Raw genomic sequence first — 144,179 nt, 5'->3', positions numbered from 1 at the left:
TCTAGAGATAATATTTACACAATTGGGCTAGATGATCTTAGAGTACAAAATGTAACATGTCTCAATGCCATTAGTGAAGATTCTTGATTATGGCATAGCAGGTTGGGTCATGCCGGAATGGAATTCATTTCAACCCTCTCCTCAAAAGAGTTCATTTGCCCATAAAGATATGATCTCTACCCCTTACTCCTTGCAACTACTTCATATGGATCTTTTTGGACCAATGAAGACAAGTAGCTTACGCGGAAAGAGGTATGTGCTTGTTGTTGTAGATGACTATTCACGATTTACATGGGTCATATTTTTAGCACATAAAGATGAAACCTATGAAAATTTCTCTATGTTGTGTAATCAAGTCCAAAATGAAAAGGGTATAGCCATATCTTACATATTAGAAGTGATCATGGAATGAAATTTAAAAACATACATTTTAACACTTATTGTAATAATCATGGCATAAAATACAACTTCTCGGCACCTAGGACACCTCAACAAAATGGGGTTGTAGAAAGAAAGAACCGAATTCTTCAAGAAATGGACAGAACAATGTTGCTTGAGAATAATCTCCCTAGATATTTTTGGGAGGAGGCGGTTATCACCGCTTGCTATATCATAAATAGGGTGTATATGAGGCAAATTTCTAAGAAAACACCTCATGAGCTTTGGAAAAACTTGAAACCCAATATAAGTTACTTTATGGTGTTTGGTTGTAGATGCTATATCTTGAATATCAAAGACAATTTGCATAAATTTGATAAGAAATCGGATGATGGCATATTCTTAGGGTATTCTATACATAGCAACACATTTAGAGTGTTTAATAGAAGAACCCTAATTGTAGAAGAATCTATGCATGTTACATTTGATGAGAGAGAGCCAATACTTCAAGACATGCCTCATGATGAGGATGAACACATTTAAAGCCCTCCATCTAAGACAAATGTTCCTCCCCAAGAGTCTACAAGTGATACATTACCTATTGTGCAAGTTGAAAATGTAGAGGACAATTCATTACCTAGGGATAAGAGACTATTGGTTGATCATTCAGAATTTCAAATCTTAGGTGATGCCACATCGCCGGTAAGAACTAGATCATACTACAGAAGTGTGAGTAACAATATAGCATTCCTATCCGAATTGGAACCTAAGTCCATTAAGGAAGTCGAAAAGGATGAATATTGGTTGATGGCTATGCAAGAAGAGTTGAGCCAATTCGAAAGGAACAAGGTGTGGAGGCTAGTGCCTAGGCCTAGTGATCACCCAGTTATTGGGACAAGAAGGGTGTATAGAAACAAAATGGATGAAAATGGAATAATCACTAGGAATACGGCTAAGCTTGTAGCCCAAGGGTACAATCAGGAGGAAGGGATAGATTATGATAAGACATTTGCTCATGTTGCCCGCATGGAGGCCATTAGAATACTTTTGGCATATGCATGTCATAGAGGATTTAAATTGTATCAAATGGATGTCAAAAGTGCCTTCCTAAATGGCTATATCCAAGATGAAGTGTATGTTGATCAACCTCCAGGTTTTGAAGATTACAAACATCTAAATCATGTCTTCAAGCTTGATAAAACTTTATATGGATTGAAGCAAGCTCCTAGAGCTTGGCATGAGAGGCTTTGTAACTTTCTTGTAGAAAAAGGATTTGAGATGGGCAAAGTGGATAAAATATAGTTTATCAAAAGAAAAAATCAAGATATCCTCCTTGTCCAGATTTATGTAGATGACACCATCTGTAGCTCAACTAATCAAGGGATGTGTGATGAATTTGCAAACCTAATGAAAGTGAATTTGAAATGAGCATGATTGGTGAGTTAACTTACTTCTTAGGACTCCAAATCAAACAATACCAAAATGGGATGTTTATAAATCAAGAAAAGTATACAAAGGAGTTAATGAAGAAGTATGGGATGGATAGCAGCAACACATCAAGAATTCCAATGAGTACAACTGCTAAGTTAGAAAAAGATGAATTTGGCAAGTCAGTTGACCAAAAGATGTATAGGGGTATGATAGGTAGTCTTCTCTATTTGACAGCCAGTAGACCAAACATTATGTTTAGTGTCTGCCTCTGTGCTCGGTTTCAATCGGATCCAAAGGAGTCTCATCTATCTGCAGTCAAGAAAATCTTCAAGTACTTAAGAGGAACCCAAAGTCTAGGACTATGGTATGAAAGATCTAGTGACTTCACTCTCACTGGATATTCAGATACAGACTTTGTTGGATGTAGAGTGGAAAGAAAAAGTACTATTGGGACTTGTCAATTATTGGGCAAATCTTTTGTATCATGGTTTAGTATGAAATAGAATTCAGTAGTCCTGTCCACAACAGAAGCAGAATACGTGGCAGCTGGGGCTTGTTGTGCACAAGTCCTATGGATGAAAAGCACATTGATAGATTATGGTGTTAAATTAAAAAATATTCCCATTCAATATGACAATACTAGTGCTATAAACTTGACAAAGAACCCCATACAAGACTCTAGAACCAAACACATTGAGATTAGGCACCACTTCATTAGAGATCAGTCACAAAAATGGGACATTTGCCTAAAGTATATCAATACTGAGGAACAATTGGCTGACATCTTTACAAAGCCTCTTAGTGATGAGAAAATATGTTATATAAGAAGTGCCTTAAACATCTGGAGTGCAGACCAAGTCAAAGATCTTACCAAATGAATATTTTGTGCCTTCATCTGCTTATCTATATATTATTTATATATGTATCACCTTTGCTTGGTAGTATCTGCATGTTTGGGATGTCAAACCCTAATCTTTAAAAGTCACTCAATTTGTGCCCTTAGCCTTTTTAGTTTCTAAGACGGAGATGGTACATTCACCTTAATTAAAACACATAACAATTCGGCCTTGTGCCGACATCTTAATCATGAATAGGTTTATGTGCAACTACTTGAATGTATATTTACTGTATACCATAAGCATTGAGTCAGGGGGAGTCCCTAACTTGATTACCATTTACTCTTGCTTATCATGATCATTTCACACTCATACCTTATTTTATGATAAAATATTCTTCTTTAGAAAAAAGAAAAGGAAATAGGGGTTTCTTAGGGCTTATCATGCTATAACCTGGTAGGAGTACACATTTGCTTCATGATAAAGCCTAAGGGGGAGTTAATCAATTGTATGAGCATACTAATTGGCTAATATTTTGCTCTCATGTATGTGCTTAAACTTGATATCCTTTCTTTTTGTCGATGCCAAAAGGGGAGAATTTTGGAAATTGATTATCTATTCATGTTCCATATGCACTATATGCTTTCACTTGTCATCTTATATCCGTGCATATGTTGAGGGGGAGTTTTCACATTCACTTGCCTATCATGTCACTCCACACACACACAGACACACACACACACACACACACACACCTCATAATCAATTTTATTTGTCATCATAAAAAAGAGGGAGATTGTAGGCCCAAGGGTCCATCCTCCTATCTTGTTTTGATGATTCTCAAACTAAATTGATTATGTTTTTGAATACTAATCAATTTGCCTTGAAGTGTTGTGATAAGATAGGTTAATATTGAAGGAACCAACACATCACATGGTCATGCTTGAAGATATACCACACAAGAGTCAAAGGAGCTAGGTGAAGCTCACATTATCTCTCAAGCAAGCAATACACAAAATGGAAGATCAATTGATGACCAAGGCTAAAGAAAAGTTGAGCGTTACCTAGATTTCATTATACATCCTTTTCCCTTTAGATTTCTAAGTCAAGGCAAGGTTTTCAAAACAGTTTTCAAAACCCCTTAAGAACTTAAATGGTTAAGTGAATGTTCGTGAGGTGGACTAACATATTTGGACCCTCATGACATTCCATTTATCTTGTTAAAATAGAGTTCCAATAGCCCAAAATTAATCAGCAACAAAAAAAGAAAACAGGAAAAACTGCTGGAAGTAGGCTTCTCTGAACTCTCGGAGCTTCGAGAATGGTTCTCGGAACTCTGAGAACGTCGCGACGGCAAAAAAATATCCGTTGTAATTCAAACGGCTAGTTGCTTTTTGGGGTGTTTTTGTTACCACCACCTCCAAACGGTCATATCTTGTTTTGGGCTTGTAAATACACATTCAAGAGGTTCATTTAACTCTCTTGAATGATTCACCAACCTTCCTAAGTATTCATTAACACTTGCCAAACCGATTTGGCTTAAGCTTTTATTCTCTCCACCAAACTTGCCTTGTTACTTGCAAATATTTGAGTTTGGATTTAGGATATCAACTTGTATTATCTTGGAGAGCATTCAAGGGAATTTTATTGTGCATCAAGCCTTAAAGGAAGGCATAACAATCTTCTCTTTTTTATTGTAAAGGTGGCTAGGGCATTCTATTCTTAATACTCTAGGGAGAAGCGCTTAGAACTCGGCGGAGTAGAAGAGTCGATGTAAAGGTGGTAAGGGCATCCTCATTTAATTCCCTTGGGATTGTAATCGCCCGGAGCCGGACATCGTCGAGGTCTCAAATAGTGAAAATCCTTGAGGACAATCTCAAGAAGAGTGGATTAGGGCTTTGCCCTAACCACTATATATCGGCGTGTTCTTTTCTTACTTTAGCACTTTCATTTTTGTGTTTGGTTGAGCATTTGTATTTTGATATCATTTGAGCTAACAAAAAATTAAGCAAGAAAATAAAATTAGAATTAGGTTTAAAAATTTGATTTCAAAAAGGCAATATTTTTAAGAAAACCAATTCCCCCCTTCTTGGTTCCCTAGACCTTTATTTCAATAGACTTCGGTTTGGAGACCTCCATGCTGACAAAAGATATGGTCTGTGATATAGAAGGAGATTTTCTCCAAACCTAGGAAGTGAACATACCCACTCACTCTAGTTCGGGTTAACACATCATGGTGAATTAGGAACCTCCAGTGGATTTGGTCAACCTGACAGGAACTTAACCAATCAACCCACTCCGATTTGGTATAATTGAATGTTTACGTTCCCACAACTTGTACTTGGATAAAATGATGTCTTTGTCTTTTGGGGGTACAAAGATTTGAAGTTTCAAACAGAGTCAAACATACAAGAGTACGGGAAACCAGTGAAAGAGGTCCTAACACTATTGGCAATGTCATCTAACCCTATAAAAGTTTCTGGAAGAATAGTAGGGACTGGGTTACTTCCTGGGGAAATTTGGTCTACAAAATCCAGCAGTAAATGAGAACCATTGTCGGTTTGCTGGAAAAGAAGCCATATAGAATAAACACAAAGCACTAGGGCGTGAAGACGGCTAGTTTGATGCTGAGGAGTATACTTCCCTAGTGGGGAAAAGACTCTGACCAATTGAGGAATTGATATGCCTTTATCATTCAAGAAAGACTCAACAGGCTCAGGGGAAGTAGGCATTAGTTTTCTGAAACTGGTACGGTAACCCAGTTTGGATTCAAGCTTGACAAGAGGACCATCATGGGAGTACCCTAACAAATGACACCCATCCTCAAAGAGGGGACACACCTCTTGCATACCAAATCGAAAGACATGGAGATCGGGTTTCCAAAATTCAACGGCTGCATAGAGTAGATTCCAGTCTACTTTGATGAATGCTAGATAGAGGAATGCATCGATGTTATGACCAGCGCGATTCTCTATAAGGTGATATCCTCTATAATCATCAATCCACGATTTCAAAGCGGCATTAGACATGATGATTCACCTGATGATAAAATAAGATAAAGATTATGAGAGAGAAGTCAACCCTAAATATGAAGATAAAAATATGGTTTCGACAATAAGTCATGCACTCTTGAGGATATATAGGCAAGATCAAACTTTTCCATCGGCGATCTCCATATGATCCAGGGTAGGTAAATCACTAGTAAAGAACACGGATTAGATTTTTGATCGAAAGGTCAGAGAATAGACCACGGCCATGATGATGGCTATTAAGAGCCATTGACCAGATCTAAATCTGAAAAAATGGATTGATATAATTGACTAAATTAGATAAAGAAACCTCACTAATGAGTAGGCCCTAATCTAATAATCAATGTATATACACACACATATATATCCTAACTAGGGGCACCATCCCTAGTTCTAATCTAACAGAGTCAAGAAAGCCTTGACTCATTGACTGTGTTTGTGTACTAGGAAATCGATTTGTAGTCACACATGGTGAACTACCCTACCCTATAAATAGGACAAGGCTCCTAACTCTAGGCTCACATGTGTAAGTAACTCATGTCCTTCCTATATGCAAACAAAAAGACAAAATGCAATAGTATAAGGGGGGGGGGGGGGGTAAGGCTGAGGTCCTCCTTGCCTGGTGCATAGTTACTTGTACACCGTGAGTATCCCCCGGTGTACGAACTATGTCCGTTTTACACACGAAGTGTCCAAGAGTTGAGTATACTATCGGCGCGGTGATGCCTGAGTGAGGCGGGTATAGCCCTCGTCGCTCCTGCTAATATTACCCCGAATAGGTCATCTCATATCACATCCACAACATCCATAGTAGAAAATAACCACAAAGCAGATAATAGTATGCAAGAATAAGAGTGAGTGTGTAAGCTCTTGTTTTATTACGCACCTACTTGGTGCCCCTGGATTTCTAACGATAAGGGTTTCCTTTTTTAGCAATTTTTGCCTGAAGTTCTTCAAAATTAATTAAAATTTTGTACAGAGTTAGGCATAATTTGAGAAATCCCCAGCAGATTCGCCAGCCTGTGGGACCGATCTTGAGGCGTGAACTGCTGGATGAGACCCCGCGGGCCTCTCGATCTTCCACATGAGTTGGAGAGCTCCGCTGTGGCTCTCTCGAAATAGTGCCCTCACAGCATGAGTCTATGGCGTTCGATACCTCTTGATTCGGAGTCAAAGATCGGAACTAAGACGTACCTAAATATAAAAGAAGAGTCGCTATCCAAGATTAAGGCTTGGAACACGTAAAGTACTCTGTGCAATGGATTACCAGAAATAAACAGGTCCGTGCCTGGTTACGAGTGGGGAAGGTATTCCCCACTCGCCCGAGAAAACTCGGTCTCTTATGCCATTTTTATTATTTTTGAAGAATTTTGGGCAAAAATCATGTTATGGGAACCAGCATCCCCGAGAAGATGACCTATCTAAAATATTCATGACCCGGCAATGGGCAATCATATCCTCAAAAGAAAGAGAAAATATTCATGACCTACGGAGGGTTGATATCAGTATCACCTGACATTGGAATGAACACTAGAGTCCGCCGTCTCCCCTTCTGAAATTGAAAAAAAAAAAATACATTATACATACAGAATATGAATCTGAAATCCTCACATCACTCATGGGGAGGCGGGGAAGACTAGAGCCAATCCAATATCAGATAACTCTGATACCTGTCTCCACTAATCCTCACTCATCACTTCTAATCTTAACTCATCAATCTAAGAAAGCGGTAAACAACCACATGCATGATACAGCTAAGTTGGTAGTGACAGATATAAGCATATATGTGAGATAAGATAAGCAGATAACAATAAAGGACTATAGCTAAATAGGTAAGCTAGAGATAATAAGCAGGTAAGTGCTATAACTAAGCATGTGAAGGAGCAGGAACTATAGCTAAACAGGCATATGTCAGTAATCACAATACGAAAGCAAGTATACTACTTCTAAACATATGAATGGGCATATAAAACTGCGTAAGAGATGTATCCAAAGAGGAAATAATCAAAATAAAGAAGTGAACACACTAGCATGCCTCTATACAAGAGATAATGTCAAAAGACAGACCACAAATCCTTAAAACCCTAAAAAAAACCTTAAACAAATGAGCATAGGGTGATCTAGACTCGGATGGCCGTCTAGACTGCCTACGTATCCAAGACTCTTTTGGAATCAAGATCAACATAGTTCGGTGGCGCTATTCTAAGCTACGATGCCTATTGTGCCTAGAACCACTAAACTAGACTTGACCCAACTAGACTGGACTAGTGTGCATAGCTTATTGAAGATGATTGAGTTATATTGGAGTTGATTGTGAATTTTAGGACTTCGTGTATGCTCTTAAACTGAATGCAAGTTTAATCATGGACTAATACAGGTGGGCCCTACATCCTAAGTGTGACTAGGCTGATCCTAAAGAAAAAGACTGGGCTATCTAGTGAATCCTATTCTAGTCATCAGTTGATGATGTGTACGACTGACCTGACTAAAGCACTCCTAACTCTAGGACTCTCCTATCTATCTAGGACAGACTCCTACTACAAATAAGAAGTTTTTGCTTTTTTAAAAGGTTTTGACAATGTTTGTTAAAAAGGTTTTAAATGGCTTGCAAAGTTTTGTTTAAAAGGTTTGACTGAACTTGGGATGACCGTCCCAAGCTGCCTACGTACCCCGTGGAAGGGGATCAAGCCAACGTAGTTCGAAAACAGCTTTTTCAAAATATATTTCTAGTGTTTTTTAAGTTTTTATGATGTTTTTGTTGTTTTAAAAGTTTTTTCATCCTTTCAGCTGAAGGGAACCTATAAGACCACACTCCGTGATCCACAGCCTGGCAGAGTGTCAACACTAAAGGACATAATCCCTATAGCTTAAGGGAAAACTCCTAAATGAGTGAACTAGTGTCCTAGGTAATGATGCTAAGATCCCAAGAAAGTATATCTAACAAGACTAAACTAGTCTCTAAAAGGTGGGGAGATGCCTATGCTATAGGATAGACTCCTAACTAATAGACAAACTCTAAAGCTATAGGGCTAACTCCTAACTAAATGACTGACTCCCCAACTAAAAGATAGACTTCTAGCCTAAAGGACAAACTCTTAAGCTATAGACTCTAAGAGGAGTGCTAATAAGACAAAGTATGTCTCCTAGAGAAAGAGAAGACAACAAGGGTGCTAGTGAGACTAGGTAAGTCCCCTAGAAGAAAAGACAAATAGGGCTAATGAGACAAAGCATCTTTCCTATAGAAGGGCTCCAAGTAACCTTATCATTACCCTTGCAATGTGTAGACACCCTCATTATGCTACACTTTAACCTACGATGGCCCAATACAGATCCGTGAAGTTTCCCTCTTAATTACTCAATCTCACATCCCGCAAGGTCCAAAATGTACGACAGGATTTGCCCGGTGAGACGTAGGTGGCTCGAAAAGTTGGAAATTATCCTGTTTGACGAGTTAAGTATACTAAAGCATGTGAGAGTTCATCTACCATGAATTTCTATTCTTCAAGTCGTTAAAAACTTAATCTGACTGTATGGATCATCAATCGGAGTAAAATTAGGTATGGTTACTTCATAGCCCGAGATCTGATTTTTATCAAATCGTCAAATCAAGGGCTGAGATTAACTTAATTTTTTTAAATAAATTAGGTTCATTTGGTTGAAATTAAATCAATCAGGGTCAGCCCCAATCCCGATTAAACGTTGGATCACTTAATTGAGAGAAATCCTTGCGAAAACCCACGGATCAGTGAGAATAAATGAGAGTAGTCGAAATCATTTAATCAAATCATCAACAGCAGAATTTTTAGGGCCTTAATTCGTGTTAAATCCATAGTCTAATGGTTGGGATCATTGATCCAAAATTAAATAATTTGGTCGGTTTGATCGGATCACCAATTCGATTAATTTTCGGAAAAACGATCTGCCATTCAAGATCGACGGCTCTCATTGGATGAAAAAAATTAAATTTGGAATTTCTATGGTAATATTGGGCTTAAAAGAAAAAGAAAAAATTAGGGATTCATAATTAGGAAGGATTGTTGAAAACAGGCAATAAAATCTCCCAAAAATCTACTTTTTCTACAATTTTGATTCCCATTTCCTCTCTCTTCTTGTCCATGTTTTCCCATGTATGGGAAAACGTGACCAGGGTCATATCATTCCTATTTTTTTGGATTTGGGAATATTTTGGAGATCTTTGTGGAATATATGCAAAATTTGGAAGAGAAATGGATGGTGTGAGCTCATTGGTTCAAAGAGATTGTTTTAAATTTAAAAAGACACTTGTCCTCATCCTATTGGGATAAATTATTACTGAAATTTCAGCAAACAAGTTCAACATGGACATTTCCTTTTGTTATCTAAGTGATTCCAAAATTGTAAAAGAGTGGTGGGGACAAGTGGCATCATCATAAACCTTTTGTTTCCCAATTTTTACAAGTAATCCTAGCCTCACAAATCCTTTCTAATTTTCCCATGCTCACGCCCAATTTGGATGTATATGTGGCTGTAAAAGGAAGTTGCCCAAAATAAGAAGGAACATTCTAGTCCTTTTATCATCCCACCATTGCCTTTATTTTCAAAAATTGATCCTTTCAATCACAACCCTTGATCTTCCAACACTCTAAACTTAGTAACTCTTGCCTCCCATCCTCTATAAATACCTGCTAATGCCTCCTTCAAAGGAGACGAAACGAAATCTTTTTGTGGACACCCCCATTTTGCTCCGCTTTAATCAATAAAGAAGTTAGTGTTTTTCTATCAGTTTTTCAGTGTCCCTTTCCGTTTCAGCCTTTTATGTTTTCTCGATCTCTTCGGTCACTTCTGCCGTGTTTCGCATTTTTCTGCCGGGTGTTGAGAAGGGTTATTCACAGGAATCTAAATAAGAGAGAGAGAGCTTTGGGATAAGTTGCTTCGGGCAGAGTCAATCGAATGGGCCCGCGCAGTTTTTTGGGGAAGAAATGAGTTTTGGCTTACTTGGATCCAATACTTGAGGTTGTTTGTGGGGGAGAAACTCTCTTTGATGTATCCTAATGAATCTATGGTTCGAATCATATGGGGTTAATTTCTGTGTGCATCCCGTTGTGGCCTCGCAAATGAATGATTCGAATTGTTTGTAGAAATGATTTAGGGGTGCAGTATCAAATCACATCCCATATATATTGTGGTCCATCCAATGGACAGATTTGATCATCCTATGGGAATGATTTTGAAAGGCACAACCTGTTTACATTGCAGCCCAGCAAATGGACAGATAGGATTTGCAGGGTGCAGGGTTTAGGGGTGCGCAATTAAAATCACATCGCGGCCCATTATTTGGACGGTTATTATCAACCCACGGAAATGATTTGCAGGGTGTAACCAATGCGCGTTGCTGCCCATCAACTGGACGACTTGGATCCGTCCATGGAATTGATCTAAGGGGGCGCAACCTAATTTATATTGTTGCCCATCAATCAATGATTCAGATCATCATATGGGAGTGATTTAAAGATGGCGTAACCAATTCTCATTCTGGCCCAAGAAATGAAAAGCCCGGATTGTCTCATGGAAGTGGTGTTGGATAAGAAAACCCTTTTGAGCATTTCAGCCCATCAAATTGGCAGCTTAGATCATTCCATGGAAGTTATTTTGGGGGTGTACCTAAACTACATTGTCGACCATCAAATGGACGGTTTAGATCATCCAATGGGAGAGACTTAGGGGGCGTGTCTGATTTACAAATTGAGACCCCCAAATTACATTGTCGATCATCAAATGAACGGCTCGGATCAGCCCACTAAAATGCACGGTTAGATCGTCCTATGGAAGTAATTTAGAGGGGCATAATCAATTCACATCATGGCCCGGCAATTGGACGGATCGGATCATTTTACGGAAATAATTAGTGCGCTATAATTAACTTGAGTTTCGGTCCATCACTTGTACGGTTCAGATCAGCTAATGGATTGAAATGAATAGCACTTTTTTTTTGAAGAAGGAAAGAGTATGAGAATTCGTTCCAAGAGTGGGGGCCACCTCCAAGAAGATTTTCAAATTTTATAAATTTGTCCATAGGATGGGGCCCACTTTAAGAGGAGTCTACCTATTGAAAGAGGAGCTCTTATCTAAGCCATTGGATAAAGAATCACGGGCCATTGAAGGGCTTTATTTTAGTCCCAAGTATGTCTTTTGTGAAGATTTTTTTTTGAATGGTTCTAAAATGAATCGGGTCGATCACCACTTTTGGAATTATCCTATTCTTGGAATTGTTGCACATTCTCTTCCTGTCATATTAGAAAGCTAATGTTATCCTTTTCTTTGAGATTTGAGAATCTTGCTATATTTCCATACTTGTTAATACATGCAGCAATATCTTTTCATTCCAAAAATAAAAGAAGTGAAATTGATCTCGTGTGGGACCCACTTGGGATTTTTTTTTAAGGGAATGGATGAACCGAATCTAGTGGCTTTCCTGTTATGACTTGGATTCTAAAACTAATAAGAGTAGGTTTGGAAAATGACTTAAAAAAGAAAGAAAAAAAGAAGAAGGCAATATGGCACTTTTGGAAGATCGGATCTCATGGAAATTGGGGAGTTGCTCTCTTAGCAGTCCTCTTTCGTCCCTAATAAAAACAAAAAAAGAAATGATCTTTCTGGCCCCTGATCTATCACTCTCTCTCTTATATTAGAAAGATGTCACAATCATGATTTGGAGAGTGTCTCTTCTTATCCGAGTATTGTAAGAAAATACACTCGGTAACCATTGTTTTTGGAATCTTTCCAGGTATATTGCATATCTCTCTCTCATTCTGATAAAGTGCAACCGAATATCCTCTTTGCCAAAAGAAGGGTCGACTATGCTAAAAAGGGTGGGAGTTGTGGTGAGCAACATTGAATTTTTTCACATGTAATAGAAGGTTTCCCAAGAGATGAAGGATTCTATTAGTAGCTTGCCATTTGTTAGACCTAAAATCGGTAACAGGTACAGCAGTGATGTAAGAGCTGAGCTGGATGACTAGGGGAGCTGAGTCCTGAAGGACCGGAGTGAACGATGAGTGAGGTGGTCGAGAAAGAGTCCTGCTATGAGGGCTGAGTCCTGCACAAGGCAAGCGAGGTCAGAAGACCAGACCGGGTTTTACTCCGGACAGGCCCTTCGACACTCAAGTCAGTATGACCAGGAGTGAAGGGGAGATGTCTAAGAGTTTAGGGAGAGAAGGGATTTTCGCATTACCCATTGGTTTGAGCTTTGAATCCCTTTTTATAGGGAAAACCTGGTGAGGTGTCCTGGACAGGTGTCCAGGACAGATGGCGGCCTGTAAGAGGCTGGAGTTCACCTACTCCAGGACAGGTGGCAGGCTGTGAGTGGCTGGAGTTCACCTACTCTGGGACAGGTGGGAGCCTGTGAGTGGCTGGAGTTTACCTGCTCTGGGACAGGTGGCAGCCTGTGAGTGGCTGGAGTTTTTACACCCCATCAGTTGCCCCCCAGTTTTCCAAGTCATTGAGTGACTTGGGAAAGTGTGGTTGATCGCTTATCTGGATGGACAGGTGTTGTGTGGAAGTGAATCGGAGGGTTCAGTCTGGAGGTCCAGTCCGGAGTCCGGCTGGAAGTGGAGTCCGGAGATCTAGTCCGGAGTCCGGCTGGAAGTGGAGTCCGGAGATCCAGTCCGGAGTCCGGCTGGAAGTTGAGTCCGGAGGTCCAGTCCGGAGTCCGGCTGGAAGTTGAGTCCGGAGGTCCAGTCCGGAGTCTGGCTGGAAGTGAAGTCTGGAGATCCAGTCCGGAGTCCGGCTGGAAGTGGAGTCCGGAGATCCAGTCCGGAGTCCGGCTGGAAGTTGAGTCCGGAGGTCCAGTCCGGAGTCCGGCTGGAAGTTGAGTCCGGAGGTCCAGTCCGGAGTCCGGTTCGGACCGGACTCATTTTTGTCGTCTAGCGGCCAGTCCGGTTCGGACCGGACTGGTTTTTGTCGTTTTGTCGAAACGCGTTATATCCAGTTCGGATTTTCCCGGACTGATTTTTGTCGTCTTGCGGCCAGTCCGGTTCGGACCGGACTGGTTTTTGTCGTTTTGTTGAAACGCATTATATCCAGTTCGGATTTTCCCGGACTGATTTTTGTCGTCTTGCAGCCAGTCCGGTTCGGACCGGACTGGTTTTTGTCGTTTTGTTGAAACGCGTTATATCCAGTTCGGATTTTCTCGGACTGATTTTTGTCGTCTTGCGGCCAGTCCGGTTCGGACCGGACTGGTTTTTGTCGTTTTGTTGAAACGCGTTATATCCAGTTCGGATTTTCCCGGACTGATTTTTGTCGTCTTGCGGCCAGTCCGGTTCGGACTGGACTGGTTTTTGTCGTTTTGTTGAAACGCGTTATATCCAGTTCGGATTTAAAGATCAAGTACGGAGTACGGAGCATGGAGTACGGAGTAGGGAGTGCGGAGTACGGAGCACGGAGTACGGAGCATGGAGTACGGAGTATGGAGTGCGGAGCATGTAGTACGGAGCGGAGATGTGAATTTCCATGCACGTAGGAACACGCGCGTGTTTGATCGTATTTTTGAGTGGGAGAATGTGTCCGTCATAAATATGGGACACGTGGCGCCATTCGAGTGTCCTCGAGATGCGTGCGTCGTATTTAATGCCCCACCGCCTCTGAAAAGCTATAAAAGGAGGTTTTACCCCCTTTCATTCTTTACTTTTTACTTTTCATCTTTTCTTCTTTTTCTTGCTCTGGGAGCTTCGACTTCTCACTTCTCAGTTCGCAGTTCGCAGTTCCCAGTTCGCAGTTCGCAGTTCGAGTTGCGCAAGGACTTGACGAGCTCCACTCACCGGTATTCCTCTCAGCCCTTCTCTTTACTACATGTCTGATAGTAATTCGAGTTCCGAGTCCGGTACGGAGTCCTCCACTAGCAGTAGTTCAGAATTTAGGCCGCCGCAGGAGCCTGTAATGGCTAGGACGTCCGCTAGAGTAGATCTTGTAGATAGTGACGACGAAGGGGAGAAGGAGGAGGTGTTTTTAGACTTGAACGCCACTCCACTCCCCACTGTTAGTCTCTCCCGAGCAGAAGGGAGTGTTGAAAGTGACGTTGCTGAGGCGTCTACAACATTCCCTCCTGGTCAGGCGGTGGAGGTAGTCGCTAGAGCGCGGATGGATGCCAACCCATAATACAACTTGCGAGCTCTAGTCGAAGAGAACTACCTCACCAGGTCCATGCTAGGCGACATTAGGAATAAGTACTGTGTGCCTCCAAGATTTGAACTGAAGGCAGCTATAGAGGGAGACAGAGCCTGTAACGAGAGTCGAGATCTCTGTATTTATGAGGAGTCGATGAGGGCGGGACTCCGATTTCCTCTGCACCCATTCTTCGCAGCGGTGCTTCGATACTACGGACTGGCCCCAGCTCAAGTATCTCCGAACTCATGGAGACTACTGACTGGGTTCTTGTATCTTGTCCACGGCCGGTTAGAGAGGAGCGTGAGCTTGTCGGTATTCCGTGCTTGTGCACATCTGAAGAGGCATAAGGAAGGGGGCTGGATCTACATCAGCCAGCGCCCTGAACTCAAAATCATTACCGGTATCCCCTCGTCAATACATTCATGGAAGAATAGGTTCTTCTACGTCGAGGATAAGGAGGTCAGTGAGCCCTGGCCTGTCCCTCTAGTGTGGGACACTCCGGACACTTCCAAATTAAGTCGAAAGCCGCTCCTCGAGAGTGAGGACAAAGAGACTTTCGCCTTGATGCGGAAGGAGATTGAGCAATCAGGCCTTATCCGCTGTGCAGAGTTCTCAGGAGAGGAGGTGCTAGTTGGACTGGGCGTGAGTGCCGCGACTCCAGAACGTATGTAGCTAGACTTGTCTTTTAAAATATGTTTACTTTTATATGCTTGCTTCTGACTGCTTGCTTGTCTGGCAGAAATGAAGAAACAATCGACTGTCGAGAAGATAAGACAGGGAGCCCAGCCACGGGCACAGGAGGGTGCTGCACAGGCACAACAGGAGCGCCAGAAGAGAAAGGCGACTGTACTGGCGAGTCCGGCCCCGTCACAGGGCACTCCTCCACCCCCATCCCAGAGGCCCAAGACTACGGTGAAGCTAATAGGCCCCTTTGCTCAGGGCGGTGGCTCTTCTAAGTCCGGTGGTGCTTCTACCGGAACCGGTTCTGGGGCTCGTCCTCCTATGGGGCTTAGTGAGCACGTCTTTCGACCCAATTGGGCCGTTTTGAAGGATGACACTGCCCTAGGCGAGAGCCGAGTAGCAGCAGAGATCATGAGCAAGTGTTTGCTGCGGAAGGACAAGCAACAGATCCTTCACGAGCCGCCAGCTACAGGAGAGGAGGCTGTGCTATCCTCAGCTTACCAGGTAAGGAAGTGGTGATCCGTTTGCTAACTTTCTGCCCATTTCTTCCTTTCACCATACTGATGCCTGTTTCTTTCTTCAGATCTTGCTTTACTATAATGACCTCAAAGAGAAGAGTAAGAAGTTCTCCCAAGCTATTACTGCATCTGAAGAAGTGAACGGAAAGTTGGCCGCTGAGGTGCAAGAGCTTCAAACGAGCATCGGGCGAGTAGAGGAGGAGAAGAGGTTGTTGATGGAGGATCTGGCCGCAGAGAAGAAGAAACTGGTCAAGGCTGCAGAAGCCATGGAGGCTCAAAGAGGAAGAGGCAAAGAGAGGCAGGAGACGGCAGTGAAGGAGGCCACAGAGGCGAAGGAGGCTGAACTTTTTAGCCTGTCGAGCGAGGCTTATAGTCTTGGATACTACGACTGCCTCCAGAAGCTCCAGGCCTGCAATCCAAACTTATTGATGCAGAACATGACTCTCCCTGCCAGGCCGAAGATTACTGATGAGGAGCCAGATGCTCCTACTGATGCTCCTGCTGACACCACCTCTCTTCCAGATGCTTAGTATTATATTTTTTTTTTGTTTATTTTGACCTCTTTTTGTAATGGTCCTTGAGACCCTACAGCTCTTAACAGCCTCTTTAAAGTGAATTTTGTAATGGCCCTCGAGGCCCCACATATTCTGATCAATGAAATCACATTTGTCTGTCTCTGATATTTCTCAACTTAGTGATTTGCTCGACTTGTCTTTTTAATTTTGATAACCTGGGACTGAGGCTGTTGATAGTTGAATTGTGACGAGCTGGTCTTCTAACAAGTACCCAAGTTCAGGAACAACAAGTACCCAAGTTTTGTGAACTGGGTTTCCAGTAAGTACCCAAGTTTAAGAACTGGGTTTCTAGTGAGTACCCAAGTTTTGTGAACTGGGTTTCCAGTGAGTACCCAAGTTTTGTGAACTGGGTTTCCAGTAAGTACCCAAGTTTTGTGAACTGGGTTTCCAGTAAGTACCCAAGTTTAAGAACTGGGTTTCCAGTAAGTAGCCAAGTTTTGTGAACTGGGTTTCCAGTGAGTACCCGAGTTTTGTGAACTGAGTTTCTAGTGAGTACCCAAGTTTAAGAACTGGGTTTCCAGTGAGTACCCGAGTTCTGTGAACTGGGTTTCCAGAGAGTAAGAGTGAAACAAAGTCTGCAAAAAAGATTATTTATTTATAACAACAAATTGACAAATTTACAAAGTCACCTTTTTACGCTGTACATTTTGTCTATTGATAATATCTCCTGAGATTTTTGGAGTTCCAGGCGTGAGGTAATAAGTGCTCTTCCAGTGTCTCCAGTTTATAGCTTCCTGGCCGGATAACTTCTTTCACTCGATATGGCCCTTCCCAAGTCGGGGAGAGTTTCCCGACTTTCGTCGGTTGGGAGACGGCTGCCTTTCTCAGGACTAAATCTCCTGTCCTGAATTCTCTGGGGCGAATCTTGGAGTTGTGATAATTTGATACCCTCTGCTTATAAGCGGCGACCCGGATTCGAGATTCTTCCCGGATTTCTTCTAGTAAGTCGAGATCGGCACGGAGCCCGTCGCCGTTAAGCTGCTCGTTGAAGCTGGTGATTCGGGGGGACGGAGCGCCTATATCGACTGGTATCACAGCCTCAGTACCAAAGGAAAGGTTGAATGGCGATTCACCAGTCGTCGTGCGAGGAGTAGTGCGGTAAGCCCACAGAACGTGGTAGAGCTCATCTGCCCAACGGCCAGCTTTTTCGTCCAGCCTCTTCTTTATCCCCTGAAGCAGGATTCTATTAGTTACTTCCGTTTGCCCATTGGTCTGGGGGTGGGCAACCGAAGTGAATCTCTGTTCAATCTTTAGGTCCGAGCAGAACTTTCGAAAGTTCCGGCAGTCGAACTGTTTGCCGTTGTCTGTGATCAAGATACGGGGAATCCCAAATCTACAGACTACTGCCTTCCAGAAGAAGTTCTGCACATTCTGCTCAGTGATCTGGGCCAGAGGTTCTGCCTCCACCCACTTAGTGAAATAGTCGATCGCCACTACCATGAACATGCGCTTTCCAGAGGCCGGTGGGAAAGGGCCCAGGATGTCCATCCCCCATACTGCGAAGGGAAGCGGACTAATAATTGGAGCCATTGCTACGGCAGGCTGGTGGATGGTAGGAGAGAACTTCTGACACCTCTCACACCTTTTAACCAGATCCAGGGCATCCTGCCTGATAGTAGGCCAATACAGTCCTCTGAGCAGCACCTTTATCGCCAGGGCTTTGCCCCCCAGATGTTCTCCGCAAATTCCTTCATGAGTCTCTTGTAGTGCATACGCGGCGTCGCTCGGCCTCAGACACTTCAGATATGGGAGAGTATATGACCTTTTGTATAAATTGTCACCACTGAGGGAGAATCGGGCAGCTCTCTGTATCACCTTACGAGCTTCTTTCTTATCCTCCGGGAGTCTAGCATCGCGCAGATAACCCATGATCTCATCCATCCAGCACGGCTCATCTTCCACCTGCATGACTTCCATGGCTTTACTGTCGATGCTGGACCTCTGTAGAAACTCCATGTGTATGCTTCCGAGAGTGGTATATCCAGAGGCAGCCAGTTTTGACAGCACGTCAGCTTTGGCATTCTCTGTTCTTGGCACTCTGATGACCTCGAAACTTGCAAACCGGCTGGAAAGTTGGCGAACCTTGGCGAGGTATTTAATCATACGCTCGTCTCGGGCTTCGTAGACCCCTTGGATCTGGTTTGCTACCAGCTGCGAGTCGCAGTACGCTTTCAATTTTTGGGCGCCGGTCTGAATCGCCAGGCTCATTCCGGCAAGGAGGGCCTCATATTCCGCCTCATTATTTGATGCACGGAACCCGAATCTCAGGGCGTAATCCGCAGTGAACTCATCAGGCCCAGTGAGGATGAGGCCAGCTCCACAGCCGTTTTTATTTGAAGATCCGTCGACATATACTTCCCAAGTCGGTGTGCTGGTTATGGAGTCCTGTCCGGCTGAAGATGGCCTGATTTCCGTCCGAATTTCCTCTGTCATACGCTCTTCAGGGACTACTTTCTCTATAACTGGGAGCTGCAATGCTTCAGGGTGGATGACCTGCTGGGGGATAGTGCACTCGGCTACAAAGTCTGCCAGTACTTGGGCCTTGATAGCTGGCCTGGGTGCGTACTGAATATCGAACTCGCTTAGCTCTACAGCCCATTTCACAAGTCGCCCGGAGATATCTGGTGGATGGAGAACTTGTCGAAGTGGCTGATCAGTCAAGACCTTTACAGTATGAGCTTGGAAGTACGGCCTTAACTTCCTGGCGGCCATTACCAGCGTGTAAGCCAATTTCTCGACCCGCTGGTACCTTGTTTCTGCGTCATGAAGAACCTTGCTGACATAATAAATAGGTTTTTGCTGGCGGTGATCTTCACGGACGAGTACAGCTGCCAGAGCCGTGGAGCTGATGGAGAGATACAAAAATAGCTCCTCGCCCGGCTCTGGCTTTGTTAATAATGGCGGAGAGGACAAATATCTTTTCAGCTCTTCGAATGCGACCTGGCATTCTTCCGTCCAGGGCGCGGTCTTGAGTCCCTTGACCGCGCTGAAAAAGGGGAGGCACCTTTCCGCTGATTTGGAGATAAAGCGACCCAACGCCGCTATCATTCCTGTGAGCCGCTGGACTTCCCTGATGGTTTTTGGGGCAGTAAGCTCCATCACGGCTCTGATCTTTTCTGGATTTGCTTCTATCCCTCGCTGGCTCACCATGAATCCTAAGAACTTCCCCGAGCTGACACCAAATGTGCACTTGATGGGGTTAAGTTTCATGTTGTGCTTCTTCAGGACCTGGAATGTTTCTCTGAGATCAGACGCATGATCCTGCGCACTCCGACTTTTGACCAGCATATCGTCTACATAGACTTCCATGTTACGGCCGATCTGGTTCTGAAAAAGTTTGTTCACAAGCCTTTGGTAAGTGGCTCCGGCATTTTTGAGGCCGAAGGGCATAACTCGGTAGCAGTAAGTCCCTTGATCTGTGACGAAGGAGGTCTTTGGTATATCCGACTCGTACATCCTGATCTGATTATATCCGGAGAAGGCGTCCATGAAGCTCAACAGTTCATGACCCGCTGTGGCGTCAATGAGTTGGTCGATCTTCGGGAGTGGATAGCTGTCCTTAGGACAAGCCTTATTCAGATCGGTGAAGTCGACGCAGGTCCTCCATTTCCCATTAGTCTTCTTGACTAGGACTACGTTTGCCAACCAGTCCGGATATCGAATCTCGCGAATGAAGTCAGCCTTCAGAAGCCTCTCCACTTCTTCTTTTATTGCCTGCCGCCTTTTGAAGGCGAAATGTCGTCTCTTCTGCTTCACCGGTCTGCAGGTTGAATCAACACCGAGCCTGTGTGTGCTGATCTCTGGATCAATGCCGGGCATATCGGCGGGAACCCATGCAAAGACATCTGCATTGTCCTGGAGAAAATTGGTGAGCTGGTGCTGAATGTCGGTGCTGAGGGAGGAACCGATCAGAGCGACTTTCTCACTGTCCTCTGGGCACAGTGGGATGGAGAGGAGGTCTTCAGCAGGTTGAGTCCCTCTGAGCTCGTCCCTTACATCGAGTAGTTCGATTGGCAGTGACTCCACTGCATTTTTGCCTTTAAGTGCTGTTGCGTAGCACTCTCTGGATTGAGGCTGATCTCCTCGAACTTCCCCCACACCATTGGGGGTTATGAACTTCATTTTTTGGTGGTAGGCCGAGGCTACTGCACGGATGAGGTTCTGGCCAGGCCGTCCCAAGATAGCATTATAGACCGAAGTGGCCCTTACTACTAGAAAGTTGACCATGGCGAAAGCTTGACAAGGTGGATCTCCGACAAGAACAGGGAGCTCGATCTGCCCCACCACTTTCACGACCTCTCTGGAGAAGCCAAATAAATCTGAGTTTGCCGGCTTCAGACGGTCGTCGCCTATCATCATTTTCTCAAAGGCGTGGTAGTATAGAATGTCCGCCGAACTCCCATTGTCTACGAGGATTTTCTTCACCTCCCAGTTGGCGACGAGCATGGTTAAAACCAGTGCATCGTCGTGGGGCAGAATAAGATTATCCAGATCTGCATCTGAGAAGGAGATCTCATTCTCCGTTCTCGTCTTTTTGCTGGTTGTGTGCACGGCGTTAACTCGCCATGCATATGCTTTGCGGGCGGTAGAAGAGGTGCCCCCAGCTGCAGGCCCACCCATAATTGTACCGATGACCCCCCTTGGCTGAGGTTGGGGTGCCTCAGGCTGCGCATTGCCCAGCTGAGGGGTTTTGTCCCGAGCAGGGGGCTGCTGTGATCTTCGAGGGCTGCGGCCCTGGGGGCTCTTTCCTCTTCGCTCTTGGTTGCGGCTGTCAGTTCGGATATACTTTTTCAAATAGCCCTGGCTGATGAGTTGTTCAATTTCCTGCTTGAGTTGCCAACAATCATCTGTGTTGTGGCCGTGGTCCTTGTGGAACCGACAGTACTTTGAGGGATCTCTCCTGTTTCCCTTGGAGATCATTCTAGCAGGCCACTTCACGAACTCTTCTTCGCTGATCGCCGCCAGTATGTGCTTTCTGGAGGTGTTGAGAGGCGTGAAGTTTTCTTCTCTTCTCTGAGGAGGCGGAGACTTCTCTCTCCTGGGAGGTTTATCCTCCCTGCGCTGCTTAGGGAGATTCTTCTCTTCAGAGGTTATCCTCCGATTTGAATTAAGAGCTGCCAGTGTTTCTTCCACCGTTATGTACTCTTCTGCTCCGGCCATAAGATCCGCTAGTGAGTGCGGATTTTGTCGAGCCACCGCTCGACGGAATTCATTAGACCTGGCGCCTGCGAGGAGCGCATTCATTGCTGCTGAGGGATCTAGATTTGGCACTTGAAGTGCCTCCCTGTTGAACCGGCGGACGAACACCTTCAGAGGCTCGTTGTCGTCCTGTCGCAAGGCCATCAGGGAAGCTGTTGTTTTCCTTGGCCTGCGGCTGCTCATGAAGTGGCGGACAAGATCCTCTCCAAAATCATCAAAATTGTTGATGGAGTTCGGTTTGATCCTGGAATACCAGTCTCTTGCTGCGCCAGTTAGCGTCGTTGGAAACGCTCTGCAAAGAAAGCCATCGGAAGCTCCGTGCAGGAGCATAATTGTTCTGAACGTCTCCAAGTGGTCCACGGGGTCTGTAGTGCCGTCATACTGAGGGACGGCGGGCATTTTAAACCCTCTGGGTGCTGGGGCACCCAGAACATCATCAGTGAATGGCGTCCTACTTGAGAACGCCCTGGAGACGGGCCGGCTCTGGTCCTTCGCCAGTTCCTCTATCCGATGATCCATCTCCTCCATTCTCTGTAGTAGCGGATCCGTCCTGTGGTCCAAGGACCTGATCCTTTCCACAGACTGGCTCGCCGCAGAGCCGGATTGGCTCTCCCGACTCATACGACGAGGTCGGCGCTTCGCTGGTGGCGCGCGATCTTCATGAGCTCGGCGCCTCTGTGCGGAGGGGGAACGCGACCTTTCACGGTGATGAGGCTCTGTTTGGGCATGCCTCGTCGCGGGGTGAGGGACTTGTCTGGTGGAATGATGAGTTCGGCCCTCACCATGGTGTGATGACTCTCCCCTGTGGACGTCTGGCCTTCCTTGGACAGATCGCGGAGCCTCTGGGGGAGGTCGAGGGGGTACTTGAAGTAGTTGCTGGTACTGCCCAACGAGGGCTGTCATCTGCTGAAATAGAGCTTGAACCTGCTCCGGGGTGGGCAAAGGATTCAGATGTTCTGAGCGAGCCGGGCTCTGATCTGCTGTAGCAGAAGCTGCTACTACTAGTGATGCAATTCGCTCGCTCCGGGTCCTGCGGGGTAGCGCGGTTTGGGTAGTCCGCGCCCGCGCAGTATGCATCCGCGTACTCTTGCGTCCTGCCATTTTTGTGAGTGGGGTGTAAAGACAGCTTTTAGTTCTGGGGTCCCACGGATGGCGCCAATCTGTTAGACCTAAAATCGGTAACAGGTACAGCAGTGATGTAAGAGCTGAGCTGGATGACTAGGGGAGCTGAGTCCTGAAGGACCGGAGTGAACGAGGAGTGAGGTGGTCGAGAAAGAGTCCTGCTATGAGGGCTGAGTCCTGCACAAGGCAAGCGAGGTCAGAAGACCAGACCGGGTTTTACTCCCGACAGGCCCTTCGACACTCAAGTCAGTATGAGCAGGAGTGAAGGGGAGATGTCTAAGAGTTTAGGGAGAGAAGGGATTTTCGCATTACCCATTGGTTTGAGCTTTGAATCCCTTTTTATAGGGAAAACCTGGTGAGGTGTCCTGGACAGGTGTCCAGGACAGATGGCGGCCTGTAAGAGGCTGGAGTTCACCTACTCCAGGACAGGTGGCAGGCTGTGAGTGGCTGGAGTTCACCTACTCTGGGACAGGTGGCAGCCTGTGAGTGGCTGGAGTTTACCTGCTCTGGGACAGGTGGCAGCCTGTGAGTGGCTGGAGTTTTTACACCCCATCACCATTCAAGAGGGGTAAGAAGTTAGAAACTTGCCCAAACCATTCAAGACATAAGCTATAAAGAAAAAGTCAATAGTTTTTGAAGGACTCTTAGATAGTTGTCTCTGTACTCTCTGAAAATTCGTTCAACCTGCTACCCCATCAAGAAAATTTCGTCCATCTCTCATTGCTGCCCTAGAAAACTTTTGTTCATCTCCCTTTGAGTGCAATTCGGCCATTGAAGTTCGTTCATCCATTGGTCCACTCGAACTCCTTCAATCCTGATAGGGCGCGAGTACGGCCACGCTCCCAGATATCGCCACATGTCATCCATGCGCGAATAGAGCCCAACCATCATGAGGAAAGGCGTTGGAAAACGGCAAAGACCACACAATCATGACACATGTCGCCCTCTCGCCGCCCCCCCCCCCCCCCCCCGCCCAGGCCTCATCATCAACTATGGAAGGAAAAGGCCGCCAAAGCCATGCGCGCCGGCAAGCCAGGCGGACGGCCCAATCCTGCAAAGGAAGGTTTTTTCTCCATAATGATGGAAAGGGCCGCACACCTCCCTTTAAAAGGGGGGGAAAAGGAAGAAGACGGGACCCCTTTTTCGCTCTGGAAGAAAAGACCTCCCTCTGAGAAGAAGGATCTTCACCCGTTCTCCGCTCCGCTACACCGGAAAAAGAGGCGAAGCAATAACAGAGGAGGCTAGGAACTCAATCCTACTCTCCCTGCTAGTCCTCTCCGACCCACTCACTCACGCACCCAGAAAAGAGCCCGTGCGCCGGCCCTGGTAACCCTGATAAAAACTCATTCCCCTTCTCGCTGTCCTTTATATTGATTGGTCGAAGGATGTGACTTGGGTGTCGAAGTGGTCGTCTGGGACCCACCCCGGACCCCCTGACCCCTTTGTTTGTGATTGCAGACCCCGCGGAGGCCGTCTACCGACCGCGCGATCGCAGACCCGGATTCAGACGCCATCATATTGGCGCCATCCGTGGGACTCGTCGAGTACTGAACGCCTTATGGCGATGAGAAACCACACCCAACAACAAGAGATAGGGGTAATGACCCGAAGCCAGGCTCAACGCGCACAAACCAACATCTCAAGCTCCCAAGAACCCAACTCACCACCCTCAGGTCGACACCAGCCCTCCTCTAGCACGCCTCAGATGGTCTCCACCATGGAGATGTTCAACGAACTCCGCCAAGAACTACTCCAATGCTTGCCTCCTCCGGCCCCGGAGAGGCCCCTGACAACACAGAACCAGACGGAAGCCGATGATGAAGGCAACGAGGAACAGCCAGGGGAGCATCATCCCAGACGAAAACGGGCAATGACTCGCCGGACACCGTCCCCATCAACGAACAGCCCTTTGCCTCCCCGCAACCAGGGGACACCAGCGAGACAGCGGGAGGCAGGCCACGCTAAGCCGCGTCCCCCCTGTCCAGGCAGCCCGTCTCCAGGAACCGCCCCTGGCTCGGGCGGAAGAAGTAGCAACCTCAGCACAACCGCCCGGCTTGGATCCGATAGCCGACCTACAAAGGCAAATCCGGGAGGTAAAGCTAGAAATGAAAAAACCCTACGCCCATGGCATCTTCGACGAATGGGAAAAGGAGACGACATCCCCATTCACCTCGGAGGTCTTAAAAACCCCAGCGGAAGCAGGCACAGACCTCTCCCGTTTCGGTCTATACGACGGAAGCACAGACCCCCTCAAATTCCTGCAAACCTTCAAAAGGGTAATGATGCTCCGAGGCGCCTCAGACGGATTCATGTGCAGAGCCTTTGCGTCCCTACTAAGAAAAACCGCTAACGACTGGTACATGAGATTGGAGCCCAACTCTATCGCATCCTTCCACGAATTCGGGAGGAAGTTCAGCGCAAGGTTCGCCAACAACCGCCTCCGCCATGATCCGGCGGACGCCCTCTTAGCCCTCCGGCAGGGAAGAAATGAGACCCTAAGAGACTTCATGTTAAAATTTAACGCCGAACTGGCCCAACTTTCTAACATGGATTCCAAATAGCAGTCGCGACGCTGAAGCATGCCACCATCGATCCGAATCTCAAGCTGCATCTCACCCTCAAGCCACCACGGGACCTACAGGAGCTTGAATCCAAGGCCGATAAGTTCGTCCGAGTAGAAGAAGCCTGCGCTCGAGAGCAAAATCAGCCCGGCCCCGATGAGAGGAGAAATTACGGTCGAAGGGCCATAAGGCCACGCGCCGACGACAGACAGGCGAGCCGAAACCCTGTTCCCGTCTTCGAACGACTGGGAACTGCCCCCCTGAAGTTCCCCCTCTCCCACGTCCTACTAGCTATCATGGATCAGGGTCTCCTGACCCCCCCCAAGAAAATGGCCACAAACCCAAAGAAGAGGTCCGCCAGAAAATTCTGCGAATTCCACGGGGACCACGGCCACGAAACTGACCATTGCTTCCACCTCCGCCTACAGCTAGAAAGGCTGGCCGAAGAAGGGCACCTAAATCAATATCTCAGGAGCCCTGCCGAAAGCTTGCGCGAGGTCCAGCACCCACCCGACGAGCCCAGAGATAGGCATCGGTCACCCAATAGACGCCGGTCCAACAACCGTCGCCGATCCAGAAGCCGACACCGATCCCCCAGCAGGCGTCGCTCCCGAAGCAGACGCCGATCCCGTAGCAGGCACGACACGCACCGCCACCAACGCCCCCGGAAAGGAGAGCCCCCAAACAACCACAGGCCCACGAACAGCCACCCACCATTATCGGAAAAATCAATATCATCACGGGTGGACCGGCCGCGGGAGGGCCGACAACCGCCGGTCAGTGGGCATATGCTGAACGTGTATTCTCCATGGATATGCCTTCCAAAAAGGCCCGAACAGATCCGCCCCGTGAGGACCAGATCATCACTTTCTCCAACAGCGACCTTGACGGGCTACAAGTCCCGCATGACGACGCACTGGTCGTCAGGCTGGTCGTCGCCAACTTCAACATAGGAAAATCCTAGTCGACACAGGAAGCTCCGTCAACGTGCTGCACCTCGACACTTTCGAAGAAATGAAACTAGGCAAGAAAAGACTGGGATCCACGGAATATTCCATCTACGGGTTCTCCGGTGCGTCCGTACGGGTCGACGGCAAGATCGATTTACCTGTGACTTTTGGGACTTACCCCCTCCAAAAAACCATCCTGACCACCTTCCTGGTTGTGGATATACCGTTCACTTACAGCGCCATCATTGGGCGCCCTGCTCTAAGAGATTTAGGAGCAGTAGTCTCCACCCCCCACCTCAAGATGAAATTCTCCACTCCGACCGGAGTAGGGGAGGTCCGGGGACAGTAAATGATAGCGCGCCAGTGCTACGCAGCGAGCCTGAGAGGAACCAATGCCCCAGCCGAAAACTTCGCGATCGATAGCGAAGATCTCCGGCAGCGTGCCCGCACAATCAGAGGATAGCCCGCCGAGGAGCTAGACTCCATCCCCATAGACCAAGATCAGCCGGAGAGACAAGTCCGAATCAGTTCCCTCCTCAAGGGCCCCCTGCGAGATCAGATGATCGACTTCCTCAGAATCAACAAGGACGTGTTCGCATGGTCCGCTAAGGACATGTTAGGTATACCCAAGGAGCTAGCCGTTCACAAGTTGAATGTGAACCCAACCCTTAAGCCCGTCCGGTAGAAAAAGAGGAACTTCGCAATAGAGCGTCAAGCTCACATAAAGGCCGAAGTGGAAAAGCTACTACAAGCCGGGTTCATCAGAGAGATCTGATATCCCGATTGGCTGTCGAACGTCGTCATGGTCAAGAAAGCTAGCGGGGGCTGGCGGGCCTGCATAGACTTCACAGACCTGAACCGGGCCTGCCCAAAGGACCCCTACCCCCTCCCGCGCATAGACCAACTCATCGATGCCACATCCGGACACGAACTTCTCACCTTCTTGGATGCGTTCTCGGGCTACAATCAGGTAAAAATGCACGAGCCGGACATCCCGAAAACAGCGTTTATCACCGACTAGGGCGTCTACTGTTACACTGTTATGCCTTTCGGTTTAAAAAATGCGGGCGCCACCGATTAGCGCCTCGTAAACAAGCTATTCCAGGCGCAAATCGGCAGGAACGTAGAGGTATATGTCGACGATATGCTCGTAAAAAGCCGGGAAGCCTCCAAGCACATCTCCGACCTCCAGGAAACTTTCAACACCCTGCGACGAGCCCGGATGAAGCTGAACCCCGCAAAATGCGCCTTCGGGGTAACTTCCGGAAAGTTCTTAGGATTCATGATCAGCCAGAGGGGGATCGAGGCCAACCCCGAGAAGATCCAGGCCATCCTAGACATGGAACCCCCGACAACAGCGGTAGAAGTACAGAGGCTCGCAGGTCAAATCATGGCCCTCGGCCAATTCATGCCCAAATCGGCGGAAAAGTGTCAACCCTTCTTCAAACAATTAAAAAACATACGGGAATTCGAATGGACCCCGGCCTGCCAAGAGGCCTTTGACTCCTTGAAGCAATACCTTCAAACACCACCCGTACTGGCCAAGCCAGAGCCGGGGGAAGAGCTACTCTTATACCTGGCCATCAGCCCCGGGGCGGTGAGTGCGGTGTTGGCCAAGCAAAGCGACAAAAAGGAACGCCCGGTGTACTACGTAAGCAAGACTCTCCACGGCGCAGAAATCCGGTACCTAAACATAGAGAAGTTCGCCCTCGCGGTCGTCACCGCCGCCCGAAAGCTCCGCCCCTACTTCCAGGCCCACCCCATTGTGCTTCTGACCGACCAACCCCTGAGGAAGATCCTCCAGAAACCAGAAACCTCGGGTAGAATGATAAGTTGGGCCGTCGAGTTGGGAGAGTTCGACATACAAGTCCGCCCGAGGCCGGCTATTAAATCTCAGGCCCTCGCTGACTTTATAGTGGAATCCACCACCCTGGCCACAGAACTAGCCACAACGGAAAATGGCGAGGGTCCCACCGAACAGACGGCTCGCGAAGGCGTGGCGCAAGCGAAACAAAGCAACGGGGTCCTTTGGACCCTACACGTTGACGGTTCAGCAGGCAGAAAAGGGCACGGGGCGGGAATAGTCCTCCACGGCCCAAAAGGATTTACACTGGAATACGCCCTCAGGTTAGATTTCAAAGCCTCCAACAACGAAGCCGGATATGAAGCCTTACTAGAAGGACTAAGTCTAGCCGCGGAACTCGGCGCGGGAAGGTTAAAAGTCCATAGCGACTCCCAGCTCGTCGTCAACCAAGTAAACGGAATATACAAAGCCAAAGGCCCCAGGATGAAGAGATACCTCCAGAAAGTGCAAGAAAAGCTGCAAGGGATGGGAAAGGTAGAAATCCTCCAGGTACTGCGAGACATGAATAATCGAGCGGATGCATTATAAAAAATGGCCGCCGAAGAGACCCATGACTTTGGCACCGTGCTCACAGAAATACTACCCCACCCCAGCATCGACGAGGTGCAAGTCTTGGAAATCCCACAAGGACCAAGCTGGATGGACCCCATCATGCGATACCTAAAAGATGGTATACTGCCCACAGATAAGCTAGAAGCCCGATGCCTAGCCGCAAAAGCCGCCCACTACGTGGTCCACGGACCCAGGCTCTACAAACGATCATACACATGGCCGTACCTCCGATGCCTGGTGCCCTCCGAATCAGACTACGCGCTACGAGAAGTACATGAAGGGATCTGCGGAGACCACGGAGGCAGCAGAACCCTGGCTCATAAAATTGTAAGGCACGGCTACTTCTGGCCCACAATCCTCAGGGACGCCAAGGAGTTCGTCAAAAAATGCAGCCCATGCCAAAGATACGCGACCACCCCCCGCCAACCGGCCACACCATACACCGCGATAGCAGGACTCCTGCCTTTCACCATGTGGGGCATGGATCTACTCGGACCCTTCCCGAAAGCCCCCAGGGGGCATACAATGTTATATGTCGCCATCGACTACTTCACCAAATGGGTCGAGGTCAAAGCTGTGGCAAAACCCAACTCGAAAGCAACAAAGAAGTTCTTCTACCACGACGTGGTGTGCCGCTTTGGCATCCCAAAGACACTCGTAACGGACAACGGTCCCCAGTTCGCAAGCGCTGAATTCGGCAGATTCTGCGATAACCTAAGCATCGAGCACCGTTTCGCCTCCGTCGCACACCCGTAGGCCAACGGGCAGGTAGAAGTAACTAACAGGATCTTGCTTCAGAGCCTCAAGAAGCGATTGGGAGAAGCCGGGAAAAACTGGGTAGAAGCGCTACCTAGTGTCCTCTGGGCTTATCGAACAACACCGCGGACCGCGACCTGAGAATCCCCTTTTAGCTTAACCTTTGGGGCCGAAGCGGTCATTCCGCTAGAAATTGGCCTCCCCAGCTTCCGCACCGCGAATTATGACGAACAAGGAAATTCTGAGCTCCTTCGGAACACCCTCGATCTCGTGCTCGAAAAAAGAGAGCAAGCCCTCCTCCGGACCGCCACCTACCAGCAAAAGGTGGCACGATACTACAACGCCCGGGTAAAAAAGCGCTCGGTAAAACCCGGAGACCTGGTGCAACGGCGTACGGAGGTATCGGACCCCTGCAACACCGGAAAACTCGCACCTAGATGGGAAGGACCGTACAGGGTCATTCGGGCACTCCGCCCCGGGGCCTACCAACTAGAACGCCTCAACGGGACCCCAATCCCTCGAAGTTGGAGCATGGACAACCTCCGAGAATTTTACCAGTGAAAAGACAGGGTAAGTTCTGTGTTTTTCCTAAAGGCATGACGAATGTTTGTTTTGTTTCTTTTTTTTATGTCTACTAGAAGCACAGATGTATTTTCTCCTTAAACGAATCAATGGAATAGCGTTTCTACTTAAAGCTACACATATCTCCACTTTCCGGCCCATAATAAACGAGGGACCCGAAAGAAGACAGGGAGTGAGACAGAGGTAGCATCGGGGCCGATCCCCCCGAGAATACCCTAAAACGCTCCCCATGAAGAAAAGACCTCCCCTTAAAGGGCAGGAGGGATCCATTAACCCCGAACTGATCACTCGAGGGGAAGATAGTCCTTCCACAAAAAGACACCCCACGGGGTCGCTAGAAATATTCTCGACAGTCAGATTGAAATTCAATACCAAAAGGCTCGGATTACCCGGAGCATGTCGTATATATAAAAAAAAGAAGAAGAAGAAAGCAGAAAAGAAGAAAGCAGAAGAGAAGAAGGAGAATTCAATGGTTATTATAGACCCACAAGAAAAGAAAATATAAGATCCAAAAAGACATCCCAGCATCACTGAGCCCCCTCGGAGGTCTCAGTACCTACAGGGTCCACCAGGGCGGCCACCTCCTCCTCAACCAGCTCTGGTGCCTCTACTGGTACCGGCGGAGGATCGACTTCAGCTTCGTGCATCAGTTTATCAATGGGAAAGGAAGGATCAACCTCGTGCACACGTCGCCGGCATTCAGCAAAAGCATCAATCTCAACATCCACGCTGAACGCGGCCGCAGCCCTAAGAAACTCCTCTGAGCCACGCCACTCCTCCCACGTCTTCACCAGCTCCCAGGTATGCGTCCGTCGCGCCACCGCCAACTTGTCCACCGCACGGCTTCTCCCCTCCATGGTCTTCCGGAGGTCATCCCGAAGCTGAGCGACAATATCATCAAAGGTCGCTCTCTCCGCCCGGGCTCTGTCCAAGTCCTCGCTTAGCTGCTGGTTTCGCTCCGCAAAGGCGTCTATCTCAGCCTCGTCCTCGAGCAGGCACTGCACCATCCTCCTAGCATAGCTCTGGGACTGCAAAAGCAACCTATCAGAAAATTACCAACATGCCAAAGTGGAAAACTTACAAACAGAAAACCGGTCCTTACGCAAGATGTTGATTGAAAATACTGAGCCCCAAGGGCCCTACGATCATAGCCCTCCAACTCAGCCTCGTCGCCAGGAAGGCCGGTTGTCACCCTGAGCTCCACCCCAACCCGGGGATTCGCAAGAACGCTATCCTCGACACCGATCTTCCAGTCAGGCTTAAACAGTTCTCCTCGAGCCTGGAAGCTCTGCGGAGGAGGCACCACTCGTTCCAAAAGAGGTTTGGTCATAACCGCCCCCTCGATCTGACTTGGAACGTCCTCCGCAAAGACAGGAGGATGCGCCGCACGAACAACGTCCCCCTGTCGAGCGCCAAAAGAGGCAACCCTCTTGGAGGACGGCTCCGACTCCGAAGCAAAAAGCCCAGCCGCCCCCTTCTCTTCGACCGCTCGAACAGAGGGGCTAGAAGGCACGGATGCCGCGAGTCTCGCTTGCGACCGGCCCAGCCTGGCAGTGGCCATAAAATCAGAAGGGATCTTCTTCTGACACGACAGACCTTTCGTCTCCACCGCAAGTCCCTTCCCCTTCCCACCGTCGCCAGGAGAAGACATACCTCCTGCCAAAAACAGGAGAACAACCAATGCTCAGAACGAAAGGAAGCAAAAACAAAAAACAAAAAAAGGGGGAGAAACAAAGAGAGAGAAAGAGGGGAGGGGCTCACCACGAAGACTGGCAGAACTCTCCCCCATTCCCTCGCCCGTACTACGGACCCTCCTCTCCACAGCCCCCAGCAAGCCAAGCCTCTTCAGTCTCCTATCCCATTTAAACTCAGAAACGTCGATGGCCTCCCCGGAAGCGAGCTTCCCCAAGTCAAACTTGTTATAGTCTGACTCGTCGGGGAGGGACTTCCTTTGCCACTCAACGGAGTGCCTCCAAGAGCGGGGAAAGCCCCAGGCAGCGTCCGACGGAGGGGTGATGAATACATACTCCTCCTTCCACCTTTTGATGGAGGAAGGCAAGTTCGCCGCCATTTTCACCTGAGGACGCTGGGTCAGATATAGCCAGCTATCCTCCCCCTTCACCAATGGGCTAAGGGCAACACAGGCCCGGAGCAGCGGACGGGTAGGCTCAATCTTATAAAGACCCGCCTTGGCCACAAAAGCCAAGAGAGTGCGCCAACTGTTGGGCGCCAGTTGGGAGGGGGCAACCCTGTAAAACTCAAGGGCCTCTACTATAATGCCCAAGAGCGGGAACCTAACCCCCGCCCGAAACGCCTCCACGTAGAAAGCTACCTCTTCCTCAGTGGTACCCCCACACACCCCCTCTACAAAGGAAGGAACCCTAATCCCATAATCAGCGAGAATGTGGAACTCCCTCCTAATTTTCTCCGCCGCCCCTTCTCCCAAAGTGTTCCTGAAACACGCCACCCGACCAGGACAAATGACATCACCAAACAGAATATCCCCAGTCTCCGCCTCGCGAGCGGAAGAAACTCGAGCCAGAGATTCCGAAGGAGCGGCCCCCACCGACGACCCAGAGGCCTCGGAGCTATCTCTCAACTCCGTGGGCTGCTGTACATCTTCAGAGACGCCACCCCCACCCGCTACAGACAACCGCCTCCTTTTTCTCGGCGGAGCCCTCTCCACCACTTCTACCGACTCAAAAGAAGGGCTCTGAGGTACAGTCGCGACGGACATCGTCAACTACCAAGTGGCAGAGTGAAAAAAAGAAAAAAAAAGAGGACACAGAACTCACCGGGAGAAGGTTGTTGAACAGGCAACGCACAGAAAAATCGCCGGGGAAACCCGTTCAATCCGAAGAAGACGAAGAAATAAAGCAAAGAATGAAATCCCCAAAAGGCTTTAAGAAGGGCTAGGGTTTCGGCACGCGTCGTTCGGTTTCCCTCCTTTTCTAAATCGATGGGACACACACACGTGGCGCCGATTGGGAAACCCGAGGGAACCGCCAAAAGTCCCACCCGGAAAAGACGCCCCTACCCCTACATGGCTTCCCAAACAAGCCATCCTTAAACCCTCACCACGTTCGATGGCAAAGGGCTCGGAACTCACCACAAGGGCCCGACATACATATCCACAAGATGGAAAAAACCGCGTTCGATGGCAAAGGGCTCGGAACCCGCCACCAGGGGCCCGGCACGCATATCCACAAGATGTAAAAAACCACGTTCAATGGCAAAGGGCTCGGAACCCGTCACAAGGGCCCGGCACGCATATCCACAAGATGGAAAAAACCGCGCTCGATGAGCTCGACCCACGCGGAAAAGCGAACACGCGCGGGTAAAGCAAGCACGCAAGAAGAAGGCAAGCATAAGATATAAGTTGTGACAAACACAAAAAACAAAAAAAGAGAGCCATTCATTAAACCACTTCCTTCTGGCCCACAGGCCTACAAAAGAGGGAGGAGTAAAGGCAGAGGGCACGCAGGCCCGGACCCCCAAGCCCCCTAACAAAAAAGACACAGAGAAGGGAGGCTTCCTCCAAATCCTACTCATCCCGCCACCTCGGCCTCAGAGCGATTGGCCGCTAAAAGAATTCTCTGCATCAGAGACCTCCTTATCACTCTGCTCCTCCTCCGAAGAGCTCCCCCAGCGGCCATTCTCAGCGAACCGGGCCCGGTCATTCAACCAGCGCACCCGATTCCTCAACAATCATTCTCCGCCCGCAAGGCTGCAATCTCCCGATCCATGTCGATCATCCGACTACAAACCGCCATCTCCCTACGATAGACGTGGGAGAAAAACAATCGGTGGCGATGGACAAAACCTTCGTGGGACTCTCGCTCGTAAGGCGGAGGAAGGGGAGAGCGCGGGGAAAACCCTGGAGGCGGGTTCCTCTCAAGAATCGTTGGCCAGGGCCCCAACTCGTCGGGGTTACCCTCGGGACTGCTGGGAGGACTCCCCTCGCTAGCCGCTCTCCCCCCACCCCTGATAGATAAACCCTGGAAAGACGACGACATCTCTGGCAAACCTGAAGAAAAGCCGGAAGAAAGCGAAAATAAAGGGGGGAAGACAAAAGGCAACCTGCATGAAAGCAGGAGAGCCCACCCCTTATAAAACCATATGGGAAGCCCAGGGGCATGAAAGCGAAATGGTTGCCATCCGCGTGTTCGTTTCCTATTGAATGACCGAGCGGCGCCGCGTGATGACAACACAATCCCTTGAGAAGAAACCGCCGGACGAGACAGCACGTCCTCTCAAACCCCAAAGCCCCCATAAATGCCTTCGACACGATGTTCTAAGCAAGCCTGCTCCCCAGAACCAATCAATGAACTACAGACGCCATCATGATGAGATATAAAGGCGGCGCTATTCCCAGAACACGCCACGTGTCACCCACGCCTATATAAATCTTAAACTCCGTAAAGAAAGGCGAGGGGAAACGACAGGACCATACGAAATCAACACGTATCGCTATCCCTACCCCGCGCAAGCTCGGACCCCCGAGCGCAGGTCTACAAAAAAAAAGGGGGCGAGGCCCGGGGCCCAGATCCAAGGCCACGACACGCGAGCACAATAAGCAAACAAAAAGGCTCCCAATCCCCACACAAGTCCGGTCAGAACGTCACGATTCCTTACAAACAAAGATAAACTCCATCAAAGTACAAAAGCAACACCAAAAGACACGACACCAATTGATAAAGATCATCCATTCACACCCTCCCGGCCCACAGGCCTACAAAAAGAAAGGAAAACAAGGAACAAAGCACAGGGCACGCAGGCCCCAAAAACAAAAAGAACTTCCCCAACAAGGAAGGGGAAAAGGCACCCAAAAAAAAACAAAATAAAAGAAAAGCCGGAGATCAATCGGAGAAAGACTCCTCTCCCGAAGGGTTCTCCTCCTCCTCCCAAGAACTCTCCAGCAAGGGGTCCACCTCATACTCAAAAAGCTGCTCATTGAGATAGCGAACCTGTTTCTGTAAAGCCTCGTTCTCCAGTTTCAGGTCCTTAATCTCCTTACCCATCTTCAAAACACGACCACGCAGTTCCATTCCCTGGTGATGGGCCCGGGAGAAAAAAGACCACTCCCTCGCACGCGGGATCGAGGCGATTTGTCCCCCCTGGCCAAGGAGGAAAGTCGAAGAGGGGGGAAGCCCGAGGAAGGGCACGGTTTCCCCCTAGCCTTCTTCCGACGAGGCTCAAGATCCTCCCCCGGATCGGAGGACAAGTCGGGGTCACTCGACGATTCCTGGAAAAGGCGGGCCTTGCCCCTAACTCGCGAAGGAGAACCAAGCATATTGTTGAAGGAGGCACGAAAAGAACCCCTCTTGCAAAAGAAAAGCGACGAAGAGCCACACCAAAACGCCAGGGTACTTCCCCTTTAAAAGCTCATAAAAGGGATCCTGGTGCCTCGAAACAACGCAACCCCCCAACGACGCTGCTGCTTCCCGGGGATGGCCGTCGGATAAAACGGCGCGCCTCCTCGTACCCCGGAGCCCTCGTAAATATCCTCATCATGACTTCGTTCAAACCGAACTTTACTCCCTTGGCCCATTCCATGGACCAAAGGAGTAAGGGGGAGTTATGATAGGGCGCGAGTACGGCCACGCTCCCAGATATCGCCACATGTCATCCATGCGCGAATAGAGCCCAACCATCATGAGGAAAGGCGTTGGAAAACGACAAAGACCACACAATCATGACACATGTCGCCCTCTCACCGCCCCCCCCCCCCCGCCCAGGCCTCATCATCAACTATAGAAGGAAAACGCCTCCAAAGCCATGCGCGCCGGCAAGCTAGGCGGACGGCCCAATCCTGCAAAGGAAGGTTTTTTCTCCATAATGATGGAAAGGGCCGCACACCTCCCTTTAAAAGGGAGGGAAAAGGAAGAAGACGGGACCCCTTTTTTCGCTCTGGAAGAAAAGACCTCCCTCTGAGAAGAAGGATCTTCACCCGTTCTCCGCTCCGCTACACCGGAAAAAGAGGCGAAGCAATAACAGAGGAGGCTAGGAACTCAATCCTACTCTCCCTGCTAGTCCTCTCCGACCCACTCACTCACGCACCCAGAAAAGAGCCCGCGCGGCGGCCCTGGTAACCCTGATAAAGACTCCTTCCCCTTTTTCGCTGTCCTTTATATTGATTGGTAGAAGGATCTGACTTGGGTGTCGAAGTGGTCGTCCCGGACCCACCCCGGACCCTCTGACCCCTTTGTTTGTGATTGCAGACCCCGCGGAGGCCCTCTACCGACCGCGCGATCGCAGACCCGGATTCAGACGCCATCAAATCCTTCTTACGATCTCCGTCAAAGCGGCGCATCTCCGGCAACCAAAGCAATGTCGTTGCGGATTAAAAAGCTCGACAAAGCGCATATCTAGATATACGAGCCTTAGAGAATAGGAGAGCCAGTAAGGTTGGTATCCTAATCTCTCTAGCTTAGGATTAAAAACATGTTTTTGAGGTAAACTTCATGCTTTTGAATGATAAAGTGATGAATATGATGGAGTTCTAACATGAAATCTTGACAAGTTGAGATCAGAATCAATATGAGTTATTGCTGACTTTCTGGGCCAGAAAAAGTAATTTTTAATATTTAAAATCAATTTTCTAAAAAACAAGGGTTAAACCCACTTTTCAAAGCAAGTGTGTTAAAGCCTTGGATTTTTTTTTAATATTCCAATTCTTGAGTCTAATATACATTAAAAAAGGATGAAAAACCTAAATTTCAAGAAAGGTTTGCATTGTTTCGATGAGGATTCAATCCTTCGAGTTTTGCCTAGAAAAGGGTATTTTCTTGAAGATTAAATCTAAAACATACCAAAACGAGTCCAAAATTCCCAAAATTTTGGTTACAGTAGTCTTTTCGGGTTTCAAGATCACATAAAGTTTTTTAAGAATTTTTGGATTAGATTAATATGTTATATGATTTATTTAATTCAAGAGGTATTTTGGTAAAAATCGACTTTATGAAAATACACTGACTTTTCGAAGCTGAAATTTGGTGATAATAAATGTTGATTCTGATCTGATCTTGTGTTAAGTTTTCATAATTTTTAGATAAGGTTAACTAATTGTTATCATTTTCTATGATGAATCAAGCCTATTTTGTTAAATCTAAAACAAATAGCAAATCACAGTAAACAATTCTTCAAAATTTTTACAAAGATTTACTACTGGTTTAACATGCTTTCATAGAATTTGAACTGATTTGAAGCATGAGTTCTATGTGTTGCTATGTAATGTCCTTAATCTGGCATGATTTAATTAAATTCATTAGAAATCAATTTTAATGCTAATAATCATGAAACATTCCAGAAGTTTATAACTTTCCATAACACATGTGATACCTGAATTGCCATAACAAAAACCATAAAAATCAGTGATTCCTTTCATAACTATGTGTATTGAATAACCCTTAGTTGAAGGATTGGACTCGTAATCACTTTTGTAGTGTGTTCGACTCACGACTACTTAGCTCCTGAATTAGATATATTGTTGACTCCGAGGTCATAGTCCACTGAAATCCTGAGAAAACTCCAAGTAACAATATATCATAATTCATTTGCTAAAAAGTATGAGAGAAGAAACTACAATCCTCTTCCTCGAATTCAAACTTTGACATGAGAATAGATGACCCTTAGAGCCTTAGAACATCTGATTTTCATAGGAAGCCCCTTTAAAGATGGAAAACACCAATCTAATGATTTGGGTTGGTTAAACCCTCATAACAGCACTTCTGGAACCATTGTTCATGATCCCACCTCGTAGGAACCTTTAGAACCAATTAGGAACACTTACGTCACGTTCTAGGTTTTAGGGTGTTCTAGAGTTAAGAAGTTCAGCCTCATCACAATCGATTGCTATTATTAGATATTGAGTCATAGATCTACTTACACTAGTTACCCCTTTTTCTCATAGGACAAGCCTAGTTACCTAGGATGTAGGTTCGCCTGCATTAGTCTAAGGGATGTCTTGCACTTAGATAGGACCATATAGCATCTTAGATGGAGTCCTAGGATAGTAAAATCTATTCAACTTGAACTCAATAATCTCTTTTATACTGTTGAAACAGTCCTTCCAGTCTAGATCGGTGTCCTAGATGTCTTAGGTATGTAGCTTAGTTTAGGTCACCAAACTACGATCGACTCTGATTCTAGTGAGGCTTGGATACGTAGGCAGCTTTGGATGCCTTGAATGACATACCAAGCACGAGTCGGCCCACCACAAATGGTGGGATTTTTTATATTAGTTTTTTCTAAATTCTTAACTAAATTAATTAAAATATATAGGATTTCTCTCGAATTAGAATTTTAGGAGATCATTCACTTAGATTGAATCTAAACAAATTAAGAAAATCAAGATACACATTAGGGAACACATTGAAATTAGATTTTAGGATGCATATCACATAGTTCGCATATTAATAAAGAGTTAAATGAGCCATTTAAAAAAAATTCAAGAGAATTAACTTTTGGAATTGAAAACCGGATTATCGGGCAAGAATGATGCTTGTGGTGGTAATTCCCCATACCTTCCATTCTCGTAATCAGGTAGCGAATCTAAATTTCTGGTCACTTATGGGTCCTAGATCTCTCATATAGGTGGCAACTCTGTCATTCTCTTTTGTATAAAATTCGGATTGCTTTAGTGATCCCAAGTTCACAGACAAGATGATTAAATTAATAATAAACGGCAGACGCCAACCGCGTTGATACGAGAGACCAAGAGAGAGTGTGGTGGTCGCGCCATCCCCCTCTCGTGGGATCGGGTTCCATAGACCAGCGACTCTGCTGGGGACCACCTAACTTCATTAAAATTTCAAAGGATAATTCGTTTGAATTTATTTTAACTTGATCATAAAAACTCTATCTTATATCTTATATACTTGCTAGATTAGTTTGTTTGCTTTATTTTCTCATCACATTATACTCAAACTTAATCTAACAAAATCTGAAGGCATCATAGATTGTGCAAACTTATTTCACACACTTACATCACTCGCATTTAAACCCTTGCATCTCACATGGACACACGTCCTACTTTAGGAACCCGGAGTGTTTTCTAGCATGGTTGACTGAGATTTCATCACCTGGTGCCTCTGTGCTAGAGAAGCATTCCACTCTTAGCCTAGTACCTTTATGGTGTGTAAACGGATCTCTTGTTCACGTACTGATACGCCGGACACTAGTACAGTATATTGAGCACGGATTCGCGCTAAGGGAACTCTTGGCCTTACCCCAAGATTACCCCACACATGCATATAGTACGGACACGCATGAGATTAGAATATCCTATCCATTGGTGTCTAGATTAGGCTGTAGTTCATCTTCCAATGGATACGATCGGTCCTTAGGAACACTAACAAAGTCTTGAGTCGAGATTCTGTCTCCACTCCACTAGATTAGGATTAGGGTTTGATGCCTTTAGGTAACACTTGTTAAAATGTAAGAAATTAAAAACTTTCCCTTTGGGATTAGGATATAAATCCCATCTTTCCTAAGATCTCATAGAATTAGTCATTCTTGATCTACCCGTTAAAACCAATCCTATGCAATCTCATTTAATCTTTTGATCATGTGTCTTTTATTCTTCTATCATGCAATGATCTACCCGTTGAAAGCAATCCTATGCAATCTCATTTAATCTTTTGATCATGTGTCCTTCATTCTTCTATCATGCAATTCGATCGTGTCTTCATACTTTTTTTAAACTTGCAGGAACTTGTCCTAATCTCATGTTTATTTAATCCTGATCCTTCTTGTATCCCTTCTCTTGGCTTACAGGCACCATTTCCACTCGTAAGGATTCTAGATTGGATCCGTGGTACATTCAAGGAATCACACATCTATGCCATAAGTGAGCAAGAGAAAAATCTCTTCGGCTACATAGCAACCATTAAGCTCAATTGGAGATTACTCTATGCCGCATCAGAGTGTTGGGATCCCGATCATCATGTCTTTTGTTTCGGCAACCCCCACCTTTGAAGAATGGTGTGCCTTGTTGGAATATCCTGTAGATGGTCCTCTGGTGAAGCCATCCTGTGTGCTAGATTACCGTCTTTTGTTCCTTCGTTTAATGAACATTCCAGACGAATCCATGGACTCCATAAAAGGTCAAGAAGTATCCATGCAACAGATGATCGACACTTACCCTCCTATTGGACACATTGGCGATGTGATATTCAAGAGGCCCGACGTCGCGCTTTGAGATTCTGCTCTTTTACTAGGTTCATTACTGTGCAACCTTCTCGCTTTGCATAAGCAATTCTCTTAGATCTCATCGATCAAATTGATCGTGGTGCCAATCCAAATACTTGTAGAAACCTTCAATGGGTTAGATGATATGGCTCGCCTTCGTGCTAGCTCAGATCCAGGTCATTATGTTCGCTCTTTCAATGGGTCCTTCTCAGGATGTCCTGCATTACTCCAAGTGTGGCTGTGTCACAAGTTGAAGATCGCAGATCCTATCCATTTTGATCATACATTGTATACTTTTAGCAAATGGCGTCACGATGTTTCCTTTGATCACAAAGACGATTTGGTCGTCTGGCTAAATTCTCACCAACAAGATCAGATTCGTTGGCAAATTTCTGAAATTCAAGAAGCTGTCTTCAACACTGGAGAGGCCAACTACATTTGGCTTCTTGGTCTAAAAAAGACTTCCTTTTATGTTCCTGCCAGGATTCTGCGTCAGTATGGAAGGGAGCAATCTATTGTGCCTCCCCTTCGTCATTTTTATCCGCCTCAGGATCTCAAGCCCAAGATTGTCAGAGCCATTTCATCTACTTGGGATGCCAAAGTCATCAAAACTTTAAAGGAGTCAGTTGAAGAAGATTATCATCCGAAGAAAAAGTCTAGAAAGAATGTTTAGTCTCATGTTTAATCCTATCAGTTCATCTTTGATTTAATAAGAGTAAACCATGTACTCAAGCTTTAATGATTGATCAATAAAGTTCATCCCTCTCTTTCATTATCTTCGTCTATGTGTGTATCATTGTCTATTTTCTTCTATGATTTTAAAATATGTCTTTCAAATAATTCAGGGAAGTAACACCATAGCTAAGCCTACTGCTCCTTGGGTTCAGATTTCTTCACGGTTGGAGAGGAAATCTGTCTCTCCACCACCTTCTCTGAGAACCCCGTCATTTCCTTCTTTCTCATCCTCATCTTCACCAATGGCAGAAAATCAAGATAATCCTCCACCCGTTGCTGTTACCGATACTCTCGCCTTAATTCTTCAGCAAGTTCAAGAGCTCAAAGAGGAGAACCGAGTTATCAAGGCCCAGCTTTCAGAGAAGTTGGGGCCATCGTCTTCCAAAGATAAAGGGCTTATGCACCATACGACTACTTCAGCAGCACCTGCCCAGCCAGTGTTCATCCCTATCCCTGATAAAACCGAAGAAGAGTTGGAAAAAGAACAGTACAGCGAGGATCACAGTAAGCCTTCTCAGTCCACGGTTGATAAGACGGTTATGGAGAAATTAGAAAGTCTTACCAGGAAAGTTCAAGACATCTAGCTTCAAGACTAGGGTGGTTTCAACCCAAGTGATCTTACATTGTTGCCCGAAATTCATCTCCCTGTAAATTTTCAAATGCCGGATTTTGATAAATATGATGGTGTGGGTTGTCCAATCACCCACTTACAGATGTTTACCATCATGTGTCAGCCTCAAGGCTTACCTCCTGAGCAAATGGCCCAACTATTTCCTGTTTCACTCACTAAAGTTGTTAGAAAATGGTTCATGGTCCTAGACAAAACCCGTTATAGGACATGGAAGGACATTGGTGAACAATTCATCAAGCAGTTCAAATATGATGATGGGACGAAAATCACCAGAAAGGATTTGGAGAGAACCAAGCAAGACTCAAAGGAATCCCTTTTAACTTTTGTAAAAAGATAGAGGAAACTAGCAGCGCAAATGATGGAGCGCCCTACTGAAGAAGAGCAGGTGCAAATAATTATGAAGAATATGTCCCTCAAACTTCAGTATCACATGTCTTTACAATATTACCAGGATTTCAAACATTTCATCGTGGCAGGCACCCAAATAGAGGAGGCTATGGCTTAAGGTGTATTCAACCGTGGTAACCCAAACACCAGGGATGTCAGAAAGTCTCCCCCAGCCCAAATTAGTAATATTTCTCATTCCAATTCTCAGTCATCTAGGTCCCAAGAACCTCTAGTGATGGACTATGCCCAATCCGCGGCTATACCTCGACAACAAACCCAGGTAGAATTTACCCCTCTTCCTCTTCCACCTTCAGAGGTACTTAAGCAGTGTCTTGCCTCAGGTCGCATAACCCTACCGGCCATCCGGCCTCCTTCCAATCCTCTAGCTGCAAATTGGAGAGCTGACCAACACAGTGAGTACCACACGGGTCCCTGTCATCTTACTGATAACTGCATTGCCTTGAAATTTAGAATTTAGAAACTCATTGATGAGAAAGGCATTGCATTCCAGCCAAGACCTAATGTTACCCAAAATCTGCTACCTGGTCATGCCAACCCTCCTGCTTCCATTAATGCCATAACCATAGGAGATTCTGATTTTGACCCTCTCACCCTTATTTGTGCCTTAGAACTTGTTTCTGAACCTCAAATCATCTTCGGTGATGAGTCATACCTAAGAGAGTCTGTATCTCCCTTGGTGATCACCTATGAGCCACAAGTTCCTCAAGTTATTACTTATGATGAACCAGAGCTAGAGAGGTCAGACATGTTACTAGGGGAGGAATGATCTTCAAACATGCTGAACTGAGAGTCAAAAATCCAGGGGCAATGGCTCGAGGAGAAGAGCCGTAATATGTGAAAGACCCAGATGATGATGTTGTGCAGCAGTTGAAAAAAACTCAAGCTATTATATCTGTTTCGGGCTTATTGATAGCATCAAGGAAACACAGGGAAGCCGTGTTAAGAGAATTGAATACTACACAGGTATCCTCAGAAATATCTCCAGAACAATTGGCTGAAGTTTTTGCTCTAACCCAGGCTGCCAGAGTCATTAGTTTCTCAGATCAAGAGCTGCCTCCTCAAGGTCGGAATCATGCTAGAGCTCTTCATGTCACTATTTTTTGTGAAGGCAAGAAAGTACCATCTGTGTTAGTAGACAACAGATCTGCGTTGAATGTGTGTCCGTTGAGAACTGCCATTACCTTGGATTTCAGCCCCACTGATTTTGCCGAATCAACCCTCGGGATCCTTGCATATGACAACACCCGCAGAAATGTAGTCGGGGTCCTTACCTCCAAGATTGTTGTAGGTGGTTAAGAAGTTGAAGTTGAGTTCCAAGTTATCGACATCAAGGCCTCGTTTAATATGTTTTTGGGACATCCCTGGTTGCATAAGGAAGGTGTTGTTGCTTCAACCCTTTACTAGAAACTAAAGTTTATCAAAGATGGAAAGTTGATCACTGTCAGAGGTGACGAAGAGCCAGAGATAGGACAGATAACAAAGGATGTTCTGATTCTCCCAGTTGTAAAAACAGAAGACTACAATCTGAATGGCTTTGCATTCGACGTTGCTACTATTTCTTATGAAGAAGCCACTTGTGAGGAGTTGTGTTTGCCTTTTACCATCAATCCCATTGTTGCCAAAATGATGAGAAAAATGAATTACTTTCCTGACATGAATTTGGGCCGTGATCCGAGCAAGGCGTCTCACTGGCGCCCAATCAAAGCAAACCATGGAACTTTCGGTCTTGGATATGTACCCACTGAGGAAGAGGAAGAAGCCATGGAAGAATTGTTGAAATTAAGAGATAAAATCCGTCACACTGGAGGAGTACTCCCAATGGCACCGTGCTGTTTATCCATGAACGATCATTTTGTCAAAGAAGGTGAGACTTCACCATACTATGGGTTTTCTGAACCATGGTATGACTCGGTGACAGGAATCATGATACCTGGTTTTAAAATATTTAGCGGCCTTGGTCTCCCAGAAACAGAACCGCCGGTGCATTATGTTGAGAAAATTGTTGAGGACTGGTTAGTCTACCTTGAGCCAGATATGTTGGAGTTCTTGTTTGAAGAAGATGAGCCTGATGTTACTTGGTAGGAGTTGCCAGTTTTAGACCTTTCTGAAGAACAAGAAGATACAGACCATGAAGATGTGCTAGTAGCGGCTATTCAGAGCGATTCTTCCTTTGCTGAACCTCAGAGTCAGATAGCACCCGCAACAGAAAATTTTTCAAACTGGAGTTCTAATGTTTTTCCTACTTATCTTATTGCTAAATCGAGTCCAGTCAAGTCGGTTAAGTCCGTGTCAGTGCCTAGTCTAGGCGAGTCATTTTCTGATTTTATTTATAATGTGAATCCTGAGCCTGTTCAGGATGAGTCCAATGATGAGGATGTAATTTCTTTCAATTCAATGAAATCCGATTCTCAGTATGTCTCTGTGTTTGCTTCTGACTTTAATAATAACAACACTCCCTCCTAAGACGAGGAAGAAGGGATCGACGAATCACCCCTTGAGTTACAGCATATGCTCAAACAAGAGGAGGAGAGCCGAGCCCAGCCTCTTAAAGATGAAATCAAAATCATAAACATTAGAACAGAAGATTTAATACAGGAAATACGAATTGAAAATACTCTATCTCCTGAAGAGCGCGACGAATTAATAAACCTACTTAGGGAATATAAAGAAGTTTTTGCCTGGTCCTACAAAGATATGCCCGGGTTGGGTGAAGACATTGTCCAGCACAAGCTGCCTTTGTTACCGGGAATTAAACTTAAAAAGCAGAAACTAAGGTGAATGAAGACCGAGTGGATCTTGAAAATAGAGGAAGAAATTACTAAGTAGTTGACTGCTAGGTTTCTACAAGTAGTGGAATATCCAGATTGGCTTGCAAACATAGTGCCTGTACCAAAGAAAGATGGGAAGGTGAGAATGTGTGTAGATTTCAGGAATTTGAACAAGGTAAGTCCAAAAGATGGTTTCCCTCTACCACTTATCGATATCCTGGTAGACAATATGGCCGGGCATGAATTACTATCTTTCATGGATGGATTCTCCTCTTACAATCAAATTAAGATATCACGACCTTGTTCATTATACAATGGAGGACCTATTGCTATCGAGTAATGCCATTTGGTCTCAAGAATGCCGGTGCGACATACCAAAGAGCAGCTACAGCCTTACTCCATGACATGAAACATAGAGAAGTCGAAGTTTATGTTGATGATATGATTGTAAAAGCCAAGGAAAGGGGAGATCATATCCCGAACCTTAAGAAGTTCTTTGAAAGAATACTCAAATACCAGCTTCGCCTGAATCCTAGTAAGTGTGTACTTGGGGTTACCTCTGGTAAGTTGCTAGGATTCATGGTGAGCCAAAGGGGCATAGAGGTAGATCCTCAAAAGATTAAGGCTATCCGGGAGATGCCACCACCTAAAACTGAGAAGGAAATTCAAGGATTCCTAGGAAGGATACAGCTCTTAAGACGATTCATTGCTCATCTTACATTAACTTGTGAACCTATCTTTAAGCTCTTAAAGAAAAATGCTTCCAAAGAATGGACAGAGGAATGTCAACAGGCCTTTGAGAAGATAAAACAACGCTCGTCTGAGCCACTAATATTAGCAGTAGTAATACCGGGGCACCCATTGCTACTTTAGTTGTCGGTAACGAAAACCACCATGGGTTGTATGTTAGCACAGCAAGACCCAGAAACCAAGCATGAAAAGACTGTGTATTATCTTAGCAAGAAGATGTCGGAGTATGAACAGAAGTACACTGTCCTAGAAAAACATGCTTAGCCTTGGTTTGAGCTACTCAGCGACTCAGACATTATCTTTTATCACATAAGGTTCTGCTTTTGTCAAGGATGGATCCTTTGAAGTATTTCTTTGGAAAACTAGCCCTGACAGGCAGGACCGCTGATGGCGTCTCAATCCGGGTCGGTGATCGCGCGGTCGATAGAGGGCCTCCGCGGGGTCTGCAATCACAAACAAAGGGGGTCAGGGGGTCCGGGGTGGGTCCCGGACGACCACTTCGACACCCAAGTCAGATCCTTCGACCAATCAATATAAAGGACAGCGAGAAGGGGAAGGGGTTTTGATCAGGGTTACCAGGGCCAACGCGCAGGCTCCTTTCTGGGCGTGTGAATGAGTGGGTCGGAGGGGACTAGCAGGGAGAGTAGGATTGCGTTCCTAGTCTCCTCTGTTGTTGCCTCGCCTCTTTTTCCGGTTACTTTTTGCAGGGCTGAGAATGGGGGAAGTCCTTTACAAAAAATGTGGATCCCTTCTCTTCTTCCTTTCCCTCCCTTTTAAAGGGAGGTGCGTGGCCCTTTTCATCATTATGGAGAGAAAGCCTTCCTTTGCAGGATTGGGCCGTCCCCCTGCCTCGCCAGCGCATGTGGCTTTGCCGGCCATTTCCTTCCATAATTTGTGATGATGAGGCCTGGACGGTGACACGTGTCATGTTTGCATGGTCTTTACCATTTTCCAACGTCTTTCTTCATGATGGCTAGGCTCTCCTTGTGCATGGACGACACATGGCGATATCTGAGAACGACGCCGTATTTGTGTCCCATCATAACTCCCCCTTACTCCTTTGGTCCATTGAATGGGCCAAGGGAGTAATGTTTTGTTCGAGCGGCGTCATGATGAGGGCATTTACGAGGACTTCGGGGTACGAGGAGGCGTGCTGTTTTATCCGGCGGCCGTCCCCGGGAAGCGGTAGCGTCGTTAGGTGGGTTGCCTTGTTTCGAGGCACCAGGATTCCTTTCTTGAGTTTAAAAAGGGGAATTACCCTGGCGCTTTGTTGTGGCTTTCCGTCCCCCCTTTTTTTGTAGTAGGTGTCCTTTTGTGCCTTCTTCAACAACATGTCCGGTTTTCCTTCGCGAGTTAGGGGCAAGGCCCATCTCTTCTAGGGATCGTCGAGTGACCCCGACTTGTCTTCCGATCCGGAGGAGGATCTTGCGGCTCGTCGGAAGAAGGCTAGGAGGAACCCGGGTACTTCCTCTGGCTTCCCCCCCCTTCGCCTTTCCTCCTTGCCTAGGGAAGACAAATCGTCTCGATCCCGTGTCACCAGGGAGTGGTCTTTTTTCTCCCGAGCCTATCACTAGGGAACGGAATTGCGTGGCCGTATTTTGAAGATGGGCAAGGAGATCGAGGACTTGAAGCGGGAGAACGAGGCTTTACAGAAAAAGGTTCACTTTCTCAATGAGCAGCTGTTTGAATACGAGGTGGACCCCCTACTGGAGAGCTCCTGGGAAGAGGAGGGGAACCCTTCGGGAGAGGAGTCTTCCTCTGATTAGTCTCTGGCTTTTCCTATTTTTCTGCGCGCCTTTCCCTTTTCCTGTCGGGGATTTTGGGGCCTGCGTGCCCTGCGCTTTGTTTCTCGTTTCCCTTTCTTTTTTGTAGGCCTGTGGGCCAGGATGACGTGAATGGGTAATCTTTATGAATTCGCGCTGTGTCTCTTTGTCTTGCTTTTTCCATCTGTTTGATATAAATTATCTTGGTTGTGAGGACCTGTGACGGTCAGTCCGGACCTGCAGGGGATTCCGAGCCTGTTCCCGGTGCTTTTAATTCACTTCGCCAGCTGTGCTCATGGGCCGTGGCCTCGGTCCTGGGCGCGCGTTTTTCTTTGGTGGGATTGGGGTTGGGCCCTTTCTGCTTGTTTTCCTACCTCCGGGCCCCTCCCTCTCATTTGGTGGGGAGGAATCGGACGTGCCAAGTGATGGTGCGGTTTGGGCGGCGAAGAAGCGACACGTGCCGAATTCTTACGGTCTTGCCGTTTCCCATCAGCTCTCTTTACGAAGGTTTGGCTACGGGGGTGTATGGGCGACACGTGGCGAAAGCTGAGGGCGGTGCCGCTTTTTATGTCTCATCATAACACTACCTTTGGTCCCTCGACTGGTCCAAGGGGGCAGGCTTGTTTACCTGGTTTAAGGAATATCGTGACGAAAGCATTTATGGGAGCCTTGGCGTACGAGAGGACGTGTTGTTTCGTCCGGCGGCTCCTTCCCGAGGAACTATGGTGTCATTACGCGGCCACCGGTTGGCCATCCAATGGGCAATGGACACACGTAGGCGAGTCGCTTCGCTCTCATTCCCGAGAGTCTTTCATAGGGCTTATAAGGAGCGAGTTCTTCTGCTTTGTATGCAGATTATCCTTCCGTTCCTTTTCCTTCCTCGCTTTCTTCCGGCCTTTCTTCGGGCTTGTCGGGGATGTCGTCGTCTATCCAAGGCCTCTCTCTAGGTGGCGATAGGAGGGTAGCTACCGAAGGGAGTCCTCCCAGTAGTCCCGAGACAAACCCTGACGGTTTGGGGCCTCGGCGAAGAGTTCCTGAGGGGAACCTGCCCCCAAGGCTTCCTCAGCGTTCTCCTCGTTCTCCCCTTTTCGAGAGGGAGTCCCATGAAGATTTTATTCACCGCCACCGATCGTTCTTTTCTTACGTCCATCATAGGGAAATAGGGGTTTGTAGCCGGATGATCGACATGGATCGGGAGATAGCGGCCTTGCGTGCGGAGAATGACTTGTTGAAGAATCGAGTCCGGTGGTTAAATGACCAGACCCGATTTGCTGAGAATCGTCGTTGGGGGAGCTCTTCGGAGGAGGAGCATAGTGATAAGGAGCTTTCTGAAGCGGAAAACTCCTTCAGCGGTCAGTCGCTCTGAGCTGGAGGCGGCGGGATGAGCAGGATTTTGGAGGGGGCCTCTTTTTTGTTGGGAGCCTGGGGGCCCGGGCCTGCGTGCCTTTTTGTTTTTACCCCCCCCTTTTTGTAGGCCCGTGGGCCAGAAGGAAGTAGTTTATGAATGGCTCTTTTTTCGTTTTTTTTTTGTGACTTGTATCTTGTGTTTGCTTTCCCTTCGCATGTTTGCCTTCCCGCGCGACCCAAGCCTTTTTCGCTGCGCTTGATATTTTTTTGTTTGGTGGTATTGTTCGTCGGGCCCTTGTGACTTGCTCCGAGCCCCCCCTTTTTTCTTTTTTTTTTGCCATACGCTGTATTTTCCATCTTGTGGATTCGTATACCTGGCCCTTATGATGGGGTCCCGAGCCCTTTGCCATCGTACGCGGTCTTTTCCATCTTGTGGATTTGTATGCCGGGCCCTTATGATGGGTCCCGAGCCCTTTGCCATCGTACGTGGTAAGGGTTTAGGGATGGCTTGCTGGGGAAGTCACTTAGCGGTAGGGGTAGGGATGCCTTTTCCGTATGGCGCTTCGACTTTTGGCGGTTCCCTTGAATTTCCCAATCGGCGCCACGTGTGCGCGTCCCATCAGATTAGAAAGGAAGGGAGATCAAACGACGCGTGTTGAAACCCTAGCCCCTTTTAAAGCCTTTTTGGGGATTTCGTTCTTTGTCTTATTTCTTCGTCTTCCTCGGGTGAAACGGGTTTTCTTCCGCGGTGATTTTTCTACGTATTACTCTTCACCAACCTTTTTCTGGTGAGTCCTGTGTCTTTTATTTCATCCGACATTTGATAGTTTACGATGTCTGTCGCGACTGTTCCTCAGAGTCCCTCTTCTGAGTCGGTAGAAGTAGTGGAGAGGGCTCTGCCAAGAAAAAGGAGGCGGTTGTTTGTGGAGGGAGGGAGCGGCGACTCTCGAGACGTACAACAGCCTACGGAGTTGAAAGATAGATCCGGGGCTTCTGGGTCATCGGTGGAGGCCGCTCCTTCGGAATCTCCTGCTCGAGTTTCTTCTGCTCGTGAGGCGGAGATTAGGGACATCCGGTCTGGTGCCATTATTCGTCCCGGTCGGGTGACGTGTTTCAGGAACACCTTGGGAGTGTGAAGGTACCATGGAGGAGGAGGTAGCTTTCTACGTGGAGGCTTTTCAGGCGGGGGTTAAGTTCCCGCTCTTGGGCATTATAGCAGAGGCCCTTGAGTTTTACCGGGTGGCCCCCTCCCAACTAGCACCTAATAGTTTGCGTACTCTCTTGGCCTTTGTGGCCAAGGCAGGTCTTCACAAGGCTCAGCCTACCCTTCCGCTGCTCCGGGCCTGCGTTGCCCTTAGCCCGTTGGTGAAGGGGGAGGACAGTTGGTTATATCTGACCCAGCGCCCTTAGGTGAAAATTACGGCGAACTTGCTTTCTTCCATCAAAAAGTGGAAGGAGGAGTATGTGTTCATCACTTCTCCATCGGATGTTGGCTGGGACTTTCCTCGCTCTTGGAGGCGCTCCATTGAGTGGCGAAGGAAGTCCCTCCCCGACGAGTCTGATTACAGCAAGTTTGACTTGGGGAAGCTCGCCTATGGGGAGGCTATTGACATTTCTGAGTTTAGATGGGAGAGGGGCCTGAAGAGGCTCGGTTTGCTGAGAGCTGTGGAGAGGAGGGCCCGCTGTATGGGCGAGGGAACGGGGGATAGTTCCGCCAGCTATCGTGATGAAGGGTCTGGCGAGTCGCAAGAAGATCCCTTCTGATTTTATGGCCGCGGCCAGGCTGGGCCGGTCGCAAGGGAGGCTTCCGGCATCCGTGCCTTCCAGCCCCTCTGGTCGAGCGGTCGGAGAAAAGGGGGCGGCTAGGTCTTCTCCTCCGGAGTCGGAGCCTTCTGCCAAGAGGGATGTCCCTTTTGGCGCTCGACAGGGGGATGCTGGTCGTGCGGCGCATCCTCCTCCCTTCTCGGAGGACGTGCCAAGTCGGATGGAGGGGGCGGTTATGATGAAGCTTCTTCTGGAGCGGGTGGAGCTTCCGCCGCAGTGCTTCCAGGTGCAAGGAGAGCTGTTTAAACCTGATTGGAAGATTGGCGTTGAGGATAGCGTTCTCCCGAATCCCCGGGTTGGGGTGGAGCTAGGGGTGACCACCGCTCTTCCTGGCGACGAGGCTGAATTGGAGGGCTTAGATCGCAGGGCCCTGGGGGCTCAGTATTTTCAATCAACATCTTGCGTAAGTACCGGGTGGCCGGTTTTTCTGATTGTACTTTTCTCTATTTGTTGTTTTTGAGATCGTACGTTGGAAATTTTCTGATGGCTTGCTTTTGCAGTCCCAAAGCTATGCCAGGAGGATGGTACAGTGCCTGCTCGAGGATGAGGCTGAGATAGGTGCTTTTGAGGAGCGAGTCTGGCAGCTGAGCGAGGACTTGGACAAAGCCCAGGCGGAGAAAGCGGCATTTGATGATACCGTTGCTGGACTTCGGAAAGAACTCCGAACAACCATGGAAGGGAGAAGCCGTGCGGCGGACAAATTGGCGATGGCTCGACGAACGCATGCCCGGGAACTGGCGAAGGCGCGGGAGCAATGGCGCGACTCCGAGGAGTTTCTCAAGGCCGCGGCCGCGTTCAGTGTGGACATTGAGATTGATGCTTTTGTTGAATGCCGGCGGTGGGTTCAAGAGGTTGATCCTTCCTTCCCTCTCGACAAGCTGATGCACGAGGCTGAGGGAGGCGCTCCGGAGGGTCTGTCGCCGGTACCTGTGGAAGTACCGGGGACGGCCGAGGAGGAAGTGGCCGCCTTGGTAGATCCTGTAATTGTCGAGACTTCTGAGGGGGCTCAGTAACGTTCGGATGCCTCGGGAAGTTTGCTCTTATTCTTTTTGGTCTTATTGACGTATTTGGTCTGTGATAACATTTGTACTATCTTTCTTCCCTTTATATATGATGAGCCGAGAGCTTTTTGAGCTTTCGGTATTGCTCTTCGGGCTATTTAAGTTGTGATCTTTGTTGACGAGGGTACTCCTAGTGCACCCCGTAGGGCGTCTTTTTATGGAAGGACTATCTTCCCCTCGAGTGATCAGTTCGAGGTTAATGGGTCCCGCCTGCCCTTAAAGGGGAGGTATTTTTTTTTTCATGCGGAGCATTTAGGGTATTCTCGGGGGGATCGGCCCCGATGCTACCTCTGTCTCACTCCCTGTCTTCTTTCGGGTCCCTTATTTATTATGGGCCGGAAAGTGGAGATGCGTATGGCTCAGGTAGAAACGCTATTCCATTGATTTGTTAAGGAGGAAAATACATCTCTGCTTCTATAAACACAAAAGGAAACAAACAAAACACTCGTCATACTTTTTAAAGGAAAACACGGGACTTACCCTATCTTTTTACTGGTAAAACTCTCGGAGGTTGTCCATGCTCAACTGCGAGGGACTGGGGTCCCGTCGAGGCGTTCTAGCTGGTAGGCCCCGGGGCGGAGTGCTCGAACGACCCTGTATGGCCCTTCCCATTTAGGTGCGAGTTTCCCGGCGTTGCGGGGGTCGGATACCTCCGCCCGCCGTAGTACCAGGTCTCCAGGCTTTACCGAGCACTTTTTTACTCCGGCGTTGTAGTACCGTGCCACCCTCTGCTGGTAGGAGGCGGTTCGGAGGAGGGCCTGCTCTCTTTTTTTGAGCACGAGGTCGAGAGTGTTCCGTAAGAGTTCAGAGTTTTCCTTTTCGTCATAATTCTCCGTGCGGAAGCTGGAGAGGCCAATTTCTAGCGGAATGACCGCTTCGGCCCCGAAGGTTAAGCTGAAAGGGGATTCCCCAGTTGCGGTCCGCGGCATCGTTCGATAGGCCCAGAGGACGCTAGGGAGCATCTCTACCCAGTTTTTCCCAGCTTCTCCCAATCGCTTCTTGAGGCTCTGAAGCAAGATCCTGTTAGTTACCTCTACCTGCCCGTTGGCCTGTGGGTGTGCTACGGAGGCGAAACGATGCTCGATGCTTAGGCTATCGCAGAATCTGCCAAATTCAGCACTTGCGAACTGGGGACCGTTGTCTGTTACAAGTGTCTTTGGGATGCCAAAACGGCAGACCACGTCGTGATAAAAGAACTTCTCCGTCGCTTTCGAATTGGGCTTTGCCACGGCTTTAACCTCGACCCATTTGGTGAAGTAGTCGATGGCGACATACAACATTGTACGCCTCCCGGAGGCTTTTGGGAAAGGCCCGAGTAGATCTATGCCCCACATGGCGAAAGGCAGGGGTCCTGCCATCGCGGTGTATGGTGTGGCCGGTTGACGGGAGGTGGTCGCGTACCTTTGGCAAGGGCTGCATTTTTTGACGAACTCCTTGGCGTCCCTGAGGATCGTAGGCCAGAAGTAGCCGTGCCTCACGATTTTCTGAGCCAGAGTCCTGCCACCTCCGTGGAGGCGGCTCCGCAAATTCCTTCATGTACTTCTTGTAACGCGTACTCTGATTCGGAGGGTACCAGGCATCGGAGATACGGCCATGTATATGACCGTTTGTAGAGCCTGGGCCCATGGACCACGTAGTGGGCGGCTCTTGCGGTTAGGCGTCAGGCTTCCAGCTTGTCTTCGGGCAGTCTCCCGTCTTTCAGGTATCGCATGATGGGGTCCATCCAGTTCGGTCCAGGTGGAATCTCCAAAACTTGCACTTCGTCAATGCTGGGGTGGGGCAGTATCTCTGTGAGCACGGTGCCGAAGTCATGGGTCTCTTCGGCGGCCATTTTTGACAATGCATCCGCTCGATTGTTCATGTTTCGCGGTACCTGGAGGATCTTGACCTTTCCCATTCTTTGCAGTTTTTCTTTTACCTTCTGGAGGTATCTCTTCATTCTGGGGCCCTTGGCCTCGTATATCTCGTTTACTTGGTTGACGACGAGCTGGGAGTCGCTATAGACTTTTAACTTTTCCGTACCGAGCTCTGCGGCTAGACTTAGTCCTGCTAGCAAGGTTTCGTATTCAGCCTCGTTGTTGGAGGCTTTGAAATCTAGCCTGAGGGCGTATTCCAGTGTAAATCCTTCTGGACCGTGGAGGACCACTCCCGCCCCGTGCCGTGTTTTGCCTGCTGAGACGTCAACGTGCAGGGTCCAATGAATCTCGTCGCTCTGTTCCGCTGAGTCTGGCGCCACGTCTTTGCGAGCCGTCTGTTCGGTGGGGCCCTCGCCATTTTCCATTGTTGCTGGTTCCGCGGCCAGGGCCGTGGATTCCACTATAAAGTTAGCGAGGGCTTGGGATTTAATAGCTGGCCTCGGGCGGACCTGTATGTCGAACTCTCCCAACTCGACGGCCCAACTTACCATCCTGCCCGTGGTCTCTGGTTTTTGGAGAATCTTCCTTAGGGGTGGGTCGGTCAGAAGCACAATGGAGTGGGCCTGGAAGTAGGGGCGGAGCTTCCGGGCAGCGCTGACGATTGCGAGGGCGAATTTCTCTATGTTTAGGTACCGAACCTCTGCACCATGGAGAGTCTTGCTCACGTAGTACACCGGATGTTCCTTCTTGTCGGTTTGCTTGGCCAATACCGAACTCACCGCCGTGGGGCTGATGGCCAGATGTAGAAATAGTTCTTCCCCCGGCTCAGGTTTGGCGAGTACGGGTGGTGTCTGAAGGTATTGCTTCAGGGCGTCGAATGCTTCTTGGCAGGCCGGGGTCCATTCGAATTCTCATATATTTTTCAGTTGTTTGAAGAAGGGTTGGTATTTCTCCGCCGACTTTGGCATGAATCGGCCGAGGGCCGTGATTCGACCCGCGAGCCTTTGTACTTCTACCACTGTTGTCGGGGGCTCCATGTCTAGGATGGCCTGGATCTTTTCAGGGTTGGCCTCGATCCCTCTCTGGCTAACCATGAACCCTAAGAACTTTCCGGAGGTTACCCCGAAGGCGCATTTTGCGGGGTTTAGCTTCATTCGGGCTCGTCGTAGGGTGTTGAAAGTCTCCTGAAGGTCGGAGATGTGTTTGGAGGACTCCAAGCTCTTTACCAGCATGTTGTCGACATACACCTCTACGTTTCTTCCGATTTGCGCCTGAAATAGCTTATTTACGAGACGCTGGTAGGTGGCGCCTGCGTTTTTCAACCCGAAGGGCATAACGGTGTAACAGTAGACGCCTTGATCGGTGATAAACGCTGTTTTCGGGATGCCGGGCTCGTGCATTTTTACCTGATTGTAACCCGAGAATGCATCCAAGAAGGTGAGGAGTTCGTGCCCGGATGTGGCGTCGATGAGTTGGTCTATGCGCGGGAGGGGGTAGGGGTCCTTTGGGCAGGCCCGATTTAGGTCTGTGAAGTCTATACAGGCCCGCCAGCCACCACTAGCTTTCTTTACCATGACGACGTTAGACAGCCATTCGGGGCACCGGATTTCTCTGATGAACCCGGCTTGTAGTAGCTTCTCCACTTCGGCCTTTATGTGAGTTTGACGTTCTACCGCGAAGTTCCTCTTCTTCTGCCAGACGGGTTTAAGGGCTGGGTTCACGTTTAATTTGTGGACGGCCAACTCCTTGGGTATCCCGGGCATGTCCTTGGCGGACCATGCGAACATGTCTTCGTTGGTTCTGAGGAAGTCGATCATCTGGTCTCGCAGGGGGCCTTTTAGTAGGGAACTGATCCGGACTCGTCTCTCCGGCTGATCTTAGGCTATGGAGATGGAGTCTAGCTCCTCGGCGGGTTCTCCTCTGATTGTGCGGGCCCGCTGCCGGGGGTCTTCACTACCGATTGTGAAGTTTGCTGCCGGAGCATTGGTTCCTCTTAGGCTTGCTGCGTAGCACTGGCGTGCTATCATCTGCTGCCCCCGGACCTCTCCTACTCCGGTTGGAGTGGGGAATTTCATCTTGAGGTGGGGGGTGGAGACCACTGCCCCCAAATCTCTTAGAGCGGGGCACCCAATGATGGCGTTGTCAGTGAACGGTATGTCTACGACCATGAAGGTGGTCAGGATGGTTTTTTGGAGGGGGTACGCCCCAAAGGTCACGGGTAAGTCGATCTTGCCGTCGACCCGTACGGACGCACCGGAGAACCCGTAGATGGAATACTCCGCAGGTCCCAGCCTCTCTCTGCCCAGTTTCATCTCTTCGAAAGTACCGAGGTGCAGCACATTGACGGAGCTTCCTGTGTCGACCAGGATCTTTCCTATGTCGAAGTTGGCGACGACTAGCCTGACGACCAGTGCGTCGTCATGCGGGACTTGTAGCCCGTGGAGGTCTTCGTTGGAGAAAGTGATGATCTGGTCCTCACGGGGCGGATCTGTTCAGGCCTTTTTGGAAGGCATATCCATGGAGAATACCCGTTCCGCATACGTCCGCCGACCAGCTGTTGTCGGCCCTTCCGCTGCCGGCCCGCCCGTGATGATGTTGATTTTTTCGATAATGGTGGGAGGCTGTTCACGGGCCTGCGGTTGTTCGGGGGGCTTTTCATTCCGGGGGCGCTGGTGGCGGCGTGTGTTGTGTCTGCTGCGGGATCGACGTCTGCTGCGGAAGCGATGCCTGCTAGGGGATCGATGTCGGCTTGCGGATCGGCGACGGTTGTTGGACTGGCGCCTATTGGGTGACTGACGCCTACCTCTGGGCTCGTCGAGTGGATGCTGGACCTCGCACGAATTTCCGCCAGGGCTTCTGAGATTTTGATTCAGGTGCCCTTCTTCGGCCAGCCTTTCCAGCTGGAGGCGGAGGTGGAAGCAATGGTTAGTTTCGTGGCCGTGGTCCCCGTGGAATTCGCAGAACTTTTTGGCCGACCGCTTCTTTGAGTCCGTGGCCATTCTCTTGGGGGGGGTCAGAAGACCCTGATCTCTGATAGCTAGTAGGACGTGGGAGAGGGGAACCTTTAGTGGGGCGCTTCCCAGTCTTTCGAAGACGGGGATGGGGTTCCGGCTCACCTGTTTCTCCTCGGCCTGTGGCCTCATGATCCTTCGGCCGTCGTTGTTTTTTCTTTCGTCGGGGCCGGGGTGGTTCTGCTCTCGGGCACAGGCTTCTTCTGCTCGCACGAACTTGTCAGCCTTGGATTCAAGTTCCTGTAGGTCCCGTGGTGGCTTGAGGGTGAGATGCAGCTTGAGATTTGGATTGGTGGTGGCGTGCTTTAGTGTTGCGACCGCTATTTGGACGTCCATGTTAGAAAGTTGGGCCAATTCGGCGTTGAATTTTAACATGAAGTCTCTTAGGGTCTCGTTTCTTCACTGCCGGAGGGCTAAGAGAGCGTCCGCTGGATCATGGCAGAGGCGGTTGTTGGCGAATCTTGCGCTGAACTTCCTTCCTAATTCGTGGAAGGATCCGACGGAGTCAGGCTCTAATCTCATGTACCAGTCGTTAGCGGTCTTTCTCAACAGGGAGGCAAAGTTTGGAGGAACTCGAGAGAGTCAGTGCTTCCGTCGTACAGACCGAAACAGGAGAGGTCTATGCTTGCTTCTGCTGGGGTCTTTAAGACTCCTGAGGTGAATGGGGATGCCGTTTCCCTTTCTCATTCGTCGAGGATACCATGGGCGTAGGGCTTCTTCATTTCTAGTTTTACCTCTCGAATCTGCCTCTGCAGGTCGGCTATCGGATCCACGCTGGGCGGTTGCGCTGAGGTTGCTACTTCTTCCGCCCGAGCCAGGGGCGGTTCCTGGAGACGGGCAGCTTGGACAGGGGGAGCGCGGCTTAGCGTAGCCTGCTTCCCGCTGTCTCGCTGGTGTCCCCTAGCTGCGGGGGGCAAAGGGCTATTCGTTGATGGGGACGGCGTCCGGCGAGTCGGTGCTCGCTTTCGCCGGGGATGACGCTCCCCTGGCTGTTCCTCGTTGCCTTCGTCATAGGCTTCTGTCTGGTCCTGCGTTGTCAGGGGCCTCTCCGGGGCCGGAGGAGGCAAGCGTTGGAGTAGTTCTCAGCGGAGTTCGTTGAACATTTCCATGGTGGGGACCATCTGCGGTGCGCTAGAGGAGGGCTGGTGTCGGCCCGAGAGTGGTGAGTTGGGCTCTCGGGAGCTTGAGGTGTTGGTTCGTGCGTGCTGAGCCTGACTCCTGGTTATTACCCCTGCTTCTTGCTGTTGGGTGTGGTTTCTCATCGCCATAAGGCGTTCAGTACTCGACGAGTCCCACGGATGGCGCCAATATGATGGCGTCTGAATCCGGGTCGGTGATCGCGCGGTCGGTAGAGGGCCTCTGCGGGGTCTGTAATCACAAACAAAGGGGGTCAGGGAGTCCGGGGTGGGTCCCGGACGACCACTTCGACACCCAAGTCAGATCCTTCGACCAATCAATATAAAGGGCAGCGAGAGGGGGAAGGGGTTTTGATCAGGGTTACCAGGGCCAACGCGCAGGCGCCTTTCTGGGTGTGTGAATGAGTGGGTCGGAGGGGACTAGCAGGGAGAGTAGGATTGCGTTCCTAGTCTCCTCTGTTGTTGCCTCGCCTCTTTTTCCGGTTGCTTTTTGCAGGGCTGAGAATGGGGGAAGTCCTTTCCAAAAAATGTGGATCCCTTCTCTTCTTCCTTTCCCTCCCTTTTAAAGGGAGGTGCATGGCCCTTTTCATCATTATGGAGAGAAAGCCTTCCTTTACAGGATTGGGCTGTCCCCCTGCCTCGTCGGCGCGCGTGGCTTTGCCGGCCATTTCCTTCCATAATTTGTGATGATGAGGCCTGGACGGTGACACGTGTCATGTTTGCATGGTCTTTACCATTTTTCAACATCTTTCTTCATGATGGCTAGGCTCTCCTTGTGCATGGACGACACGTGGCGATATCTGAGAACGATGCCGTATTTGTGTCCCATCAACCGCCAGATGGTTATTATTGTTGTCTGAGTTTGACATCACTCATGTAACCCAAAAATCAGTAAAGGGTTGAGCCGTTGCTGAACAATTGGTAGAAGCACCCTGAGAAGAAAGTCAATATTTCAAGTCGATGTTCCCAGATGAAGAGATCATGATGGTAGAAGATGAATATCTGAAAACAGGTTGGACCCTCTATTTTGATGGAGCAGCAAACCAAACAGTGCAGGGAATATGGCCATTGCTTGTGTCACCTCGAAATGAGCATACCCCCCTTGCCGTTAAGTTACAATTTAATTGCACTAACAATATGGCAGAGTATGAAGCACGCATTGTTGGACTTGAAGACGAATTGGCTTTAGGAATAGAGGATCTTGACGTATATGGAGATTCGAAGTTAATCATTTGCCAAACTCAGGGAGAGTGGAGAACCAGAGAAGAAAAGTTACAGCCGTATCATGAATACTTGGACGTTCTTGTTCAACAGTTCCGGTGCATCACTTTCAGTTATTTACCAAGGTTGAAGAATGTATTCGCTGATGCCTTAGCGACATTGGCTTCTATGATTGACATACCTCACAATATGAAGATGAGACCCATCACGGTTCAGGAGTGTAGACACCCCCATTTTGCTCTGCTTTAATCAACAAAGAAGTTAGTGTTCTTGTTATCAGTCTTTTTCAGTGTTTTCCATTCCCATGTCCGTCCCTTAGGCTTTCTCAATCTTTTCGATCATTTCCACAATGTTCCGCATTTTTTCTTTTCGCTAAGTGTTGAATGGTTATTCAGAAGAATCCAAACCAGAGAGAATTTGGACCCCGTTGGTAGGCCCGCATTGAACATTTGCTTAGAGTTGGATCAAACAGGGGGCCCGCATATAGTCTTAATGAAAAATGAGTTTCAAACCTACTTCGATCCAATGCACAGAGATACCCATCAAGGGAATGGTCAAGATTTCAGGGAGGCTATTTAAACAACCAGTTTCGTTGCGGCACATCAAATAGACAGTTTAGATCATGCTATTGAGAGGGTTCACGGAGCATGACCAATTCAAGTCGTGGTTAATCAATTAAGCGGTTCAGATCATCCTATGGATGCAATATGAGGGGCGCAACCAAGTTATATTTTGGCCCATTAAATTGGATGGTTTGGATCATCTTATGTAAATTATATTGTCACCCAGCTAACGAACGGTTTAGATCATCTTAAGAAGTTGGGGCTGCTCGAAATAGTACTTCTTTAATTTACATGAGAAAGGAGAGTGGGGCAAAGTTAAATAAAAGATGAGGTTCTTTTTCCTGATTGATGTCCTCGATTTGCATGTGAAGCCAAGATGGAAGTTTCTAATTGCTGTGCTGTCCTCCAAGAGGTATTGCTTTGCCGGATCATTGCATGAGAATAGCAAGTTGCCACTCTTGAGAAGCTAAAACAAGAAACGTATTAAAAGATCTATAAAGATATTTAGAAAATTCCAAGGAGTAATTGTTTTGGACAATCAAGGGTGATGTCATCCTCATAAGATTTCATTCAATGAAAAAAACAGCAACTCATCCTATATTTGGACATGAATAATGCAGACTCTGTTTTTATGTTAAATAGTTGCAGCTTATTTTGATTTTTATTTTTGGTTGCTAATGTGATCAAAATGGCAATATGGCAACTATTTCTAAACGGAGGAGGGGCGGCTATCCGGGGTGGATTTTAATGAGGTAATGGCCCATATATGGGAGGACGGTTGTTTTAGAAAGGGAGGAAAAAGAAAAAAAAAGACTCACAACGGAGGAGGACGCTGGTTTTCTCTCGATCTCTCTGACGAGCAACACGCTCATCTCTCAGCTACACTCTCTCCATCTCTCTCAAGAGCAGCACTTCGATCTCTTTGAAGAGTAGCACTCTCGTCTCTTCTCATCTCCCCTGTTGGAACAGCAAGCTCCATCTCAAGAAACAGAGGATTGTCTCTCTGAATTCTCCTCTCATCTCACACCGCCGACCCCACTCTCTACATCTCGGTTGTCTCTATCTCCCTCTCATACTCTCTCTTCCTCTCCTCCCCTCACCACCCTCACGGCCTCTCCCTCAATCTCTCCCTGACTCTTCTCTCTTCCTCTCTTTCCCTCCATCTCTCTCTCTCTCTCTCTCTCTCTCTCTCTCTGTCTCTCTCTCTCCCTATAGCCCATCTCTACCCCTCATTACACGCTCACCCTCTTCAACCCACCAGAGCCAAAAGCAAAAAAACAAAAAAAAAATAAAAGAGAAAAAACTGAGTGCTGCCTCGTTCGTTCTCTGTCAGTTCTTCATCTCTCTGTTACTCTCTCTCGCGATCTCTCTGTTCTATATTCTCCCTCACTCTCTCTCACTTTCATCTCTCTGCTAATCTCTCAACCTCTCAACCTCTCTCTCTCAAGCTGTCCTTACTCGCTCCATATCTCTCTTCCTCTCTTCACAGTAGTTTTTTTTTTTTAAAAGAAAAAAGAAAAAAAAGAGAACAAAGCGGGTCGGATCGCAGTGTCGGAGGGATTTCTCGGACTTTTCGGCTTTTGAACTCAGCGAGGATATCGATCACAGGTTAGTACAGTATTCTCAGATTTTTCTCGGATGATTTGGTATATTTTCAGATTTTTGCATGATTTTTAAGCATTTAAATGAATTTAATATAATATTAAATGTGTATGCTCAAAATCATGATCTGCATGAGGGTTTCAAATCCGTTTCGTCCCAAAACTTAATACGATGTTATACTTAAATAGAGTAAAATAACTATCGGATCGGATCGGACATTGGATCAACGGTTTTTCAGAATTTGAGTGAAGAGTGGTATTTTATTTAAAATATTGGCTGAGTAATTACGAAATTCGAAAAAATAGCCATCTCAGGATGATCTATTTTTTGGAATTTTAAATTTTTCTTGTGTTCATCACATCAGAACAAGGTTGGAGGACGTTTTCCGGAGTCGTAATTTTCTCGAAAATCGTGTTATAAAAATAGAAAACTCTTCAAAAATATCTTTTCGATGAAGAAAAATAAAATATATACTAAACGAATTCCAAAATTAATGAAATTTCGTAGGAAAATAATATAATGCTGATACATTCTACCATGCATTTTTGGAAATTTTTGGAATTGGTTTGGTATATCATTTTATACTTTCTTTGAAACTTATCAGATTTTGGGAGAATTTTTACTGACATCAGATCACGGATATAATTCTCAAAATTTTTACAGTATTCTTATATTCCATATTTCTAGTTGCTTTAAAATTTTCAAGTGATTTAGATTTTATTTCATATCGGATGTAGTGTTAATTCATAATCTGGGCTGAAAATTGAAAAATCCGAAACTGATAGTAAATAGTTTTTAAAATTCATGAAAATCTCACAACATGCTATATTTACTCATATCTTATTTTTTTAGAAATTTCACTGAATTTAGATTTCTATTTCTAGTAGTTTCTGTGTTATTTTTGCAATCTGGTCAATTAATTGTTAAATCAAAATTAAATATGAGCCTAATGTAAAAATCTGTAAACATCTCTCAATAAGCTACATCTCATCATATCTTGCTGCTGTAGAAGTTTCAACTCATTTCGAATTCATTTGCAACGGTTTCCCTTGTAAAATCACTCATATGGTTTAAAATTGATAAAATTCATTGAAAATCCGAAATTAATTAAAAATCATCTGAAAATCTCTAAAGAACCTTAAATCTCTGTCACATATTAACTCCTTAATCCATTGAAACAGCAATCTTAGGATCTTTAGATTTCCCTGGAAAAATGGCCAGTGCATCCATAATCGTATCCCTATTGCACTCGATCTTTGACAATTTGAATATTTAAGCTATAGCACGTTGTTGGCTCCGAGGTTACTGGCCACGGAAATCCTGAGATATGCCAGGCAATAAGGTGTTATAACCTAAGTATTAAATTGCACAAGGAAAGAGCGCATGATTCCCTTCCTTGGATGATATTCTGGGTCGAAATTGGTAAACCCTAGAACCATTGGTAATCCTTAATTGTCTAGAAACTGAAAAGCCTTGAAATCTGAAATTAACTAACTCCAAAAGCTGAAATCGATTCATCTCGTGTCTCTCGGAACCATTGGATTATGGTTTCCGTCGTAAGAACCATTAGAGCCCAATTTAGGAACACTGGTGTCGTGTCGTGTCGTGTCCTAAGTTTTAGGGAGTCTTAGGTTTTAGGAAGTCCTAGAGTTAGGAGTCCAGCCTCATCACGGACGCTTGCTATGGATAGCAACCGTGCCATAGGTCTAGTTACACTAGTCACCCAATCTTTCCCTAGGACAAGCCTAGTAAACTAGGATGTAGGCTAACCTGCATTAGTCTAAGGAACAACTTACATTTAGATAAGAATCATATAGCATCTTAGAAGAAATCCTAGGATAATAAAATCCTCAACTTGAATTAAATAACTTCTCTTAAAACTGTTGAAACAGTCAATCCCGTCTAGGTCGGTGTCTTAGTTGAGTTAGGCATAAGTAGCTTAGCTTAGGTGCACCGAACTACGTCGACTCTGATCCCAATGAGGCTTGGGTACGTAGGCAGCTTGGATGTCTGATGGCATACCAACCGCGAGTCGGCACCACAACAAATTGTGGTGTTTTGTATATTAATTTTCTTGTAAATGCTTAATCAAATCATTTAGGACTTTCCATGAAATTAGAATTCTAGGAGAACTTTCACTTAGAATGAATCCAGACAAATTAAGAAATCAAGATACACATTTAGGATTCACATTGAAATTAGATTTTAGGATGCATGTCACTTAGTTCGCACATTAACTTAGAGTTGAATGAGCCATTTAAAATAAATTTAAAAGAGTTAGCTTTTGGAATCGAAGACCGATTATCGGGCAGGAATGGTGCATGTGGTGGATAACTCCCCATACCTTCCATTCTTGTAACCAGGTAGCGAGTCTAGATTTCTGGTTAATTATGGGTCCTAGATCCCACATCTAGGTGGCGACTCTGTTACTCTCTTTTGTGTGGAATTCGGATTGCCTTAGTGATCCCAAGTTCACATAAAAGATGAATTAAAATTAATATTAAAATGCACACGCCAATCGCGTGGGTACGAGAGACCAAGAGAGAGCGTGGCGGCACGCGCCCCACCCCTCCCGCGGGATCGGGTCCCACAAGGAGCAATGGGCTTCTACATATGTTGATGCTATAGATATAGCTGCAAGATATCCTGATGGTAATCCATGGTATACAGACATAAAGAATTACATCTCAGGCCAAGAGCATCCCAACGAGGCTTTGAATAAAGAAAGGAGGACTTTGCAGAGATTGGCAGCTAATTTTGTCATTTGTGGAGGAGAGTTATATCGACGGTCTTTCGATGGAGTTCAACTCTTATGTGTCACTGAAGATCAAGCAGAGGAAATTCTCACAGATGTTCATGAAGAATTGTGTGGACCACACATGAATGGAAAGATGTTGGCTAAGAAGATTTTATGCCTGGGATATTATTGGCTAACATTGGAGACAGATTGTCATGCATTTATCAAAAAGTGCTATAAATGTCAGATACATGCGAATCTCATCCATGTACCACCCACTGAATTGCACTCTCTTACATCTCCTTGGCCATACTCAGTGTGGGGTATTGATATTATTGGCAAGATCTTTCCCAAGTCGTCTAATGGTCACGAGTACATACTCGTTGCGATTGATTACTTCACAAAGTAGGTTGAAGCTGCATCTTATGCCATGCTTACTGTAGACACCCCCATTTTGCTCTGCTTTAATCAACAAAGAAGTTAGTGTTCTCGTTATCAGTCTTTTTCAGTGTTTTCCATTCCCGTGTCCGCTCCTCTTGTTTTCTTGATCTTTTCGGTTATTTCTGTCATGTTTCGCATTATCCCGCTAAGTGTTGAGAAAGGTTATTCACGAGAATCCGAGCAAGAGAGAATTTGGACCCATTCGGTGGGCCCGCATTGAGCATTTATTGAAACTTGGACCTGTCGGTGGGCCCGCATTAAACATTTGCTTAAATTTGGACCAACCAGGGGGCCCGCATATGGTTTTAATGAAAAATGAGTGTTGAGCCTACTCCGATCTAATGCATAAAGATGTCCATCAAGGGAGCTGTCAAGATCTCAGAGATGTCGTTTTAGCAACCAATGTTTGTTGTGACCATCAAGTTGAACTATTCGGATAATCCTCAGAAATGATTTTTTAGGCACAGCTTTATAAATTAATGGTTTGGATCATCCCATGGGGGTGATATTTGGAGGATACAAGTTATCCATGCCATGGCCTGTCAAAGTGAACGGTTCAGATCAGTCTTTGGGAATAGTTCGAGGGGGTGCAGTCCTATTCTAGTCCAACAGTCAACGGTCAAGATTGTCAAGTGGCCCCATCAAATGGACAGTTTAGATCATCCTATTGAGAGAGTTCACGGGGCATGACCAATTCAAATTGTGGTTAATCAATTAAGCGGCTGAGATCATCCCGTGGAAGCAATTTAGGAGGCGCGGCCAATTTACATTGTGACCTTCCAAATGGACGGTACCCTATAAAAATGGTTTCGAGGCACCACCCATTCAGGTTGTGGCCAATGAACTAGACGGTTTGGATCATCCTATGAAAATAATTGGCGGGGTATAGCCAATTCACACTGTAACCTACCAATTGGGCGGTTTAGATCGTACATAGAAATGATTTTCTAAGCACAACCTATCCCGGCAAGTGGACGGTTTTGATCACCCAACGAAGTGGGCATACAAGTACTTTTAAAAGAAAAATACAGGATGGAGCAACTTATATCATAGAATGATCCGAACCATCTAGTTTGCGTCCCCATCTTTTAATCATTAAACAAGGTGGGACCCCACCCATATTTGCCAAAAACTGTATAACCGGCATCGTTGGATGATCCTAACCATCCATTTGATGGGAAAAAGTCCCAACCGACCCTCTCTCTCCTCCTACCCAACGGATTCTTTTATTTTGGAAGTCTCTGTTATTTTTATAAGACAGCTCATGGTGGAAACTCTCGGATTCTAAAAAAAAAAGAAGGGATTTTTAATGGCAATATACTCGGCCATTATTGGGAATCTGCAGATAGTTTTGGCAACTCTCTCTATAATTAGAGCAATTGCCATCCCATTAAGGAGGAGTTTCTATAATAAATAAAAAAAAGGCAAGGATGGATTAAAAAAAAGGGAGTTACGGTGGCTCTCAGCAAAAAGAGGGAAGAGAACAGCAGCGTGGGAGAGGTCTGGTTTTTTGAAAAAAAAAAAAGAGAGAAGGAGAACAGCAGCGTGAGAGAGTTCGGTTTTTTTCCATCTCCCCTCTCTCTCTTGTTTTCACGATCCCCCCACCACCCTCTACATCTTCCTCAACCTCTCACCACCCTCTACATCTCCCTCAACCCCTCACTCCCCTCTCATCCCCACTAACAACAGCCTATAAAAAAAAACAAACGGAACAAAAAAATGTGAAAAAACAGAGTATTGAATACTCTGTTTTTCCTTTTTTTTGTTATTCCTCTCTTGGCATCTCTCTCTCACTCTCTCTCTCTCTCTCTCTCTCTCTCTCTCTCTCTCCCTCTTCCTAAACCTCTCGTTCTGTTCTTCACCACCCTCTCTGTTTTTTTTTTACACCACTCTCCCACACTCTCTACCATTCTGTCACTCTCCATCCCTCTCTTGGCATCTCTCTCTCACTCTCTCTCACTCTCTCTCTCAGCCTCTCTCTCATTCTACATCAATCTCTCTCTCGGTAGCAAAGGAAAAATAAGGAAAAAGCAAAGAAATAAAGAGAAAGAAAGGAGGTCGGATCTCACGTCGGCGGAATTTTCGGAATTTTCGGCTCTCGGATTCGGCGAGGATCTCGACTACAGGTAGGTACACGATTCTCAGATTTTTCCAGGATTGTTTGGTATGTAGTGTTAATTAATAATCTAGGCTGAAAATTTAAAAATCCGAAATTGATAGTAAATAGTTTCTAAAATTCATGAAAATCTCACAGCATGCTATATTTACTCATATCTTATTTCTGTAGAAATTTCATTGAATTTAGATTTCTATTTCTAGTAGTTTCTGTGTTATTTTTGCAATCTGGTCAATTAATTGTTAAATCAAAATTAAATATGAGCTTAAAGTAAAAATCTGTAAAAACCTTCCAGTAAGTTACATTCCATCATATCTTGCTGCTGTAGAAGTTTCAACTCATTTCGAATTCGTTTGCAACAGTTTCACTTGTAAAATCACTCATATGTTTAAAATTGATAAAATTCATTGAAAATCCAAAATTAATTGAAAATCATTTGAAAATCTCTAAAGAACCTTAAAATTCTGTCACATATTAACTCCTTAATCCATTGAAACAGAAATCTTAGGATCTTTAGACTTTCCTGGAAAAATAGTCAGTGCATCCATAATCGTACCCCAATTGCAACCAATCTTTGACAATTTGAATATTTAAGCTATAGCATGCTATTGGCTCCAAGGTTACTGTCCACGGAAATCCTGAGATATGCCAGGCAATAAGGTGCTATAACCTAAGTATTAAATTGCACAAGGAAAGAGCACACGATTCCCTTCCTTGGATGCCATTCAATGCCGAAATTGGTGAACCCTAGAACCATTGGTATTCCTTAAATGTCCAGAAACCGAAAATCCTTGAAATCTGAAATTAATTAACTTCAAGAGCTGAAATCGATTCATCTCGTGTCTCTCGGAACCATTGGATTATGGTTTCCGTCATAAGAACCATTAGAGCCCAATTTAGGAACACTTATGTCGGGTTGTGTCCTAAGTTTCAGGGAGTCTTAGGTTTTAGGGAGTCCTAGAGTTAGGAGTCCAGCCTCATCACGTACGATTGCTATGGATAGCAACCGTGCCCTAGGTTTAGTTACACTAGTCCCCCAATCTTTCCCTAGGACAAGCCTAGTAAACTAGGATGTAGGCTAACCTGCATTAGTCTAAGGAGCAACTTGCATTTAGATAAGAATCATATAGAATCTTAAATGAAATCCTAGGATAATAAAATCCTCAACTTGAATTAAATAACTCCTCTTAAAACTGTTGAAACAGTCAAATCCGTCTAGGTCGGTGTCTTAGTTGAGTTAGGCATAAGTAGCTTAGCTTAGGTGCACCGAACTACGTCGACTCTGATCTCAGTGAGACTTGGGTACGTAGGCAGCTTGGATGTCTGATGGCATACCAACCGCAAGTCGGCACCACAACAAATTGTGGTGTTTTGTATATTAATTTTCTTGTAAATGCTTAATCAAATCACTTAGGATTTTCCATGAAATTAGAATTTTAAGAGAACTTTCACTTAGATTGAATCCAGACAAATTAAGAAATCAAGATACACATTTAGGATTCACATTGAAATTAGATCATAGGATGCATATCCCGTAGTTTGCACACTAACAGAGAGTTGAATGAGCCATTTAAAATAAATTTAAAAGAGTTAGCTGTTGGAATCGAAGACCGATTATCGGGCAGGAATGGTGCATGTGGTGGATAACTCCCCATACCTTCCATTCTTGTAACCAGGTAGCGAGTCTAGATTTCTGGTTAATTATGGGTCCTAGATCCCACATCTAGGTGGCGACTCTGTCAGTCTCTTTTGTGTGGAATTCGGATTGCCTTAGCGATCCCAAGTTCACATAAAAGATGAATTAAAATCAATACTAAAAGGCACATGCCAACCACGTGGGTACGAGAGACCAAGAGAGAGCGTGGCGGCTCGCGCCCCACCCCTCTCGCGGGATTGGGTCCCACACTTACATCCACATAAGTTGCTAAATTCATACGCACCAATATCATATGCAGATATGGGATTCAAGATTAATCACTCTTTGCCAAGAGTTCAAGAAAGAAGTAATCACTCTTTGCCAAGAGTTCAAGATTAAGTATCATAAATCCTCACCTTATCGGCCGCAGACAAATGGAGTGGTAGAAGCTGCAAACAAAAATGTCAAGGTTATCATTAGCAAAACGTCAGAAACTTATAAGGATTGGTCGAATAAGCTACCGTACGCCTTGTGGGCTTACATAACATCAATTAGAACTTCAACTGGGGCAACCCCTTACTCTCTTGTGTATGGGATGGAAGCAGTGCTACCTGTTGAGATCCGTGTACCTTCGCTCCGAGTGTTGACTGAGGCTAAGTTGCCAGAAACTGAATGGGCAGACGCCCGATATAAAGAGTTGAACAGGCTAAATGAGAAGAGGTTAAAGGCGCTTTACCATATGCAAGGTTACCAGCGCAGAATAGCCCGGGCTTTTCTTAAAATGGTTAAGATCAGAGATTTAGAAGAAGGCAATCTTGTTCTAAAAGAGAATCGAGCACCAGTGTTTGACCCAAGAGGTAAGTTCAAAACGAATTGGTCAGGACCATACATTGTGGAGCAAATCTTACCCGGAAAAGCCGTCAAGCTCCGTAATTTAAATGGAGAAATATTGCCATAACCAATAAATCTTGATCAACTCAAGAGGTTCTATGCTTGAATACCAGAAGGCCTTCTTTTGGCCGAATAAATCCCAAATTCATAGCCCAAGATAAAAAAATATGTAACCTTTTGCGAACCCTTTTGAGCCTAAGTAATATTTTCCTTCAAAAACCCAATATACTAGAGGGATCCGCCCTGAACTACGCATGACCTAATCCCTACACTGGGGTACGTAGTTAGCTTGGTCAAACAGAGTTTGGTTGTTTCAAAAGAAGAAATTCAATATTCCAAAAAGAAGTTGGAAAAAAAAAGAAAAAAAGAAAAAATTGATTGAAAAGAAAAGAGAAGAAAAATTAAAATACCTTCAAACTAGAGGTATCCGCTCTGAACTACGTATGACCTGATTCCTACACTGGGATACGTAGGCAACCAGTTCACAGGTTCGGTCGAAATTTTTTCAAAACCTTAAGCCATTCTTTGAAAAGCCCTACCTCACCTATAAATTCCTTTTGGTGTTCATGTGAAGGAAAAAAAATGAAAAAAGAAAAAAGAGAAAAAAGAAATCGAGCTTGAAGATCTGCTAGATTGAAAATCTGAAACGGCGATCTAGGCAAAAATTAGGATCATTCCCCTGCTAAGTTGAAAACCTGAAAGGGCAGCTTAAGCAAAAGTTAAGGGGGTGGCCTGCTGAGTCGAAAACCTAAAAAGGCAATTCAGGCAAAAGTTAAGGCCGAGCGATCCGCCAAGTTGAAAATCCAAAAAACGAGACTTGGTCGTGGTAAGATTGGGTTCGCGCCGGAAGAATTACATTGATCTCTGAAATCACAGTAGGTCAGGCAAAATATAGCAACGATTCCTAAAACTAGGGGCATTAATTTCTAGCAATCAGAAGGTTGATAGAAAAATACATACTGTCTTAAATAATAAGTGAAGATGTTTATCAATGGAGAAACATTCTTTAAAAGAGGCTAGCCTAACCCAAAAGAAAATACTGATAAGTTAGAAGCATCACGAGATTACTTGAGTAATCTTTCTTATTTTGTCATTTTATTGCAAGTGTCTGTGTCTATTTTTAGAAAATTTTTACAAATTCTATTTTAAGGATGGTTGTAGGATGCAATCACTTTGAAAACAGGTTCATCAGCAAGTTCTGAGAAATTTGAGAAAAAGCAAGACTGTCATGAATGGCGAATAATCTTTGAGAAGAATAAACTTTGGTGAAAAGAATAGAAGAAAGTCAGAATGCCTCAGGCTGGGGCAGGTTGCTAATGAAATGACATTTCAATTTTGGGTCTTGAAAGTCCTTTATTATATGGTATTATTAAATCCTTTGCTTTCAAAGTTGTTAAATTGGGATTTCAATTTTCCTTTTCTGACAATCTCTGTCAAAACTCAAATTATCGTATCTCTCATTCTCTTTGAGCATCATATGAATATGATGTCTCATTTCCTTGGAATCTGTATAAATACGGTATTTGATTCTCCTCTGAGTCCATTTGAAAACGATCTCTTATTCTCTTTGAGCATCATACGAATATGATCTCATTTTCTTGAAATCCGTATAAATACGGTATTTCATTCTCCTCTGACTCCATTAAAAAATGGTCTCTTATTCTCTTTGAGCATCGTACGAATATGATGTCTCATTTTCTTGGAATCCGTATAAATACGGTATTTCATTCTCCTCTGAGCCATTCGAAAATGGTCTCTTATTCTCTTTGAGCATTGTATGAATATGATGTCTCATCTCCTTGGAATCCGTATAAATACGGTATTTCATTTTCTTTGAGTCCATTCGAAAATAGTCTCTTATTCTCTTTGAGCATCATACAAATATGATGTCTCATTTCCTTAGAGTCCATATAAATACGGTATTTCATTCTCTCTGAGTCCATTCGAAAATGGTCTCTTTTTCTCTTTGAGTCCATACGACTATGGTCACTCATCCCTTTTGAAGCTGTATAAATACGGTATCTCGTTCTTTCCAAGCCCATTTGAAAATGATCTCTCATTTCATTGGAATCCGTATAAATACGGTATTTCATTCTCTCTGAGTCCATTTAAAAATGGTCTTTTCTCTTTGAGCATCATATCAATATGATGTCTCATTTTCTTGGAATTCGTATAAATACGGTGTTTCATTTTTTCTGAGTCCATTTAAAAATGGTCATTTCTCTTTGAGCATCATATCAATATAATGTCTCATTTCCTTGGAATCCATCTAAATGCGGTGCTTTATTGTCTCTGAGTCCAGCCTCATCACGTACGATTGCTATGGATAGCAACCGTGCCCTAGGTTTAGTTACACTAGTCCCCCAATCTTTCCCTAGGACAAGCCTAGTAAACTAGGATGTAGGCTAACCTGCATTATTCTAAGGAGCAACTTGCATTTAGATAAGAATCATATAGAATCTTAGATGAAATCCTAGGATAATAAAATCCTCAACTTGAATTAAATAACTCCTCTTAAAACTGTTGAAACAGTCAAATCCGTCTAGGTCGGTGTCTTAGTTGAGTTAGGCATAAGTAGCTTAGCTTAGGTGCACCGAACTACGTCGACTCTGATCCCACTGAGGCTTGGGTACGTAGGCAGCTTGGATGTCTGATGGCATACCAACCGCGAGTCGGCACCACAACAAATTGTGGTGTTTTGTATATTAATTTTCTTGTAAATGCTTAATCAAATCACTTAGGATTTTCCATGAAATTAGAATTTTAGGAGAACTTTCACTTAGATTGAATCCAGACAAATTAAGAAATCAAGATACACATTTAGGATTCATATTGAAATTAGATCATAAGATACATATCCCGTAGTTTGCACACTAATAGAGAGTTGAATGAGCCATTTAAAATAAATTTAAAAGAGTTAGCTCTTGGAATCGAAGACCGATTATCGGGCAGGAATGGTGCATGTGGTGGATAACTCCCCATACCTTCCATTCTTGTAACCAGGTAGCGAGTCTAGATTTCTGGTTAATTATGGGTCCTAGATCCCACATCTAGGTGGCGACTCTGTCAGTCTCTTTTGTGTGAAATTCGGATTGCCTTAGTGATCCCAAGTTCACATAAAAGATGAATTAAAATCAATACAAAAAGGCACACGTAAACCGCGTGGGTACGAGAGACCAAGAGAGAGCATGGCGGCTCGCGCCACACCCCTCTCGCGGGATCGGGTCCCACAGTTTGGCGACTCTGCTGGGGATCACCTAACTTCATTAAAATTCCAAAAGATAACTCATTTGAATTTAATTTAACTGGCTCATAAAAACTCTATCTCTTATATACTTGTTAGATTAGTTTGTATACTTTATTTTCTCATCACATTTTACTCGAACTTAATCTAACAAAACCTGAAGGCATCATAGATTGCGCGAACATATTGCACACACTTACATCACTTGCATCTAAACCCTTGCATCTCACATGCACACACGTCCTATTTTAGGAACCCGGAGTGTTATCTAGCATGGTTGACTGGGATTTCATCACCTGGTGCCTCTGTGCTAGAGAAGCATTCCACCCTTAGCCTAGCACCTTATGGTGCGTAAACGGATCTCTTGTTCACGTACTGATACGCCGGACACTGGTACAGTATATCGAACATGGATTCGCACTAAGGGAACTCTTGGCCTTACCCCTAGATTAACCCACACATGCATGTAGTATACGAACACATGTGCATCACATGTGTGAGCCTAGTTTAGGATATCCTACCCATTTGTGTCTAGATTAGGCCGTAGTCCATCTTCCAATAGCTACGATCGGTCCTTAGGCACACAAACAAAGTCACGAGTCGAGATCCTCTCTCCACTCCGCTAGATTAGGATTAGGGTTTGATGCCTTCAGGTAACACTGTTAAAATGTGCGAAGATTAAAAACTTTCCCTTCGGGGTTAGGATATAAATCCCATCATTTCCAAAGATCTCATAGGATTAGTCATTCATGATCTATCCGTTAAAAGCAATCTTATGATATCTCATCTCATCTCTTGATCGTACGCCTTTCAATCTCCTATCATGTGATTCGATCATGTATTCATAATTTCTTTGTACTGGCAGGAACTTATCCCAATCTCGTGTTCATGTAATCTTGATCATTCTTCTATCCCTTCTCTTGGCTTGCAGGCACCATGTCTACTCGTGCAATTCTTGATTGGATCCGTGGTACATTAAGAGAATCCCATATCTATGCCATAAGTGAGCAAGAGAAAAATATCTTCGGCTATGTGGCGACCATCAAGCTCGATTGGGGATTACTCTATGCCGCATCAGAGTGTTGGGATCCCGATCATCATGTCTTCCATTTTGGCAACCAAGAAATGTGTCCCACCTTTGAAGAATGGTGTGCCTTATTGGAATATCCTGTGGATGGCCCTCTAGTGAAGCCATCCTGTGTTCCGGATTATCGTCCTTTGTCCCTTCGCTTAATGAATAATCCACATGAATCCATGAACTCTTTCATGAAAGGCGAAGAGGTGTCCATGCAACAACTGATTGACATTTACCCTCCTGTTGGACACATTGGTGGTGTTGATATTCAAAAGGCCCGTCGTCGTGCTCTGAGATTCTGCGCCTTTGCTAGGTTCCTCACTGTCCAGCCTTCTCGCTTCGCGTCAGCTGTTCTTTTGGACCTCGTTGATCAAAGGGATCGTGGCGCCAATCCAATTCCTACTATGCTTGCAGAAACCTTCAATGGATTGGATGATATGACTCGTCTTCGTGCCGGCTCAGGTCCAGGCTCTTATGTTTCCTCCTTCGTTGGTTCTTTTTCAGGATGTCCTGCATTACTTCAGGTGTGGTTATGCCACAAGCTAAAAATTACAGCTCCTGTGCATTTCGATCATACATTATACACCTTCAGCGAATGACGTCATGATGTTTCCTTCGATCATAAGAGCGATTGGGTTGAATGGTTAAATTCTTGCCAAGAAGATCAGATTTATTGGCAAATCCCTGAAATCCAAGAAGCCGTCTTCAACACTGGAGAAGCTAACTATGTTCGCCTTCTTGGCCTAAAAAAGACTTCCTTCTATGTTCCTGCCAGGATCCTGCGTCAGTATGGAAGGGAGCAATCTATTGTGCATCCCCTTCGTCATTTTTATCCGCCTGAGGATCTCAAGCCCAAGGTTGTCAAAGCTGTTTCATCTGCTTGGGATGTCAGGATCATCAAACCTCTAAAAGAGTCAGCTGAGCAAGATTGTCGTCCAAAGAAGAAGTCTAAAAAGAATGCTTAGTTCCATGTTTAATCTTATCCGTTTATCTTTGAAAGAATGAACCCTGTACTCCAGCTTTAATGATTGATCAATAAAGTTCATCTTTCTCTCTCATTATCCTAGTCTATGCATGCATCATTGTTTACTTCTTTCCGTGATTTTAAAATGTGTCTTTCAAATATTTCAGGGAAGTAAACATCATAGCTAACCCTACTACTCCTTGGGTTCGGGTCTCTTCGCGATTGGCGAGGAAATCTGTATCCCCGCCACCTTCTCTAAGAACCCCAGCATCTCCTTCTTTCCCGTCCTCATCCTCACCAATGGCAGACAACCAAGATGGTCTTCCACCCGCTGCTATTACCGATACTCTTACCTTGATTCTCCAGCAGCTTCAAGAACTCAAAGAAGAGAACCGAGCTATCAAGGCTCAGCTTTCTGAGAAGTTGGGACCGTCGTTGTCCAAAGATAAAGGGCCTATGCACCAAGCAGCTACTTCAGCAGCACCTGCCCAACCAGTGTTCATCAATATCCCTGATAAAGCCGAAGAAGACTTAGAAAAAGAGCAGTACAGTGAGGATCGCAGTAGGCCTTCTCAGTTCATGGTTGATAAGTCTGTTATGGAGAAATTAGAGACTCTTACCAGGAAAGTTCAAGACATTCAGTTTCAAGACCAGGGTGGTTTCAATCCCAGTGATCTTACTCTATTTCCCGAAATCCGCCTTCCTGCTAATTTTCAAATGCCCGATTTCGACAAATATGATGGTGTGGGTTGTCCAATCACACATTTGCAAATGTTCACCATCATGTGTGAGCCTCAAGGCTTATCTCCTGAGCAAATGGCTCAATTGTTCCCAGTTTCCCTAACCAAGGTTGCTAGGAGATGGTTCATGGTCTTGGACAAGACTCGTTACAGGACATGGAAGGATATCGGCGAGCAATTCATCAGGCAGTTCAAATATGATGATGGGACAGAAATCACCAGAAAAGATTTAGAAAGAACAAAGCAAGACTCGAGGGAATCCTTTCTGATTTTTGTGAAAAGATGGAGGAGAATAGCAGCTTAGATGATGGAGCGCCCGTCTGAAGAAGAGCAGATTCAAATAATCATGAAAAATATTTTCCCCCAACTCCAGTATCACATGTCATTGCAATACTATCCAGACTTCAAACACTTCATTGTGGCTGGCACCCAGATAGAGGAGGCTATGGCTCAAGATGTATTTAACCGTAGCAACCCAAACCCCAGAGACTTCAAAAAGTCCCCTCCAGCCCAAGTCAGTAGCATCTCTCGTTCCAATGCTTAGTCCTCCATATCCCAAGAACCTCTAGTGATGGACTATGCTCAACCCACGACCGCACCTCGGCAACAAACCCGGATAGAATTTACCCCTCTTCCCATTCCATCTTCGGAGGTGCTTAAGCAGTGTCTAGCTTCAGGTCGCATAACCCTACCTGCCATCCGGCCTCCACCCAATCCTCTACCTGCAAATTGGCGAGCTGACCTACACTGTGAGTACCACAGAGGTCCTGGTCATCTTACTGACAACTGCATTGCCTTGAAATATAGAATCCAGAAACTCATTGATGAGAAAGTCATTGCATTCCAGCCAAGACCCAATGTCACCCAAAACCCGCTACCTGGTCATGCTAACCCTCCTGCTGCCGTTAATGCCATAACCATAAGAGATTCTGAGTTTGACCCTATCACCCTCATATGTGCCTTAGAACCCATTTCTGAACCCCAAATCATATTCTGTGATGAATCATACCTAAGAGAGTCTGTACCTCCCTTGGTAATCACCTATGAGCCACAAGTCCCTCAAGTCATCACTTATGATGAGCCAGAATTAGATGAAGTCAGAGATGTTACAAGGGGCGGAAGAATTTTCAAACCTGCTGAATTAAGAGTCGAAAATCCAGGGGCATTGGCTCGAGGAGAAGAGCCGCAATATGTGAAAGACCCAGATGATGAAGTTGTACAGCAACTGAAGAAAACTCAGGCCGTTATATCTGTTTAGGGATTGTTGATAGCATCAAAGAAACACAGAGAGGCCGTGTTGAAAGAATTGAATACCACACAGGTATCCTCAGAGATATCTCCGGAGCAATTGGCTGAAGTTGTTGCTCTAACCCAGACCACCAGGGCCATTAGTTTCTCAGATCAGGAGCTGCCTCTTCAAGGTCGGAATCATGCTAGAGCCCTTCATGTCACTATTGTCTGTGGAGGCAAGAAAGTATCATCTGTATTGGTAGATAACGGATCCGCCTTGAATGTGTGTCCATTGAGAACTGCCATTACCTTGGGTTTCGGTCCCACTGATTTTGCCGAATCAACCCTTGGTATCCTCGCATATGACAACACCCGCAGAAATGTGGTTGGAGTCCTCACCACCAAGATCGTTATAGGCGGTCAAGAATTTGAGGTTGAGTTTCAAGTCATTGATATCAAAGCCTCGTTCAATATGCTTCTAGGACGTCCCTGGTTGCATAAGGAAGGTGCTGTTGCTTCAACCCTTCACCAAAAACTGAAGTTCATCAAAGATGGGAAGTTGTTCACTGTCAGAGGTGACGAAGAGCCAGAAATAGGGCAGATAACAGGAGAAACCTTGATCCTTCCAGTTGCAAAAGTAGATGACTACAACTTGAATGGTTTCGCATTTGACGTTGCTGCTATTTCTTATGAGGATGCCTCTCGGGAAGAGTTGTGTTTGCCATTTGCCATCAGTCCTGCGGTGGCCAAGATGATGAGAAAAATGAACTACTTCCCTGGTATGAATTTGGGCCGTGATCCAAGCAAGGCATCTCACTGACGCCCAATCAAAGCAAACCACGGAATTTTCGGTCTTGGATATGTGCCTACTGAGGAGGAGGAAGAAGCCATGGAAGAATTGTTGAAATTGAAGGAAGAAATCCGCCGCACAGGAAGGGTGCTCCCAATGGCTCCATATTCCTTAGCAATGAATGGTCACTTTATCAAAGAAGGCGAGACTTCTCCATACTATGGATTCTCTGAACCATGGTATGACTCAGTGACAGGGATCATGATACCCGGTTTTGAAATATTCAGTGGTCTTGATCTCCCAGAAACAGAACCGCCGATATATTATGTTGAGAAAGCTGTTGAGGACTGGTTAGTCTACCTTGAGCCAGATGTGCTGGGATTTTTGTTTGAAGAAAATGTGCCTGATGTTGATTACTATTCTGAAGAACAAGAAGAGACAGATTGTGAAGATGTGCTGGTGGCAGTTATTCAGAGTAATGATACATTTACTGAACCTCAGAGTCAGATTGCACCCGCAACAGAAAATCTTTCAAACTGGAGTTCTGCTGTTTTTCCATCTTATTTTATTGCTAAGTCAAGTCTAGTCAAGTCGATTGAATAAGTGTCAGTGACTAGTCCAGGCGAGTCATTTTCTGAGTTTATTTACTATGTGAATCCTGAGCCTGTTCAGGATGAGTCCAATGATAATGATGTAATTTCTTTCAATTCAATGAAATCTGATTCTCAGTATGTCTCTGTGTCTGCTTCTGACTTTAATAATGATAACACTCCCTCCTCAGACGAGGAAGAAGGGATCGACGAAACTCCCCTTAAATTGCAGCATATGCTCAAACAAGAGGAGGAGCGCCGAGCCCAGCCTCTTAAAGATGAAATCGAAGTTATAAACATTGGAACAGAAAATTTAATACAGGAAATACGAATTGGAAATACTCTATCCTCTGAAGAGCGCGATGAATTAATAAACCTACTTAAGGAATATAAAGAAGTTTTTGCCTGGTCCTACAAATATATGCCCGGGCTGAGTAAAGACATTGTTCAGCACAAGCTACCTTTGTTGCCAGGAATTAAACCTAAAAAGCAGAAGCTAAGGAGAATGAAGCCCGAGTGGGTCTTGAAAGTAGAAGAAGAGGTTACTAAGCAGTTGAATGCTGGATTTCTGCAAGTGGTGGAATATCCAGAATGGCTCGCAAATATAGTATATGTACCGAAGAAAGATGGAAAGGTGAGAATGTGTGTAGATTTTAGGGATTTGAACAAGGCAAGTCCAAAAGATGATTTCCCTTTACCACATATCGATATCCTGGTAGACAATACGGCCGGGCATGAATTACTATCGTTCATGGATGGTTTCTCGGGCTATAATCAAATTAAGATGGCACCCGAGGACATGGCTAAGACCTCGTTCATTACACAATGGGGGACATATTGCTATCGGGTAATGCCATTTGGTCTTAAGAATGCCGGTGCGACATATCAAAGAGCAGTTACGACCTTACTCCATGATATGATACATAGAGAAGTCGAAGTTTATGTTGATGATATGATTGTAAAAGCTAAGGAAATGAGAGATCACATCCCGAACCTCAAGAGATTCTTTGAAAGAATACTCAAATACCAGCTTCGCCTGAATCCTAGCAAGTGTGTATTCGGGGTTACCTCTGGTAAGTTGCTTGGATTTATGGTGAGTCAAAGGGGCATAGAAGTAGATCCTCAGAAGATTAAGGCTATCCAGGAGATGCCGCCGCCTAAAACCGAGAAGGAAATTTGGGGATTCTTAGGAAGGATACAGTTCCTAAGGCGATTCATTGCCCATCTTACATCAACTTGCGAACCTATCTTTAAGCTCTTAAAGAAAAACTCTTCCAAAGAATGGATGGAGGAATGACAGCAGGCCTTTGAGAAGATAAAACAAAGTTTGTCTGAACCACCAATAGTAGCACCAGTGATACCGGGACATCCTTTGCTGCTTTACTTGTCAGTAACAGAAACCACCATGGGTTGTATGTTAGCATAGCAAGATCCAGAAACCAAGCATGAAAAGGCTGTGTACTATCTTAGCAAGAAGATGTTGGAGTATGAACAGAAGTACACTGTCCTAGAAAAAACCTGCTTAGCCTTGGTTTGGGCTACTCAGCGACTCAGGCATTACCTTTTATCGCATAAGGTCTTGCTCCTGTCAAGGATGGATCCTCTGAAATATCTCTTTGAAAAACCAGCCTTGACAGGCAGAACTGTCAGATGGTTATTGTTGTTGTTGTCTGAGTTTGACATCACCCATGTAACCCAAAAATCAGTAAAGGGCCGAGTCATTGCTGAGCAATTGGCAGAAGCACCCCGAGAAGAAAATCAGCCTTTCAAACCAATGTTCCCAGATGAAGAGATCATGATGGTAGAAGATTATCCAGAAACTGGTTGGACCCTATATTTTGATGGAGCAGCAAACCAAGCAGGACAAGGAGTAGGGGCATTGCTTGTGTCACCTCGAAATGAGCATGTTCCCCTTGCCGTTAAGTTGCAATTTAATTGCACCAATAATATGGCAGAGTATGAAGCATGCATTGTTGGGCTTGAGGCCGCATTGGCCTTAGGCATAGAGAATCTTGACGTACATGAAGATTCGAAGTTAATCATTTGCCAAACTCAAGGAGAATGGAGAACCAAAGAAGAAAAGCTACAGCCATATCATGAATACCTAGATGCTCTCGCCCAACAATTTCGGTGCATCACTTTCAGTTATTTACCAAGGTTGAAGAATAGATTCGCCGATGCCTTAGCGACGTTAGCTTCTATGATTGACATACCTCACAATATGAAGATGAGGCCCATCACGGTTCAAGAGCAATGGGCTCCTGCATATGTTGATGCTATAGAAATAGCTGCAAGATGTCCCGATGGTAAGCCATGGTATACGGACATAAAGAACTACATCTCAGGCCAGGGGCATCCCAATGAGGCGTCAAGTAAAGAAATAAGGACTTTGCAGAGATTGGCAGCTAATTTTGTCAGTTGTGGAGGGGAGTTGTATCGATGGTCTTTCGACGGAATTCAACTCTTATGTGTCACTGAAGATCAGGCAGAAGAAATTCTCACAGATATTCATGAAGGGGTGTGTGGGCCTCATATGAATGAAAAAATGCTGGCAAAGAAGATCCTACGTCTGGGGTACTATTGGCCAACATTGGAAGCAGATTGTCATAGATTTGTGAAGAAATGCTATAAATGTCAAATACATGCGAATCTCATCCATGTACCACCCACCGAATTGCATTCTCTTACCTCTCCTTGGCCTTTTTCAGTATGGGGAATTGACATAATTGGCAAGATTTCTCCCAAGTCGTCTAATGGTCACGAGTACATACTCGTTGCAATTGACTACTTCACCAAGTGGGTCGAGGCCGCTTCTTATGCAAAGCTTACATCCGCATCAGTTGCTAAATTCATACGCACCAACATCATATGCAGATATGGGATTCCCCATGAACTTATCTCAGATAACGGATCTCATTTCAAGAAGGAAGTAATCACTCTTTGCGAAGAGTTCAAGATTAAGCAACATAAATCCTCACCTTATCGGCCGCAGACGAATGGAGCGGTGGAAGCTGCAAACAAGAATGTCAAGACTATCATTAGCAAAATGTCAGAAACTTATAAGGATTGGTCGAATAAGTTACCGTATGCCTTGTGGCTTACAGAACATCAATTAGAGCTTCAACTGGGGCAACCCCTTACTCTCTTGTTTACGGGATGGAGGCAGTGCTACCTGTTGAGATCCGTGTGCCTTCGCTTCGAGTATTGACTGAGGCTAAGTTGCCAGAAAATGAATGGGCAGATGCCAGATATAAAGAGCTGAACATGCTAGATGAGAAGAGGTTAAAGGCACTTTACCATGTACAGGGTTACTAGCGCAGAATAGCCTGGGCTTTTAATAAAAAGGTTAAAATCAGAGATCTAGAAAAAGGCAATCTTGTTCTGAAAGAGAATCGAGCACCAGTGTTTGACCCGAGAGGCAAGTTCAAACCAAACTGGTCAGGACCATACATTGTGGACCAAATCTTACCCGGAAAAGCCGTCAAGCTCCGTAATTTAAATGGAGAAATATTGCCAGAACCAACTAATCTTGATCAACTCAAGAGGTTCTATGCTTGAACACCAGAAGGCCGTCTTTTGGCCGAATAAATCCCAAATTCATAACCCAAAATTAAAAATATATAACCTGTTGCAAACCCTTTTGAGCCTAAATAAAAATTTTCTTCAAAACCCAATATACTAAGGGCATTCGCCCTGGACTACGCATGACCTGATCCCTACACTGGGGTACGTAGGCAGCTCGGCCAAAAACCGAGTTCGGTTGTTTCAAAAGAAGAAAAATCAATCATTCCAAAAAACGAAGTTGAAAAGAAAAAAAAAAGAAAAAACAAATCCATGTAAAAAAGAAAAGAAAAGAAAAATTAAAATACCTTCAAACTAGGAGCATTCGCTCTGAACTACGCATGACATGATTCCTACACTGGGATACGTAGGCAACCTGTTCACAAGTTCGGTCGAAATTCTTGCAAAATCTTAAGCCATTCTTTGAAAAAACCCTACCCCACCTATAAAGTCCTTTTGGTGTTCAAGTAAAAAGAAAAAGAAAATAGAAAAATAACGAAAAAGAAAAAAAGAAATGGAGCTTGAAGATCCGCTAGATTGAAAACCTGAAAAGGCGATCTAGGCAAAAGTTAGGATCATTCCCCTGCTAAGTTGAAAACCTGAAAAGGCGGCTTAGGCAAAAGTTAAGGGGGTGGCCTGCTGAGTTGAAAACCTGAAAAGGTGATTCAGGCAAAAGTTAAGGCCGAGCGGTCCGCCAAGTTGAAAATCCAAAAAAGGAAGACTTGGTCGTGGTAAGATGGGGTTCACGGCAGAAGAATTACCTCGATCTCTGAAGTCGCAGTAGGTCAGGCAAAGCTAATAACAATAATTCCTGAAACTAGGGGCATTAATTTCAAAGCAATCCGAAAGTCGATAGAAAGATATATGGAGTATCACTGTCTTAAAAATAAGTGAAGATGTTTATCAATGGAGAAACATTCTTTAAAAGAGGCTAGCCTAACTCAAAAGAAAATGCTGATAAGTCAGAAGCATCACGAGATTACTTGAGTAATCTTTCTTATTTTGTCTTTTTATTACAAATGTCTGTGGTTCTATTTTTTAGAAAAATTTACGAACTCTATTTTTAGAATTGTTGTAGGGCGCAATCACTCTGAAGGCAGGTTCATTAACAGATTCTGAGAAACTTGGAAAAAGGTGACACTGTCATGAATGGCGAAAAATCTTTGAAGAATGATCACTGGTCAATGAATAGAAGAAAGATAGAATGCCTTAAACTAGAGCAGGTTGCTAATGAAGTGGCATCTCATATTCAAGCCCTGAAAGTCCTTTGCTACATGGTTTTATTAAATCCTTTGCTTCTAAAGTTGTTAATTGGAAATTTTGATTTCTTTCAAAGCTCAAATTATCATATTTCTCTGAATCCATTTGAAAATCATATTTTCTCTTTGAGCATCGCACAAATGTGATATCTCATTTCCTTGGAATCCGTACAAATACGGTATTTCATTCTCTCCGAGTCCATACGACTATGGTCTCTTATTCTCTTTGAGCATCACACAAATGTGATAGCTCATTTCCTTGGAATCCGTACAAATACGGTATTTCATTCTCTTCGAGTCCATACAACTATGGTCTTTTATCCCCTTTGAACATCATACCACTATGATGTCTCATTTCCTTGGAATCCGTATAAATACGGTATTTCATTCTCTTCAAGTCCATACAACTATGGTTTTTTATTCTCTTTGAGTATCACACAAGTGTGATAGCTCATTTCCTTGGAATCTGTACAAATACGGTATTTCATTCTCTTCGAGTCCATACAACTATGGTCTTTTATCCCCTTTGAACATCATACAACTATGCTGTCTCATTTCCTTGGAATCCGTATAAATACGGTATTTCATTCTCTTCAAGTCCATACAACTATAGTCTTTTATTCTCTTTGAGCATCACACAAATGTGATATCTCATTTCCTTGGAATCCGTATAAATACGGTATTTCATTCTCTTCAAGTCCACACAACTATGGTCTTTTATTCTCTTTGAGCATCACACAAATGTGATATCTCATTTCCTTGGAATCCGTACAAATACGGTATTTCATTCTCTTCGAGTCCATACAACTATGGTCTCTTATTCTTTTGAGCATCACACAAACGTGATGTCTCATTTCCTTGGAATCCGTATAAATACGGTATTTCATCTTATCCAAGCCCATTAAAAAATGATGCTTCGTTTTCTTCAAAAATCTTTCGAAAGGTCATCTGTTATTCTAAAAACCATTCGAAAATGGCATCTAGTTTCCTCTGAAACCGTTCAAAAATGGTATTCCTTTCCCTCCGAATATCCATTCGAAAATGGTATCCCATTCTCTCATTGCCTGTTTGTGAACGGCGCCGCATCGAGATTTCTTACTGCATTCCAATTCTAGGATTTCATCTAGGGTCTTGCATTATATTAGGTTGCATTGTGTCTAGGGAGTCCTTTGTCGATCAAAGCTACGCAACATGGCTCCGTCACTTTTGTTTTGATATTCGATGACTACGTCATCTCTACCAAAGAGGGGCATCTGTAGACACCCCCATTTTGCTCTGCTTTAATCAACAAATAAGTTAGTGTTCTCGTTATCAGTCTTTTTCAGTGTTTTCCATTCCCGTGTCCGCTCCTCTTGTTTTCTCGATCTTTTCGGTTATTTCTGTCATGTTTCACATTATCCCGCTAAGTTTTGAGAAAGGTTATTCACGAGAATCCGAGCAAGAGAGAATTTGGACCCATTCGGTGGGCCCGCATTGAGCATTTATTGAAACTTGGACCCGTCGGTGGGCCCGCATTAAACATTTGCTTAAATTTGGACCAACCAGGGGGCCCGCATATGGTTTTAATGAAAAATGAGTGTTGAGCCTACTCCGATCTAATGCATAAAGATGTCCATCAAGGGAGATGTCAAGATCTCAGAGATGTCGTTTTAGCAACCAATGTTTGTTGTGACCATCAAGTTGAACTATTCGGATAATCCTTAGAAATGATTTTTTAGGCACAGCTTTATAAATTAATGGTTTGGATCATCCCATGGGGGTGATATTTGGAGGATACAAGTTATCCATGCCATGGCCTGTCAAAGTGAACGGTTCAGATCAGTCTTTGGGAATAGTTCGAGGGGGTGCAGTCCTATTCTAGTCCAACAGTCAACGGTCAAGATTGTCAAGTGGCCCCATCAAATGGACAGTTTAGATCATCCTATTGAGAGAGTTCACGGGGCATGACCAATTCAAATTGTGGTTAATCAATTAAGCGGCTGAGATCATCCCGTGGAAGCAATTTAGGAGGCGCGGCCAATTTACATTGTGACCCTCCAAATGGACGGTACCCTATAAAAATGGTTTCGAGGCACCACCCATTCAGGTTGTGGCCAATGAACTAGACGGTTTGGATCATCCTATGAAAATAATTGGCGGGGTATAGCCAATTCACACTGTAACCTACCAATTGGGCGGTTTAGATCGTACATGGAAATGATTTTCTAAGCACAACCTATCCCGGCAAGTGGACGGTTTTGATCACCCAACGAAGTGGGCATACAAGTACTTTTAAAAGAAAAATACAGGATGGAGCAACTTATATCATAGAATGATCCGAACCATCTAGTTTGCATCCCCATCTTTTAATCATTAAACAAGGTGGGACCCCACCCATATTTGCCAAAAATTGTATAACCGGCACCGTTGGATGATCCTAACCATCCATTTGATGGGAAAAAGTCCCAACCGACCCTCTCTCTCCTCCTACCCAACGGATTCTTTTATTTTGGAAGTCTCTGTTATTTTTATAAGACAGCTCATGGTGGAAACTCTCGGATTCTAAAAAAAAAAAAGGGATTTTTAATGGCAATATACTCAGCCATTATTGGGAATCTGCAGATAGTTTTGGCAACTCTCTCTATAATTAGAGCAATTGCCATCCCATTAAGGAGGAGTTTCTATAATAAAAAAAAGAAGAAGGCAAGGATGGATTCAAAAAAAGGGAGTTACGGTGGCTCTCAGCAAAAAGAGGGAAGAGAACAGCAGCGTGGGAGAGGTCTGGTTTTTTGAAAAAAAAAAGGAGAAGGAGAACAGCAGTGTGAGAGAGTTCGGTTTTTTTTCATCTCCCCTCTCTCTCTGTTTTCACGATCCCCCCACCACCTTCTACATCTCCCTCAACCCCTCACTCCCCTCTCATCCCCACTAACAGCAGCCTATAAAAAAAAAAAACAAACGAAACAAAAAATGTGAAAAAACAGAGTATTGAATACTCTGTTTTTCCGTTTTTTGTTATTCCTCTCTTGGCATCTCTCTCTCACTCACTCTCTCTCTCTCTCTCTCTCTCTCTCTCTCTCTCTCTCTCTCTCCTAAACCTCTCGTTCTGTTCTTCACCACCCTCTCTGTTTTTTTTTTACACCACTCTCCCACACTCTCTACCGTTCTGTCACTCTCCATCCCTCTCTTGGCATCTCTCTCTCACTCTCTCTCTCGGCCTCTCTCTCATTCTCCATCAATCTCTCTCTCGGCAGCAAAGGAAAAATAAGGAAAAAGCAAAGAAATAAAGAGAAAGAAAGGAGGTCGGATCGCACGTCGGCGGAATTTTTGGAATTTTCGGCTCTCGAATTCGGCGAGGATCTCGACTACATGTAGGTACACGATTCTCAGATTTTTTCAGGATTGTTTGGTATTTTTTTATGTATTTTGCATGATTTTTAAGTATTTAATTGAATTTAATTCAATATTATATGTGTGAGCTAAAAATCATGATCTGCATGAGTGTTTCAATTCCGTTTCGTCCCGAAATTTAATACGATGTTCTACTTAAATAGACTAAAATAACTATCGGATCGGATCGGACATTAGATTAAGGGATTTCAAAATTTTGAGTGAAGAGTAGAATTTTATTTAAAATAATGGCTGAGTAATTGCGAAATTTGAAAAAATAGCCATCTCAGGATGATCTATTTTTTGGAATTTTAAATTTTTCTTGTGTTCATCACGTCAGAACAAGTTTAAAGGATGTTTTCCGAAGTCGTAATTTTCTCGAAAATCGTGTTTTAAAAATAGAAAACTCTTCAAAAATATCTTTTTGACGAAGAAAAATAAAACATATACTAAATGAAATCCAAAATTAATGAAATTTTATGGGAAAATAATATGATACTGATACATTCTACCATGAATTTTTGAGAATTTTTAGAATCTGTTTGGTATATTATTTTATGCTTTCTTTGAAAATTATCAGATTTTACAGTAGTCTTATATTCCATATTTCTTATTTCTGTAAAATGTTCAAGTGCTTTGAATCTTGTTTCATATGGGATGTAGTGTTCATTCATAATCTAGGCTGAAAATTGACAAATCCGAAATTGATAGTAAATAGTTTCTAAAATTCATGAAAATCTCACAGCATGCTATATTTACTCATATCTTATTTCTGTAGAAATTTCATTGAATTTAGATTTCTATTTCTAGTAGTTTCTGTGTTATTTTTGCAATCTAGTCAATTAATTGTTAAATCAAAATTAAATATGAGCTTAAAGTAAAAATCTGTAAAAACCTTCCAGTAAGTTACATTTCATCATATCTTGCTGCTGTAGAAGTTTCAACTCATTTCGAATTCGTTTGCAACAGTTTCACTTGTAAAATCACTCATATGTTTAAAATTGATAAAATTCATTGAAAATATGAAATTAATAGAAAATCATCTGAAAATCTCTAAAGAACCTTAAAATTCTGTCACATATTAACTCCTTACTCCATTGAAACAGAAATCTTAGGATCTTTCGACTTCTCTGGAAAAATGGCCAGTGAATCCATAATCGTACCCCAATTGCAACCAATCTTTGACAATTTGAATATTTAAGCTATAGCATGCTATTGGCTCCGAGGTTACTGTCCACGGAAATCCTGAGATATGCCAGGCAATAAGGTGCTATAACCTAAGTATTAAATTGCACAAGGAAAGAGCGCATGATTCCCTTCCTTGGATGCCATTCAAGGCCGAAATTGGTGAACCCTAGAACCATTGGTATTCCTTAAATGTCCAGAAATTGAAAATCCTCGAAATCTGAAATTATTGAAATCGATTCATCTCGTGTCTCTCGGAACCATTGGATTATGGTTTCCGTCATAAGAACCATTAGAGCCCAATTTAGGAACACTTATGTCGGGTCGTGTCCTAAGTTTCAGGGAGTCTTAGGTTTTAGGGAGTCCTAGAGTTAGGAGTCCAGCCTCATCACGTACATTTGCTATGGATAGCAACCGTGCCCTAGGTTTAGTTACACTAGTCCCCCAATCTTTCCCTAGGACAAGCCTAGTAAACTAGGATGTAGGCTAACCTGCATTAGTCTAAGGAGCAACTTGCATTTAGATAAGAATCATATAGAATGTTAAATGAAATCCTAGGATAATAAAATCCTCAACTTGAATTAAATAACTCCTCTTAAAACTGTTGAAACAGTCAAATCCGTCTAGGTCGGTGTCTTAGTTGAGTTAGGCATAAGTAGCTTAGCTTAGGTCCACCGAACTACCTCGACTCTGATCCCAGTGAGGCTTGGGTACGTAGGCAGCTTGGATGTCTGATGGCATACCAACCGCGAGTCGGCACCACAATAAATTGTGGTGTTTTGTATATTAATTTTCTTGTAAATGCTTAATCAAATCACTTAGGATTTTCCATGAAATTAGAATTTTAGGAGAACTTTCACTTAGATTGAATCCAGACAAATTAAGAAATCAAGATACACATTTAGGATTCACATTGAAATTAGATCATAGGATGCATATCCCGTAGTTTGCACACTAACAGAGAGTTGAATGAGCCATTTAAAATAAATTTAAAAGAGTTAGCTGTTGGAATTGAAGACCGATTATCGGGCAGGAATGGTGCATGTGGTGGATAACTCCCCATACCTTCCATTCTTGTAACCAGGTAGCGAGTCTAGATTTTTGGTTAATTATGGGTCCTAGATCCCACATCTAGGTGGCGACTCTGTCAGTCTCTTTTGTGTGGAATTCGGATTGCCTTAGCGATCCCAAGTTCACATAAAAGATGAATTAAAATCAGTACTAAAAGGCACACGCCAACCACGTGGGTACGAGAGACCAAGAGAGAGCGTGGCGGCTCGCGCCCCACCCCTCTCGCGGGATCGGGTCCCACACTTACATCCACATCAGTTGCTAAATTCATACGCACCAATATCATATGCAGATATGGGATTCAAGATTAATCACTCTTTGCCAAGAGTTCAAGAAAGAAGTAATCACTCTTTGCCAAGAGTTCAAGATTAAGTATCATAAATCCTCACCTTATCGGCCGCAGACAAATGGAGTGGTAGAAGCTGCAAACAAAAATGTCAAGGCTATCATTAGCAAAATGTCAGAAACTGATAAGGATTGGTCGAATAAGCTACCGTACGCCTTGTGGGCTTACATAACATCAATTAAAACTTCAACTGGGGCAACCCCTTACTCTCTTGTTTATGGGATGGAAGCAGTGCTACCTGTTGAGATCCGTGTACCTTCGCTCCGAGTGTTGACTGAGGCTAAGTTGCCAGAAACTGAATGGGCAGACGCCCGATATAAAGAGTTGAACAGGCTAAATGAGAAGAGGTTAAAGGCGCTTTACCATATGCAAGGTTACCAGCGCAGAATAGCCCGGGCTTTTATTAAAAAGGTTAAGATCAGAGATTTAGAAGAAGGCAATCTTGTTCTAAAAGAGAATCGAGCACCAGTGTTTGACCCAAGAGGTAAGTTCAAAACGAATTGGTCAGGACCATACATTGTGGAGCAAATCTTACCCGGAAAAGCCGTCAAGCTCCGTAATTTAAATGGAGAAATATTGCCATAACCAATAAATCTTGATCAACTCAAGAGGTTCTATGCTTGAATACCAGAAGGCCGTCTTTTGGCCGAATAAATCCTAAATTCATAGCCCAAGATAAAAAAATATGTAACCTTTTGCGAACCCTTTTGAGCCTAAGTAATATTTTCCTTCAAAAACCCAATATACTAGAGGGATCCGCCCTGAACTACGCATGACCTAATCCCTACACTGGGGTACGTAGTTAGCTTGGTCAAACAGAGTTTGGTTGTTTCAAAAGAAGAAATTTAATATTCCAAAAAGAAGTTGGAAAAAAAAAGAAAAAAAGAAAAAATTGATTGAAAAGAAAAGAGAAGAAAAATTAAAATACCTTCAAACTAGGGGTATCCGCCCTGAACTACGCATGACCTGATTCCTACACTGGGATACGTAGGCAACCAGTTCACAGGTTCGGTCGAAATTTTTTCAAAACCTTAAGCCATTCTTTGAAAAGCCCTACCTCACCTATAAATTCCTTTTTGGTGTTCATGTAAAGGAAAAAAAATGAAAAAAGAAAAAAGAGAAAAAAGAAATCGAGCTTGAAGATCTGCTAGATTGAAAATCTGAAACGGTGATCTAGGCAAAAATTATGATCATTCTCCTGCTAAGTTGAAAACCTGAAAGGGCAGCTTAAGCAAAAGTTAAGGGGGTGGCCTGCTGAGTCGAAATCCTGAAAAGGCAATTCAGGCAAAAGTTAAGGCCGAGCGATCCGCCAAGTTGAAAATCCAAAAATGGAGACTTGGTTGTGGTAAGATTGGGTTCGCGCCGGAAGAATTACATTGATCTCTGAAATCACAGTAGGTCAGGCAAAATATAGCAACGATTCCTAAAACTAGGGGCATTAATTTCTAGCAATCAGAAGGTTGATAGAAAAATACATACTGTCTTAAATAATAAGTGAAGATGTTTATCAATGGAGAAACATTCTTTAAAAGAGGCTAGCCTAACCCAAAAGAAAATACTGATAAGTCAGAAGCATCACGAGATTACTTGAGTAATCTTTCTTATTTTGTCATTTTATTGCAAGTGTCTGTGTCTATTTTTAGAAAATTTTTACAAATTCTATTTTAAGGATGGTTGTAGGATGCAATCACTCTGAAAACAGGTTCATCAGCAAGTTCTGAGAAATTTGAGAAAAAGCAAGACTGTCATGAATGGCGAATAATCTTTGAGAAGAATAAAATTTGGTGAAAAGAATAGAAGAAAGTCAGAATGCCTCAGGCTGGGGCAGGTTGCTAATGAAATGACATTTCAATTTCAGGTCTTGAAAGTCCTTTATTATATGGTATTATTAAATCCTTTGCTTTCAAAGTTGTTAAATTGGGATTTCGATTTTCCTTTTCTGACAATCTCTGTCAAAACTCAAATTATCGTATCTCTCATTCTCTTTGAGCATCATATGAATATGATGTCTCATTTCCTTGGAATCTGTATAAATACGGTATTTCATTCTCCTCTGAGTCCATTTGAAAACGATCTCTTATTCTCTTTTAGCATCATACGAATATGATCTCATTTTCTTGAAATCCGTATAAATACGGTATTTCATTCTCCTCTGACTCCATTCGAAAATGGTCTCTTATTCTCTTTGAGCATCGTACGAATATGATGTCTCATTTTCTTGGAATCCGTATAAATACGGTATTTCATTCTCCTCTGAGTCCATTCGAAAATGGTCTCTTATTCTCTTTGAGCATTGTATGAATATGATGTCTCATTTTCTTGGAATCCGTATAAATACGGTATTTCATTTTCTTTGAGTCCATTCGAAAATAGTCTCTTATTCTCTTTGAGCATCATACAAATATGATGTCTCATTTCCTTAGAGTCCATATAAATACGGTATTTCATTCTCTCTGAGTCCATTCGAAAATTGTCTCTTTTTCTCTTTGAGTCCATACGACTATGGTCACTCATCCCTTTTGAACCTGTATAAATACGGTATCTCGTTCTTTCCAAGCCCATTTGAAAATGATCTCTCATTTCATTGGAATCCGTATAAATACGGCATTTCATTCTCTCTGAGTCCATTTAAAAATGGTCTTTTCTCTTTGAGCATCATATCAATATGATGTCTCATTTTCTTGGAATTCGTATAAATACGGTGTTTCATTTTTTCTGAGTCCATTTAAAAATGGTCTTTTCTCTTTGAACATCATATCAATATAATGTCTCATTTCCTTGGAATCCATATAAATGCGGTGCTTTATTGTCTCTTAGTCCACTCAAAAATGGTCTTTTGTTCTCTTTGAGTATCATATGAATATGATCTCTCAGTTCCTTGATATCTGTACAAATACAGTGTTTCATTCTCATTGAATCCATTTAAAAGTGGAATCACATTTTCCCAAAGCCTGTTTGAAAACGGCGCTGCAGCATGATTATTTTTCATTCTAAAGCTGCGAGATTTTCGCTCTTAGATTCAACTCAGTTCTCCGTTATTCAAACTACTAGCTCATGGTGGTAAGAATAAATGATATCTTGATTATGTTCTAGGACTTCATCTAGGGTCTTGCATTAGGTTAATTTTCATTTTGTCTAGAGAGTCATTTGTTGGTAAAACGTGCGCAAAATGGTGTTGTCATTTTTGCTTTGGTATTCAATGACTACGTCATCTCTATCAAAGATGGGCATTTGTAGACACCCCCATTTTGCTCTGGTTTAATCAATAAAGAAGGTAGTGTTTTCCTATCGATTTTTCAGTGTTTTTCCTTTCCATGTCCGCCTTTTATGTTTTCTTGATCTCTTCGGTCATTTCCGCCGTGTTTCGCATTTTTTCGCCGGGTGTTGAGAAGGGTTATTCACAGGAATCTAAATAAGAGAGAGAAAGCTTTGGGAGAAGTTGCTTCGGGCAGAGTCAATCGAATGGGCCTGCGCAGTTTTTTTGGGACGAAATGAGTTTTGGCTTGTAAGCCCAAGGGTTCCCCATGGGTTCATTCAATCACCTTGTTTTGATGATTAACAAATGCAAATTGATTAGTCGTTTATGGACTAATCATCTGCCTTGAGTGTTGTGCTTTAGACAGGTCCTACACAAGTCAAATCATACTAGCACACACCTTGTTGGCCTATGCTTGAAGATGAACCAACCAATTGACAAAGGAGCTAGAGCATTCTTGGACAAATCACACCTTGGAGGATCCACCAAGGAGAAGCTCAACATCATTCATATCAAGCATTGAACATACAGAGAAGTTCATGAAGGCCAAAGCTGGAGGATCAAGAACCTAATGCAAAGGACCAAGGAGCTTGTACCACAACTTGAAGATGTCAAGCATGGAAGCTCAACCATAGAAGATCCCAGCTCAAAAGAAGAGTTCAAGAGAGTGATAGAAAGGGTAGAATGTATTCCTATCTCTCTTGCATATTTTCTTGTCAAGGCACATTGTTTAAACCCCTAAAAATATGTTTTTCAAAGAGACTAACACACCTTTTAGGGACTTAAATGGATAAGTGAATGGCCATGGTGGTGTACCAACATGTTGGGATCCATATGGCATTCAACACAAGAATGAACAAAACAGAGTTCCGAAGCAATAACCTGGACCAGCAACTAATTCCTATCAAAACTTATTTAAAACATTTTCAAATATTTTTGAAAATATTTTTAACAGATAGCTCTCATTTTTCTCATATCCGTAGAGTATAAGAACATCGAAATCCGACGAGAAATGAGGGAGATATGAATTTTTCAAATGAAACAGTGTTTGCTGGAAATTCAGTCTCGGAACTCCGAGAATTATTCTCGGAGCTCTGAGCTCGGAACTCCGAGAACATTCTCGGAGCTCCGAGAAATGGTCCAGATTCTAAAATTAAAAGCTCTGTTTGAATTCTCGAACTCCGAGAATTTGCTCGGAACTCCGAGAAATTTCTCGGAACTCCGAGAAATGATTTTCTTCAAAAAAATATAGCCATTGTAGTGCAACGGCTAGTTGAATTTTTGACCCAGTTTTGACTGTTTTACCCCCCAAACGGTCACATGGAGTTGGGACTTTATATATACCCATTCAAGGGTCCAAAACACATGAGGAACATTGTCCAACTCTAATAAACCCTAGAAATCCATTTGTGAATCATTTTTGGGTTAATCTCTCACCAATTCTTCATTGTGCCTTGACTTTGAGAAAATCCAATTGAGATTGGTTAGGTTTAAACTTGTTTATCTTTGAGAGCATCCTTGGAGCTACAACTTGTAATCAAGCCTAGTAAGAGGCTAATACTTCTTCTTCTTCTTTATTCGATCGGTGGCAAGGGCATCCGTTGTTTTTAATTCCCTTGGATGAAGCGCTTAGAACTCGGCGGAGAAGGAGAGTCATTGTAAAGGTAGAAGGGCATCCTCATTTAATTCCCTTGGAGTGTAAAAGCCTTGGAGCCGGGCGTCGTGGAGGTCTCAATAGTGAAAATCCTCAAGTGCGACCTTGAGTAGAGTGGAGTAGGCCGTTGGCCGAACCACTATAAATCCTTGTGTCGCTTGCGTTGGTATTTCTCGATTTCTCACTCCCTCTATCACTCTCTTATTTGTGCTTGTCTTATTATTTAGAATTGAGTGAGTTAGCATTGCCATCCAACGTGAATATCTTTACATTGCTAATTAGCCCACTAAATCTCCTAATTAAGTTGGTTGTTTAAACAAGGGTTTTTAAGCTTATATACATTTGTGGAAATTGGTTAAGCTTAATTAATTCAACTTAATTAACCAAGGAATAAAACTAGGGTGAAATTAGTAAAAGTTTTCAAAAGGTAAAAGTTTTATAAACATCCTATTCACCCCCCCTAGGTTGCCAAACTAAGTCTCTACTTGGATTTCAATTGGTATCAGAGCTTGCGCTCTTGATTAAGACCCTAACCGGTTAAGAGTTAAAAGATTAAATTTTTGGCAACTTAAAAGATGGGATCTAGACTACCTATTTTAGATGGTTCGGATTATGGATTATGGGTGATCCATATGAAGACATTCTTAAAAGGTTTAGATAAAGATATGGTAAAGATAATTGAAAATGGATTTATTTTAAATGCTAAATCTAAAGGATTAAATGAATATAATAAAAAATTATCTTTACTAAATACAAAAGCCCTAATTGCAACATGTTGTGCATTACCACCACACATTTATGAGAAGGTATCCTCATGTACTAATGCTAAAGAGATTTTAAACAAACTTGAAAAATCTTGTCAAAGTGAAATCCTATGCTTAAGTGGAATAATTGAGAAATCTAATGAAAATGCTTTGAAAAATATTGATTTCACATTTGAAGAACTACATTGTGCTTTTCAAGATTTGAATAAGAAACTTGAGGATCAACTAGCTAAGAATTCAAACTTGAAAAATAATTTAGCTAGTATTCACAAGGAGTTTAGGTCACTAGAAATAGACCATGCACATCTTAGTGAAGAAAATGAAATGTTTAAAAATAATTTTATCGAACTATGTGAAACCATTACATCACTAAAAGAAGAAAATGAACTCCTTAAAGAAGAAGAAGAAAAAATCAAGAATTCCTCATCTCTTGAAACAAATAACTTCAAAATGGAAATCAATGATTTGAAAATCAAGAATGAGAAACTTGAGTTGGAAAATTACAAACTACAAGAAAGTGTAAAACATAATTGCCATCATGACCATTCTTGTAGATCATCATGTCCATCCCGTCCATCTGCCTACTCATATATGTCTTGTGATTTTTGTGGTAGATTTGGACATTACAAATCTAAATGCATGTTTAGATTTGTAACAAATAGTAAGTTTGTTTGGGTTAGAAAAGATACATCAACTAGAACAAACTTGCTTCGAACCAACATGGTTTGGGTTCCAAAATCCCCTACTTAAATCACATCATATGATTAGTAGATTAGGGGATGTGCTTAAATGTTAGATCATTTTAAAATGTTCTTTGGATACCATATGATATTCTTGTTTGATTCACATGTATCCATGTTTGTACTTTAATGAGAAATCATTTTGTTATAATTCAAAGTCTTTATGCTTTAAACTTAGTTTTTTCAAGGCTTTGATATCTTGCACTAAAATGTTATATCTATTGAAAAAGGTTCCCTAGATATTTTATTTTTGATATCTAGTTGATATGTGCTTCATGATCACATCATTTGTGACGAAACAACCTATAGATACAATATACTTATATTGTTTGACTTGTATGTATCTATATGTATTTTTGCTAAGTGCACACACTATGACTTAAATCTTATCGCACTTAGAATATGTCATTCATCCACATGACGACCACAATAGAGCATTCAATGCGAAAACCATAAATTGATCCTTATAGAATATACAACAACATCTCTTGCCCATGTGTTCAAATTAAAGCTTCAAGTACATCTTTAAAATTTGAACTTGTTTTGGTATTTACTAGGAGTTAGGTTAATTGATCACATCATTTTAGAAAAACCAAAAGAAAAGAAACCCATAGGTTTAAAGACATGAACTTAAATTGAAATTTTTTGGCAATCAAATAGTTTTTGAGTGAAAGTTGTGAATATGCTAAAATATTATTCTTTAAACTCTATTTTCCTTGAATCTTCCCTAGAAACACAAAATGATATAATATGTAGGGAAGTTGAAACATGAATCTAGATTCAATGTATGACTTGAAATGAAAATATCATAGGAATGTAGAATCATGAGTAAAATTAAAATTCACTAAGGTGGTTGTATACATTAGATTGTGATGGGAACATGTGTCTCCCACACATTTTTGGTTTTTCAATAGGGCTTATGCACCTTGTGCCTAATGCCTTGTCATTTTACATGTGGTTGTGGATGTAGATATAATGTTTGGACCATGCACATTTTGTGTCATGCCCTTTGTGTCCAAACATGGTAGATTATCCATGAAAACCTTGACGATCATATCTTTCTCATAAGGTAGACTCTCACCTTCATGAATCATGGATGTCTCTCTAAGACATTATTTTTTATTAACCATTCTCACTATGTCTTAGTCCTATAGAATTGAACTCAAATTGGTATATATATATATTCTATAGTTATCACCCCTTATTTGATAATATCTACACGTATGAGATGTTAAACCTTAATCTTAAAAGTCACTCAATTGGTGCCCTTAGCCTTCTTAGATTCTAAGAGGGAGATGGTACATTCACCTTAATTAAAATATCTAACAAATTGGCCTTGTGCCAACATCTCAAACATGAATAGGTATACATTTATATATGATCTCCCTAGCTAGTTATGTATGTTACATACTTAGGGAAGTAAAGTGTGAATTTGAAAATATGATATCACATTTAGGGGGAGCATGAGCCAAAGATTGAAAATCTTTTGTGCTATGCATGTTTATCATGATGAGCTAAACTATGGCTATCATTTTATCATGATAAACCGACACTTGGAGAGTAAGTGTCATTGTAGCCCAAGGGTTGAGTCTAACATGTCATCTTTTGGAAAATATATCCAAAAGTCTTTGGAGTCTATGCAAGGACATCCCTTTGGATTCATGCATTGCATGATTCATTTTCAAAGGGGGAGCTTAAAGGTAAATCTGTTCTTAGTTACTTATCATATGATTCCTAATGTGGTTATCACCTCACATATGATTCCTAATGTGGTTATCACCTCACATATGATAAGTTCACTCATTTGGAGCATGATTGCTCCATATGGGGTGTTCGGGCTTGTCTTGTGCTTGTATTTGTGTTTTAGAGTTTAAGACAAGAAGCCCATAGCCTAGGTCTTAGTGACATATTCTTCTAGGCTTTTTGACTTATCTTGGATGGTCTAATATGAAATCATCTATTCCAAGAATAAGTTTTGGTGGCCAAGTATTCCATTGTCATATATATTTGGCCTATTATGTCATGTCTTGCCTTAAATCTTAGGTTTATCTAAGGCCAATGACAAATACTAAGAGGGAGAGCTAATTGTTGCTAACTTTATGTTTATATGGATTATTGTAAGATGCTTAGACTATCCATTCAAGCATTTCCCACTAATTATGCTAAAAATTGCATATCATTAGATATTTTTTTTTTTTAAAAGGGGGCTTATCATGCTAAACTTTAAACTTGCTTGTTTTATTTCATGATAAGTAAAATATAAGCTTTAACTTGCTAATCTATTATTATATTACGGGTCATAGGGTAGAATTATATTGGATTTATATATATACTAAGATATACCCTAAGAATGTGTACTAAAATTAGAATGTCTCTTTGTTTTTCTAACATAGGCTTGATTTATCTTAGTCGATTCGTTTCCTATGTTGATATGCTCTTATCATGCCAATATACTTTGGATTATACTTTGATTTTAATTGGTAACTCATGATAAGTTTTTAGGGGGAGCATCATATTCTCATTGAATATCTTTTATGCTTTATGTAATTGTGCTTAAACGCTTAATCCTTCCTTTTTGCTAATGCCAAAAGGGGGAGAATTTGTATAAAAGATTAGATCCATTATCATATGCATTCTTGTATTATAACTTGTTAAATATAAATCATGCATATGTTGAGAGGAGTAGTAATGATTAAATTGTCTATCTAATCCTCATAAGAGGTTCCTCCCACCTATCTAATCAATTTGGTTTGTCATCATAAAAAAGGGGGAGATTGTAAGCCCAAGGGTTCCCCATGGGTTCATTCAATCACCTTGTTTTGATGATTAACAAACGCAAATTGATTAGTCGTTTATGGACTAATCATCTGCCTTGAGTGTAGACACCCCATTTTGACCGGACCCAAGTTCGCTATGCTTGGACGTGTAGACACCCCATTTTGCTCTGCCTTAAGAAATTAGGGTTTTTTCCATCGGTTTTCCAATGTCTTTCCTTTCCACGTCCGTTTGTTACATTTCTAAATATTTTTGGTCGTTTCCGCCATGTTTCGTATTTTTCTGTTGAATATTGAGAAGGGTTATTCATGAGAATCCGAGCAAAAGAGAATGTGGGACCCGCTGGTGTGGGACCCGTTTGTGTGGGACCCGCTAGTGTGGGACCCGTTTGTGTGGGACCCGCTGATATGGGACCCGCTGGTGTGGGACCCGTTTGTGTGGGACCCGGTGATGTGGGACCCGCTTGTGTGGGACCCGCTGATGTGGGACCCGCTTGTGCGGAACCCACAAAGTGGGACTCACCATTAGCATGACTTAACTTTCTCTACCATTTCCACTAACTTCATTTTTCCCTTTAAAATAACATCATTATCTCCATTACCATTATATATTCCATTATTCCCACCATCATTCCCACCATTACCATTATATATTCCATTATCCCCACCACCATTCCCACCATTACCATTATATATTCCATTATCCCCACTACCATTCCCACCATTACCATTATATATTCCATTATTCCCACCACCATTCCCACCATTACCATTATATATTCCATTATTCTCCACCACACCCACCATTCTCATTATTTATTTCCACCTCTCCACTAAGTTTTTCACTATATAAAGAGAGGTGATGAGAAGAAAAAAAGGAGAGGAGAAAAAAAAGGAGAGAAGGGGAGAAAGAAAATAAGGAGGATAAGAGAGGGAGTGAAAATAAGAGAGAGAGAGAGGAAAAAAGAAAAAAACAAGGAAGAAAGCGGAAGCGATCGCACATAGCGGGATTTTTGAGTCTTTTTTCGGCTTTTGGATTCGGCGAGGAACTCATCACAGGTAGGTACACTGTTTTCAGAATTTTTTAGAATTATTTGGTATATTTTCGGATTTTTGCATGATTTTTAACGAAGAAAACTAAAAGATATACTAAACAGATTCCAAAAATAATGAAATTTCGTGGGAAAATAATATGATAATGATACATTTTACCATGAATTTGTGAGAATTTTTGGATTTTGTTTGGTATATTATTTTATGCATTCTTTGAAAATTATCAGATTTTGGGAGAATTGTTACTGATGTCAAATCACAGATACAATTCTCCAAATTTTTACAGTAGTCTTAAATTCTATACTTCTTGCTTCTGTAAACTTTTCAAGTGATTTTGATCTTATTTCATATGAGCTGTGGTGTTAATTCATAATCTGGTTTGAAATTTGAAAAATCCAAAAATGATAGTAAATAGTTTTCTAAATTCATGGAAATCTCACAGAATGCTATTTTCACTTATATCTTACTACTGTAGAAATTTCATGGAATTTAGATTTCTATATCTAGTAGTTTCTGTGTTATTTTTGCAATCTGGTCAATTAATTTTTAAATCCAAATTAAATATGAGTTTAATGTAATAATCTGTAAAAATATTCCAGTAAGTTACATCTCATCATATCTTGTTTCTGGAGAAGTTTCAACTCATTTCGAGTTCGTTTGCAACAACTTCACTTGTAAAATCACTCATATGATTAAAATTGATAAAATTCATTGAAAATCCGAAATTAATTGAAAATCATCTTAAAATCTTTAAAGGATCTTAAATTCTGTCACATCTTAATTCCTTAAGAAGGTCTGCTTTGCCTCATTTGTAGAATCCTCTCTGAGGTTGCACCTCAATTTGTGCCTCTGTTAATTAGAGACCAATTTGGTCAATTAGTTGTCTTAGCCTTGCTTCCCCCTTGCAAGGGCAATGATAAGGTTACTTGGAGCCCATCTTTGTGTTTGTTTGGGAGACCCGCCCGGTCTCATTCTCTCGTTAGTCCTCTTTGTGCGCCGTTTGGTTTTGAGAGAACACCCTACTCGGCTTGGCTTCATACCCCTACCCTTATGGGTATTGGGTTGCACATTTGTTGCACCCTAGGGCTAGGTAGCTGTCCGGCCCGGCTGGGTGTTTTACCTCTGCCAAATGTTCAAATTCGTGTTTCCTTTTCTTTTAGAGAGTCTTTGATTAACTTCGTTTTCTTAGTAGGTATTATTAGAGAGTCTTTGACTCATTCGTTCTTTTGTGGTATTACTAGGGAGTCTTTGACTCATTGGTTCTTCTGTTGGCGTTTTTTGGGAGTCTTTGACTCATTCCTCCTCTAAGTTGTAGTATTAGAGAGTCTCTGACTCATTTGTTCCCCTCTTTAGTGTTGTTAGTTCGGAGTTTCTCCTTTAGAGTTGTTGATTACTTCGCTTTGATTAGAGGCTAACTCAGTCTTATTAAAGCGTTGCTTGCTTGGGATCTTGGATCGTTTTCTCTCTTCTTGGGACGCTATCTTTCTTGTTGTGGTTCGTCTCTTTGAGGCGTTAGTTGCTTGTTTGGGGTTTCCCCTTTTTGCTTTAGGGCTTTGCCCTAGTTTATGGTTATGCTTGTTTGTTCTCTGTAAGAGTGAATTCATCTAAAGGTCCTGAGCATTGGAAAAGCTTTAAAATCCAAAAACATTAGAAATTTAAAACTCAAAAACATTTGAAAACTTTAAAAATATCAAAAACATTTGAAAATATAAAAAAACCTTAAAAAATCTGAAGTGTGAGTGTTTCTTTTAGAAGCGTAGTTTGAGAGTTCGTTTCGAACTACGTTGGCTTGATCCTCTTCCGAGGTACGTAGTGCAGCTTGGGATTTATATCCCAAGTCCAGCCAAACTTTTTTTGTAAATAAACGTTTTAAACCTTCTTCAAAAACCTTTAAAATATAGTTTTCAAAAGACCTTCCTCTAGAGTTAGGAGTTTCTCCTCGATAGAGAATTTTAGAGTTAGGGTTTTTCTTTTGATAGGTTGTTTGATTGATTGTTTGCTGTGTGCTTGTTTTAGAGTTAGAGGTCTGTCCTAGAGTTATAGGAGCGCCTCCGTCCGGTCAGTCGGCGATCCATATCGCCGAGTGATGACTAGAGTAGGATACGCTAGTCCACCCTTGGTTTTCCGTAGGAAATACAGCCTAGTCACACATAGGTTGTAAGAACCACCTGCATTAGCTTAGGGCTAATCTGCATTTAGTTAGGGCATATAGGGTGTCATAAAATCCACAATTCACTGAAATTTAAATAATCGTACAAGAAACTTTAATAACCGGTTCGGTCTTTTAGATCGAGTCTAGGATAGAAGTCTAGGTGTCTTAGGCATCCTAGCTTAGAATAGGCGCGAAGAACTACGTTGCCTTGATTCTCGTGGAGGCGGGGATACGTAGGCTTCTTTGGATGAATACCAGATCATCTGAGGACTCGGGCTAATCACTTTTAAAACTGTTGAAACAATCAAATCACTTAGGATTTTCCATGAAATTAGAATTTTAGGAGAACTTTCACTTAGATTGAATCCAAACCAATTAAGAAATCAAGATACACATTTAGGATTCACATTGAAATTAGATCATAGGATGCATGTCACATAGATAGCACATTAACAGAGAGTTGAATGAGCCATTAAAAATGAATTTAAAAGAGTTAACTTTTGGAATTGAAGACCGATTATCGGGCAGGAATGGTGCATGTGGTGGATAAATCCCCATACCTTCCATTCTTGTAACCAGGTAGCGAGTCTAGATTTCTGGTTAATTATGGGTCCTAGATCCCACATCTAGGTGGCGACTCTGTCAGTCTCTTTTGTGTGGAATTCGGATTGCCTTAGTGATCCCAAGTTCACATAAAAGATGAATTAAAATTAATAATAAAAGGCACACGCCAATCGCGTGGGTACGAGAGACCAAGAGATAGTGCGTGGCGGCTCTCGCGCCACCACCCCTCTCGCGGGATCGGGTCCCACAGACTGGCGACTCTGCTGGGGACCACCTAACTTCATTACAATTCCAAAGGATTACTCATTTGAATCTATTTCAACTGGCTCATGAAAACTCTATCTCTTTTATGCTTGTTAGATTAGTTTGTATGCTTTATTTTCTCATCACATTTACTCAAACTTAATCTAACAAAACCTGAAGGCATCATAGATTGCGCGAACTTATTGCACACACTTACATCACTTTCATCTAAACCCCTGCATCTCACATGCACACACGTCCTATTTTAGGAACCCGGAGTGTTATCTAGCATGGTTGACTGGGATTTCATCACCTGGTGCCTCTGTGCTAGAGAAGCATTCCACCCTTAGCCTAGTACCTTTATGGTACGTAAACGGATCTCTTGTTCACGTACTGATACACCGGACACTGGTACAGTATATCGAACATGGATTCGCGCTAAGGGAACTCTTGGCCTTACCCCTAGATTAACCCACACATGCATGTAGTATACGAACACATGTGCATCACGTGTGTGAGCCTAGTTTAGGATATCTTACCCAATTGTGTGTGTGAGCCTAGTTTAGGATATCCTACCCATTTGTGTCTAGATTAGGCTGTAGTCCATCTTCCAATGGCTACGATCGGTCCTAGGTACACAAACAAAGTCATGAGTCGAGATCCTCTCTCCACTCCGCTAGATTAGGGTTAGGGTTGATGCCTTCAGGTAACACTGATAAAATGTGCGAAGATTAAAAAAACTTTTCCTTTGGGGTTAGGATGTAAATCCCATTCATTTCCAAAGATCTCATAGGATTAGTCATTCATGATCCATCCGTTGAAAGCAATCTTATGCTATCTCATCTCATCTTGATCTAATCATATTGATCTACAGTTGTTGATATCCATCATTCAGATTTTAGATCTGGCCCTGGACTCTACTTTTGTCATTCTTATGGCCATGGTCTATTATCTGAGCCATTGATTTTTCATTGATCAATGTTTACCTATCATATATCTTTTACCTTTGGATCATATCGAAATCATTGATGGAAAAGTTTGATCTTACCTGTATTCTTTGAGTGCATGATCGTTGCTGAGATCGAAACTTATTCTGATTAGGGATGTTTATCGTTCCTGACTCTTTCATTCCCAAAAGAAGAACGGTTATACCCAAAGAACATCTTAAGGAATAGATTGAGGATTCTTTCCAAATTAACATACCCGTTGATGTATTTCAAGATTACTCTTTTCTCTATTTGTTTAGAATTTTTATCCCATGACTATTGAGATAGTGTGATTGCTTCTAAGTCAAAAGTCTGTGTTCAACAAAAAGCCCTTCTTCCAAAAGACTGACCATTTCTGAATTCATTCGATACATCAGTCTATTGCTTTACCCACATTGTCAGCATAAGCCTTTTGTTGCCCCATTTAACCTAGACCTTGTGGAGTTGCCTTTTCTGGGATTCCTACTTCGGGATCGAACTTTATAATTATCATTATCATGAAGAAAGGTGTATCACCTATAAACTTTCAGTGCCGGTTCACTACCTTTGAAGAAGTGTCCTGTGTCTTTAGATTTGTCTTTCATTAAGTGTACATCAACTTTCTTCTCTCGAACTTGGAAAAGTTCAGTTATGTTGATGTTAAAAAAAGAAAAGAAAATGTGTCATGTCAATCAGTCTTTCTCGTTCAGAGTCGGTGTTTAGCTTTTTGATTAAATTCAATGTAGAGCCTACTGAGGCGCGTTCAAAGTCATCTATGTACTTCAAAGTATTTCAATTCAATAAAGCATTTGAGTCTGTATCTTCAATTTTTTATGATTCACTCTTGGATTAAATGTTTAAAACAACTACAAGACCCCCTTCTCGGATGAGAATGCAGACGAAATTCCCCTCGAGATTTGAAAGATGGTCAAACAAGAGGAAGAGCGTCGAGCATAGCTACTTGAAGAAGAAATCGAAGCCATTGATAGTGGTATCGAAATTCGAAACTCGGGAGAAATGGATTGGAAAAACTTTATCTCCTAAGGAGCGCAAAGAATTGATAAACCTGTTTAGAGGGGTTTGAGGTAGTCTTGCTTGATCCTATAAGGATAAACCAGGGGAATGCCCTGTCGTTGAGCAAAGCAAGACTTCATCTGCTTTAGACATCCAGTTGAAGAGTAAAATTTTAAAGAGATAAGCATCAGACATCCTGTGGAGCTGATGAAATACTGAGAGAAGATTTTCGGACAAGGAGTGGTGGAATCTTGAGCATAAATCCAAGATCTTTGAGATGAGAGTGGAGCACAGTGGTTGAAGTTTTGCCTGACATGCCGTCAGACTCCTAGAAAATTTTTTAAGCCTTTGAACCTTAAGCAAAAGAGCTTGTACATCAAATACATCAGGAGGCCATCATTGGACGTTTGAGCCTTAATAGCCAAAATCCAACGTTTTAAAATCCTTTTGAGAACCCTTTGGGCCAACAATTTAAAGCCAATGTTTCTTTTCAAACACATTATAAACCCGGGGCATTTATGCACCCGAACTACGTCGGACCTGATCCCCATTTCTTCAGGGGTACGTAGGCAACTTGATTAATTCAGGTTCGGTCAAACCTTGGGATAAAATCCCTTTTCAAAATTTTGAAGCTAAATGCTAAACCATTCTTTGAAAAATCCTTAAGCGAACTACGCGGACCTGATCCTCCATTTTTGGGGTACGTAGGTAGTCTGGCTAGACCAGATTCGGTCCAAATCCTTAGAACCTTAGGTATTCAACCCTTTTGAACCCGAGCCCACCTAGAAAGTCCTTCTGGTGAAACAAGTAAAGGTTCGAGGCGAATGAAAAGAAAAACAGAAAGAAAAGAATGAGAGTCTGAAGATCCGCTAGGTTGAAAACCCGAAAGGGCGGCCTAGAGAAAGGTGAAAGTCGTTTTTCTTGCTAAGTCAACAAGCAAAATGATTGACTTATCAGAAGGTAAGGGTAGTGGTATGCTGGATTGAAAACTTGAAGAGACAATCTAGTCAGAGGCAAATACTTCCCATGAAAAGTTGAGTTGAATAGAAGCAGAAGGAGTTCCTCAGTTACGTAGAATTCTCAAGTTTGAGTACAAGCAAAAATTGAGATAAGTAGTCTTTTAGACTGAAAGCTTGGAAAGCAAAAGTTGAGATAAGTGGTCTTTTAGACTGAAAACTTGGAAGACATTAATTTTGACTTCTTCCGAAAAGACAAATCAAGGAGACCGAGAAGCAACCTCTATAGGGCAGGATCCTGGAATCCGAATAGTGTCAGCAAGGCTTACTTTGACACCTTTTTAAACTAGGGGCATTAAAACCGAGCAATCCGAAGGGGTATAACCATGACGGATGTCCTGATGGAGGGAACCAAGCCTCTTGACATGGTTTTCAAGAGTACTCTAAGAGTGCCTAGCCTTACCATAATAAAATAACACATTTTATCTAAGGGTGAATCAAAAGTGAGTCAAGTCCCTTGAGTAATTTGAGTCTTCTTTGATTGAGTCATTGGAAGTCTTGGTCTTATTTTTATCATTTTTTTCTCTCTCAATGTCCGAAGTGTTTGGCACTGGAGAGAATGGGTGTACACCTTCCGAAATGTAAAGAAAAATCTAGAGTAGATCCTGGTTTAAGAATCAAAGAAGGGCAAGAGATTTGTTATTCAGACCTGCCTGAAACATCAAAGCCTCAAGCACTGAGCAAAATGAAGAACTCTTACGTTCAGCCTTTGTGAAGGTGGTCTTACCATTATACCAAAGAATTCTGCTTTCTTAAAACCTTGTCATGGAAGCACATCATACTAGGGGCATCTTTTATGACTTGCGTCATAAAAGATATTACACAATGATAACTGGGATATCTATTCTTAGCAAATAGAAACCAGAGAAGCTTGAACATACTCTTTGAGTTGAATTCCTTGATCAAGTTGTTTCTTTTGGAGTCAAAGTTTCATAAACTTCAACTCCCAGCGGGGTATATAATCTACTCCTGCATCCTTCAAACCTCATTAAAATGCTTTTCATCTGTTAAAGAGAGTCAGCACCTAAAAATCTCATCAATCTACTTGAGTTTTGCTTTCAGCAAAGATCATGCACTCCCATTTATTCTCGGCAGGAGATCGCTATGCTATCAATGAACTCGATATAAGATCGATAAATATTTTTGTGTTGATTTGAGACTCTTTGAGTAGTTAAGGCCCTTTGAGTGTTACAGACTCTTCGGGTAGTTGAGACTCTCTGAGTATAAATGTTTTGATTTGTTTTGAGACTCTTTGAGTAGTTGAGACCCTTTGAGTGTTACAGACTCTTCGGGTAGTTGAGACTCTTTGAGTATAAATGTTTTGTGTTGATTTGAGACTCTTTGAGTAGTTGAGACCCTTTGAGTGTTACAGACTCTTCGGGTAGTTGAGACTCTTTGAGTATAAATGTTTTGTGTTGATTTGAGACTCGTTGAGTAGTTGAGACCCTTTGAGTGTTACAGACTCTTCGGGTAGTTGAGACTCTTTGAGTATAAATGTTTTGTGTTGATTTGAGACTCTTTGAGTAGTTGAGACCCTTCGAGTGTTACAGACTCTTCGGGTAGTTGAGACTCTTTGAGTATAAATGTTTTGTGTTGATTTGAGACTCTTTGAGTAGTTGAGACCCTTCGAGTGTTACAGACTCTTCGGGTAGTTGAGACTCTTTGAGTATAAATATTTTGTGTTGATTTGAGACTCTTTGAGTAGTTGAGACCCTTCGAGTGTTACAGACTCTTCGGGTAGTTGAGACTCTTTGAGTATAAATGTTTTTGTGTTGATTTGAGACTCTTTGAGTAGTTGAGACCCTTTGAGTGTTACAGACTCTTCGGGTAGTTGAGACTCCTTGAGTATAAATGTTTTGTGTTGGTTTGAGACTCTTTGAGTAGTTGGGACCCTTTGAGTGTTACAGACTCTTCGGGTAGTTGAGACTCTTTGAGTATAAATAGTTTTTGATGTATTTGAGACTCCTTGAGTAGTTGAGACCCTTTGAGTGTTACAGACTCTTCGGGTAGTTGAGACTCTTTGAGTATAAATAGTTTTTGATGTATTTGAGACTCTTTGAGTAGTTGAGACCCTTTGAGTGTTACAGACTCTTCGGGTAGTTGAGGCTCTTTGAGTATAAAAGTTTCTTTGATGTGTTTGAGACTCTTTGAGTAGTTGAGACCCTTTGAGTGTTACAGACTCTTCGGGTAGTTGAGGCTCTTTGAGTATAAAGGTTTCTCTATGTAGTTGAGACTCTTTCGAGTATAAAGGTTTTTGCATGTGTTTGAGACTCTTTGAGTAGTTGAGACCCTTTGAGTGTTACAGACTCTTCGGGTGGTTGAGGCTCTTTGAGTATAAAGATTTCTATGTGTTTGAAGCTCTCTGAGTGTTTGATTTGAGACTCTATGAGTGTTACATACTCTTTGAGTAATTTGATTTGATATTCTTTGAAGGGTTGATTTACGTCTGCATCGATAGTGGTCTGCTTTCTTTGAGGTAATTTTATTGGGTTCGTTTTCTTAAAAGCTTTGTTTTAACAGAGTATGTTTGTGTTTGCTTTAATAGAATCTTTGCGTATTGATTTAAACAGTTGAGTCATGAGTATTAGGGAGAGACTATCTCTTTGAGTTGTCGTTGCCGAGTTAAGAGTCGGTGAGAGGCTATCTCCCTATTGTTGGTAGAGTTTTATCTCTGTGAATATCGTTTTAAAACTGAAAACCCAAAAATTTGCTTTGCTTTCGGGTCAGTCAAAATGTGTCGTCTGTTCAGCTTTGCCATTCGCGTGTTACACACGCTTTGCCAAAGAGGGGCATCTGTAGACACCCCATTTTGACCGGACCCAAGTTCGCTATGCTTGGACGTGTAGACACCCCATTTTGCTCTGCCTTAAGAAATTAGGGTTTTTTCCATCGGTTTTCCAATGTCTTTCCTTTCCACGTCCGTTTGTTACATTTCTAAATATTTTTGGTCGTTTCCGCCATGTTTCGTATTTTTCTGTTGAATATTGAGAAGGGTTATTCATGAGAATCCGAGCAAAAGAGAATGTGGGACCCGCTGGTGTGGGACCCGTTTGTGTGGGACCCGCTAGTGTGGGACCCGTTTGTGTGGGACCCGCTGATATGGGACCCGCTGGTGTGGGACCCGTTTGTGTGGGACCCGGTGATGTGGGACCCGCTTGTGTGGGACCCGCTGATGTGGGACCCGCTTGTGCGGAACCCACAAAGTGGGACTCACCATTAGCAGAGGAGGGAAAGCAGAACTCTCAGAGAAGCAGAGAATTTATGGCCCCTGTGAACAAGTGCAAAGCAGAGCAATTCAGAGGTTGATAGGCTTTCAGCCCAATTCCAGCATTAGCAGATGGTAGTGATGAAGCAGGATTTTGAGCAGAACCATGTTCTTGTATTTTTAAGAGCCTTATAAGCCCAAGTGTTCATCAGAAAAGTTTGTAACCCCAAGTGTACATTAATGAAAGCCTTTGGCCCATTTTTCTTGTGTTGCTCTCCAAATGAATTTTGTTATGGAAGTAATCATACTAGGGACATCTTTTATGACTCACGTCATAAAAGATGTCAAATACACATTGATATTTGAAATGGACATTCTCCTCAAATAAGACTAGAGAGTTTGAACACGCTCTTTTTGTTCAAGCTCTCCTGTCGAGTATTTGGCTCGTGTTGCTTTGGTAAAGCTTCAATCTCTAAAAATAAAAAATAAAATAAAAATAATAAAAAAAATAATAATAAGAATGACTCTTTGAGTGTGGCATTTGGGACTTTTTAAGTGTCCGCAGCGTGTCCCTACCTAACAAGTTGGGAGTCAGGCATACCTGCGAGGGGGTTTGTATGGATCCGTGTTGCATGACGGGCATACAAATCTGGATTTATATGGAACCGTGTTACACCACGGGCATATAAATCTGGGGTCTTATGAGATAATTTAGCAATTCCTTTGTTGATGTGAGACTCTTTGAGTAGTTGAGACCCTTCGAGTGTTACAGACTCTTCGGGTAGTTGAGACTCTTTGAGTATAAATGTTTTGGTGTATTTAAGACTCTTTGAGTAGTTGAGACCCTTTGAGTGTTACAGACTCTTCGGGTAGTTGAGACTCTTTGAGTATAAATGTTTTTGTGTTGGTTTGAGACTCTTTGAGTAGTTGAGACCCTTTGAGTGTTACAGACTCTTCGGGTAGTTGAGACTCTTTGAGTATAAATATTTTCGTGTCGGTTTGAGACTCTTTGAGTAGTTAAGACCCTTTGAGTGTTACAGACTCTTCGGGTAGTTGAGACTTTTTGAGTATAAAGGTTTTTTGTGTGTATTTGAGACTCTTTGAGTAGTTGAGACCCTTTGAGTGTTACAGACTCTTCGGGTAGTTGAGACTCTTTGAGTATAAATGTTTTTGTGTTGATTTGAGACTCTTTGAGTAGTTGAGACCCTTTGAGTGTTATAGACTCTTCGGGTAGTTGAGACTCCTTGAGTATAAATGTTTTGTGTTGGTTTGAGACTCTTTGAGTAGTTGAGACCCTTTGAGTGTTACAGACTCTTCGGGTAGTTGAGACTCTTTGAGTATAAATAGTTTCTTTGATGTGTTTGAGACTCTTTGAGTAGTTGAGACCCTTTGAGTGTTACAGACTCTTCGGGTAGTTGAGGCTCTTTGAGTATAAAGGTTTCTCTATGTAGTTGAGACTCTTTCGAGTATAAAGGTTTTTGCATGTGTTTGAGACTCTTTGAGTAGTTGAGACCCTTTGAGTGTTACAGACTCTTCGGGTGGTTGAGGCTCTTTGAGTATAAAGATTTCTATGTGTTTGAAGCTCTCTGAGTGTTTGATTTGAGACTCTATGAGTGTTACATACTCTTTGAGTAATTTGATTTGATATTCTTTGAAGGGTTGATTTACGTCTGCATCGATAGTGGTCTGCTTTCTTTGAGGTAATTTTATTGGGTTCGTTTTCTTAAAAGCTTTGTTTTAACAGAGTATGTTTGTGTTTGCTTTAATAGAGTCTTTGCGTATTGATTTAAACAGTTGAGTCATGAGTATTAGGGAGAGACTATCTCTTTGAGTTGTCGTTGCCGAGTTAAGAGTCGGTGAGAGGCTATCTCCCTATTGTTGGTAGAGTTTTATCTCTGTGAATATCGTTTTAAAACTAAAAACCCAAAAATTTGCTTTGCTTTCGGGTCAGTCAAAATGTGTCGTCTGTTCAGCTTTGCCATTCGCGTGTTACACACGCTTTGCCAAAGAGGGGCATCTGTAGACACCCCATTTTGACCGGACCCAAGTTCGCTATGCTTGGACGTGTAGACACCCCATTTTGCTCTGCCTTAAGAAATTAGGGTTTTTCCATCGGTTTTCCAATGTCTTTCCTTTCCGCGTCCGTTTGTTACATTTCTAAATATTTTTGGTCGTTTCCGCCATGTTTCGTATTTTTCTGTTGAATATTGAGAAGGGTTATTCATGAGAATCCGAGCAAAAGAGAATGTGGGACCCACTGGTGTGGGACCCGTTTGTGTGGGACCCGCTAGTGTGGGACCCGTTTGTGTGGGACCCGCTGATATGGGACCCGCTGGTGTGGGACCCGTTTGTGTGGGACCCGCTTGTGTGGGACCCTCTGATGTGGGACCCGCTTGTGCGGAACCCACAAAGTGGGACTCACCATTAGCATGACTTAACTTTCTCTACCATTTCCACCAACTTCATTTTTCCCTTTAAAATAACACCATTATCTCCATTACCATTATATATTCCATTATTCCCACCACCATTCCCACCATTACCATTATATATTCCATTATTCCCACCACCATTCCCACCATTACCATTATATATTCCATTATCCCCACCACCATTCCCACCATTACCATTATACATTCCATTATCCCCACCACCATTCCCACCATTACCATTATATATTCCATTATCCCCACCACCATTCTCACCATTACCATTATATATTCCATTATTCCCACCACCATTCCCACCATTACCATTATATATTCCATTATCCCCACCACCATTCCCACCATTACCATTATATATTCCATTATTCCCACCACCATTCCCACCATTACCATTATATATTCCATTATTCTCCACCACACCCACCATTCTCATTATTTATTTCCACCTCTCCACTAAGTTTTTCACTATATAAAGAGAGGTGATGAGAGAAAAAAAAGGAGGAGAGAAGGAAGAGGGGAAAAAAAAAGAAAAAAAAAAAAAAAAGAGGAGAACAAAAAAAAAAAAAAAAGAAGAGAGGGAGAGAAAATAAGAGAGAAAGAGAGAGAGGAAAATATAAAAACAAAGAAGGAAGCGGAGCGGATCGCACGTCGGCCGGATTTTTGGATTTCTTTGGCTCTTGGATTCGGCGAGGAACTCATCACAGGTAGGTACACTGTTTTCGGAATTTTTTAGAATTATTTGGTATATTTTCGGATTTTTGCATGATTTTTAACAAAGAAAACTAAAAGATATACTAAACAGATTCCACAAATAATGAAATTTCGTGGGAAAATAATATGATAATGATACATTCTACCATGAATTTGTGAGAATTTTTGGATTTTGTTTGGTATATTATTTTATGCATTCTTTGAAAATTATCAGATTTTGGGAGAATTGTTACTGATGTCAAATCACAGATACAATTCTCCAAATTTATACAGTAGTCTTAAATTCTATACTTCTTGCTTCTGTAAAATTTTCAAGTGATTTTGATCTTGTTTCATATGAGCTGTAGTGTTAATTCATAATCTGGTTTGAAATTTAAAAAATCCGAAACTGATAGTAAATAGTTTTCTAAATTCATGGAAATCTTACAGCATGCTATTTTCACTTATATCTTACTAATGTAGAAATTTCATGGAATTTAGATTTCTATTTCTAGTAGTTTCTGTGTTATTTTTGCAATCTGGTCTTATTGTTGTTAAATCAAAATTAAATATGAGCTTAATGTACAAATCCACAAAATTCATCCCGTAAGCTGCATGGATACCCATCTTACTGTTGTAGAAATTTTGATTCATTTCGAATTCGTTTGCTACAGTTTCACTTGTAAAAACACTCATATGTTTAAAATTGATAAAATCCATTGAAAATCCGAAATTAATTGAAAATCATCTGAAAATTTCTAAAGAACCTTAAATCTCTGTCACATGTTAACTCATTAATCCATTGAAACAGAAATCTTAGGGTCTTTAGATTTCCCTCGAAAAATGGCCAGTGCATCCATAATCGTATCCCAATTGCAACCAATCTTTGACAATTTAGATATTTAAGCTATAACATGTTATTGGCTCCGAGGTTACTGTCCACGGAAATCCTGAGATCTGCCAGGCAATAAGATGCTATAACCTAAGTATTAAATTGCGCAAGGAAAGAGCGCACGATTCCCTCCCTTGGATGCCATTCTGGGCCGAAATTGGTGTACCCATAGGAGGCATGCTTTGCCTCATATAAGAGTCTTTGACTCATTTGTTTGTGTGATGTTGTTGTCAGTGAGTCTTTGACTTGTGTTTCCATCTCTTTTAGGGAGTCTTTGACTCGTCTATCCTTTAGTTGTTATCAGTGGAGTCTTTGACTCGTTTTTCCACCGCTATTAGAGAGTCATTGACTCATTTGCTCATTTGTACCCTTCTTTAATATTTTTAGTTAGGAGTTTCTCCTTTAGAGTTGTTGATTACTTCGTTTTAATTAGAGGCTAACTCAGTCTTATTAGAGCTTTGCTTGCTTGGGATCTTGGATCGTTTTCTCTCTTCTTGGGACGCTATCTTTCTTGTTATGGTTCGTCTCTTTGAGACGTTAGTTGTTTGTTCGGGGTTTCCCCTTTTGGATTTAGGGCTTTGCCCTAGTTTGTGGTTGTTCTTGCGTGTTCCCTTTAAGATTGAAAACATCTAAAGGTCCTGAGCATTGAAAAAGCTTTAAAATCCAAAAACATTAGAAATTTAAAACTCAAAAACATTTGAAAACTTTAAAAATATCAAAAACATTTGAAAATATAAAAAAACCTTAAAAAATCTGAAGTGTGAGTGTTTCTTTTAGAAGCGTAGTTTGAGAGTTCGTTTTCGAACTACGTTGGCTTGATCCTCTTCCGAGGTACGTAGTGCAGCTTGGGATTTATATCCCAAGTCCAGCCAAACTTTTTTTGTAAATAAACGTTTTAAACCTTCTTCAAAAACCTTTAAAATATAGTTTTCAAAAGACCTTCCTCTAGAGTTAGGAGTTTCTCCTCGATAGAGAATTTTAGAGTTAGGGTTTTTCTTTTGATAGGTTGTTTGATTGATTGTTTGCTGTGTGCTTGTTTTAGAGTTAGAGGTCTGTCCTAGAGTTATAGGAGCGCCTCCGTCCGGTCAGTCGGCGATCCATATCGCCGAGTGATGACTAGAGTAGGATACGCTAGTCCACCCTTGGTTTTCCGTAGGAAATACAGCCTAGTCACACATAGGTTGTAAGAACCACCTGCATTAGCTTAGGGCTAATCTGCATTTAGTTAGGGCATATAGGGTGTCATAAAATCCACAATTCACTGAAATTTAAATAATCGTACAAGAAACTTTAATAACCGGTTCGGTCTTTTAGATCGAGTCTAGGATAGAAGTCTAGGTGTCTTAGGCATCCTAGCTTAGAATAGGCGCGAAGAACTACGTTGCCTTGATTCTCGTGGAGGCGGGGATACGTAGGCTTCTTTGGATGAATACCAGATCATCTGAGGACTCGGGCTAATCACTTTTAAAACTGTTGAAACAATCAAATCACTTAGGATTTTCCATGAAATTAGAATTTTAGGAGAACTTTCACTTAGATTGAATCCAAACCAATTAAGAAATCAAGATACACATTTAGGATTCACATTGAAATTAGATCATAGGATGCATGTCACATAGATAGCACATTAACAGAGAGTTGAATGAGCCATTAAAAATGAATTTAAAAGAGTTAACTTTTGGAATTGAAGACCGATTATCGGGCAGGAATGGTGCATGTGGTGGATAAATCCCCATACCTTCCATTCTTGTAACCAGGTAGCGAGTCTAGATTTCTGGTTAATTATGGGTCCTAGATCCCACATCTAGGTGGCGACTCTGTCAGTCTCTTTTGTGTGGAATTCGGATTGCCTTAGTGATCCCAAGTTCACATAAAAGATGAATTAAAATTAATAATAAAAGGCACACGCCAATCGCGTGGGTACGAGAGACCAAGAGATAGTGCGTGGCGGCTCTCGCGCCACCACCCCTCTCGCGGGATCGGGTCCCACAGACTGGCGACTCTGCTGGGGATTCGTTTGTACTGGAAAATAACCTGGGGTAGGACTTGAGAAGTCCAGTTAGTCAGAGGTTCCTCAGCCGGGGTGATAAGACGAGTTGGGTCAAGTATCAGCGGGCTCCTGCCAATCACGGCCACAGTCTGTGACCCTTCTTGGAAAAGTGAATTCAGAAGACTCGGCTCTATGTGCTCTGTCCAATCAGCCTCAGACCCTGTCTCTACAATCTGCATACCCACTGGCTCATCTTCTAGCTCAAGATCGAAGAAAATCTCAAACCCCGGAAGCATCTGACCTGTGCTCTCATCCAACCAAAATTTATGGCCCCTGTGAACAAGTGCAAAGCAGAGCAATTCAGAGGTTGATAGGCTTTCAGCCCAATTCCAGCATTAGCAGATGGTAGTGATCCCAAGCTAAACCTACCTGGTCTAGACCTACCTCAATATCTAGACTTGTTCGTCACTTTGATCCCACTGTGTCACCAACAGCACCTTTACCATCTTCACCAGAGTTGTCAGGTTCTTTTGAAGTCAACCAAATGGCTAATGATCCAGTGGACCCCATGATAACTATACAGGAAATGTTGAGAAATATGTGTCGAGATATAGCAGGGTTGAAAGATGAGGTGACTCATCTAAAAGACCAGAGTACTCAAAAGGTCTCTACTTCTAAAGATCCCGCCATTCAGCCTCCTCCGGCCACATCTCCTAACCTCACCAGACCAGTCATCTCTCCCGTAGAGATCGATCTAAAAGATGAGCAATATGCTGGGGAATACTTTGTCTCTCCGGTTAACAAGGAGAATGAGTTGTTCGATAAGTATGAGAAGATGGCTCGTGACATTGAGAGCATGAAGGTTCAAGCGTCCAAGGGATTCGATATTTCTGAATTTCTGATGTCCCCTAATGCCATATTCCCGCCTAAGTTCAAGGCACCAGACTATGACAAATATGATGGAACTGGGTGTCCGAGAAACCACGTCAGATGGTTCATCACTCTTTCCCAGCAGCATGGCTTAAGTCGAGAGCAGATGGCTCATTTGTTTCCTATGTCTCTTATAGGGGTAGCCAAAAGATGGTTTTTGAGGTTGAAACCAGAAGAGATTAGGACATTAGAAGAAATCTCTAACCGATTCGTAGAACAATTCTCCATGGAGGAAGGGATCGAGGTCACTAAAAGAGATCTGAAGCTGTTGAAGCAGAATCCTCAGGAGACATTCACATCTTTCATTAGGCGCTGGAGGCGCAAGTCTGCCCAACTGAGCCATAGAATGTCAGAGGAAGACCAGATAAAGTTGGTCCTCAAGAGCTTGTCCCCGCAGTACTTTCACTTCATGGCGCCGCAGCACTATCAGAATTTCGATCATTTGATTAAGACCGGCACCCAGATCATAGGATGCATGTCACATAGATAGCACATTAACAAGAGAGTTGAATGAGCCATTAAAAATGAATTTAAAAAGAGTTAACTTTTGGAATTGAAGACCGATTATCGGGCAGGAATGGTGCATGTGGTGGATAAATCCCCATACCTTCCATTCTTGTAACCAGGTAGCGAGTCTAGATTTCTGGTTAATTATGGGTCCTAGATCACACATCTAGGTGGCGACTCTGTCAGTCTCTTTTGTGTGGAATTCGGATTGCCTTAGTGATCCCAAGTTCACATAAAAGACGAATTAAAATCAATAATGAAAGGCACACGCCAATCGCGTGGGTACGAGAGACCAAGGGATAGTGCGTGGCGGCTCGCGCCACCACCCCTCTCGCGGGATCGGGTCCCACATTGAGTGTTGTGCTTTAGACAGGTCCTACACAAGTCAAATCATATACTAGCACACACCTTGTTGGCCTATGCTTGAAGATGAACCAACCAATGGACAAAGGAGCTAGAGCATTCTTGGACAAATCACACCTTGGAGGATCCACCAAGGAGAAGCTCAACATCATCCATATCAAGCATTGAACATACAGAGAAGATAATGAAGGCCAAAGCTGGAGGATCAAGAACCTAATGCAAAGGACCAAGGAGCTTGTACCACAACTTGAAGATGTCAAGCATGGAAACTTAATCATAGAATATCCCAGCTCAAAAGAAGAGTTCAAGAGAGTCATAGAAAGGGTAGAATGTATTCCTATCTCTCTTGCATATTTTCTTGTCAAAGCACATTGTTTAAACCCCTAAAAATATGTTTTTCAAAGAGACTAACACACCCTTTAGGGACTTAAATGGATAAGTGAATGGCCATGGTGATATACCAACATGTTGGGACCCATATGGCATTCAACACAAGAATGAACAAAACAGAGTTCCGAAGCAACAACCTGGACCAGCAACTAAATCCTATCAAAACTTATTTAAAACATTTTCAAATATTTTTGAAAATATTTTTAACAGATAGTTCTCATTTTTCTCATATCCATAGAGTATAAGAACATCGAAATCTGACGAGAAATGAGGGAGATATGAATTTTTCAAATGAAACAGTGTTTGCTGAAAATCCAGTCTCGGAACTCCGAGAACATTCTCGGAGCTCCAAGAAATGGTCCAGATTCTAAAATTAAAAGCTCTGTTTGAATTCTCGGAACTCCGAGAATTTGCTCGGAACTCAGAGAAATTTCTCGGAACTCCGAGAAATATTTTTCTTCAAAAAAATATAGCTGTTGTAGTGCAACGGCTAGTTGAAATTTTGACCCAGTTTTGATTGTTTTACCCCCCAAACGGTCACATAGAGTTGGGACTTTATATATACCCATTCAAGGGTCCAAAACACATGAGGAACATTGTCCAACTCTAATAAACCATAGAAATCCATTTGTGAATCATTTTTGGGTTAATCTCTCACCAATCCTTCATTGTGCCTTGACTTTGAGAAAATCCAATTGAGATTGGTTAGGTTTAAACTTGTTTATCTTTGAGAGCATCCTTGGAGCTACAACTTGTAACCAAGCCTAGTAAGAGGCTAATACTTCTTCTTCTTCTTTATTCGATCGGTGGCAAGGGCATCCGTTGTTTTTAATTCCCTTGGGTGAAGCGCTTAGGACTCAGCGGAGAAGGAGAGTCATTGTAAAGGTAGAAGGGCATCCTTATTTAATTTCCTTGGAGTGTAAAAGCCTTGGAGCCGGGCATCGTGGAGGTCTCAATAGTGAAAATTCTCAAGTGCGACCTTGAGTAGAGTGGAGTAGGCCATTGGCCGAACCACTATAAATCGTTGTGTCGCTTGCGTTGGTATTTCTCGATTTCTCACTCCCTCTATCACTCTCTTATTTGTGCTTGTCTTAATAATTAGAATTGAGTGAGTTAGCATTGCCATCCAACGTGAATATCTTTACATTGCTAATTAGCCCACTAAATCTCCTAATTAAGTTGGTTGTTTAAACAAGGGTTTTTAAGCTTATATACATTTGTGGAAATTGGTTAAGCTTAACTAATTCAACTTAATTAACCAAGGGATAAAACTAGGGTGAAAATAGTAAAAGTTTTCAGAAGGTAAAAGTTTTATAAACATCCTATTCACCCCCCCTCTAGGTTGCCAAACCAAGTCTCTACTTGGATTTCATGGCTTACTTGGATCCAATATTTGAGGTTGTTCGTGGGGGAGAAACTCTCTTTGATGTATCGTAATGAATCTATGGTTTGGATCATATGGGGTTATTTTCTGTGCGCATCCCGTTGTGGCCTCGTATGGGACCCGATCCCGCGAGAGGGGAATGGCCCGTGAGCCGCCTTCCTCTTTCTTGGTCTCTCCTACCCACGCGGTTGGCGTGTGCCGTTTATTATTTTTATTATTGATTACCCAACCAAGCCGGCAACAACCAAGCCATAGGGTGCAAACAAACGTGCAACCCAGTACCCACAAGGGCAGGGGTAAGCCGCCGAGCCTAGCAATGTGTGATTTAATTCATCCTTTCCGTGAACTTGGGATCACTAAAAGAATCCGAATTTCACAGAAAGGAGAATGACAGAGTCGCCACCTAGATGAGGGATCTAGGACCCATAAATAATCAGAAATCTAGACTCGTTACCTGGTTACGAGAATGGAAGGTATGGGGAGTTACCACCACATGCACCATCCACGCCCGATAATCCGCTCTTCGATTCCAAAAGTTAACTCTCTTGAATTTCTTTTAAATGGCTCATTTAAGTCTATTGAAGTGCGAACTACGTGATATACATCCTAAAATCTAATTTTAATATAATTCATAATTGTGTATCTTGATTTTCTTAATTTGTTTGAATTCAATCTAAGTGAAAGTTCTCCTAAAATTCTAATTTCATAGAAAGTTCTAAGTGATTTAATTACTTTTAATTTAAGGATTAATATACAAAACCTCACCACTTATGTGTGGAGCCGACTCGGGCTTGGTATGCCACTGAAGTATCCAAGTTGCCTACGTATCCCAGCCTCACTGGAATCAGAGTCGATCGTAGTTCGGTACACCTGAACTAAGCTACTTATGCCCAACTCATCTAGGACACCGATCTAGATTGGATTGACTGTTTTAACAGTATAAAAGAAATTATTTAATTGAAGTTGAAAATTTTATTATCCTAGAACTTCAACTAAGATGCTATATGGTCCTATCTAAGTGCAAGTCGTCCCTTCGACTAATGCAGGTTAACATACATCCTAGGTAACTAGGTTTCTCCTAGAGAAAAATTGGGTGACTAGTGTAACTAGATCTATGGCACGGTTGCTATCAATAGCAAACGGCCGTGATGAGGCTAGACTCCTAACTCTAGGACTCCCTAAAACCTAGGACACAACGTGACGTAAGTGTTCCTAAGGGGTCCTAAAAGGTTCCTACGATAGGAGACCGCAATCCAACGGTTCCTAAGACTTTAATTAAGTTAGTTCAATTTGTTGATATTGGTGATTTTTAGATTGACTGATTTTTATTTTCAAGGATTTTCGATTCCTAAATATCTAAGGATTCCTAAATATCTAAGGGATACCAAAGGTTCTATGGTTTGCCAGTTTCGGCCTCGAATCGCAACCATGGATGTGAATCGTGCTCTCAACCCTTGTATAATTTAGCACGTAAGTTATAGTATCTTATTGCCTGGCATGTTTCTCAGGATTTCCGTGGACAGTGGACCTCAGAGCCAATATCATACTATAATTTACGCACTCCAATGATCCAGGATTAATCGCAATTAGTATTGATTGTGGTTGCGATCTCGGCAGTTAGACTATCGCGGTATAGCGAATTTACATGGGAAATCTATGAACCCTAAGGTTTCTGTTTCAAACAAGTTGGGGATTAAATTCATGATATAAAGTTAAGATCTGTTGGAGGTTTTTACTGACTTTTATGTTGATTTGCTATTAAATTATGATTTATTAACATTAAGACCAGATTGTTAGGATTATACAGAAATCCTAAGCAATCGAACTCCAAATCAGTTGAAAATTTTCGAGTAACAAGATATGGATGATTGTAGCATATTGAAAAAATTTCATGAATTTGCATTAAGATTTGATATCAATCTCCGATTTTTTAAAATTCAAATGAGGTCATAGGTTAACACAGTAACTTATAGCATATTAATTTCAAATTAATCCAAACTTTCACCGAATAGAGATATAGATGATTATAGCTTACGGGAAAATTTTTATGAAATTGTATTAAGATTTGAGATCAATTTCTAATTTCTCAAAATTTAAATCAGTTCATAGGTTAACACAGTAACGTATAGTATATCGATTTCAAATTAATCCAAACTTTCATAGAATAAAGATATAGATGATTATAGCATACGAGAAAATGTTCATGAATTATCATTAAGGTTTGGTGTCAATTTCTGATTTTTCAAAATTCAAATCAGATTATAGATTAACACAGCAACCTATAGCATATCAATTTCACATCAACTCAAACTCTTACAATATAAAGATAATCATGAGATTAGACTACTGTATGACTTTCATGGATTGTAATTATAATTTGATCCCATTGAAATTCAGACAAAACCGGGTGAAACCAAAGAATTATTTAAAAAGCAAACCTAATGATATCCTAAATCAAATAAAAACTTCCAGTAGATACATAATAGACTATAAAAGTTTCTATCAAAATTTCAAAACTTAAAAATTAAATTTCCTCCATAAAATCGATTTTTAAATAGAAAAGGGGAATTTGTTTCCTAGGAATTGAAACCCGTTTATTAAAATAAATTACAAAAACTATATTAAAACTTTGAAAAACCATTAGAAAATTTTTCTCTAACATTCCAGTAACCTAAGTTACTGGTTTGTAAAGAAAATGTTTGAAAATTTACTAATTTAATACAAAAAAGAATTACGGCACCTAAACTGAAGAATCGATTAGAAAACAGTAAAGAAAACATATTTTTCAAAATTTTATTCCATGAAAACTTCAATTTATAATTAAACATGAGTTCTGAAAAGTTTTATCAATTTCTAAAATCATTTGATATTTATTAAAAATAACCCAAAATTAAAATAAATTAAAACTGGATTAAAAAAATCAAAAACTTTATGGTGAACTAGAAATCCAAAAATCGGTTTGGAACCAAATTTTCATGAAATTTGGACTTGATTTGACCCGTTATCCATTTTATTCTTCAAGAAATAACCCTTTGCCGGGTTATCTTTCGAAAAATAAAACGGAAATTGAGGCGGTCAAACAGTGGTCCAAGATTTCACTTTTCAATAGTTTTGAAATTTTTATTAACCTAAAAAAAATTCATTTTTTGAAAAAGATTATGTTTTCAAACACTTGCCTTGAAAATTGAATTTAAACTCATATTGAAGAAAAAAGAAAGAAAATTAATATTTATATGGAGGAAAACTAATTTTTGGTTAGAATTTTGGATTTTGAAAGCCTTTAATCTATATTATAACATACTGGAATTTCAAAAGAAAACTCATTGATTTGATATTTCAAAAATAAAACCCTAGCATGCTTCTTCTAATTCGCAAAGAAGAGAGATCCTTACAGTTGATTGCGATCCTTGTCTCTAGGGTTGGTGATCCGATATATACACTTTGTCCAACCCTTTTATACGCTCAAAAAGATCCAAAGAACACTCCAATAATCCTCGATTATATGATGCCTTGGAGAAGAAGAAGGAGTTCAAGAACCTCTTTTGTGAAGAACATTTGAGAGGGAGATGAACACACTTGAAGAGATGAATGAATTCCAAGGAGGAAGAGAGAGAGAGGGATGAATTTTTTAGAGCCAGGCCAAAGGTTGTGCTTGCTTTGTTTTTATAGAAAAAGTTAGGGCTAGATTGGATTTGGAAGTTTCCAATATGAGAACTCCTACCTTTAGTTAGTTTCTAATTCTCACCTATGGCTTGCTTTTCCCTTACCTTCTAAATTGTATTTACTTCTAATATTGATTTTTTGCAAGCCAAGCAATGCTAAATTACACAATGGAGATCCTCCAAGATCAATCTCGAAGCTTTCTCACATAGGAAACTAGCTTTTATGAATGATTTTTGTCCAAAAAGGGTTGCCCAACGTTTGAGCTAGTTTTTGACCTATTTAAAGGCTAATTCAGGAAAAGTCATGAATGATAAAGTTGTAGATCTTTTTGAGACGTTTGAAACAAGTATAACTACAAATTTTTTAGACAAAAAGATAAAAGGTTATAGCAGTTTTAGTAACCTGAACATACAAGCCTTTTCTAATTATAACTCTTCCTTTATTTATTATTTTTCTAAAACAAATATGATGTCACCAACCACCTCATCCCATGTTGGACGTTTTTGTATTTGGCCTTTTCATGTGGGGCGCCCACTTATGTGGCCGACCCACATGGGTGGGTCCACATGGACCCCACCTTGTGGGCTTTAACCTAATTAGCCTTATGACATGTATCTTGGGTTTTTTTCAATGAAAATTCAATAAAATCTTTCTTAATTCAACATTCTATATATGGACCCAACTCATTTGACATTTATGGTGCATCCCTAATACATGATCGAACTATTTTTTTTATGGAAAACAACTTTTCGGACCAAAATCCCCCTATTTGACCGTTAGACATCCAAATACGACCAAAATACCCTCAAATTGGTTTACCCCTAAAGGAAAAAATTAAAAATGGAAAGTTTTTGTAGTCAAACTTAAAAAATAGAAACTTTTAAAGTTGGGTTCTTTCGGTGAGCAATATCCAACAGGATCATTTGGTATCCCCTGAAAATACCCAAAAATGCCCTCAACACTTGGAATTTCCAAATTAAGTGAAACCCTTAAGAAATTCTAAATTTAGCAGGTTTTCCAAAATTCAGGAAATCATTCATAATCTCTCAGACACATTTCGGGGATCAAAATAATTACACAGGAAAAGACCAAATTACCCCGAGGTGCAAGAATTTAGTGAGACTAGGGAAAACCGTGAGAAATTTCAAAAATAACAGATGTCCGAAAATTTATGAACGGACTCAAGATTTCTAAGACACAACTTAGGGATCAAATATGACATGTTGGAATTGTCTAAAATACCCACAAAGTGCAAGACTAAGAGAAAATCTTGAGAGATCTAAATTTAGCAGGTTTTCCAAATCTTACGAAATTACTCCTAATTCATCAGTCGTACCCTCAAGATGATTTTGGATACATGAGAAATGAATGAAATATTCATAAGATGATGAAAATGTGGAAGCCCCATGACTTTCTAAAAATAGCAGGTTCCCTAAAACACTTGAGATTTTCAAGCATTCTTCAGTCATACTTTAGAGATAGTCTCAGGCACACTAGAAATGACCAACACAACCCCTAATATACCCAAATTGGGCAAAACCTAGAGAGCTTCTAAAAATAATAGCTTTTTCAAAATTCGTAAAATCACTCAAGATTTCTTAAATATAACTCGGGGGCAAACGGGACACATCTGGAATGACCAAAATACCCGTCTAGCGTAAATATGGGCAAAAATGAGGGGAACCCTGAAAATTCTAAAAATAGCAGGTTTTTCACTTGTTTGGAAACTTGAACTTTCATCTTCCAGATACCATTGGAACACCCTAGAGACCTTTAGGATTGTGAATAAACTTCAGAATTCCTTCAACGAGGCGAAATCTACCCTAAAATGCACAGATGCCCAATCCTAGGTGGAATACGGACTCGAAACTTGACAAACTACCGAATCTTTTGCTTTTTGAAGTGTAGCAAAATGGGGGTGTCTACAGATGCCCCTCTTTGTAGAGATAACGTAGTCATCGAATACCAAAGCAAAAGTGACAGAGCTATTTTGCGCAGCTTTAATCAACAAAGGACTCTAGACAAAATGCAACATAGACGCAAACATATACTATCTAATGCAAGACCCTAAACGAAGTCCTAGAATTGGAATGTAATAAAAAATTATTTATTCTTGCTACCATGAGCTGGTAGTTCAGAATAAATGGAGAAATGAATTCAATCTAAGAGCGAAAATCACGCAACGTAGAATGAAAAATAATCCCGATGTGGCGCCGTTCACAAACGGGCAATGAGAGAATGAGATATCATTTTCAAATGGATTCTGAAGAGAAGGAACAAAGATCGTTCTCCAATAGTTTTTAGAAGAAAATGAGACACCGTTCACAAGCGGGCTCAAGGAGGATAAGAAACCATTCACAAATGGACTTGGAAAACGAGACACCATTCACAAACGGGCTCAAAGAGGATATGGGGCCATTCACAAATGGACTCGAAAAATGAGACACCGTTCACAAACGGCCTCAAGGAGGATATGAGACCATTCGCAAATGGACTTCGACAATGACACACCGTTCACAAACGGGCTCAAAGAGATAAAAGATCATTCACAAATGGACTCGAAAAATGAGACACCGTTCACTGGTTCAAGGAGGACATGAGACCTTTCACAAATGGACTCAGAAAATGAGATACCGTTCACAAACGGGCTCAAAGAGGATAAGAGACATTCACAAATGGACTCGGACAATGAGGCACCGTTCACAAACGGCCTCAATGAGGATAGGAGACCATTCACAAATGGACTCCGAAAATGAGATACCGTTCACAAACGGGCTCAAGGAGGATATGAGACCATTCACAAATGGACTCAGAAAATGAGACACCGTTCACAAACGGGCTCAAGGAAGTTATGAGACCATTCACAAATGGACTCAGAAAATGAGACACCGTTCACAAACGGGCTCAAAGAGGATATGTGACCATTCATAAATGGACTCGGAAAATGAGACACCATTCACAAACGGGCTCAAGGAGGATATGAGACCATTCAAAAAATGGACTCAGAAAATGAGATACCGTTCACAGACGGGCTCAAGGAGGCTATGAGACCATTCACAAATGGACTCGGAAAATGAGACACCGTTCCCAGACGGGCTCGAAGAAGATAACAGACCATTTCCAAATGAATTCGAAAAATGAGATATCGTTCACAAACGGGCTCGAAGAATTTTAAGGGACCATTCCCAACTGGACTCGGAAAATGAGACACCGTTCCCAAACAGTCTCGAAGAATCTTAAGAGCCCATTCCCAACTAGACTCGGAAAATGAGATACCGTTCACAAACAGGCTGGAAGAAACGAGATAGCTTCGATTGATGAACTCAACAATGAAGAATTTAGAGATTTTTCATGAATTTGAATTTGACGTAAGATTGCATATGACGAATTTTAGATTTTTTGGAATCAATGAAATCAGGGATAATAGAGATCGTGCCCGATAAAGATATTGGAAACTAAGACTTTGACGAATGACGAGACGACAAACCTTATGAACGAAGAAGCAAGACTAACGAGAATGGTTTCGGAACACTTTCATGAAGCTTCAACAAGATTTTTTGCAAAGGGTCCGTTCACTTGTTTTATAGGGAAAGGAAAGGAAAGGTGTAAGCCCAAGGGGTCATCCTCTTACCTTATTTTGATGATTAACAAATCCAAATTAATTAGTTCTTTATGGACTAATAGTTTGCCTTGAGTGGTGTGTTATGGATAGGAAAGTCACAGGTTAATCCAGGCTAGCAGACACACAAAGATGGCCTATGCTTGAAAGATGAACCAACAAATGGACAAACGAGCTAGAACATACTTGGAGAAACAATGCCTTGGAGGTACCAAGGAGAAGCTCATCATCATCATCTCAAAGCATCAAGCTGGAAAGGAAAAGATCAAGAAAGGCCAAAGCTGGAGGATCAACAAGCAATGCAAAGGACAAAGGAGCTTGAACCAAATGGTGGCATCATCCTTGGAAGGTGTCAAAGAAAGAAGCTTAACTTTGAAGATTCCAAAGCAAGCCAAGCACCACATTGAAGATCAAATGAAGATTGGCTCAAGAGAAGTTCAAGAGAGTACTTAGAATGGTAGTATGTATCACCTTTCTCTCTTGTGTTTTCTCTTGATCAAGGCACATCTTAAAACCCCTAAAAATATATTTTTCAAAGAGACTAACGCACCCTTTAAGGACTTAAATGGATAAGTGAATGGCCATGGTGGTGTACCAACATGTTGGGACCCATATGGCATTCAACACAACATTGAACAAAACAGAGTTCCAAAGAAACAACCTAGACCAGCAACTAAATCCTATAAAAAATTATTTAAAATATTTTTAATAGATAGCTCTCATTTTTCTCATATCCGTAGAGTAGAAGAATGTCAACATCCGACGAGAAATGAGGGAGATATGAATTTTACAAGTTAGAAGCTAAATGTTGGAAAACCAGTCTCGGAATTTCGAGACTTTTCTCGGAGCTCCGAGAAATGGTCCAAGAAATAAAATCTCATCCTCTGTTTGAATTCTCGAAACTCAGAGAATTAGCTCGGAACTCCGAGAAATTTCTCGAAACTTCGAGAAGTGTTTTTGTTCAAAAAAATATAGCCGTTGTGGTCGAACGGCTAGTTGACTGTTTGACCCGAAAATAACCGTTTTGCTGCTGAAACAGTCATATTGAGTTGGAACACCATATATACCCATCTAATGGGTCTAAAACACTGGATGAACATTGTCTAACTTTAACAAACCCTATAAAATCATTTGTGAATCATTTTTGGGTAAAACTCTCACCAACCTCTTGTGCCTTGATTTGGAGAAAATCATTTGAGATTGGTTTAAGCTTTAAAATTGTGATTGATTTTTGAGAGAATCTTGTAGGAGCTTGAGTGTGCATTTTAGCCTACTTACAGGCAAAGCTAATCTTTTTCTTCGTTCAATCGGTGGCAAAGGCATCCGTATTTAATTCCTTTGGGTGGAGCGCTTAGAACTCGGCGAAATAGAAGAGTCATTGTAAAGGTAGAAGGGCATCCTTATTTAATTCTCTTGGATTGTAAAAGCCTCGGAGCCGGGCGTCGTGGAGGTCTTAATAGTAGAAATCCTCAAGTGCGACCTTTAGAAGAGTGGAGTAGGCCATTTTCCGAACCACTATAAATATTTGTGTCACTTGTGTGATTGATATTTCTCTCACTCCCTCTTACTCTCTTATTTGATTATTTGTGCTTGCATTGTTACTTAGAATTGAGTGAGTAGTTAGCATTGATAATCAGTCTAAATATCTTAACCTTGCTAACTAGGCTATTAAATCATTTAATGAAGTTTACTAATCAACAAGGGTTTTGAACTTACATTAATTTGTATTATTGTTTTAAGTTCAACAATTTCAAATTTAATTAAACAAGGGATAAAACTAGGGTGAAATTAGTAAAAATTTTTAAAAGGCAAAAGTTTTATAAACATCCTATTCACCCCCCTTCTAGGTTGCCAAACCAAGTCACTCATTGGATTTCAATTGGTATTAAAGCTTGGGCTGTTGATTAAGACCCTAACCGGTTAAGAGTTAAAAGATCAAATTTTTTGGCAACTTAAAAGATGGGATCTAGACTACCTATTTTGGATGGTTTGGATTATAGATCATGGTTGATCCATATGATGACTTACTTAAAAGGTCTAGATAAATATATGGTAAAGATAATTGAGAATGGATTTGTTTTAAATGTTAAATCTAAAGGACTAAATGAATATAACAAAAAATTATCTTTACTAAACACACAAGCCCTAATTGCAATATGTTGTGCATTACCACCTAACATTTATGAAAAAATATCCTCTTGCAAAAATGCTAAAAAGTTTTGGACTCTATTGAAAATCTTCAAAATCAAAACATGTGCTTAATGGGATTATCTAATGAAAACCCCTTGGATAATGCTGAATTCACATTTGAAGAATAAATTGAAAATGTCCATGAATTACATAAGAAACTTGAGGATCAACTAGCTAAAAATTCAAACCTGAAAAATCATATTGCTAGTATTAAAAAGGAGTTTAGGGTGTTAGAAATAGATCATGCACATCTTGGTGAAGAAAATAAAATGCTTAAAAATGATTTTATTGAATTAAGTGAAATCATTACATCACTAAGAGAAGAAAACCAACTCCTTAAAAAAGAAGAGAAAATCAAAATGTTTTCATCCCTTGAATCATTGAATTTTAAAACGGAAATAGATGTTTTAAATTTCAAGAATGAAACATTAGTGTTGGAAAATCTTAGACTACAAGAAAATATAAAACATGATTTTTCTCATATGCATTCTTGTAGTTCATCTTGTTGTTCATCCCGTCCTTCTACCTACTCATATATGTCTTGTGATTTTTGTGGTAGATTTGGACATTACAAATCTAAATGCAAGTTTAGATTTGTAAAAAGTAGTAAGTTTGTTTGGGTTAGAAATGATACATCAACTAGAACAAACTTGCTTGGAACCAACATGGTTTGGGTTCTAAAATCCCCTACTTGAATCACATCATATGATTAATAGATTTATGGGTAATGAGCTTAAAATAAAATATCATTTGAAAATAAATTTTTGATACAATATGCTTATGGTTGGTTAACCTTTTTGTATCAATATTCAATGTGCTTAATTTGAAAATCTTTTCAAAATATGAGTGTATAAATACTACATGCTTATCTTTTTTTGAATAACATGTATCTATATATCTTCTTATAATTCAAAGTCTATATGCTTAAATGTAATTAATATGAGACTTTGATATGATGAGCCTAATGGAATATCATTTTGAGTTTCCTAGTCTAAGTGCCACATATACTTAAAAATCATTATGCACTTAGAATAAGTCATTCATCCACATGACAACCACAATAGAGCACTCAATGTGAAAACCATAATTTGTGCTAAATAGGAAAATCAACCACATCATTTGCCCTTGTGTTCAAATTGTACTTACAAGTATATCCTCATATTTGAACATTATTTTGGTAGTTGGTAGAAGCTAGGTTGTACGATCTATCACATCTCTCTAGCAAAACCAAAAAGAGAAGAAACCCATAGGTTTAAAGACTTGAACTCAAATGGAAATTTACGGCATCAAATGATATTTGAATTGTGAATATGCCAAAATATTATTTTTTAAACTCTATTTTGAACAAATATGGCACTTGCTAGAAAATTGGGTACCTAAACTTGTTTACATTGTCATTTCTAACAAAACTATGGTATTTAATGCCTTGTCTAAAGAAATCAACTCAAATTCTTTCTTAGACATCTTTATGTGCCCTAGGTGAATAAACATGTTTATTACTTAGTACCTAGTTGTCCCACATATCCATTCTATAACATGCTTTATGTGATTACAAAGTGTAATAGGAAATCATAAATGGGTCAAATCTTGTGTATTTCCAAAAGAACTTTGATTGGATATCTTTTCATGACTTAGATGAATCTTGAAATGTATAGGTAATGTTATATGTATTTTGTTCAAGTAGTCCTGAAAGTTTATGTTGAAATGTGTGTATCCAAGTGGATTTTATGATGTGATATATATATATATATATATATATATATATATATATTTATATACTCTAAAATCCTTAGATCTTTTCCTAGAAACACAAAAGGATATAATATGTAGGGAAGTTGAAACATGAATCTAGATTTAATGTATGACTTGAAATGAAAATATCATAGGAATCTAGAATCATATTTGGGCATTTACTCACTTGAGTAAAATTGAAATTCACTATGGTGGTAGTATACATTAGATTGTGATGGGAACATGTGTCTCCTACACATTTTTTGTTTTCAATAGGGCTTATGCACCTTGTGCCTAATGCCTTGTCATTTTACATGTTGTTGTGGATGTGGATGTAATGTTTGGACCATGCACATTATGTGTCATGCCCTTTGTGTCCAAACATGATAGATTATCCATGGAAACCTTGATGATCATATCTTTCTCATAAGGTATACTCTCACCTTCATGAATCATGGATGTCTCTCTAAGACATAGTATTTTATTGATCATTCTCACTATGTCTTAGTCCTATAGAATTGAACTCAAATTGGTAGATACATATTGTATAGTTATCACCCCTTGTTTGATAATATCTACACGTATGAGATGTTAAACCTTAATCTTAAGAGTCACTCAATTGGTGCCCTTAGCCTTCTTAGATTCTAAGAGGGAGATGGTACATTCACATTAATTAAAATATCTAACAAATTGGCATTGTGCCAACATCTCAAACATTAATAGGTATACATTTATATGTGATCTCCCTAGCTAGTTATGTATGTTACATACTTAGGTAAGTAAAGCTTGAATTTGAAAAATATTATATCACCTTTAGGGGGAGCATGAGCCAAAGATTGAAAATCTTTTGTGCTATGTTTGTTTATCATGATGAACTAGACTATGGCTATCATTTTATCATGATAAATTGATACTTGGAGAGTAAGTGTCATTGTAGCCCAAGGGTTGAGTTTAACTTGGTATATTTTGAAAAATATATCCAAAAACCTTTGGAGTCTATACAAGGACATCCATTTGGATTCATGCATTGCATGATTCATTTTCAAAGGGGGAGCTTAAAGGTAAATTTGTCCTTAGTTACTTATCATATTATTCCTAATGTGGTTATCACCTCACATATGATAAGTACACTCATTTGGAGCATGGTTGCTCCATATGGGTTGTTCGGGCTTGTCTTGTGCTTTTATGTGTGTTTTTGAGTTTAAGATAAGAAGCCCATAGCCTAGGTCTTAATGCCATATTCTTATTGGCTTTTTGGCTTATCTTGGATGGTCTAATATGATATCATCTATTCCAAGAATAAGTTTTGGTGGCCAAGTATTCCATTGTCATATCTTTGGATATTATGTCATGCCATGCCTTAAATCTTAGGTTTATCTAAGGCCAATGACAAATACTAAGAGGGAGAGAGGCTGAAATGATCTATCATTTTAAATAAAAGCTAAAACTTGCATATATTTCTAAATCTACATTCATAGGAGAAAATTATTCTTGCTAATCTTAATCTATATGAATTTGAGTACTTATCATGTGTAATTCCACTTGGCTATCCATATATCCATGATAGAGCTCACTGTCATGCCATATATCCTAATAATTAGCCATATTATGATCAAATGTCCATTTCTTTGCATGACAATTTAAGAGAATATTTTTAGCTTAAAATATATATATTCTTGCTTATCATGATGTGTTTATAACTACACATCACCTCATGATAAGATTCTAATAGGAATTTCAAAAAAAATGGGGCTTATCATGCTAAACTTTACACTTGCTTAATTTTCTTTCATGATAAATATAAGCCTTAACATGCTAATCTATTATTACATTACGGGTCATAGGGTAGATTAATATTTGATTTATACATATACTAAGATATACCCTAAAAATTTGTGCTATATTGGAATGTCTCTTTGTTTTTCCAACATAGGCTTGATTTATATTAGTTTATTTGTTTCTTATGTTGATATCCTCTTGTCATGCAACTATACTTTAGATTATACTTTGATTTTAATTGCTAACTCATGATAAGTAGTTAGGGGAGCATCATATTCTCATCTTGATGCTTTATGTACTGTGCTTAAATGATTAATCCTTCCTTTTTGCTAATGCCAAAAGGGGGATAATTTGTATAGTTGATTAGATCCATTATCATATGCATTTTTGTACTATAACTTGTTAAATATAACTCACGCATATGTTGAGGGGGAGTAGTCACTATTATCTTGCTTATCTATCCTCATAAGAGGATCCTCCCACCTCTCTAATTAATTTGGTTTGCCATCATAAAAAAGGGGGAGATTGTAAGCCCAAGGGCTTATCCTCTTACCTTGTTTTGATGATTAACAAATTCAAATTGATTAGTTCTTTACAGACTAATAGTTTGCCTTGAGTAGTGTGCTATAGATAGGAAAGTCACAGGTCAATCCAGGCTAGCACACACACAAAGATGGCCTAAGCTTGAAAGATGAACCAACAAATGGACAAACGAGCTACAACATACTTGGACAAACAATGCCTTGGAGGTACCAAGGAGAAGCTCATCATCATCATCTGAAAGCATCAAGCTAGGAAGGAAAAGATCAAGAAAGGCCAAAGCTGGAGGATCAACAAGCAATGCAAAGGACAAAGGAGCTTGAACCAAATGGTGGCATCATCCTTGGAAGGTGTCAAAGAAAGAAGCTTAACTTTGAAGATCCCAAAGCAAGCCAAGCACCACATTGAAGATCAAATGAAGATTGACTCAAGAGAAGTTCAAGAGAGTACTTTAGAATGGTAATATGTATCACCTTTTTCTCTTGTGTTCTCTCTTGAGCAAGACACATCTTAAAACCCCTAAAAATATATTTTTCAAAGAGACTAATGCACCCTTTAAGGACTTAAATGGATAAGTGAATGGCCATGGTGGTATACCAACATGTTGGGACCCATATGGCATTCAACACAACATTGAACAAAACAGAGTTCCGAAGAAACAACCTGGACCAGCAACTAAATTCTATCAAAACTTGTTTAAAATATTTTCAAATATTTTTGAAAATATTTTTAACAGATATCTCTCATTTTCCCCATATCCTTAGAGTACAAGAACGTCAAAATCCGACGAGAAATGAGGGAGATATGAATTTTACAAGTTAGAAGCTAAATGCTGGAAAACCAGTCTCGGAATTCCGAGAATTTTCTCGGAGCTCCGAGAAATGGTCCAGGGAATAAAATCTCATCCTCTGTTTGAATTCTTTAAACTCCGAGAATTAGCTCGGAACGCCGAGAAATTTCTCGGAACTCCGAGAAGTCTTTTTGTTCAAAAAAATATAGCCGTTGTGGTCCAACGACTAGTTGATTGTTTGACCCGAAAATAACTGGTTTGCCCCTGAAACGGTCATATTGAGTTTGGACACCATATATACCCATCTAATGGGTCTAAAACACTGGATGAACATTGTCCAACTTCAAGAAACCCTAGAAAATTATTTGTGAATCATTTTTGGGTAAAAACTCTCACCAACCTCTTGTGCCTTGATTTGGAGAAAATCATTTGAGATTGGTTTAAGCTTTAAAATTGTGATTGATTTTTGAGAGAATCTTGTAGGAGCTTGAGTGTGCATTTTAGCCTACTTAGAGACAAAGCTAATCTTCTTTTTCGTTCAATCGGTGGCAAGGGCATCCGTGTTTAATTCCCTTGGGTGGAGCGCTTAGAACTCGGCGAAGTAGGGGAGTCATTGGAAAGGTGGAAGGGCATCCTTATTTAATTCCCTTGGAGTGTAAAAGCTTCGGAGCCGGGCGTCGTCGAGGTCTCAATAGTGGAAATCCTCAAGTGCGACCTTGAGTAGAGTGGAGTAAGCCATTTGCCGAACCACTATAAATCCTTGTGTCACTTGTGTTGGTATTTCCCTTTTCTCTCTCACCCTCTCACTCTATCATTTGTGCTTACATTTTTACATAGTTAGAATTGAGTGAGTATGTAGCATTTTATTTTTGATTGAATAAATGTACCATGCTAACTAGGCTATAAATCACCCATTTAAGTTTGTTAATCAACAAGGGTTTTGAACTTATATTAATTTGTAACATTTATTAAGTTCAACTATTTCAAACTTAATTAAACAAGGGATAAGTCTTGGGTGAAATTTTAGGAAAAGTTTTTAAAAGGGAAAGGTTTTATAAACATCCTATTCACCCCCCCTCTAGGTTGCCAAACTGAGTCACTCCTCGGATTTCAAAAGGAATCTGACGTGGCAGAAAGGAAAGGAAAGGAAAGGAAAAGAAACTGTGCAGGAAAATGAATCTTGCGCCTGTTCACTTGCGCAAGAAAATCTGAGAAATCCAGAGAAAAGGTTTCCTAAGCCTGTTCACTTGCCAATTAAACTGTATTGGGAAAACTAAACAGAAAAGTCACATTAAACCATATTTCATAGTCTGACATACTTACAGGCCTACAAATTGAAAAGCATAAACAGGAACACCACAATAAAACCTAACTGGAAGAAGAACTCATCATAGAAGAAGCTTGGGGTGTAGGAATGTTGGTCTCTTCTTTCCTATCTTTGTTGGGCCAACTAATGCCATGTAAAAACGCAATAAGTTTAGCTTCTGCCTCCTCCCTACTCCCATACGAACGGAAGCACGCTCCACTAAACCCGTTAACTTGAAGATGACAGTATTGCTAACTGTCATATACGCCCACTTGCATTCTCTTAAAACCACATAAAACTTGTTTTTTGCCATTAACCTACAGAAATGCAAATAAAAATAACCAAATAATCAACACTACTGAATCCATATAAAGTCTACATAAACAAAGTATTGGTCTTTAAGTTTACATGGCTAAGAGCCATAAACAGAATAAGAGCAATAACAATACAAAAAGCAACATTGGATCCATAAATTCTAAATAAACAGTAACAGAACTGGACTACAGATTGCACTGCCCAGTTAGATAATCAGTAACCTAGTCACTCCGTCCTCTTGAACGGGCCCACTGTCCAGTTGCATAATCGTCCCCAAAGACTACAATGCATTCGTTATACAAGTCATGTCGTTGTGCTAACACTCAAACTTCAGGGTGAGACTGCATGGAAAACATGAGTAAGAGATGTATGATTTGTAATAGAACACAACATAAACAAACTACATGGACATATGTAACATAATATGTGATGCACCCAGTTCATTGCATACGGAAATCATTTTGCTCGTTGAATCCCAAACAAACCTACCGTGTTCCAACAATGCCTTGACTTGTTTGTTGTTCTTTTTTAATATTTTCAACCTCTTTTTGATTTGGGATATGTTTAGGTTCAGATTATGGGCATTGTTGACATGTATGAGGGCATTGTTAAATGCCATGACATTGAATCCATTCATCTCTCTATTTCCTTCTGTTATTTGATTCGTCATGGCAGCTAGTAAAGTCCTGTCCATGTCTAGAGTCCATATTTCTCTAATACTACAAGAATATAGAAAATAAAGTATTAAAAAGTAACATAGACAAGTCCAACAAAATAATTCCAAGAAACAAGAAACATCTCATTGAGACTAGTCCAACAATATAAACCAAATCAACATAAGAACTCCTCCAAAATAAGTCCAACAACATAAACCCAATGACCAAAAAAGTCGGACAAACACGTAGGATAAGCGGTCCAACAAAGTAAACAACATCACAATAAAGCCCAAGAACATAAATCACATCAAAACAAGTCCAACAACAACATAACAAGTCCTCCAAAACAAGTCCAAAATAAATATGCAGAAAACTAGCAGAGTCATACTACGATCATATGATTCCCAAAAAAGGTTCCCAAACGATAGCAACCTACGCCAAACGCGCCACAATATCGCCCATCACAGCCACTCGCTCTTCCTCGGAAAGGGAAAGGAAGACTTCAACATCCTTGTGATTTTTGTGCAGGTACGTATAGGCCCTAAGCAGCTCCAACATGGTGAGACCAGAGGTGCTCATCACAGTGGCATTCAATTCAGCAAGGCTATGGACCTCACCAGTCGTAATGATGGCCTCAGCAACCATCCTAACACTATCTGACAAGTAAGTCATATCAGATGAAAGTTGTCCACCACTTGTTCGCCTCTTCCTCTTCCCCTTACTACCTAATGCTGGGGCTTTCAGTGGCGATGAGTCACTAAAGCCCATGCTGGTGTCTCTGACTGGGGATGAATGACGTGATCTGGAAGCACGAGGAGCTGGGGGAGGAGTAAAAGCAGGGGTCGTACCGTCGAACATATCATTGAGCCCTACTGCCTGGCTCGATGAGAAAAGCCCCTCCACATCCTGTGTGTCCTGACAAGGGGCATGTCTGTCCCTAGCGAACTCTCCAGTGGCATAATCTTTCCCGAATACTTCTTTCATCTCCTCATATAGCTCCCAACGGTTATTAAAGAAGCGTAAATGACCAGGATTCCTCTGAAAACAAATAGAGGCATTGTAAGGATTATAACCAAATTGTGGTGAAAATAATGAAGGAATTATGACGACTTATAATTACAGCCAAATAGTCATTCTTCACTTGGTCTTCAACGGATATTTTTTTCAACTGTGGATCCCAGCCAAATCCGCTCTGGTTGACGATAGTGTTAAGAAACCTATAGTTGGTTTTCATCGTCTTCAAACGGTTCTTAATGTGCTCCTTTGTGATCTGCTTTTTAAGGACAGTAGTAAGCTCCTGCGCTGCGCCACTGTACGCAGCATCTTTAAAACCATTGGGGGCCTTCTGGCCCTCGGCAATCTGATGCTACACGGCTACTATGAGATGCCTATCTATATCATTGTTCCAGGAGTTATTTTTCTTCCTCTTCTCTACTGAAGTTGATTCCATTATATCTACAACATTGTGAAACAATATATCATCAAATAGAGTACAATGAAACATAGTAGAAAAATATCCAAATAATCACTCACAACAATTTATCATCAAACAGATTACTATTACAACCCAAAAAAATTCCAAATCCTAATACAATCAAACAACATATGATGATACACAGTTGCAGAAGTTTAATCGAAATAGTCATAAAATTATTACAACCCAAAAACATGTCATCCTAATGACGACCACGTCGTTGTGCTTGAAAATCATTCCACATATGATTCATTATTCTTGTTCGAAGTAGACCGCCCGCTCTCACATCTTCAGCCCTAGTAAGAAAATTATCTTCTTCTTCCTCATCCTCCTCCTCCGGTACAGTTAGCCTCAACTCGTTGTCTACAATTAGAATGTATGTATCGTTCGCCATCTCCTTCCTTATGTGATTGTGGACGCAACATCAGGCTAACACTATGTCGACCTGTCGTTTGAATGGGTACATGAGTGGCGTATTAATTATGTTGAATCGCTTCTTCAAGACACCGAAAGTCCACTCGATTACATTCCTTGCTGATGAATGCCTTTGATTGTACAACTCATCTGCAGTCCGGGATCTGCGCCCTCTAATGCCGTTTAGGTGGTAACCAATGCCTCGGATAGGAGTTATAAAATTTCTCAGGTACGGGTACCCACCATCAGTAAGGTAAAACTTTCCTACAGAGACACGAGGGGATATGTATAAGTTTAATAATCGAGAACAACAATAGTGGTACAGAGTAAAAGACAAACTCAGTAGTACCTGGTAAACAAGGAATCCCATTCGACTTTGATAAAGCAGATGCTAAGACCCTAGAGTCTGATGCCGACCCTTCTCACCCATCTAACACGTAAGTAAACTTTAGGTCGAAGTCACATACAGCTAGCACATTTTGAGCGGGCCATCCCTTACGACAAATAAATCTAGGTTTCAAATCCTCAGGTACTGTTGCCTGAATGTGTGTCCCGTCAATTGCACTAATGCAATCCTATGATATGGCCATTTAAAATGTCACCCGTCAGTGCTGACATATGAGTAACTTGTTATGCAACTTACATGCTATTACATAGGTAATAAACGATACCTTAAAGTACGGCATAAAATTCGGGTTGTCAGCAATGTGATGTGGTGTGTCCCTTGATGGAGGTAATATGAACAACTCTTGAAGTTTGAGCACAGCACATAGAACCTTATTAAAATACTTCAAAACAGTTGCCCCTGACCGTCTAATGGATGCTCTAATAGTATGGTTCCTTTGGCTGTGGGCAATTACTTGTAAGAAAATCACCACTTGTTCCTCAACACAACAGTGTATTGTGTCTTCAAGCAGGACCGTGTTTCTATATATCGCGACGAAGCTGCGGAAGCACCAAACATCCATTTGCAGAAGCGCAATACAATGATTCTCTGCATTCGTAACACGTGTAACAAATATTGTACGAGTTTCGTACCCACTTTCATAAGGGCCCCTTGTCATATTTTCTTCAACGTAAAGTCTAACCCTAGTCGTCATTGTAGCTACCGCAGCCATTACTAGAGCTACAGCTCGAATAATCAATGTCCTCCTATTTGGTGGTTCTCGAGACATGATAATTGATGGTAGCCCTATATGAGCAACACCAAACCACCAAGACATTATAACCGATCACACAAGAAAAGCAGAAAAAAACAAAAAAGCTCTACAAAACAAGCGGTAAAAGATCAAATTAGTACCCTAAACCAACAAAACAAGCTAGGGTTTTGGATGAAAACCAAACCAAAATGTACAACACCCATCCACTCACATATCACCAACACCTATCCATCCACAACCAAGCCATTATATCAGAACCCAACAACCAAGCCACCCACAGAAATGTACAACACCCATCCACCCACATATCAGGCCATTATATCAGAACCCAACAACCAAGCCACCCACGGATATGTACAACATCCATCCACCAACATATCACCAACGCCCATCCACCCATATATCATCAACACCCAACAAAGAAACCATTATATCAGAACCACCAATGCAAAAAAAAAAACAAGAATCTTAAAAATCAGTCCAATAACCCATAATCTGCAACTCCATTGCACAAAACACCCAAGAAATTACAAATCAGTGATATAACCCATAATCTACAACTCCATTACAAAAAACCCAACAATGCGAACCCTACTGTCTAAAAAAGACCAAAAAAAAGTTGAAAATCAGTGAACAAACCCAAAATCTGCAACCCCATTGTAAATACCCCAAAATCCAGAACACAAATGTACAAAAACACCCAAGAAATAACAAATCAATGATATAACACCTAATTTGCAACTCCGTTGCAAAAAACCCAACAATCTGAACCAGTGAAATCGGAACCCAGTTTTAACCAACAAAAAACACCCAAAAAAAAGATGAAAACAATGAAAGATCATTGTGAGAAAAACCCAAAAGATGAAAATCAGTGAAAAGATCAAAATAACTCTCTCCCCATTGCAAATACCCCAGAAATCCAAACCCAGATTTGAACAATGTGAGAAAAACCCAAAAAAACCAACCCTAGATCTGAAAAAAAAATTAGAAAACGGAGGAAGAGAGAGAGAAAAGGGAGTGGGGGTACCTTGCCGTTGCAAAAAACCCAACAATCTGAACCAGTGAAATCCGAACCCAGTTTTAACCAACAAAAAACACCCAAAAAAAGATGAAATCAGTGAAAAGATAAATGTGTGAAAAACCCAAAAGATGAAAATTAGTGAAAAGATCAAAATAACTCTCTCCCATTGCAAATACCCAAGAAATCCGAACCCATATTTGAATAATGTGAGAAAAACCAAAAAAAAAAAACCCTAGATCTGAAAAAAAAAATCAGAAAAGGGAGGGAGAGAGAGAGAAAAGGGAGTGGGGGTACCTTGCCGGGGAGGAGCCGGAGAGAAGCCGGAGAGGATGCCTTAAAAAAAATAAACCCAACAAAATCAAAAACAGAGAGAGAGAGAGAGAGAGAGAGAGAGAGAGAGAGAGGGGTGAGGGAGTGGGACGTACCGCCGGAGAGGAGCTGGAGAAGACGACTGGTTCGTCGTTCTCTCTACTCGTTGGTTCGGCTACGTGTGAGAGTGAGAAAAAGAAAAAAGAGACCCTGACTAATTTGACTTTCCTGTGGGAAAATAAAATAACATCCCACCGTTTTGGGCGGAAAACAAATCCTCTCTGCACGAGAAAATGTGGTTTTCCACTTCTTTTTTACGTTTTTCCACGTCCTCTAACTACGCTTTCTCGTCAATCCAAGAGAACACGTGAAAACACGATTCTCGGGAAAAAACCGAGTTTTTCCTTTCTCGGGGTATTGCGGGAAGGATAAGAGACATTCACAAACGGACTCGGACAATGAGGGACCGTTCACAAACGGCCTCAAGGAGGATAGGAGACCATTCACAAATGGACTCCGAAAATGAGATACCGTTCACAAACGGGCTCAAGGAGGATATGAGACCATTCACAAATGGACTCAGAAAATGAGACCCCGTTCACAAACGGGCTAAAAGAGGATATGAGGCCATTCACAAATGGACACGGAAAATGAGACATTGTTCACAAACGGGCTCAAGGAGGATATGAGACCATTCACAAATGGACTCAGAAAATGAGACACCGTTCACAAACGGGCTCAAAGAGGATATGAGGCCATTCACAAATGGACTCAAAAAATGAGACACCGTTCACAAACAGGCTCAAGGAGGATATGAGGCCATTCACAAATGGATTCGGAAAATGAGACACCGTTCACAAACGGGCTCAAGGAGGATATGAGACCATTAAGAAATGGACTCAGAAAATGAGATACCGTTCACAGACGGGCTCAAGGAGGATATGAGACCATTCACAAATGGACTCAGAAAATGAGACACCCTTCACATACGGGCTCAAGGAGGATATGAGATCATTCACAAATGGACTCAGAAAATGAGACACCGTTCACAAAGTGGCACAAAGAGCATATGAGACCATTCACAAATGGACTCAAAAAAATGAGACACCGTTCACAAACGGGTTCGAAGAAGATAAGAGACCATTCTCAAATGGACTCAGAAAATAAGACACCGTTCACAAACAGGCTCGAAGAAGATAACAGACCATTCCCAAATGAATTCGAAAAATGAGATATCGTTCACAAACGGGCTCGAAGAATTTTAAGGGACCATTTCGAACTGGACTCGAAAAATGAGACACCGTTCCCAAACAGGCTCTAAGAATCTTAAGATGCCATTCCCATCTAGACTCAGAAAATGAGATACCGTTCACAAACGGGCTGGAAGAAACGAGATAGCTTCGATTGATGAATTCAACAATGAAGAATTTAGAGATTTTTCATGAATTTGAATTTGACGTAAGATTGGATTTGATAAATTTTAGATTTTTTGAAATCAATGAAATCAGGGATAATAGAGATCATGCTCGATAAAGATATTGGAAACTAAGACTTTGACGAATGACGAGACGACAAACCTTTAGGAACATGACTAACGAGAATGGTTTAGGAACACTTTCATGAAGCTTCAACAAGATTTTTTGCAAAGAGACTGTCGGTCTTGTCTTCTGGGGATTTTGATAACTGAAACCTTGATCTAAATACCTGAAATTGGTAATTTAGAACAACGGCTCTCTTCGATACTAACATGGAAAAGTGGGATTTGCCTCTTGACAGGTGTTTAAATAAATATTTCTTGACCAGGATAGTATTTAACTAGCTGGAAGAAAATTTTAAATTTTAGTAGTTCATCTTTTTGAGAAATTGGCTCAACCACCATTGCATCTGAGGCTCTTCCAAGCTTAAGGTGCGTTCCTGGGTTATCATCTTCTTATGGGAACTGGGCTTTTTGATGTTTCTACTTCTGAATTCTTCTGAGCTGATCTTCTTTGAAATGAAGCTGTTTAACTAGATTCTCGAGCTCTTTCAGGTACAATCGCAGGGAGCTGACGAGGCCGGGCCTCCTTCACCGAGACAGTTGCATCATTTGGACACAAGGACGACGATTTACTCTTTCTAAAGAGAAAACTTAGATAAAAGGCACTACTCAAAGGATTGAGGAGGTCTAAAGGAGTGAACTTAGAATAATAAAGATTGACTGACTATACTGACAAATAGAGTGATGCTTCTGACTTAGTTAATATTTTGTTTGGTAAGTCTATCCTTTCGAGGAATAGTTTTGAGGATGGCACTTGAATTTGTCAGAACTTCTGTTGATCTTCAGTCTTGATACCGGCTGTAACCTTCTTATAATGATTCTCTTACCGTGACCAAATCTCCTCTTCGGGGTTTTTAACTTGGCAGATCGTGTTAGCCTTAACTTTTGCCTGAACCACCTTTCTAAGTTTTCAATCCAGCAGGCTATCCCCTTAGCTTTTTTGCCTAAGCCACCCTTTAGGGTTTTCAACTTAGCAGGGGAATGATCTTAAATTTTGCTAGACTGCCCTTTCAGGTTTTCAGTCTAGCAGATCTTTAAACTCCGTTCTTTTTGTTTCTTTTCTTTTTCACTTTTTGTGTTTCAGGACGTAAATCATTAATTCTGAACACCGGAAGGACTTTATAGGTAGGATAGGGCTTTTCAAATAATATCTTAAGGTTCAACAAAGAGTTCGACTGAACCTGTGAACAGGTTGCCTACGTATCCCAGGGTAGGAATCAGGTCGTGCGTAGTTCAGAGCGAATACCCCTAGTTTGAAGGTAAATTGATTTTTCTCTTTTTTTTCTTTTTGGAAGAATTGAACTTTCTTCTCTGATTGATTGAATTTCTTCTTCTTCTTTTTTTCTTTTGGAACAATTGAACTTTTTTTATCTGACTGATTGACTTTTTTTTTCTTCTTTTTGGAACGATTGAACTTTTTATTTTGAAACGACCGAACTCGGTTTGACCAAGCTGCCTACGTACCCCAGTGTAGGGATCAGGTCTCGCATAATTCAGGGCGAATTCCTTAGTTTGATGGGTTTTCAAGAAAACTTCATTCAGGCTCAAAGGGTTTGCAAACCGGTATTCTTTTTGCACTGGGTTATGATTTTGGAATTTATTCGGCCAAATGAGGCCTTCCGATGTTCAGATTGGGAATTGATCTAAGTTACTAGAGTCCCTCTGGTACTGATTATTTATTTATTTTTATTTTTTTAATTTTTTTTTCATGCAGTTTGATAGCATTTTCCGGTAAGAGATAATGATTTGTCTTTCCTCTAGATATTGATAAGTACTTTGACTTTGAGAGTGCACACTGGTTTTTGGACATCCTTTCATCCTTGAATCGGTGGCTGTAGACAGCCCCATTTTGCTATACTTTAAAAAGCAAAGGATTTGGTAGTTTGTCAAGTTTCGAGTCCGTATTCCACCTAGGATTAGGCATTTGTACATTTTATGGTAGATTTCGCCTCGTTGAAGAAATTTTGAAGTTAATTCGCGATCCTAAAGGTTTCTAGGGTGTTCCAATGGTATCTAGAAGATGTAAAATCAAGATTACAATCAAGTGAAAAAAACTGCTATTTATAGAATTTTCAGGGTTTTCCTCATTTTTGCCCATTTTTTGCACTATAAGGGTAATATTTTGGTCATTCACGATGTGTCTTGTCTGACCCCCGAGTTATAATTGAGAAATCTTGAGTGATTTTACAAATTTTGAAAAAGCTGCTATTTTTAGAAACTCTTGGGGTTTGCACTTTTTCATCATCTTATGGATATTTTAATCATTTCTCATATATCCAAAACCATCTTGAGGGTAAGGCTGATGGATTAGGAGTAATTTCATAAGATTTGGGAAACCTGCTAAATTTATATCTCTCAAGATTTTCTCTTAGTCTTGCACTTCGGGGGTATTTTAGACATTTTCAACATATCATATTTGGTGGCAACAGGAGCAAATGTCTCATCATAGTCTATTCCCTCCTCCTGATTGTACCATTGGGCTACAAGCCTAGCTTTATTTCTAGTGATAATTCCATTTTCATCCAATTTGTTTCTATACACCCATCTCGTGCCAATGACTGGATGATCACTAGGCCTAGGCACTAGCCTCCACACCTTGTTCCTTTCGAATTGACTCAATTCTTCTTGCATAGCCATCAACCAATATTCATCCTTTTCGGCTTCCTTGATGGACTTAGGCTCTAATTCGGATAGGAACGCCAAGTTATTGCTCACACTACAATAGTATGATCTAGTTCTTACCGGCAATGTGGCATCACCCAAGATTTGGGATTCAGGATGATCTACCAATATTCTCCTATCCCTAGGCAATGAGTCATTATCTTCATTTTCTACTTCCTCACTAGGTAATGTATCACTTGTAGATGCATGGGGAGGAACATTTGTCTTAGGTAAGCCACTCAAGAGACATTCCAATTTTAGCACAAATTTTTAGGGTGTATCTTAGTATATATATAAATCCAATATAAATCTACCTTATGACCCGTAATATAATAATAGATTAGCAAGTTAAAGCTTATATTTTACTTATCATGAAAGAAAAATAAGCAAGTGTATAGTTTAGCATGATAAGCCCCCATTTTTAAAAAAAAAAAATCTAATGATATGCAATTTTTAGCATAATTAGTGAGGAAATGTTTGAATGGATAGTGTTAGCATCTTACAATGATCCATATAAACATAAAGATAGCAATAATTAGCTCTCCCCCTTAGCATTTGTCAATGGCCTTAGATAAACCTAAGATTTAAGGCATGACATGACATCATAGGCCAATGATATGACAATGGAATACTTGGCCACCAAAACTTATTCTTGGAATAGATGATATCATATTTGATCATCCAAGATAAGTTACAAGCCTAGAAGGATATGACTCTAAGACCTAGGCTATGAGCTTCTTGTCTTAAACTCTAAAACACACATAAAAGCACAAGACAAGCCCGAATAACTCATGTGGAGCAATCATGCTCCAAATGAGTGTACTTATCATATGTGAGGTGATAACCACATTAAGAATCATATGATAAGTAACTAAGGACAAATTTACCTTTAAGCTCCCCCTTTGAAAATGAATCATGCAATGCATGAATCCAAAGGGATGTCCTTGCATAGACTCCAAAGGTTTTTGGATATATTTTCTAAAAGATACCAAGTTAAACTCAACCCTTGGGCTACAATGACACTTACTCTCCAAGTGTCAGTTTATCATGATAAAATGATAGCCATAGTCTAGCTCATCATGATAAACAAGCATAGCACAAAAGATTTTCAATCTTTGGCTCATGCTCCCCCTAAATGTGATATAATATTTTAAATTCAAGCTTTACTTCCCTAAGTATGTAATATACATAACTAGATAGGGAGATCACATATAAATGTATACCTATTCATGTTTGAGATGTTGGCACAAGGCCAATTTGTTAGATATTTTAATTAATGTGAATGTACCATCTCCCTCTTAGAATCTAAGAAGGCTAAGGGCACCAATTGAGTGACTTTTAAGATTAAGGTTTAACATCTCATATGTGTAGATATTATCAAACAAGGGGTGATAACTATAGAATATGTATAAACCAATTTTAGTTCAATTCTATAGGACCAAGACATAGTGAGCATGGTCGATAAAGTACCATGTCTTAGAGAGACATCCATGATTCATGAAGGTGAGAGTATACCTTATGAGAAAGATATGATCATCAAGGTTTCCATGGATAATCTACCATGTTTGGACACAAAGGACATGACACATAATGTGCATGGTCCAAACATTACATCTACATCCACAATCACATGTAAAATGACAAGGCATTAGGCACAAGGTGCATAAGCCTTATTGAAAACCAAAAAAAATGTGTGGGAGGCACATGTTCCCATCACAATCTAATACATACAACCAC

This window comes from Tasmannia lanceolata, unplaced genomic scaffold, assembly GCF_043159265.1.
Source record: "Tasmannia lanceolata isolate RefF3 unplaced genomic scaffold, GAP_Taslan_0.1 ptg000021l, whole genome shotgun sequence".
Lineage (NCBI taxonomy): Eukaryota > Viridiplantae > Streptophyta > Magnoliopsida > Canellales > Winteraceae > Tasmannia > Tasmannia lanceolata.
Note: the sequence above shows the minus strand (reverse complement) of the source record.